This window comes from Oncorhynchus nerka, linkage group LG27 (genome assembly GCF_034236695.1).
Source record: "Oncorhynchus nerka isolate Pitt River linkage group LG27, Oner_Uvic_2.0, whole genome shotgun sequence".
Classification (NCBI taxonomy): Eukaryota; Metazoa; Chordata; class Actinopteri; order Salmoniformes; family Salmonidae; genus Oncorhynchus; species Oncorhynchus nerka.
Window position 1 is genome coordinate 40805300 of NC_088422.1, and position 121896 is coordinate 40927195.

Consider the following 121896-nt stretch of genomic DNA (forward strand, 5'->3'; position numbering starts at 1 on the left):
TCCTCCTCCCAGAGCGCTAAGAACCTTGGCGTGATCCTGGACAACACCCTGTCGTTCTCAACTAACATCAAGGCGGTGGCCCGTTCCTGTAGGTTCATGCTCTACAACATCCGCAGAGTACGACCCTGCCTCACACAGGAAGCGGCGCAGGTCCTAATCCAGGCACTTGTCATCTCCCGTCTGGATTACTGCAACTCGCTGTTGGCTGGGCTCCCTGCCTGTGCCATTAAACCCCTACAACTAATCCAGAACGCCGCAGCCCGTCTGGTGTTCAACCTTCCCAAGTTCTCTCACGTCACCCCGCTCCTCCGCTCTCTCCACTGGCTTCCAGTTGAAGCTCGCATCCGCTACAAGACCATGGTGCTTGCCTACGGAGCTGTGAGGGGAACGGCACCTCAGTACCTCCAGGCTCTGATCAGGCCCTACACCCAAACAAGGGCACTGTGTTCATCCACCTCTGGCCTGCTCGCCTCCCTACCACTGAGGAAGTACAGTTCCCGCTCAGCCCAGTCAAAACTGTTCGCTGCACTGGCCCCCCAATGGTGGAACAAACTCCCTCACAACGCCAGGACAGCGGAGTCAATCACCACCTTCCAGAGACACCTGAAACCCCACCTCTTTCAGGAATACCTAGGATAGGATAAAGTAATCCTTCTCACCCCCCTTAAAAGATTTAGATGCACTATTGTAAAGTGGCTGCTCCACTCCAATTTGTAAGTCGCTCTGGATAAGAGCGTCTGCTAAATGACTTAAATGTAAATGTAAATGTAAATGTACTTTGCAAGGTTTTCCCAAAATTCTGACACAAATTTACATTCAAAGAACAAGTGAGAAAACACAGATATCATCATAGCCACAAATTTGGAAATCATAGAATTACATGGATATATCTTATGTAAAATTTTGAAGTGCACTTCCTTAACTTTGTTTGGTATACAGTATTTGTAAGGCCTTAACCATGCATTTTTACAGACAAAGTCAAGAATAAGCATGTTCCATAAAAACTTTCCTCTCGGTGTAAGTTGGTTTTGTGAATGAAGAATTTGTCTTATATATTTATTACAACTAGATCTCTGAAGTAAGCCCATGCCTTCCAATCTGAGTTCTGGATACACTTTGTGATCATTCCCAAAATTAAGATGAGTTTTCATAAGTGTAGTTAGACCACTGGGAATGGCTTTGATCACAGAAATAAACTCTCTGAAATGTATTGGAAACTCTTTCAATGTTATAAATTGTTCATATGTGAGAATATTACCCTTGTTGTCGAAAATATCAAGAACAAAGTCAATATTCCTCTCATGCCAGCTGGGGTAGAACAATGACTTATTCCTTACAGTTATGTCTGAATTATTCCACAAAAGAGCTTTATGTGGGGAAAAATTGTGCAGGAAATATATTTTCCAGGCCATTAAAGCTTGTTGGTGAAACCTAGCCAATTTAGCAGGTAATCTTTCAGGAATATAATTACATTTCAGTAAAAATTTAAGACCTCCCAATTTATTAAACACGTGATTTGGAATGAAATACCATATTGAATCAGTATTGATCGAACATTTTTTCAACCAGTTTATCTTGAAAGTGTAATTTACGTCAACAAAATCCAACACTTCTAGACCGCCTTCGGCTCTTTTGTTAGAAAGGACAGATTTTTGTAGTTTATTTTTCCAGATGAAGTCAAGAAAGGTCTTATTGATCTCTTTACAAGTAGCTGGATATACATATAACGATAATGAGAGGTACACAGCAAGAGACAGTCCTTCTGCCTTGGACAGAAGTACTCTCTCAAGTATAGAAAGATCTCTTTGTAGCCAATTATTAAATATATTTTTAGTTCTCTTAATTTTAGGAGAGAAATTCAAATGTTGTCTGACTAAGTGGTTTTTTGACAGATGTATTACTAAATATTTAACACTGTCCATTACAGGAATATTTATATTTCTTTATCATCAGAGTCAAACAAACATAAGATTTCACATTTAGAAACATTCAGCATTAATTCTGATGCAATAGAAAATGCAGTTATAGCAATAAGGGCAATAGGCGACCTGGTCTTTGTCTCTTAAGAAGAGAGTAGTATCATCAGCCAGTTGGGAGATTTTGATTTCTTTGTTAAAAATGGTTAAAGCCATATACATTTGCATTATTCAGAATATCTATAGATAGAAGTTCCACAACCAAAATGAATAAAAATGGCAAAATTGGGCATCCCTGTCGTACACTTCTGCTGATACTAAATATTTTGGAAGTATTAAGGTTTAGTAGCACATAACTATTTATATCTTTGTAAAACATGCAAATGACTTTAATCAAATTTTCACCAAATCCAAAAAGTTTAAGAGACCTAAAGAGAAATTAATGTTCAATTGTGTCAAAGGCTTTACAGAAGTCCAAAAATAGGATGACCGCATCTGAGTCAATTGCATCTGAATAATCTATAAGGCCCAAGACTAAACTAATGTTAGAGCTTATTCTTCATAAATCCTGTTTGAGTCTCATTTATAATGGTATCTATTCCTTTCTTTAATCTTTTGGCATAAAGCATAGCAATCCATTTGTAATCAACATTTAATAAAGTAATTGGTCTCCAATTGTCAATGAGAGAAGGGTCTTTATCAGGTTTCGGAATGAATTAAATAAGGCCCAGTTTCATAGTGGAGATCATTTCCCCATTTTTAATGCAATCTTGAAAAATTGAAAATCGGGTCTCCTAGTAGCTCCCAAAACTGTCTATAGAATTCAACTGACAGGCCATCAGGCCAGGTGATTTCCCTTTTTTCATTGAATTCAGAGCCTCTAATTTCTTCAATTGACAGGTGAATCGCAAACTGAGTGGAAATCATCCTCAATTACAGGGACATAATTCTGAATGTGGCAAATGTAGCTTTCACAACCATTTTCCTGAAATTGAGAGCTGTAAAGGTTTTCATAAAAGGAATTGACAAATGATGATATTGTAATGGGATCTTTGCATAAAACATCGTTCATTTTGAGTGCAGTTATAGATTTTCTTCTGTAGTTTCTCTTTTCAAGTGCAGAAAAGTAACTAGTGTTTCTTTCCCCCTCTTCAATCCATTTTGCTCTTGACCTTACAAAGGCACCCTTTGCCAGATCCGTGTAAATCTGTTCTAATTCTAGTTGTAAAGACCTGAACACAGACTCCTCTTCTTCAGATAGATTATCTTTCTTTAGAAAACTGTCAAGCTTGCTCATCATCTCCTTTTCTCTAAGGTTCTTTAATCGCATCAGCTCTTTGGCGCGTTTAATGGCTACCACTCTGACTTTATATTTGAAGAATTCCCATCTACTTCCATGAGCCAAGTCTTTTCTTGCAAAAATAACTATAGCTAATGATTTGATGTTTTCAATGAGAGCAGTATCTTTAAGAAGTGTGTTGTTAAATTTCCAATATCCTCAAGTACCTTTTGATTTTTTAGTAGCTTGTAAATTCAGTGAAATCAAGTGATGATCAGAAAAGGGAGCCAACTGAAAATCTACATCTATAACAAATTGTAACAAGAAAGGGGAAATTAGGAATAAATCTATTCTAGATTTACGTGACATCGTTTTGTTGGTCCAGGAATAACCATTAGCATCCGGATTAAAATAATGCCAGGCATCCTCAACACAGAGATCCTTGCATAATGTAATCATAATGTTACTATTTTGAGGGTTTTGACTCGTTCTAGGAGGAATGTTCTACGATCAGCAGGTGCATCAGGTGTTTCATTAAAATCCCCTGAAATAATTAGAAAAGCCTCAGAGTATTTGTTGCTTAAATCCTGTACTTTCCTGGTAAATTGGGTAAAAAGGGTCTTATTAGGAGCATGTGAGTTATGTCTGTATACATTACAGAATTCTATGAAAATAGAATTGTCAAATTTAACAGTTACTATGACTCAGCTGCCATCTTATGAAGATGTGGATTCTAGAATGTCACCTTTAAACTTGTGAATAAGTGTCTAAAGTGATTTGAGAGTGATTTGATCCATGACTGAAATGGGCCATATCTCCCCATTGTGCTTTCCAAAATTTCTAATCACTTTCACCCAAATGAGTTTCCTGAAGAAGGACAAAATCTGTGTTACTGCGTTTACAGTATAAAAATAAAGCTTTCCTTTTTGTAGGATTTCTCTCAAAAAAAAAAATTCTCTAGCATTCAGACTAACGATATTGAGTGAACTGAAAACGAACTCCTGCATTAACCTGTTGCGACGAGCAATCCCGTATCCGGGAGCGTAATTATAGCCTCAAGCTCATTACCATAACGCAATGTTAACTATTCATAAAAATCGCAAATGAAATGAAATAAAAATATTGGCTCACAAGCTTAGCCTTTTGTTAACAACACTGTCATCTCAGATTTTCAAAAAATGCTTTTCAACCATAGCTACACAAGCATTTGTGTAAGAGTATTGATAGCTAGCATAGCATTAAGCCTAGCATTCAGCAGGCAACATTTTCACAAAAAACAAGAAAAGCATTCAAATAAAATCATTTACCTTTGAAGAACTTCGGATGTTTTCAATGAGGAGACTCTCAGTTAGATAGCAAATGTTCAGTTTTTCCAAAAAGATTATATGTGTAGGAGAAATCGCTCCGTTTTGTTCATCACGTTTGGCTAAGAAAAAAAAACTAAAATTCAGTCATTACAACGGCGAACTTATTTCCAAATTAACTCCATAATATCGACAGAAACATGGCAAACGTTGTTTAGAATCAATCCTCAAGGTGTTTTTCACATATCTATTCGATGATAAATCACTTTTGGCAGTTTGGTTTCTCCTCGGAACAAAATGGAAAAATGCACGCACCTGGAGATTACACAATAGTTTCGACAGAGGACACAGAGCGGACACCTGGTAAATGTAGTCTCTTATGGTCAATTTTCCAATGATATGCCTACAAATACGTCACAATGCTGCAGACACCTTGGGGAAACGACAGAAAGTGTAGGCTCATTCCTTGCGCATTCACAGCCATATAAGGAGACATTGGAACACAGCGCATTCAAAATCTGGCTCACTTCCTGTATGAAATTTCATCTTGGTTTCGCCTGTAGCATTAGTTCTGTGGCACTCACAGACAATATCTTAGCAGTTTTGGAAACGTCAGAATGTTTTCTTTCCAAAGCTGTCAATTATATGCATAGTCGAGCATCTTTTCGTGACAAAATATCTTGTTTAAAACAGGAACGTTTTTCATCCAAAAATGAAATACTGCCCCCAGAGGTTCAAGAGGTTAAATAAGAAAGAACACAAATTAGATAACAACTATTAATGTGAACAGTAAAACAATAAAAATAAACAGTGAACCTTGAGAGGATTACTCCGACGGAAAACTACACTCAGCTGAGGTAGCGGTGGTTAACAGAATAACACATCTATTTACTTCCTTTTCTTTGGCAAGTGTTTATCAGTTGTAGTTTGAACGGTACATTTATATCGTGGCAGTACATTAACTGTACTCGTGGTAGTACTCACAGTTCCAATTTGGTTAATGTCAACAGAGTTACCCAGTAATCATTCTTCCTTGGATAAACGCGTGTGGGACCTTGAACCCCGCCTTCTTTCCCTCTTGTCTTGCCTTCTGTATAAGCGGCCACAGTTTCTCTCTGGCAGTCTGATCCTGCGGTATCAGAGCTTCTTTGATGCGGAGCTTCTTCTCGTCCAGAAACTTGTTCCCCTTGGCCATTTTCCATATGATGTCCCTGTAATGGCGCATAGTTAAGCGCAAGATAATATTGCGAGGGGGTCCATCAGATCTTCGTTTCCCAAGTCGATGTACCACATCAATCACGTCTCTTAGCCTGTCTTTGATGCACGGAGCCACTTTTCCCAGGATACTAATGACTACTTCTCTAATATCCTCTCCCTCTACCTCTTTTACACCTTGGTTATTCAGATTCCACCTGCGAGAGTACCTTTGAAGTCCAGCTACATTCTCACAAAGCTCATTATTTTTGGATTGTATTTTCTTCAACTCATTCTCTAGGAACGTTATCTTTTCCTTGTTCTCGCTCACAATTGTGTGTAGTTAAGTGACAGTTTCTGACAAATTATCGAACTTCTTTGATGTTTCTTCGGTAGCCCGCTCTATGATGGACACTTTGGAGAGTGCGGCATCTTGTTTAGTAGACAGGGACTGGATTGCAGAGAAAGGTTCCGACATGGAAATGTCTACTTTTACTTTTTTCACCAGTGGATTTTTACTTGGGATCTGAGGTAAAGATGTTGCAAGGATTTCATCCTGGTCAGTTTTGTTCTTTCTCTTGCTTGAGTTCCCGGCTTCTTGTGTATCCGTGCTGCTCTGGTTCTCGTTGTGGCTAGCTAGCATGTCCATCGTCTTCTGTGAGACTTGGATATTTCATCTACTCTTGTCTTTCTGTCGTGTTCTTCCCATTCAACTTGACAAAAACTATCTCTAAACTTATCACATGTCCATAAAATATTAATTAATAGCCAATATTTGACTGTTAACCACCTAACCCTCAATGTTACTTTAAAGAGCGAGAAAACACTCCCTCTCACAGCAACGCCATCTTGGTCCCCACTGTTGACATCTAGTGGAAGCCTTAGGAAGTACAATATGACCCCATAGACACTGTGTATTCGATAAACCAGGAGTTGAAAAACTACAAACCTCAGATTTCCCACTTCCTGGTTGGATTTTTTCTCAGGTTTTTGCCTGCCATATGAGTTCTGTTATACTCACAGACATCATTCAACCAGTTTTAGAAACTTCAGAGTGTTTTCTATCCAAATCCACTAATTATATGCATATTCTATTCTATATGCATATTTATGGCTGAGTAGCAGGCAGTTTAATTTGGGCATGCTTTTCATCCAAAATTTCCAATGCTGCCCCCTACCCTAGAGAAGTTAATTAGTACTCTATAGTATTTTTACTTAAGTACTTTACATCACTGGTGCTGAGTGAGCGTGACTGTGACTGTGTTTCAGGCTTTGAGGAGGGAGCATGTCACTGACCTGACAGGAGGAATCAACCCTCTTTACATACACACACACACACGCATGCACGCACGCACACACACTTATACTTCTAAACATGAAAAGTGTATCATTAAGACATGCACAGTCAGAGTTATCCTACATTCCTCTTTGCATCATTTCTATCCGACAGCTAACATTTGTATAATAAGGATTGGACCCTTTTTTTCAATTTTCGCCTAAAATGACATACTCAAATCTAACTCTCTGTAGCTCAGGACCTGAAGCAAGGATATGCATATTATACATCATTTAACATTAACATTTAACATGATACCATTTGAAAGGAAACACTTTGAAGTTTGTGGAAATGTGAAGTGAATGTAGGAGAATATAATACATTAGATCTGGTAAAAGATAATACAAAGAAAAAAACATGTGTTTTTTAATTGCAAGAGAAAGGCCCAAATGTAATATTCCAGGATAGGCACAATTTAGATTTTGGCCACCAGATGGTGTATGTGCAATGTTTTAGATTGATTCAATGAACCATTGCATTTCTGCTCAAAATGTTGTATCAAGACTGCCCGATCCTGTAGAGGATAACCTCTGCTCTGCCTTTCTGTCTGGAATTTCTCTGCTAAAATATGTGTGGTGTGGCAGAGGTGTGTCTACAGATACACCGTATTCTGACCTTGACTTAATTCCTTCATAATACCAACACCTTTACGCACAATGAATAAGGTCAAGCAACCTGTTGGTTCCATGTTGAAAAAGCATCTACTTTTTTGGGGGGGGGGATAGAAATAACAGCATTCTGGCTTCCCGAGTGGCGCAGTGGCGGGCAGGGCGCCTGCAGGTTGACTTCAGTCGTCAGTGCTTGAGGCGTCTCTACAGATCTGGGTTCGATCCTAGGCTCTGTCACAACCGGCTGTGACCGGGAGTCCCATAGGATGGCACACAATTGGCCCAGCGTTGTCTAGGTTATGGGAGGGTTTGGTTGGGGGGCTTGGCTCATCGCGCTCTAGTGACTCCTTGAGGTGGGCCGGGCACCTGCAGGCTGACCTCGGTCATCAATTGAACGGTGCCTTAATTTATCATTTCTCAAATGTTTTGATTATATGCCCAGACTAGACTATGTCAATCTCGACAAACAGACAATACATCCTTCTCCGGCATGTAGGCTTACCCAGTATAGAAGGCTTGGCTTGACAATCTCCGAATGTCTTTAAACTTTTTAATGTTTTGTAACAGATGTCTCTTTCCATTCATCAATTGGTTGATGCACAGAATGGATTGATTGACAGATTGATTTTATTTGTCAGTTAATTTTTTTTATATACAGTGCCTTCGGAAAGTATTCAAACCCCTTCTCTTTTCCCACTTCAAGTTATGTTACAGCCGTATTCTAAAATAGATTAAACTATTATTTTCCTCATCAATCTACACACCATACACCCATAATGACAAAGCGAAAACAGGTTTTTTGACATTTTAACAAATGTATTAAAAGTAAAAGACAGAAATACCTTATTTACATAAATATTCAAACCCTTTGCTATGAGAGTTGTGCATCCTGTTTCTATTAACCATCATTGAAATGTTTCTACAACTTGATTAGAGTCCACCTGTGGTAAATTCAATTGACTAGACATGATTTGGAAAGGCACACACACGTCTATATAAGGTCCCACAGTTGGCAGTGCATGTCAGAGCAAAAACCATGCTGAAGCAATTGTCCGTAGAGCTCCGAGACAAGATTATGTCAAAGCACAGATCTGGGGAAGGCTACCAAAACATTTCTGCAGCATTAAAAGTCTCCAAGAAAACAGCTGCCTCCATCATTCTTAAATGGAAGACTCTTGCTAGAGCTGGCCGCCAGGACAAACTGAGCAATCGGGGGAGAAGGGCCTTGGTCAGGGGGGTGACCAAGAACCCAATGGTCACTCTGACAGAGCTCCAGAGTTCCTCTGAGGAGATGGGAGAACCTTCTAGAAGGACAACCATCTCCGCAGCACTCCACCATCAGGCCTTAATGGCCAGACGGAAACCACTCCTCAGTAAAAGGCACATGACAGCCCGCTTGGAGTTTGTCAAAAGGCACCTAAAGACTCTCAGGCCATGAGAAACAAGATTTGCTGGTCTGATGAAACCAAGATCGAACTCTTTGGCCTGAATGCCAAGCATCACGTCTGGAGGAAACCTGGCACCATCCCTACGGTGAAGCATGGTGGTGGCTAAATCATGCGGTGGAGATGTTTTTCAGCAGCAGGGACTAGGAGACTAGTCAGGATTGAGGGAAAGATGAATGGAGAAAAGTAGTAGATATCCTTGATGAAAACCTACTCCAGAACACTCAGGACCTCAGACTGGGGCGAAGATTCATCTTCCAACAGGACAAAGACCCTAAGCACACAGCCAAGATAATTCAGGATTGGCTTCGGGACAAGTCTCTGAATGTCCTTGAGTGGCCCAGCCAGAGCCCGGACTTGAACCCGGTTGAATATCTCTGGAGAGACCTGAAAATGGCTGTGCAGTGACGCTCCCCATCCAACCTGACAGAGCTTGAGAGGATCTGCAGAAAAGAATAGGAGACACTCCCCAAATACAGTTGTGCCAAGCTTGTAGCATCATACCCAAGAAGACTCGAGGCTGTAATCGCTTCCAAAGGTGCTTCAACAAAGTGCTGAGTAAAGGGAATACTTATGAATACTTATGTAAATGTGTTTTAATATTTGAAAACATTTCTAAAAACCAGTTTTTGCTTTGTCATTATGTGGTATCGTGTGTAGATTGTCGGGGGGAGGACTATTTAATCAATTTTAGAATAAGGCTGTAACGTAATAAAATGTGGAAAACTGTGTACTTAAAAACACTATACTTTGTGTTTTGATGTGTAGCATATGCAAAACTTTGTAGCCAATTTTTTGTTTTGGGGGGGGGTTAGGCTACTTTCCTAAAACAATAATTGTCCACCTCATGGTTCAGCTGTCAGAGATTTGAGAACTAAATGTATGAGGGCATTGCGTGAAAAGACCTATAGGTGTCACACCTGCTCCCGCTCTCCCTCTCCTGCTCTCGATGGTGCCAGACTGCCTATCATTACGCACACCTGTACACTTCGCTACGCGCACCTGTGCCACGTTGGACACACCTGACGTCTATCGTTATTTAACTGTCTGTTTCCTCTGTTTGGTCCCTGTGTCTGCACTGATGTCATTACTTTGTCCCCTGTCCAGACGTTGTTCCTATCCTGTTTCATGTCCATTATGTATTAAATGTTCTCCCTGTACCTGCTTTCTGTCTCCAGCGTTGCATCAGGATGGCCTGTGGTGTTGTTGGTGATGTCGGGTCCGGGTGCCGTTTTCGATGGAACCGGGTGTGCCTCAGCTAGCTCGTCAGGCTTCCATGCCCTAGCTGGCCCGAGAGGCTTTTCTTGCCCGGCGGGCTCGGAAGGCACCCATCCCACGTCATGCCAGCAATTAGGCTTTCACGCCTCAACCGGATCGTCAGGCACCCACGCCTCAGCCGGTTCATCCGGCTTCCACGTCTCAGCGGGATAATCAGGCATTCATGCCTCAACCGGATTGTCAGGCACCCACGTCTCAGCCGGTTCATCCTGCTTCCACGTCTCAGCGGGATAATCAAGCATTCATGCCTCAACCGGATTGTCAGGCTCCCATGCCTCAGCTGGTTTACCAGGCTCCCACGCCTCTGCTGGTTTGTTGGGCTTTTAAGCCCCAGCCGGCTTGTCCAGTGCCCAGGCCTGGGCCGGCCCGTCAGGCTCGCCCAGTTGGGACACCGTGTGGCGCCCCTAGAGGGGGGGTACTGTCACGCCTGCTCCAGTTCTCCCTCTCCTGCGCTCAATTACGCACACCTGTCCCCTTCGTTACGCGCACCTGCGCCTCATTGGACCCATCTGAACTCTATCGTTATTTGTTTGCCTCCACTTTATCTGTCTGTTTCCTCTGTTTGGTCCCTGTGTCTGTACTTATGCCGTTACTTTGTCCCCTGTCCAGACGTTGTTCCTGTACTGTTTCATGTCCGTTATGTAAAATTTTCTCCCTGTACCTGCTTCCTGTGTCCAGCGTCCATCCTTATAATAGATTTATGTATCCACTGTATGATATTCATATTTTATATATACAGTACCAGTCAAAAGTTTGGACACACATACTCATTCCAGGGTTCTTATTTATTTTTTACTATTTTCTACATTGTAGAGTAATAGTGAAGACATCAAAACTATGAAATAACACATATGGATCATGTAGTAACCAAAAACGTGTTAAACAAATCAAAATATATTTTATATTTGAGATTCTTCAAAGTAGCCACCTTTTGCCTTGATGACAGTTTTGCACACTCTTGGCATTCTCTCAACCAGCTTCACCTGGAATGCTTGGAACAGTCTTGAAGGAGTTCCCACATATGTTGAGCATTTGTTGGCTGCTTTTCCTTCACTTTGCGGTCCGACTCATTCCAACCAATCTCAATTTGGTTGAGGTCGGGTGATTGTGGAGGCCAGGTTGTCTGATGCAGCACTCCATCACTCTCCTTCTTGGTCAAATAGCCCTTACAGAATTAATTAAACCACCATTTTCTTAAATTCTAACTAAAAGGTTCACCGTATTTAATGTTGTCGACAATTTCGTACCACTAAACAGCTATTGATTTAGAACGACAGAGAGCAAGTCGCAAAGAAAATAGGAGTTGCCTACACTACTTCAACATCATCAAATCACCTCTGCTTAGTCCAGTCCTTCTCAAATAGTGGGGCTCGTCCCCCTGGGGGGGCTCGGAGCGATGCCTGGGGGGGGCGCGTGTGACCCTGGGGAACATGCTTTCTTTTGCCGCAGGGAGTCTTTTTTTTTTTGCACCGAACAAGAGCACACAGCATAGAGCAGGAGATATGAAGTGCAGATAACAAACCCTTAAGAGACACCATGGAAAAATATTTAACAGGGATGAAAAGAAAGGTGGAGAGAGACGGAGATAATGAGACAAACGTAAGTCTCCTGAAAGCTAAGACGAGGAAATATGACGAAGCGTATGTAGCGCTTGGCTTCACTGTGACTACGGTGGGAGACAAGGAAATATGACGAAGCGTATGTAGCGCTTGGCTTCACTGTGACTACGGTGGGAGACGAGGAAATATGACGAAGTGTATGTAGCGCTTGGCTTCACTGTGACTACGGTGGGAGACGAGGAAATATGACGAAGCGTATGTAGCGCTTGGCTTCACTGTGACTACAGTGGGAGAGCGGACAGCATGAAGCCAAATAAATTAAGGCGTCACTTAAAGACATTACACCCCAATCACGCTGATAAGCCGCTTGAGTTTTTTCAGCGAAAACGTGCCGAATATTGCCAACAATCGTCCCGCTTTGTGAATGCTACTTAAGGAAACCAGCGAGCACTGTTAGCATCATATTAGGTGAGGTACCAAATTGCTCAGTGCAACAAAAAACCACTCCACAGCAGAGGAGTTGATACTGCCTGCAGCATTAGACATGGTCTCTGTCATGCTGGATGATGCAAGTGCTGCAAAAATAAAAACTATCCCTCTGTCCAATGACACTGTCGCCAGATGTATAAATGACATTGCTAACGATCTTAAAGAACAGCTGGTACATAAACTCAAAGACAAACGCTTTGCCTTACAGTTCGATGAAGCAACTGACAGCAACAAAGACTGTTTGTTTATCGCTTATGTACGTTTTGACATGACAAACTCCCTGTGGGAGGATCTACTTTTTTGTAAATACTTTATGTCAGAGACAGAGCCACAGCTGAAGAGCTATTCAAAATGCTGGACTGCTTCCTGACTGAGAATGGGCTCAAGTGGGAGAACTGCATTGGTGTTTGCAATGATGGTGCACAGACCATGGCAATGATGAGAAAAGGACTTTGGGCACTCATCAAGAAGGCCGCACCTAATGCTGAGTGGACACACTGTGTTATACACAGAGAAGTACTGGCATCAAGGTACCTTTCCTCTGAATTAAGTGAGGTTATCACTGACATTGTAGGTGTAGTCAATTTTATAAAGACCAGACAACTAAAAACAAGAGTCTTCTTTGCTATCTGTGAGGAGATGGGAGCTGAACATCAAGCTGTTCTGTTTCACAGTGAACCAAGGTGGCTGTCACGAGGAAAAGTCTTATCCCGAGTTGTTGAGCTCAGAGAGCAGATAAGAATGTTTTCGGAGCAGGAGCACAAGTATGACCTCGCAGAAAAGTGTAGTGATGAGAACTTCCTGGTAAAACTGGCCTCTACCTGAGAGACATATTTGGAAAGCTAAATGAACTACATCTACAGCTTCAAGGGAAAGATAAACACCTCCCTCAGGTCACAGACAAGATCAGCTCTTTCACCCGAAAGCTTGCAATGTGGGGCAGGCGACTTGATGAAGGAAATACTGATTCATTTGAGAATCTGCATGAATTTGTTGACACTACTGACTATGATGCCACCTCAGTGATTCCATATATTAAGGAGCATATTTCATCACTGATAGGATTCTTTAAAAAGTACTTCCATGAAAACAGTTCCCAATATGACTGGGTGAGAGATCCTTTCAATGCACCAGCTCCAACTGATTTCAGCTCTGCAGAGGAGGAGCAGTTCATTGATATGACGTCTGACTCCACATTGAGACTGAGGTTCACATCACAGACACTGAGTGAATTCTGGCTGAGTGTAGAGAGGCAGTATCCACTCTTAGGGCAGAGGGCCATGGGCATTCTTCTTCCTTTTGCAACATCTTATCTTTGTGAGACTGGCTTCTCTGCTGTTGCTGCACTGACGACCAAGTACAGGTCCCAGCTAAACATTGAGCAGGAGATGAGAGTTGCAGTATCATGCTTCAAACCTCGCTTCGAAAAACTGTGCTCTGCAAAACGTGCTCATTGTAGCCATTAATCCTGAATTCCTCATTTTGAGTAATCAGCACAAATTGTTTTATTCATTATTGTTTTTTAGGTCAAAGTGTTTCATATATTGTGCTCCTGAGTTAATGTTGCTGATCAATTTGAATTTATTATTATTTATTGATTAGATTTTATTTTATTTTTCAGTATCAAATGCAAAAAAAAAATTTGCAGTTTAAATTAGGGTTGAATTTTGTTTTTTACATTTCAGGGAAATTTATGCACTTTAAGTATTTTCTGTTACAGACTAAAAAACAATGTTAATAAAGTTATTCTTTGTTGTAAGTTGATCTATATTTCTTTCTTTTTCTTTTTTCTTTCCTTTAATGTTAATAAGGATACAATGTTATGCAGAGGTGTACTTATAACAATTTTATAGACAAATTATACTATTTACAGTCACGGTGGGGAGTTGGGGGGCGCGAAATGTTTACTTCTTCCTAGGGGGGGGGGGCATAACAGAAAATAATTGAGAAGCACTGGCTTAGTCTAATACAGGGGCAAACAAAAACGATTTAGTCCAATCAACTTAAGCTTAATATGATGTGTGTGTGTGTGTGTGTGTGTGTGTGTGTGTGTGTGTGTGTGTGTGTGTGTGTGTGTGTGTGTGTGTGTGTGTGTGTGTGTGTGTGTGTGTGTGTGTGTGTGTGTATGCATGCGCATTTGTGCAACTAAAAAAAAAAGACTCACCCTACTTGTAGAGAAATGCCAATGCCATCCACCTCTCTTTCATGTTGACGAAGCCGTCTGTCACTCTGTCATACAGTACACACTTTTATTTTTTGTTGTCCTAGGCTACCTGGCTAAAATGCTTGCTTGCTAGCCTAACTTCCACTCATGGGCAACGTTACCTAGTTAACATTAGTCTTCTACATCTAGCTACATATTGAACTTCCATCCTCTTAGGCCAGGGGCACAACAATGTATGAGTTAATGGTTGGATCAGAATGCCCGTTATACTCATTGGCCAGTACAGAGAATTAAGTAAAACCACAAGTCCAAATCCCATCCATGGCTAATTTAGGAAAGGGACTATTTTAGCTAGCTAGCTTCTTATGGCTGGGGGCAGTATTGAGTAGCTTGGATGAATAAGGTGCCCAGAGGTGCCCAGAGTAAACTTCCTGCTCCTCAGTCCCAGTTGCAAATATATGCATAGCATTAGTATATTTGGATATAAAACACTCTGAAGTTTCTAAACCTGTCTGAATGATGTCTGTGAGTATAACAGAACTCATATGGCAGGCAAAAACCTGAGAAAAGATCCAACCAGGAAGTGGGAAATCTGAGGTTGGACGATACAGTGGGATATTGATTATGTTGCACTTCCTAAGACTTCCACTAGATGTCAACTGTCTTTAGAAACTTGTTTGAGGCTTCTACTATGAAAGGGGTGAGAGGGGAATGAGTCAGAGGTCTGCCAGCAGCCACGAGCTGGTCACGCGCATTCACATGAGAGGTAGGTCCCATTCCATTTGCTTTACTGAAGACAAAGGAATACTCCAGTTGGAACATTATTGAAGATTTATGTTAAAAACATCCCAATGATTGATTCTATACATCGTTTGACATGTTTCTACGGACTGTAACGGAACTTTTTGACATTTCGTCTGCAACTAGTGAACGTGCTTCGTGAGTTTTTATTTGTTTACCAAACGCGCTAACAAAAGTAGCTATTTGGACATAAATGATGGACATTATCGAACAAATCAAACATTTATTGTGGAACTGGGATTCCTGGGAGTGCATTCTGATGAAGATCATCAAAGGTAAGTGAATATTTATAATGTTATTTCTGACTTCTGTTGACTGCACTATATCTTTTTGGCTTGTTGGGTCTCTGAGCGCCGTACTCAGATTATTGCATGGTTTGCTTTTTCCGTAAAGCTTTTTTGAAATCTGACACAGTGGTTGCATTAAGGAGAAGTTTCTCTATATTTCCATGTATAACACTTGTATTTTCATCAACATTTATAATGAGCATTTCTGTAAATTGTGGCTCTCTGCAAAATCACTGAATGTTTTTGGAACTACAGAACATAACTCGCCAATGGATACTGAGATTTTTTTATATGAATATGAACTTTATCGAACAAAACATACATGTATTGTATAACATGAAGTCCTATGAGTGTCATCTGATGAAGATCATCAAAGGTTAGTGATGAATTTTATCTCTATTTCTGATTTTTGTGACTCCTCTCTTTGGCTGGAAAAATGGCTGTGTTTTTCTGTGACTTGGCTCTGACCTAACATAATCGTTTGTGGTGCTTTCGCTGTAAAGCCTATTTGAAATTGGACAATGTGGTGGGATTAACAACAAGATTACCTTTAAAATGGTATAAGATACTTGTATGATTGAGGAATTTTAATTGTGAGATTTCTGTTGTTCTGAAATTGGCGCCCTGCACTTTCACTTGCTGTTGTCATATCGATCCCGTTAACGGGATTTCAGCCCTAAGAAGCTCTAGCTAGCCACCGGAGGACAACACAACGAGACGCAACAATTCAAGTTTTTCTGTCAGTGACGCATGTTCTCAATGGGATTTGATATGAGTGACGTCAAATTCCAAGCTGGCTTCCCTTGACACTTTTTTCTGTTTTGGTGTGCCAGGACCATTCACAGTTGAACTCACTCAGTTTAGCTCAATGCTGATTTTTTAAACTTTTTTTGAAATCAAGGGAGGCCAGATGCTCGCTGGCTTCCCTTGCCTTCAATGCTACGGACGGAAACAGTGTCACACTCATTTGGACCAGAAAGTATCAAATAGATGGCCTACCCATAGAGAGATAGAGGGGCGCTATTTTGATCACTCGGATGCTTTCTTCTGTAAAACACATTCAGCCTCTTGCTAATTGAAGGAAAATTATGAAACACAGCGAGACGAAAGATAAAATATGTTTTTTTTATTGATACATTTTTGCGGGAAGCCTAGCTTCTCTTGGCATCCATGAATGCACTCCACTGCCCACAAGGTAAGTCTGAATACCAAATACTGTAACATGTGTAAATCAGGATCAGGCCCTAAGCAGGTAAAGACTCTAAACTTTTTTTATTACTATTCACAACCCTAAATAATATACAAGATAAGAGTATTTTTGATCCACCAATTGGTGCTGAAAGGAGATGAATATGCATGTATTTAGGCCTACATGGCCTTCTTTCATTGATCCCTAATATTCTGAACAGTTCTCTCCGTATTTAAAATATATATATAACTTACCAGGTAAGTTGACTGAGAACACATTCTCATTTACAGCACCAACCTGGGGAACAGTTACAGGGGAGGGGGATGAATGAGCCAATTGTAAACCTGGGATTATTAGGTGACCATGATGGTTTGAGGGCCAGATTGGGTTTGGACATCGGGGTTAACACACCTACTCTTACAATAAATGCCATGGGATCTTTAAAGACCTCAGAGAGTCAGGACTCCTGTTTTTAACGTCCCATCCGAAAGACAGCACCCTACACAGGGCAGTGTCCCCAATCACTGCCCTAGGGAATTGGGATATTTTTAAGACTAGACAAAAGAGTGCCTCCTACACCACTTCCAGCAGCATCTGGTCTCCCATCCAGGGACTGACCAGGACCAACCATGCTTAGCTTCAGAAGCAAGCCAGCAGTGATATGCAGGGTGGTATGCTGCTGGCTATATTCGAGTCTGACGAGAAAATACAAGTTAAGCTTAGATAAATGTCCTGAAAACCCTATTGAATGAAAACTCCAAGAGAAAATATTTTGGCCTGCAAGTAGGAGGGTTTTCAGAATTACAATGTTTCAGCACCCGCAAGGGAACAACGCCTGGTCGTAAGTCTGAATACCAGTGTAGGAAAGGCCTGCATAAGAAAAACGTACATTTCCTATGTCTGAATTGGGCCCCAGGAGCATAGCAAGAACAGATGATTGGTTGTGTGTGTTTTTGCATGCTTGCTCATGTGTATGTGCTTGCGCAGGTATGTGTGTGTATATCTGTGTCTATAGATAGTAAATATCAGTGGGTTGGTCCACTGACCGTCTTCCCTGAAACACTCTGCTGAGCAATCAGCCACAGATTCCTGTCACGACGGGAACAAGCCCGGCCCATACCGTGTCTCCATGAGACTGTCAATCATTTGATCACCTGTCAGGACACCTGACACCAGCCTGACAGCCCAGAATGTCTCCATCAGCCCCTCATCCCCCTCTCCCTCTCTTCCCTCATCTCATCGCCTTCTCTCTCCCTCCCTCTCTCAGCCCTTGTCTGGCCAATTCCTTACTGGTCAGCAACTGTCAAGAAACATGTGCGGGGTTTCAGTAGTGTGTGTGTGTGTGTGTGTGTGTGTGTGTGTGTGTGTGTGTGTGTGTGTGTGTGTGTGTGTGTGTGTGTGTGTGTGTGTGTGTGTGTGTGTGTGTGTGTGTGTGTGTGTGTGTGTGTGTGTGTGTGTGTGTGAGTGTGTGTGTGTGTGTGTGTGTGTGTGTGTGTGTGTGTGTGTGTGTGTGTGTGTGTGTGTGTGTGTTTGGGTCAGTGAATGAGGACTGAAGTGAGCTTGTTTTGATCCTCTCTCATCACCAGTTTGGCAGCTCGCTATGTCTGTCTGTCTCCCTCTCCTTATTTCTTCTTCTCTCTCTCTCTCCCTCTCCATCTCTCTGTCACTTGTCTCTCAAAGACAGACGAGAAGCTGTCATCCTGTGAAGAAGTGTCTAGGGGTGCCTGAGCCACCTGCCTGTTTGCCTTCCTATGAGAAACGCACCCTTTCAGATTGGTGGGATTTTATAATGAATACATTTTTTAAATTGAGCTTTTCGTCTCTTTTCTCTCCTGTTATTTTGCATTTAAATAATTGGCTAACAAATATATTCAAATGTATCCCTCCACGCTCCTCTACCCCCATGCGAGTGAACACTGCACTCATCCTGCTGCTGCAGGCAGAAGCTACCGGCGCTGAGCGGTAGTATGATTAGTGGCTGCTTTTTGAGTTGCATGTGGTCACGGTCAGGGACAGGGAAGGGTTTAATTCAACTGTTTGTTAGTAGGCCTACGAGGCAGTTGTTAGCAGCAGAACAAACTCCAATCACAGGTTAAAAAAAAGTAGCTAAATTGTTTCAACTGCATAGTTTACAGTTAGATAGCTAACAAGGTGATATACACATCATCTACATTCACTATGATCAGTTGATAGCCCACCCTTCTTTCCCTTCTCTGTGAGCAAAAGGCTACGCACTGTTCTCTGCTCCCTCCTCTCCCTCATCCATCACATTGACAGCACAATGAAACAATGATGTCATCCCACTGCATAGGGCCTTCCAACTTGTTTATGTCTTATAGTCTGAGGAATGTCAAGCAGGAATAATAGACTGTAATGCAATGATTGATTTATACTTTTTTTTGAGTGATTGAAGACTACTACATACTACTCCGACGGTATATATCCATAAACACTCTTCAGCCAGCAATGATATCAGAGAATCATAGTCAACTCCCTGCTGTTTGGTAGGTTAAATGCTGTTTGCAGAATTGTTAGGGGACAAAACATGAATTAGTGCTTTCAGCAATGGCCACACACACCGTGTTCAGAATTAGGTTTGGTACTAACAAGATACCGTAGATCTTGAATCTCTTGAACTTCTCGTCTCATAAGGACACAGACACGTTATGAATATGTATCACATGTATACATAGCTAGTGGATTAACATCTATCTACCGCTCTCTCTCGACCTCCCCGACTCTTCGCTCCTAGTCCCTCTTGTCTTCCTCTCTTCCCTCTCTCCTCTCAGCTGTTCAAATATTACCCTTCTATTTATACTCTGCTTGGGGAAATATTTACCCATGGCTGTTGGAGCAGAAGGATATGAATGGGCATCATTTCAGCTTGTCAAATTAGCCGCCCCTCACTGCCTGCTAATGTCTCTGTAATTGGAATGCTGGCAGGGACGGCGGTCTGCTTGCTCTGCTCCGTGCCGCGCTGTGTTGTCATGTGGGTCACGTGTTGGTAATGCCGCTAGCTGCTGGGAGGTGGTGGTGTGTGTGTGTGCTTGTGTGTGTGTGTGTGTGTGGTGGAGCAGAGATCGGCTGCCTGCACCACGGGTGGTGATGTTATGCCATTGTTTTGGACCACGTTGGTAACTGTTGTCATGTAGCTAGGCCTGTTGTGTCGTGTCGTGTTCTACGGGGCTATTTATGGATATTGAGTGGATGATAATCCGGCAAAGACTGACAATGTGTTGTCATAAAAACTTATCAGGCAGATGTTAGTGCTTATGTGATGACAAGCTGAAATGCTGGAGTGGGAAGGACAGACACGACATAATATCACAGACAACAAATATTGAGCCACAACACTGAATCAAGATAGCAACACAATAGAAACACATACTGTAGCGTTTCTCCTTATGTGAGGTATAAAGTGGAGAGAGAGAGCGAGAGACAGGTGGGGGGAGAATAGGGTGAGAGAGAGGGAGGAGAGAAGAAAGGCAGCCGTGCTGATATTGATCTTCTGGCAAAGAGATTGATAGAGCAATAAAGAGCTGAAGAGAGGAGAGGAGAGACGAGAAGAGGGGAGAGGGGAGGAGGGCGGGGACGACGGGAAGGTGAGAGGGAGGATTGGAGGGCAAGAGATGGATGGATGGATGTCTAGCTCACCGGCATTAATAAGTAAGGGGAGAGAGGGAGGGAAAGAGAGATGGAGGGAGAGAAAGAGACGATACATTACTGTGAAAAATGGAGGTGCTGTTGATGAGGTGGCCAGAGAGTGACATCATTTTAGAGGTTAGAGTGCAGACGCCTCCAGTTCTTAATTGGGTCAAGGAGAGGAGAACGAGAGAACGAGGGACAGGTCTGAACGATGGATTAGTATGGGGAGGGAGTGGGAAAGGGGAAAAGAGAGAAGGGAGAAGAGAGAAGGGGCGAGGGAAAGAGAGAGAAAGAGAGGGAGAGAGAGGGCTCACTGATTGGATTTTATATCGTGCTTGGTCTTTCTTCGGGCCCATGCGTTACACAGTAGCCAGCTCAGACACCAAAGGTGACCCCCAGCTGCCTAATGGCACAATACATATTCTTTAATGAAGTCACCACCAGGGCCCCACCATGCCTGAACTGTGTATCTCCGCTGCTCTTTCTCTCTCTCAAGCACACACACATACATGCATACACACACGCACACATGCACGCACCCACCCACACACGCACACACCCACACACACAAACCCCAGTACGCAGGGAAACACACACCTAAATTACCTTGGGTGATGCATAAAGCTTTCACGCAACATTGAGTAGGAAATTAGTTACAGTAAGTGATAATGCACGAGAAGCGGGTGTTTGGAGGATATATTGGCACAGGTGTTGTTAGGCCCGAGACGAAGTCAAGGCAAAACGTGCCGATATATCGTCCAAAACACCGGCTTCATTATCACTTTTGTACAACAGGTTACCAAATCATTAAAATAATGATTGACATATTTTCAATAAAAAAGTTGTTTTGATTCATTTATTAATACTGTTTCAGCCTTCCACAAGATATAGTCCCGAACCACATCTCTAAGGTTACCACCCAAGCCGTCTGGTCGTTCGTTCCATCGGTTCGGTTGCTAGCGACGCGACCCAGTAGTTCGTTATAAATGTTCCATAGCCATACTGGCTGGCAACGTTCTTATCCCTTGCTTGCTAGCTAGCCAACTACGGCTAACTTACAGTCACGTTAAACAGTGTAGCCAGAATAACAGCAAAGTAGCTGCATTTGCATTTGTTTAAGCTGTTTTCTAGTTACATTTATTTGGATACATCCATAACAATGAGCTAATGATGCGTGATTTCGCCTGGCATAGAAAATGTACTCTCTAGTCAGGACACTGTTGTTCAGAGGAGCTAGCCAACGACACAGCGAACACAATCACTTCAAACTGAAGCGGGAAAAACAGCAAACAAGCTGCACGTTTCGTTTGATCTGTTTTCTATTGACATTTCTGTGTACATATCCATACAAATGATGCCAGCTGATTAATTATTTCGACTGGCTGAGAAAGGCTGCCTGCCTGTCTGTCTCATCCTGACTCCCGACATGTTCATTACTATGGGACAGCTGGTGATCGAATTTCAATATTGAAACAATGTTGCAAATGTTCGAGAGACAGACAGCAAGGTTTATACTGTTGAAAATCAAAGTCTAAAATAAATGTGAGATAATGTCTAGATGCTTTTTAAAGTGGAGAACAACGTCATACATTTCCTGGCTGGGCTGATGAGATGCGCAGAGGATCAACGTCATAGCTTTAGCCAGTGGTAACCTGTGGAATAGACACCGGCTGGAATGTGATTTTAACCAATCATCATCCAGGATTAGACCCACCCGTTGTATGAAATAGAATATGTCCTCACAGGACTTATTCAAAGAGAGGCCATTTTTACATGTCCTACTTAATTCAATTAAGAGAGTGTTCTACCCCTCACTCTGTCACTCTAGTTTTATCATGTGGAGCAGCAGGTATAATTTAATAAGAGATGTGTACAGAGTGAATATGTCAGAGTGTGTGGTGTGTGTGCGCGTGTGTACGTGCGTGTGTATGAGCAGAGGACAGACAGTATCATTACAGAGAGGGTGTGGTGGTGACACATGATGCAATACCCAGGCAGCATTGATCTGGCCTCTGCAATGGTGAGGTGTCTGGGTAAGCCTTACAGATGGAGTGTGTGTGTGTGTGTGTGTGTGTGTGTGTGTGTGTGTGTGTGTGTGTGTGTGTGTGTGTGTGTGTGTGTGTGTGTGTGTGTGTGTGTGTGTGTGTGTGTGTGTGTGTGTGTGTGTGTGTGTGTGTGTGTGTGTGTGTGTGTGTGTGTGTGTGTGTGCGCAGCCATCACTCAGTTACGGAGGACTAATGGAGGGGACGAGGCAGACAGCCGCTGATGGATGGCCTGTCCCAGCACACACAAACACACACACAACGCAACTCCACAGTGGCACTCATCAGATAACAGCACTAATGTCTGACCTCCTTAACTCTGCACATGCCCTTCACCTGGAGAGAGACAGTGAGAGAGGAGGCAGAGGGAGTTAGGGGGAGACATAGAGGGGGGACAGGGATATAGAGAGGGGGAGAGAGAGAGAGAGAGAGAGAGAGAGAGAGAGAGAGAGAGAGAGAGAGAGAGCGAGAGAGAGAGAGAGAGAGAGAGAGAGAGAGAGAGAGTGAGAGTGACTTTTATTCATGAGAGCTTTACACAGCACCTATGGGTATTAACCCTTTTTGCCTTGTATTTTCCCCTTAGAGTGGAAGCAGTGCAACTAAAATGTGTATTGCTGCGTTGTTGGCACATCTAAAAGTCTGCCAATAGGATCTCAGTTCCCCTTTTGCATCACCACAGATTCTAAACATGATGGACTCACAAACACACACACAACTAGTATCGCACCAACAGGCATACTGTACATACATACACACGATGCATAGAACAAACAGACATATGCACATGCAAAACACACTCTCAAAAAAAGAGTCTCACACACACACACACCTGCGCACACAGCGAGTGACCCACATGTGTTTCATATTGCTGTAGCCGCAATACATGGCTTCCTTCACTCTACATTAGGTTCCATCTGAATGAAATGCTCAGAGACATTAAGGTAATGTTACAGGCCAATAAAGTATTTAAAGACCCCTGGGGCTGGTCGTGCAGGGGACTGCAGGGAGGGGAGAGGACAGGGGAATACTGAGGGGAGAGAGGACAGGGGAGGCTGGGGGGAGAGAGGACAGGGGAGGCTGGGGGGAGAGGTGGCACAATACAGACCTCCCCTCCCTCTGCTATATAGGCACAATAGGCCTTAACAACACGACACAGTAGGCCTTAACAACACGACACAGTAGGCCTTAACAACACGACACAGTAGGCCTTAACAACATGACACAGTAGGCCTTAACAACACGACACAGTAGGCCTTAACAACATGACACAGTAGGCCTTAACAACACGACACAGTAGGCCTTAACAACATGACACAGTAGGCCTTAACAACATGACACAGGGGAGGCTGGGGGGGAGGACAGGGGAGGCTGGGTGGGAGAGGACAGGGGAGGCTGGGGGAGAAGACAGGGGAGGCTGGGGGGGAGAGGTGGCACAATACAGACCTCCCCTCCCTCTGTTATATATTCATGTCTGCTTTCTCTTAGGGCTCTATTCAACAGAACACAGTAGGTCCTACCCAACACCACACGACACAGTAGGCCTACAGAACTCGACATGGTAGGTCTACACAACAACACAACACGACAAAGTAGGCCTACACAACACAACACTACACAGTAGGCCTAAACAACACAACACAGTAGCCCTACACAACACAACATGACACAATAGGCCTAAACAACACAAGCCCCCTCATAAACTACTGTATTTAATTATTTATTTTGCTCCTTTGCACCCCAGTATTTCTACTTTGCACACTCATCTACTGTCAAATCTACCATTCCAGTGTTTTAATTGCTATATTGTATTTACTTCGCCACCATGGCCTTTTTTTTTTGCCTTTACCTCCCTTATCTCACCTCATTTGCTCACATTGTATATAGACTTATGTTCCACTGTATGTTTGTTTTACTCCATGTGTAACTGTGTCGTTGTATGTGTCGAACTGCTTTGCTTTATCTTGGCCAGGTCGCAATTGTAAATGAGAACTTGTTCTCAACTTGCCTTCCTGGTTAAATAAAGGTGAAATAAAATAAATAAATAAAGACATCAACCCTCAGCGCAAGAAGGGTGCGTTTTTTACTTTAATGAGTCCAAACGCATCAAGAATGTAGACTAGAGGAGTTGGAGGAGAAGGATGGATATTTGTCTGGTGCTATTGATTTCTCACAAGCTTTTATTGCATCTCAGTGACGGCTAATGCCCCCAGATCCTGCTACACTGTGAATTATTAAACACACTGTTTTGTTTTGTGTCAGCTGGAAAGTAATTCGAGATTTGTGACGCTGATATCTGATGATGTGGTATGGGAGTAAAGTGTTTCTTCTCGGGAATTGGACTGACGTAGACGATGATGAGAGGTCGGCAATCGCTGGCTGCTAATGTGGTAAGTCAATATCAGGTTTGGGAGAAGTCAGCAGGCTTGCGTCCCAAATGGCACTGTATTCCCTACAGTGCACTACTTTTGACCAGATCCTTATAGGTCCTGGTCAAAGGTAGTGCACTAAATAGGGAATAGGGTGTCATTTGGGACACGGGGAAGGACAGTGATATTGCTGCTTAGTGGCTGGACACGTTCCAACATTGTCCTGGTGTCGCAGGCTTCATCTATAACCTGACAGATATGAGTAACCTGAGAGAATGTGGGATGACAGATTCACCCCTCATATCATACAGTATCATGGAGCGCGCGATGGGTGTAAAAAAAAAAGAACCCAAAATGAAGCAAGAAACACAACTGAGTGAAACAGAGCGACCGTAAAAAGATATGGAGAGGAAGATAAAAGAGGTAGAGAGAGAGAGCGAGAGAGAGAGAGAGAACCAGAGAGGAGTTAAGATTCAGGGCCGCACGGCGGCAGAGGGAGCCATCATTACCATACATCAGGAAAATAAATGAGGCTTTCAGCGGGCCGTAATAAGAGTTTGATAAATCATCAGGCCAGAATTAACTAGACGTCAAAACAATGTGAGTAGGCTGATGGATGGGGGAGGAGGGGCTGATGGCACAGATTAGTCTGGCTGGGACTGGGCAGGACCGACCGGGCAAGGAGGGGAGTGAAGGGGTGAGAGCCTGACAAGGTCGAGTGAGGTGGGGTGAGGATGGATGGGGTGGGTGGGAGCACAAGGACATAGGGGTGTTTTTGGCAGCCATGCAAGCTTTATAGAACAGAATAGGTTGTAAGGAGAGGAATACAGAGAGGGTTCGTAGAATGAGTTCAGCGAGAAATAAGAGGAAAGGAAGTTTGTTTTGAAGCTCTACATTCCAGACTTTTGTCATTCCTTTGTCATCCAGACAATGTAGGTCAGATTTGAGACTCCACAGTGATTGTAGTACACAGCAGCTGATTGTATACTGTAGCACTAGACAACCCCTTGATTGTTCCATACTCAATGCTGTTACGTTGTGTCCAAGTGATTTGTCACAGGACAGGAGAGTGATTTGGTGTGTGTGTGTGTGTGTGTGTGCGTGCGTGTGTGTGTTGGGGGTTGGTTATCAGGCTTCTGATCATGAGCCTGGTTAACACTGCAGCAGCCATTACATTAGGGCGGTGTGTCACAGCTTGTGCCATGTCCTCTCTCTCTCTCTCGTTCCCTCTCTATCCTTCCCTAGCCGACGGGGGGAGCTTTAATTGCGCAACGCTGACCTTTCCTGAGTCGCCGTGACAACCCTGTCGGCAGCAACGGGAGGTGACGGTGGCCCGATTAGTGGTGACAGTGCCGGGCGGGCGGCACCCGGGCATGGCTAATTTGGCCCCATCATCCTCAGCGCTAGTTAGAGAGGAGAGGAGACCAGAGCACTGCCAGGCTCCAGGGGAGCCATGTCCACTCTCACTCTCCTCAATTCCTGCCTGCTTGCTCTGACTGTGTGTGTGTGTGGGGAGGAGGGGAGTTTGTGTGTGTTTGTGTGTGTGTGTTGCGACGTGCGCACATCCCATCCCAATGTGTATGAAACTGTGCGTGTGGCCGTCTGTCTGAGTGTGTGTTAGTGATGCATGGGTTGACTCATAACCGCAGTCCCCGAGGTTCTATCCTCAGGGCGGGGCGGGTTTAGGGTCATGAAATACTGTGTGGATGAAGGGCGGGTGGGTAGCGGGTGGGTTGAATAAATAGAAACAATGCAAAAAATCCATAAATGTAAAATTCTTGTGCAATTCATATCTACCATATAGGCTACATTGAGCTTTTTTCTTTCATTATTTGTATCTGCCGTTAGTGTGTAACCGAAGCCTAAGAGAAAAGCTGTGAAACGCTGCGAGTTGAAGTTGAAGTAGTCTAATGTTTGGGAAGGATTTGGTGAAGTGTTAAAAGAGGGCGATAGCAGCTCCGGCTGTGTTATATGTGATTATTGTGAGGCACTATACCCGTTGGACAGCCACAAGACTTCAAAACGGCACGTCAAGGGAACTGTACTGTTCCGATGGGTTACATGGAACAGCAGCCGAACTGAAATCTGGACACTGGTTGTAGCCTAGCATAACAAGAACTCCTGCAGAATTAAGCATTTCTTGCAGTACAATTATACACCAAATGTACATTTAGACTCGGGAACAGGAGGGGAGAAGTATTATTTCTTTCTTTGAGAGAATGAATGCACGGTTAGGCACCGTAGGTAATGGTGATGGTGCTTTCTTTATCAGCATCATCGCTTATCACTAGTGTGTTAGTTCAGTAGGAGAGGGCCTAACTGGAATGGAGCTAGATTGAACAGAACGAGGCACAATGACGACATGACGCTCAGAAGATAATTATGTCCCACACTCTCTCTCTCTCCCTGCCCTACCGCCTGGTGACATCTCTCTGTGTGCAGCTGAGGGGGACGTGGCCTGGGGCCTGAAGCTGGGCAGAAGGATGGAGAACGGAGGATGTGTACTCAGACCTGCAGTCACTGGGCAGATGGCCCTGCCCCTACACTTTTATTTAAAAAAAAAGGTGGTACCTGGAACCAAAGAGGGTTCTCCCATGGGGACAGCCCAATAATCCATTTGGAACCATATTTTCTAAGAGTGTAGGTCTGGATGGGCCCTCAGCCTACCCAAAACTGGAACTGTGTGCAACTGTACGATGTCTATGTGTACATGACGTATGTGTACAGCCGGTCTGCACACTGTTTCTGCAGACTGTGTGTTGTCTACAGTGAAGACTCAGTCTGTCTTGTACTAGGTTTTCTTGTCATGTCTGTCCATACTGTGATTTACTCTGGGTGGATGTGTTTCAGTGTAAAGCCAACCACAGTTTACGTACTTAATGAGCTATGATGAATAATAGTCAGAGTCAGATCTAGCCTGCCCATTCTGTCAGTCAGTATGTCTGTCTGACTGTCTATCCTTCCATTTGAACATTATCCAGTCAGTCAGTCAGTCTGTCTATCTGTCTATCTGTCTGTCCATTTGAACATTATCCAGTCAGTCAGTCAGTCTGTCTATCTGTCTGTCTGTCTGTCCATTTGAACATTATTCAGTCAGTCAGTCAGTCTATCTGTCTGTCTGTCCATTTGAACATTATCCAGTCAGTCAGTTGGTCAGTCTGTCCGTCCGTTTGAACATTATCCAGTCAGCCAGTCATCTATCTGTCTGTCCGTTCATTTGAACATTATCCAGTCAGTCAGTAAGTCCACCTGAGGCCCCCATCTAGGAGAGATGTTTTCTCAAAACATATGAGTCTCCAATTCAGGCTCTTCATTTCAGGCCAAAACAAAGTGTGCTTTGCATTCCGATTTAATCAATACCAACCAACCACGCTGCTGGGGGACTAATCCCTGGAAACCATCTAAACATGTAGATGAAGGGAATTGGATAAGACCCCCACCCTTGACCTACGGTACGTCCCAAATGGCCCCTAGTTCTCTATATAGTCCACTACATCTGATCCAAGCCCGATGGGGTGAAAGTAGTGTACTATAAAAGGGAATAGGGTACCATTTGGGAGGCACCTTTATTATTAGGATAAAAAAATTAGACTTCAGTATGACGTTTAAGTGGTTGAATGACAAGCGGTGGTTCTAATGGTCCCCATCTGTTGCAGTAATGAAGCCACTCGTCTGAATGAGGTATTTTAATTAAATGTACTGTATTAGCCTTGATACGTTGCTTATCAGCAGTCACAGTCGTTATGCAAATGCAATAAAGATTGGCGTGCAGCTTTGTAATTAATAACAGAGATGTTAGCAACTGGCTTCCAGCTAAGTTCCCGTCAAGTGTTCAAATGAGAGAGAAAGAAAATGAGGTCCCCTCATCTGAAATCCTACCCCCTCTTATGGCCACTCGTCCTCTGAAGTGTTTAGACATGCTACATACTTTTGTACTACATCATTGTACAATCTATGTCTTCTGCGATATAATCTAGCTACTGTTGCCTAACCCCATTCCGTACAAATTTGCGCAACCGCTGCATTCAAACGAGGCTGCAATGAAAACTAATGGGACTGTAACGGACTGTGCATCAAAATCTGGGGTGTGAACTACGTTTCTATTCAAGCGTTGATTGACACGATGTTGGTCCGATATTATTGGAGAAAAGTTGAGAAAAAAAACAGACCCCTCTGAAGCTGTACGTTGAATTGTGACGTGTCATGACGTAACGTACAGCAGGCATAATGCAACTCTTTCTGTGTCGTACAGCCTCTCTCCACCAGGTGTAGCGCTTCTCTGCCAGATTAAAAATAAGAACGGAACAGGGAGAAGGTAAGGGGAGGATACCTAGTCAATTGTACAACTGAATGCATTCATTTATTTTTTTGCGTTATCACTGCAAGCCAACATGACTCTCAAAATCCGCGACAGCCGCTGTTAATGTCTGAAGATCACTTTAGCGCCGCCCTAAAACCCCGAATCAAATTCGACACAAACCTTCAAATAGGTATGTAATGACACATTATATAAACTCTTTATAGTTCTTATTTACATTTTAGAGGTGATAAGTTGGACCGATTGGGTGAAAAAAAGCCATTTCCCCACACGGCTTATCTCTCCCCCTTTCCCTATCGCGAAGTAGGTTTCTCTTCCCCAAAAGTCATTTTTAAAAAGACCCGACGGAACTCATTGCCTTCTTCAGTCATGCAAAGACGGGCAGCATGAAGGTCTCGTCATTGATTTTGCCAGAAAGTAGAGAAATTGAAAGTATTATGTTTTTTTGGGCACTAAAATAAGGGAAATTGTACGTTACAGCGCGATGTACAAAAGTGTGTTTGCTAACTATAATACAATTGTACAATCTTATGTCCCCTTCTCATGTCGTCTTCTATTGTTGTACTCATCCTATGTTCAGAAGTAGCTAGTGATGTTGAGAGAAATCTAATATGTGGGGGAAAAGCTGGAGTGAAGACAACACAAATCTGCCATCTCTGTTACATCTCTACTCTGACATGTCTTTCTTCAGGGGGGGGGGGGTATGTGGGCGGGGCTGTGTGCCTCTCTCTGACCCTGTGGTCATTAATCTCACTCCCTGTCAGGATAATAGACACTGATGGGCAGGTCAGTGTTTGCCCACTACACACACACACACACGCACACGCACACGCACACACACACACACACACTGGCACCTCTCGCTGCTGACAGCTTCAAACCCACACACATACTCATTCAGTTACTCATTCACAGCGGCTGACAGACTTAAAAGGACCCATTCAATGAACGGTCCTGAACCTGCCCTGTGTGTGTGCGTGCGTGTGTTATACTCTCTGTAGAGGCCACAGCACTGCCCAGTCACCTCTTACCCCTCTGCTGTTCACTCACAGCATATCTGTCTGTTTGTCAAATTATATACTGCCAGAGACCTGTTCAAATTGGGTAAAAACAGCTCCTCTCCTCCCTCTAAACTGTCCTTCCCTCCCTCCTCCCCCTCTTGTCCAGCCAGCTCAGGCCCTCCACATTTCCAAGCAATTACTTCATGTTGATTTAGCTGTCATTGGGGGCATGTGTTTTAACATGATTTATAGACTGCAGCCCGGTGCCAGTTGACTTGCGATAAATTTAACAATATTGAAAAAGGCTCATTTGCTTAGCATTACATTAGAGGATAGATGATTTCTACACAAAGTCATGTAAATGAGTTTTAAGAGGGCCCATCACTCATCGTGTCATGTAGCCAATCCCATTATTATTTATGACTATAATTGCCTCATGTTTCCTCAGGCCAAAGCGTACAACTCGTGTGTGGTGACAGCTCCACTCTGGCACAGGCTGAGGGAGAGGGATAGTGTGTGTATGTGTGTGTGTGTTCCTGCGTGCATGTGTGTGTTTTTTCTTCGTTTTTGCAAGCAGTATGGAGCTTTCTGTTGACTGTGTGTGTATGCCAGAACAAAAAAAGAGAACCTTGCTGTGAGTTGAATGTCCACTGTGTTATCTTCAGGCACAGGCTGTCACTTTCAATCTAAACAGCATGGTGACAGTTTCAACCAATTAGAAAATTAACCTCTCTCTGGAGAAAAATACCCATCGACCCAGCAGTCACTGGTGTGTCTGTGTGTGTTGGCGCATATGTATGCGTGTGCATGTGTGAATGCTTGTTTGCAGGCCTACGTGTGTGTGTGTGTGTGTGTGTGTGTGTGTGTGTGTGTGTGTGTGTGTGTGTGTGTGTGTGTGTGTGTGTGTGTGTGTGTGTGTGTGTGTGTGTGTGTGTGTGTGTGTGTGTGTGTGTGTGTGTGTGTGTGTGTGTGTGTGCGCATGCACGTGGGCGTATCTGGCTAGGCGGAAGGAGCCAGTGCTCTCTATGTTATCTAATGGAGCTCCATATCAGGAGGTGAAGCTGATTGGACCAACCTCTTTACACAGATACAACCCTTCTCACATACACTGCTGTCATACACACTTAGACCCAACACATACACTAGCAAATCTTAAAATGGTGTTGAACGTAAATTCTTCAGTATACAGTAATGTACTCCATGTCTATGTACCATATACCTCATTCATTCTGAGGTCAACTCTGACTATGAGAACACAGCTGAGGCTGGCCCATTGCATCGTGCACTTGCTCAGATATGTCATAACACTGCTACTTACATGTGCCTCTGTCAAACATGTCAGCCCCAAACCATAACAAAGATAACGGGCTGCTTTCATAGCCCGGCCCAAGTGTGTGTTGACATTGCAGCTGAGGCATTATTTGATTGGCACAGTGATCTGCACGTCTATGCCAATTACATTGTAATCTGGCTTTATAGAGTCCGTGGCTCTATCATGGTCTAGAGCTGGGGGGTAGAGGGGTAGAGGGCAGGGCACAGAGATAATGAGAGAAAAGCCTAGGGGATTCAAGCACTGTCTGGCAGAGCTACTAGTCCCTAAGGCTGCCTGGTTAACTCTGTGTAAGGGCATTGTAGTTCACCAGTCTTACTAGATCCTTGTATTATTGCAGTTCACAAGTCAAATACATAACTTTTGTATTGTACTGGATATCTGTATGCTTTCATGACAGTCCTAAGCCATTGCATTTATCAGGCGCCAAAACCAAGGGACAAATATTCACAGCACAGTCCCTGCAGAGATAATACACTATAGGGTATATCCATGGTAAAATGTGTGCAGAACAAAAGCCATTGACTCCAAAGTTTAACTAACCGTACAACTCAACGCACAAGGACTAGTTTGAATAATTTACACAGAAAACTTCACAAAAACACATTTACTGGAATAACTGTGCAGATGCAATGTTTTTTATTCGACCACGTTTCTCCAAAACTGTTAAATATTTGCTCTAGAATTAAGATTTAAAGATGTCTGCAGAAAGAATGGGGTGTCAGCTATGACATGACACCGTGAGTTTGACATTTTTTATTTGGGTTATTGAATTGAAGGTGAAGTAAGGATGTTCAATGCGACCCTGTGCATATGACTAAATAAAAATCTAATCTAATCTAGAGTAAAGTTCAGTACAGTAGATATTTTCAGTACATTACATTATACTGTACTCTAGTGTGCTCTATTGCAGGGGTTTGCAAAGGGGAGGGGATATTTTGGGGGATTTTTTAAAAGTGAAAATCGATAGCTACAACTAGGGTTGCAAAGGGTTGGAGAATTTCCGGCAAATTTCCAGAATTTTCCAGAAATTTTCCATGGGAAGTTAAGCCCGGGAATTTGGGGAATTTTGCTTAAATTCATCCAAAAAGTTAGCTTATAACAGTGGACCTTTTTTGTGGGATACACATAAGGCAATTCTAGGTCTTGTGGCATATTTTGGTTAAACTATCCCCAATTCAATGGAATTGCAACCCTCTGCATGCACAGTACATTCTTCCATCACATGTACAGCTGATTCTCAAGATCTTGCACACTAATGAGATGCTATTGAGCCCACACTACTACACCGTCTGAGCCAAGGACTACATGCTTTCTGGTAAGTTTTGATTATAATACATGGTGGGGTGAATATATTTTATATGACATACAGTGGGGAGAACAAGTATTTGATACACTGCCGATTTTGCCGTTTTTTCTACTTACAAAGCATGTAGAGGTCTGTAATTTTTATTATAGGTACACTTCAACTGTGAGAGACGGAATCTAAAACAAAAATCCAGAAAATCACATTGTATGATTTTTAAGTAATTAATTTGCATTTTTATTGCATGACATAAGTATTTGATACATCAGAAAAGCAGAACTTAATATTTGGTACAGAAACCTTTGTTTGCAATTACAGAGATCATACGTTTCCTGTAGTTCTTGACCAGGTTTGCACACACTGCAGCAGGGATTTTGGCCCACTCCTCCATACAGACCTTCTCCAGATCCGTCAGGTTTCGGGGCTGTCGCTGGGCAATACGGACTTTCAGCACCCTCCAAAGATTTTCTATTGGGTTCAGGTCTGGAGACTGGCTAGGCCACTCCAGGACCTCGAGATGCCTCTTACGGAGCCACTCCTTAGTTGCCCTGGCTGTGTGTTTCGGGTCGTTGTCATACTGGAAGACCCAGCCACGACCCATCTTCAATGCTCTTACTGAGGGAAGGAGGTTGTTGGCCAAGATCTTGCGATACATGGCCCCATCTATCCTCCCCTCAATACGGTGCAGTCATCCTGTCCCCTTTGCAGAAAAGCATCCCCAAAGAATGATGTTTCCGCCTCCATGCTTCACGGTTGGGATGGTGTTCTTGGGGTTGTACTCATCCTTCTTCTTCCTCCAAACACGGCAAGTGGAGTTTAGACCAAAAAGCTCAATGTTCGTCTCATCAGACCACATGACCTTCTCCCATTCCTCCTCTGGATCATCCAGATGGTCATAGGCAAACTTCAGATGGGCCTGGACATGCGCTGGCTTGAGCAGGGGGACCTTGTGTGCGCCGCAGGATTTTAATCCATGACGGCGTAGTGTGTTAATAATGGTTTTCTTTGAGTCTGTGGTCCCAACTCTCTTCAGGTCATTGACCAGGTCCTGCCGTGTAGTTCTGGGCTGATCCCTCACCTTCCTCATGCTCATTGATGCCCCATGAGGTAAGATCTTGCATGGAGTCCCAGACCGACGGTGATTGACCGTCATCTTGAACTTCTTCCATTTTCGAATAATTGCGCCAACAGTTGTTGCCTTCTCACCAAGCTGCTTGCCTATTGTCCCGTAGCCCATCCCAGCCTTGTGCAGGTCTACAATTTTATCCCTGATGTCCTTACACAGCTCTCTAGTTCTGGTTGGAGTCAGTCTGTTTGATTGAGTGTGTGGACAGGTGTCTTTTATACAGGTAACGAGTTCAAACAGGTGCAGTTAATACAGGTAATGAGTGGAGAACAGAAGGGCTTCTTAAAGAAAAACTAACAGGTCTGTGAGAGCCGGAATTCTTACTGGTTGGAAGGTGATCAAATATTTATGTCATGCAATAAAATGCTAATTAATTACTTGTTTTAGATTCCGTCTCTCACAGTTGAAGTGTACCTATGATAAAAATGACAGACCTCTACATGCTTTGTAAGTAGGAAAACCTGCCAAATCGGCAGTGTATCAAATACTTGTTCTCCCCACTGTACATTATTTTTTGTTAACTCTTAAATAGTAGCTTACAGCAAAGTGAGTTTAAATCATTTTTAACTTGTTAACAATTTCTGCTAGTTAATTTTTCTTTTTATGTCGGTTTTAGCTTGCTTGAGCTTGCTAACTGAGGAGTGTTTATTCACCCGTTTCCATACATGTTTCATTTTAAAACATTTATCTTACAAAGGAGTTGTTTAATCTAAGTGCTTAACTATTTATCTGTACATGGAATTGTATTGTTTTTTTTTACTCATTTTTTTCTAATATTTACAGGATAAAGATACGGGCAATATCTGATGTGTGAAGACATTTCGCTGCAGCCAATGTAGAAGGTAAAGTTGTGTACATTTGCAAATACCGTGCAAAATCATATGTGAAGAATGCAACAAAGATGCAGAATCATCTGGCCAAGTGCATAAAGTTCCCTCAATGCTCACAACAAGCAACCTCTGACAAAAGTCCCTCTACTTCTATTTGAGGTGAAAATGATGACTCAGACACCTTATCGATAGCAGCAGCTCATGGTCCTCCTGAAATCCGATTTTTTTGGGACTCAATGGAGGAAAGTAGCCAGAGAAATGCTGATGAATGTCTTACTCAAGATGTATATGCAATTGGTTCACCTCTGTTGCTCACAGGCAATGTGTATTGGAAGAGATTTCTGAATATTCTTCACACAGCATACATGCCTCCAACCAGACATGCTTTAACTACTAATTTGCTGGATGCAGAGTTCAACAGAGTTCAAGTGAAGGTCAAGCAAATTATAGAGAAAGCAGACTGTATTGCAATCATCTCTGATGGGTGGTCGAATGTTTGTGGGCAAGGAATAATTAACTACATCATCTCCATCCCTCAACCAGTATTATACAAGAGCACAGACACAAGGGACAACAGATACACTGGTCTCTACATTGCAGATGAGCTGAAGGCAGTCATCAATGACCTTGGACCACAGAAGGTATTGGCACTGGTGTCAGACAGTGCTGCGAACATGAAGGCTGCTTGGTCTAAAGTGGAGGAGTCCTACCCTCACATCACATCCATTGGCTGTGCTGCTCATTCATTGACTCTGCTCCTCAAGGACATCATGGCACTGAAAACAATGGATACATTCTACAAGAGAGCCAAGGAAATGGTTAGGAATGTGAAGGGTCAAAGTGAAAAGAATAAGAGCACCACATTGAAGCTGCCCAGCAACGCCTGTTGGGGTGGTGGTCTCATCATGTTTGATGACAACACTGGAGGGGAAGGAGGGGAAAGAGTCTCTCCAAGAAATTATCATATCACTGTCTGCCGATATGGACAGCCCCATCAAGAGGATCCTTCTGTATTTTGGGAGAGAGTAGTAAGCAGCCTGAAACTCCTGAAACCTATAGCAATAGCCATCGCACGAATTGAGGGAGACAATGCCATCCTGCCTGATGTTCAGACTCTGCTTGCAGATGTAAGAGAAGAAATCTCTACTGCCCTGCCCACTTTGCTGTTACTCCAAGCAGAGGAAACTGCAGTTTTGAAATACATCAAAAAGCATGAAGACTTCTGCCTGAAGCCCATACATGTCACAACATGTTGGGCCCCAAGTATGGAAGAGCATCCTGTCTGGTGCAGAGATCAACAAGGCCTATGGGGTCATCACTACCTTGGCCTAGATGAGGGCAAGGTTCTTCACAGTCTGGCAAAGTACACTTCCAAGCAAGGGCTTTGGGATGGAGATGGAATATGGCAGTCATGCCAACATATCTCATCAGCCATCTTTTAATTTTATTTAACTAGGCAAGTCAGTTAAGAACAAATTCTTATTGTCAATGACAGCCTAGAAACAGTGGGTTAACTGCCTTGTTCATGGGTAGAACAACAAATGTTTACCTTGTCATCTCAGGGGTTCGATCTTGTAACCTTTCAGTTTCTAATCCAACAGTAGAACCACTAGGCTACCTGCCACCACCTGCTGGAAGGGACTGTGGATCTGAGGCTCTTTCCCGTTTCCTCCATCATCCTCCAAATGCCACCAACATCAGCCGCCTCAAAGCGCAACTGGTCCTTGTTTGGGAACACACACACCAAAGCAAACAGCAAGCTGACCAATACAAGGGTTGAAAAATTGGTGGCCATACGGGTAAATTTGAGGCATTTTGAACCTGACAATGAGCCATCTTCAACAAGGTTGGAAAGTGACAGTGAAGATGAGTCCTCAGAGTCTGATGTTCAAGAGGTGGACATTGAGAAGGTCCAGGGAGAAGACATGGAAGCCTGAGAGGAAGACAACCAAAGCTTTAGTTTTTAGACTATAATTTTACATATGTATGTTGAAAACGTTTTTGGGATGTGAAGAGTCAACTCGTTTAATTAAGGTTCAATTCGTAACTAAATTGTTTTTTAAATTTCTATTAGAATGATTTAATCATTTGCAATTATGTCTACTTATGATAAGGTCGAATGTTTATGTCTCTGTCTCCATATGATATGGTAAATATATCCAATGCAAAAAACATCTACATTTAAATGTTATTAATATTAATTCCCATATATTCCCAGAATTCCTGTTTAATTCCCATGGAAGGTTTCCACCTCTGAATATTCCCCAAAATGTGCAACCCTAGCAACAACAGAATACCATTGTGGAAACCATTTTCATGTGTCTGCGTCAAGTATGAAGGAAGTTAGAGGTAGTTTCATGAGCCAATGGTTAGCACAATAACTGGAAGTCTACAGGAACAGTTAGCATTCTAGCTGTTCCTACTAATCCAACTCTGGGGAAGGAATATTTTATATACACTGAGTGCACAAAACATTAGGAACACCTTCCCCTTTTTCCCCTCAGAACAGCTTCAATTTGTCGAGGCATGGACTCTACAAGGTGTCGAAAACGTTTCACAGGGATGCTGGCTCATGTTGACTCCTTCCCATAGTTGTGTCAAGTTGGCTGCATGTCCTTTGGGTATTGGACCATTCTTGATACACATGGGAAACTGTTGAGTGAAAAACACAGCATCATTGCAGTACTTTACACAAACCGGTGTGCCTGGCACCTACTACCATACCCCGTTCAAAGACACTTAAGTCTGGGTCACAAGTTTGCCAGGACAGGGGTCCCTGGGCAAAAAAAGTTTGAAAACCCCTGCTCCACTGTACTGTACTCTACTTTTCTTTACTGTACTGTTCTCTACTGTTCTCTACTGTACTGTACTGTCCAAACTTGTGAAACGAAGATGTCTATGATTGGTTCAGATTTGGTCCGGCCAGGGCGGACTGACCAAATTTCATCAACATTTCAATGTCCATGGACGTCCGATGTTGGTCGGTGCTCAGTTGGTGAGGATGCAATTTACAGTAAGAGGGTAGCTGGTAGGTATCATAGTAGGTGTCAGTAAGAGTCGGAAGAGGGGCTGAACCTGTTTTTAATTCTCACATGCACTTATGTTAGTCTCATTAAGACTGAAGAAATGGCAGTGTACAAGCTTAAGCTTTCATGACAGAACACAACATAATAAATTAACTGGCATGGCAATCCGTCTCATAATCTGCTGCTCGAAAATGAATGTGTTTACATCCCCTGCTATATTGTGGATCAAGAGTTACCTGTCTAACAGAACAGAAAGCATCTCTAGCATAATCTAGGTAGAGTCAGGCATTCCCCACGGCAGCGGTCTAGGCTCCTTGCTTTTTTCAATCTTTACTAATGACCTGCCACTGACACCGAGTAAAGCCTGTCTATGTATGTTGATGACTCAACACTGTAAACTTCAGCTACCACAGCAAAACTTAACTAAACTTTTACAATACAAAACATACACATACAAACCACAACATGACAATTCAATATGAATAAAGAGTTGCTAAAGTGCTGAAATTCGGCAACCTCTGTGACTTCTAGGAAGATGTTAACCCACTAACCTCAAAAAATATTCAAAGTTTTCACCATAATTGTAAAGCCCTAGTTATTTTGCTGCTTTGACAAAGTTATTTATGAAGATGATTAGTTATTTCAGGATTAGTGATTCATTTCCGTTGGTCCCTCATTTTAAGGTCAACTCTGTCACGTGAACGGACCTCTTGTTCTGGTGATCCTTTCAAAATATTTCTTTCAAAAGAAACATTGGACATCTAATAATCAAAACAGTGTAAAAGCAGGTGAGCTGGTTCTACTCTTTTTGGTCATTTTCGGGTGTTTTGTGGTGAAAAACTAAGCGCGCCGAGCAGAACACGTCAACCCTGTTGACATGTTATAAATAGAAAGGCTAGAAATGTTTTAACAACTGAACCATTGCATTCAATTGCCCCTCCCTGTTGCACACAGCAAGCTTCCATTCTCCCTGTCTCAGGGGAGATTAATGGCTGATTTAACGAGTAATTACCAGTTGGAGGGCCATTCAAGTGGATTTTTCACCGATGTGGATGCACCATAAAATGTGAATGCCCCATAAAACCGCTAACCATCCACTGTAGGGCCATGTAATAACACTCCTCACTGGGCGCACACACAGGTTGAATAAACGCTGTTTCCACATTATTTCAACGAAATGACATCGAACCGACGTAGAATACATTGAATTGACTGTCTGTGCCCAGTGGGTCATTGGAAGCATAAGACCTAGACCTACACTTTGACATATTGTGGAGCGTCATTCGATTGATAGTTTTTGTTTAAATTGATCAAATCAAAAATACAATTCATAAAAACAGTTTAATGCCCACTCTCCCGATCTCGATTTTTGACATTATTTAATTAAGCTGAAGAGAGCCACTTACTATAGTAAAAATATATAGAGTACCAGGCAAAAGTTTGGACACACCTACTTTATTTTTTACATTGTAGAATAATAGTGAAGACATCAAAACTATGAAATAACACATATGGAATCATGTAGTAACCAAAAAAGTTTTAAACAAATCAAAATATATTTTGGATTTTGGATTCTTCAAAGTAGCCACCCTTTTTGCCTTGATGACAGCTTTGCACACTCTTGGAATTCTCTCAACCAACTTCATGAGGTAATCACCTGGAATGCACTTCAATTAACAGGTGTGCCTTGTTAAAAGTTCATTTGTGGAATTGCTTTCCTTGTTAATGTGTTTGAACCAATCAGTTGTATTGTGACAAGGTAGGGGTGGTATACAGAAGATAGCCCTATTTGGTAAAATATCAAGTCCATACGATGGCAAGAGCAGCTTGAATAAGCAAAGAGAAACGACAGTCCATCATTACTTTAAGACATGTCATTACTTGAAGATATGTCAGTCAATCCAGAAGTTTTGGCTTGGTGGCCAAAGACATTATATCCATGGATCAATGAGTAAAAAAGTAATTCAAGAACCCACTTTGGCCACACTTTAGACTAGATGTAATAGCCATGCATTTCTGGAATATTGTCAGGCATTACATGCATTTGAGCAAAGATTCATGTGCATGCATTTTAAGGCATCATATACATTTAGCAAAGATGCAAATGTATCTACATATATTTAAAATACATTTTACTTGACATGAAATATGTTGAAATTATTTTTCTTTCCGTATGGGTGGTAAGGTAATTGGGTAACATTTTACTTGACACCCAGTTTCATAACACGTTATAACACAGTCATAACTATCATAATATGACATTGAGGTCTGCCATGAGAGGTGACTTAAGATAAAGCACCTTTAGTAAATCCGTTTTCTCTGTGAGAGCTTCCCATGTCTGGAATACACTGCCATCAGACACACATAACTGCACCACACGTCACACTTTCACAAAATGCTTGAAGACATGGCTAAAGGTCAATCAAATTTGTGAACATGGTCCCTAGCTGTGTGTTGCCGCTTTCCATGTTGTCTGTTGTCTGTAGCTTGTGAGGTGTGGAAACACTTTGTTGCTTTTATGAATTTTGTCTTGCTGCTTTTTGTTCTATGTTGCTATGCCTGTATGCCAAGTCTTGCTTGTCCTATGTTGCTCTGTCTGTATGCTATGTCTTGCTTGTCCTATGTTGCTATTGTCTATATTATAATTGTTTTAATAACCTGCCCAGGGACTGCGGTTGAAAATTAGCCGGCTGGCTAAAACCAGCACTTTTACTGAAACGTTGATTAATGTGCAGTGTCCATGTAAAAATCAAATCAACTCAACTCAACATAACAGCTGACATAACGTGTCATAACCTGTCATAATACGGTCATAACACTGTCACATCCCATATATTTACACCTGTTGTGACATATATTGCTTTATTTTATGGCATGTTATGACACCTACATAGGAGTGTTAAAAATCACATGTATTATTTTTTCCCTGCCAAGAAGTTTCCTTCGTTTTAAAGTTTGTTTCTTCAGTCCCTTGTTGTTGTTGTAATTCAGTCTTTTACAGTCGTGTTTTTTTCCATCATATTTTAAATAACTTGCAGAAAATACACTTTCTGAAACTGTCAAGAAGCATTATGACCATCATAATCATATAAACCAGAAAAGCCAATCACGTACATGCCCTTATGTCAGTCATCAGTCAAAAAGAAGGTGTCTGGTCCTGCTCCTAAAATCTGCTCCCACATTCATCCCAGTTATCAGCTACAGAGCATTGGGGTAGGTGCATGTCTGACATCAATTTGTGCATAATTACAATGATAATTTAATACAGTCAATTTAAAAAAAAATGTACATAACATAAACATACTGTGACAAGTAGTATATGGTGTAATGGAATGTTTGGCCTTGTGTGGTAGGTTTTGTGGGTTTTGACACTCTTGTGTAGGTGTCATAACCAGCCATAAAATAACTACCATGGTAGCTTTTGTGGGTTTTCAAACTCTTACTGTATGTAGGTATCATAACCAGCCATAAAATAATGCAATATAAATTATGTCACAACAGGTTCACGACAGTGTTATGACCATATTATGACAGGTTTTGAAAAGTTGTGTCAGCTGTTATGACATGGTTATGACTCTGTCATAAGTGTTGACACTGGGTGTCAAGTAAAGTGTTACCCGGAATTACAAGGCACAAGGCAATGCTTCTTAAACTTACAGAATGCAAATCATTTCTCCAAAACTAAATATGTGTTGATATTAGTTGGCAGGGGTCTTCACCATTATTGGTTAGTTGCACTGAAACATGCAAAACAAATCCCTGCTAGGGGGAAATGCAGGTTAACTAATTACACAACAAAGAATATGATCTATATGATCAGTCTGTGTGTGTAAAATAAAAAAGTGGTTCATGTGAACCTAACTCACAGCTAAAAACGTAAAGAAAGCAATCCAATGTTATTTGTTGCCTAGACTTGACTGCAAATGACACTCAAGTCTTGAGAAAAAACAATACACTAATATTGCAGTTAGCCATGACAGCCTTTATAATAGAACGCTTGTGACCACACCCATCTACATATTGCACTTGGGAAAACAACATCTTAAAGTATAAATGAATGAAACAAACAGGCATTCTATTTTTGCTCTATTATAGTGGCCACTATAGTAGACATCGATCAAGCGCACAAGGCTACATGTGTGCAAAATATATTTCACTGAGTAAAATATTAAATAATCGCCCCTCACTCACACACAAGTGTTACTGTCAAGTTCAACACAACAAAAGCAATAATGTGCAGCTACACTGCACAGTATTACATTGTACACTTTCTGCCTGTGGACATCTCTTCTACAATGTGCCAGCAAAGCATGACACTTGTTGTTGTTGTTGGCATAATTGATCTCTTTCAGGCACCTCAAACTTTCCAAATGCCAGTTGTTTTTCAGTTACAGCTCATGAAGTACCTTCATCACCTTCTCACCCTGTCTCAGAGGTCAGGCTCTCACCTACCTCTTCATTAACCTTCACTGCTGTAACTGGCAAACTGCCTTTCCACTCTCTTCTGTCCAGCGCACGCGCTGATGCTGTAACTAGCAAATGGGTTGTCTCTTCAGGCGCATGCTGCATTCTGTTGTTATGTGAATGATTGGCTGAGCCTTGGATACGCCAGTATTGCTCCAAACGCATATCCCTAGTTTGCTTACAGCCAGTAGTGCATCCGTGTATTGGTGTATTTCCAATAACTTAAGACTTTTTGATTGAACCTTTATTTAACTAGGCAAGTCAGTTAAGAACAAATTCTTATTTACAATGATGGCCTAGGAACAGTGGGTTAACTGCCTTGTTCAGGGGTACAACCACAGATTTTCACCTAGTCAGCTTGGGGATTCGATCTAGCAACCTTTCGGTTACTGGCCCAGCGCTCTAACCACTAGGCTACCTGCCGCACCCTACACAACATCTAAGACCTCTTTTCCATCTGACCAGAAATCAAAGCCTTGCATATTGAACATTTTTCAGGATTGAAAATAGTAGAAAATGTTTATATGGCTTCATTTCTCAGAAGAATTTACTCTTAGCTTTCATTTGACACTCAATTTGACATGCTTCTATGAACTTCACATTGGTGCTCGTGGGTTATTTTACATGGATATACCCTATATCATCCCCATATATTTTCCTTCCTCCAAATGAAATGTCTTTCTCTCCATCTCTCCACTCCACCTTTATTCTCTCTGTCTCTTTCTCCAGTTTTTCTCTCTCTTTCTCCCCTGCTCGCCTCCCTGCCGGAGCTTTTGTTTTTTAACAGATTAATTATTGACTTAAACAGGGCCAATTAATCAGCAAGTAATGGGGCTGCTGGGAGGCCCGAGAGAGAGAGACCATGCATCAGAGGTAGAGAGGAGCACTGTTAACCCGCACACACAGCCCTCCTCAATCACTCCCACATTAACACCACAGAGAGAGGGAGGGCAGGGAGGGAGAGAGCGAGGGAGGGAGGGAGGGATGGTGAGGAGAGTAAAAGTAGGGTGAAAAGAGAAAGTGAGGGGTAGGGACATAAAAAAAATAGAGAGAGGGATGGAGTCTGGTAAAAGTTGGAAACTCAGTTGGTAGAGCATGGCACTTGTAAGCATGGCACACGCATGACTAAATTGCTTTAATGGCGCCGGAGAGGATGGCAGACATTTCAGTCTCCTGACCAATTGTGCTATTTTGTGTGAGGTTTTTTGGACTAATCCTAACTTTTTTTTTTTTTTACATAATGTTTCGGCCATTGTTTCATATGACCGAAAAGAGCTTCTGGACATCAAAAGAGTAATTACTAACCTCAATTTGGATGAATCGGAGGCGAGGGACATACTGCTCATCCCAGACCAGGCCCAAATCCCTGTCACTCGGAGAAGCCGGCGCTATAGGGATATCTAACGAGAATGCAACAGCGAGTGGATAAGTTGCCATTACCCTCTGTTCTATTGGTGAACGTGCAATCACTGGACGAGCTCCGATCGAGACTATCCTATCAACGTGATCTGAAGAACTCTAATATCCTATGTTTCAGAGTTGTGGCTGAACAAGAACATGGAAAATATAAATCTAGCTGGTTTTTCTATACATCGGCAGGACAGGACAGCTCTGTCCGATAAGCAGAGGGGAGGGGGGTGTGTCTCTTTGACAACAACCGTTGGTGTGCAATCTCTAACGTTAACCCTCTACAGTCTAAGACCATTTAAGCTGCACTATACACATGGACACCCCTTCACATTATTGAATTCGGCTATTTCAGCCACACCCGTTGCTGACACCCATTGTTGACAATAAAATTGAGCATACAGCCATGTAATATCCATAGACAAACACTGGCTGTAGAATGCCCTTACTGAAGAGCTCAGTATGGCACTGCCATAGGATGCCACCTTTCCAACAAGCCAGTCCGTCTAATTCTGCTATACTAGAGCTGCCCCAGTCAACTGTAAGTGCTGTTATTGTGAAATGGACAAATCTAGGAGACACAACGGCTCAGCCAGGAAGTGGTAGGCCACACAAGCTCACAGTACGGGACAGCCGAGTGCTGAAGCAAGTAGTGCGTAAAAATCGTCTGTCCTCAGTTGCAAAACTCATTACCGAGTTCCAATCTACCTCTGGAAGCAACGTCACCACAAGAACTGTTCATCAGGAGCTTCATGAAATGGGTTTCTATGGCCGAGCAGCCGAACACAAGCCTAAGATCACCATGCACAATGCCAAGTGTCGGCTGGAGTGGTGTAAAGCTCACCGCCATTGGACAAACTGAAGCAGTGGAAATGCATTTTCTGGAGTGATGGATCGCACTTCACCATCTGGCAGTCTGATGGACGAATCTGGGTTTGGCGGATACCAGGAGAACGCTACCTGCCCCAATGCATAGTGACAACTGTAAAGTTTGGTGAAGGAGGAATAATGGTCTGGGGCAGTGTTGTTTCATGGTTCCGGCAAGGCCCTTTAGTTCCAGTGAAGGGAAATCTTAATGCTACAGCATACACTGACATTATAGACAATTCTTTGCTTCCAATTTTGTGGCAACAGTTTGGGGAAGGCCCTATTCCAACGTCTAGTGTAAAGCCTTCCCAGAAGAGTGGAGGCTGTTATAGCAGCAAAGGGGGGAACAAACTCCATATTAATGGCCATGATTTTGGAATGAGATGTTCGACAAGCAGGTTTCCACATACTTTTGGTCATGTGGTGTATTTACAGACGAATACGTGACTGGCTGGGGAACTAATTAAGCTTCATAATGTAAAATAATGTGACAGGTGAAATAAGAAAGGTGATCTGCTTTATCTCCTAATGCATTGCACAAGTTGACTGCTGGTGTCACGAGTCCGACCGAGGGTGGCTTCCCTTCCCGGTCGGGTGGCGCTCGGCGGTCGTCGTCACCGGCCTATTAGCTGCCACTGATTGTCTTTCCTCCCCCTCCTTGTATGTTTATTGGTAGCACCTGTTTGTGAATGATTAGTTGGGCTTTAACAAACAGGCGGGCCGGGCCGGCTGTCTAATAAAGCCCAACTAAGCGGAAGATCGGTCAGGAAATCTACGGATAGATGTGACCATGGCCGTTGTGGAACGGGGAGGGGTTGTAACTCCTCCTGTTCGGTGTGCGCCCAGAGTAAGGCTCCTAGGCACCTTCCTAGAGGGAAGTTACAACCCCTCCCCGTTCCACAACGTGGATCGGTTCTCTAAGTCCTGCCGTCTCCTCCCGTTGCCCGGTATCCCTACAGCCCTACAGACTGCGGAGGCATTATTCACCCATGTCTTTCGGCACTACGGGGTGCCGGAGGACATCGTTTCTGATCTGGGCCCCCAATTCACATCCTGGGTATGGAGGGCCTTCATGGAACATTTGGGGGTCTCTGTCAGCCTGATCTCTGGTTATCACCCCGAGAGTAATGGGCAGGTGGAGAGAGTGAACCAGGAGGTGGGTAGGTTTCTGCGGTCGTATTGCCAGGATCGGCCAGGGGAGTGGGCACGATACATTCCCTGGGCTGAAATGGCCCAGAACTCACTACGCCACTCCTCTACTAACGTGTCCCCTTTTCAGTGTGTGTTGGGGTACCAGCCGGTCCTGGCACCATGGCATCCGAGCCAGACCGAAGCTCCTGCGGTGGAGGAATGGGTACAGCGCTCCAAGGAGACCTGGAGGGCCGTCCAAGAATCTCTACAACAAGCGAGTGGACGGCAGAAGTGGAGTGCTGACCGCCACCGCAGTGAGGCCCCCGTGTTTGTACCGGGGGACAGGGTCTGGCTCTCGACCCGAAACATCCTCTCCGCTTGCCCTGCCGGAAGCTGTGTCCGCAGTGTGTAGGGCCCTTTAAAGTCCTGAGGAGAATAAACAAGGTGTGTTATCGATTACAACTCCCTTCCTATTATCGTATTAACCCCTCGTTTCATGTGTCTCTCTTCAGGCCGGTGGTAGCTGGTCCCCTGCAGGACAGTGAGATACCGGAGGTCCCTCCCCCCCTCTGGACATCGAGGGGTCCCCGGCGTATACGATACGTGCCATTCTGGACTCAAGACGCCGGGTGAGGGGCCTGCAGTACCTCATGGACTGGGAGGGGTATGGTCCGGAGGAGAGGTGCTGGGTACCAGTGGGGGACATCTTGGATCAATCCATGTTGAGGGATTTCCATCGCCTCCATCGGGGTTACTGTCACGAGTCCGACCGAGGGTGGCTTCCCTTCCCGGTCGGGTGGCGCGCTCGGCGGTCGTCGTCACCGGCCTATTAGCTGCCACTGATTGTCTTTCCTCCCCCTCCTTGTATGTTTATTGGTAGCACCTGTTTGTGAATCATTAGTTGGGCTTTATTAGACAGCCGGCCCGCCTGTTTGTTGTGCGGGATTCATTATTGTGACCTTCGGTTCTGTATGTAGAGGAACGTGTTTGTTCCTGGTCGTGTATTTCAGTTGTACATTTTTCGTCCCCCGTGTTTGGGGCTGTTAATTGTTGTGAGCACCCTGTGGTGCGTTTGTGCATTAAAGAGCACAGCATTGCACTCTCTGTCTCCTGCGTCTGACTCCACACCCACGACACCCGGAGCACTACAGCTGGTATTTACTTAATAAATAGCTACAAATATTAAAATATATTGGGAAAAACTTTTAAAAGTTTCAACAGTATTAAAGGTATTGAAAAACCATCCTGTGGCTATTTCCAAATACCCTGGTATACGGTATACCGCCAAATTCTAATTCAATCTCTCCATATCCCAGTCTATTGTCTCCACTTTCTTAAGATGTCCACCATTGTTCCTGTATCAAAGAAAGCGAAGGTAACTGAACTAAATGACTATTGCCGTGTAGCACTCACTTCTGTCATCATAAAGTGGTTTGAGAGGCTAGTTAAGGATCGTATCACCTACAATCACCCACTACAATTTGCATACCGCCCAAACAGATCCACGGATGATGCAATCGCCATTGCACTGCACACTGCCCTATCCCATCTGGACAAGAGGAATACCTATGTAAGAATGTTGTTCATCGACTACAGCTCAGCCTTCACACCAATGTGTCCTCCAAGCTCATCAGTATGCTCGGGGCAATGGGTTTGAACCCCGCCTGTGAAACTGGGTCTTGGACTTTCTGAGGAGCCGACCTCAGGTGGCAAAGGTAGGCAGCAACACCTCGCCACGCTGATCGTCAACACAGGGGCCCCACAAGGGTCTGTGCTCAGCCCCCTCCTGTACTCCCTGTTCACCCATGACTGCGTGGCCAAACACGTCTCCAACTCAATCATCAAGTTAGCTGACAACACAACAGTGGTAGGCCTGATTACCAACAGCAATGAGACATTCTACAGGGAGGAGGTGAGAGCCCTGGCAATGTGGTGCCAGTAAAATAACCTCTCCCTCAAAGTCAACAAAAACGAAGGAACTAATCAGAAGACAGCAGAGACAGCACGCCCCCATCGACATAGACTGGGCTGCAGTGGAGAGGGTGAAAAGCTATATGTTTCTCGACATGCACATCACTGACAACCTAAAATTGTCTATTCAAACAGACAGTGTGGTTCACAGGTGCAACAGCTCCAATCTCAAGAGGCTAAATAAATTCAGCTTGTCCCCTAAGACCCTCATATACTTCTACAGATGCACCATTTTTTTAAAAGTATTTATTTATATATTTAACCTTAACTTAACTAGGCATGTCAGTTAAGAACAAATTCTTATTTACAATAACAGCCTACCGGGGAACAGTAGGTTAACTGCCTTGTTCAGGGGCAGAATGACAGATTTCTTTCCTTGTCAGCTCAGGGATTCTATCCAGAAACCTTCCGGTTACTGGCCCAACGCTCTAACCACTAGGCTACCTGCCGCCCCAAAGTTGAGAGTATTGAGAGCATCCTGTCAGTCTGTATCACCCAAGCCACAAACTGTTCACCCCGTTACCATCTAGAAGCCAGAGACAGTAGAGGTGCATCAAAGCTGGGACCGAGAGACTGAAACACAGCTTCAACCTACAGGCCATCAGACTGTTATCAGTCCAATACCCTGCACTGAAACTTAGTCACTGTTACTAGCCGGCTATCACCCGGTACTCTACCCTGCACCTTAGAGACTGCTGCCCCATGTACAGTACATAGTCATTGAACACTGGTCAGTTTAATAATGCTTCCATAATGTTTTACCCACTTCATATGCATTTGTATTCTAGTCAAGGCTCATCCTATATAACTACTGCTGTCCACACCTGTTCTATTCATATACTGTCTGTACACACCATTATATACATACAGTGCATTTCGGAAAGTATTCGGACCCTTTGAATCTTCCACATTTTGTTACGTTTTAGCCTTATTCTAAAATGTATTAAATAGTTTTTTCCCCCTAATCAATCTACACACAATACCCTATAATGACAGAGCAAAAACAGGTTTTTAGATTTCTTTTGCAAATATATACAAAATTAGAAACTGAAATATCTTTGGCATCAACTACAGCCTCAAGTCTTCTTGGGTATGACGCTACAAGCTTGGCACACCTGTATTTGGGGAGTTTCTCCCATTCTTCTCTGCAGATCCTTTCAAGCTCTGTCAGGTTAGCTGGGGTGCGTCGCTGCACAGCTATTTTCAGTTCTCTCCAGAGATGTTTGACCCGGGTTCACGTCTGGGCTCTGGCTGGGCCACTCCCGCATTCAGAGACTTGTCCTGAAGCCACTCCTGAATTGTCTTGTTTGCTTAGGGTCGTTGTCCTGTTTGAAGGTGAACCTTCGCCCCAGTCAGAGATACTGAGCGTTCTGGAGCAGGTTTTCACCAAGGATCTCTCTGTACTTTGCTCCGTTCATCTTTCCCTTGATCCTTTTTTAATGTTTTTATTTATTTCAACTTTATTTAACCAAGTAGACTAGTTGAGAACAAGTTCTCATTTGCGACTGCGACCTGGCCAAGATAAAGCAAAGCAGTGCGACAAAGACAACAACACAGATACACATGGAGTAAAACAATAAACAAGCCAATAACACAAACAAGTCAATAACACAGTAGAGAAAAAAAAGTATATATACAGTGTGTGCAAAAGGCATGAGGTAGGCAATAAATAGGCCATAGGAGCAAATAATTACAATTGAGCAGATTAACACTGGAGTGATGAATGAGCAGATGATGATGTGCAAGTAGAGATACTGGTGTGCAAAAGAGCAGAAAAGTAAATAAAATAAAAACAGTACGGGGATGAGGTAGGTAGATTGGGTGGGCTATTTACAGGTGGACTATGTACAGCTGCAGTGATCGGTCAGCTGCTCAATATAGTTGATATTTAAAGTTGGTGAGGGAAATAAAAGTCTCCAACTTCAGCGATTTTTGCAATTCGTTCCAGTCACTGGCAGCAGAGAACTGGAAGGAAAGGCGGCCAAATGAGGTGTTGGCTTTGGGGATGATCAGTGAGATATACCTGCTGGAACGTATGCTGCGGGTGGGTGTTGTTATCGTGACCAGTGAACTGAGATAAGGCGGAGCTTTACCTAGCATAGACTTATAGATGACCTGGAGCCAGTGGGTCTGCGATGAATATGTAGCGAGGGCCAGCCGACTAGAGCATACAGGTCGCAGTGGTGGGTGGTATAAGGTGATTTGGTAACAAAATGGATGGCACTGTGATAGACTGCATCCAGTTTGATGAGTAGTGTTGGAAGCTATTTTGTAGATGATATCGCCGAAGTCGATGATCGGTAGGATAGTCAGTTTTACGAGGGTAAGTTTGGCGGCGTGAGTGAAGTAAGCTTTGTTGTGAAATAGAAAGCCGATTCGCAGCAAGAGCGACATCATTGATATATACAGAGAAAAGAGTCGGCCCGAGATTTGAGCCCTGTGGTTCCCCCATAGAGACTGCCAGAGGTCCGGACAACAGGCCCCCCGATTTGACACACTGAACTCTGTCTGCAAAGTAGTTGGTGAAACAGGCATGGCAGTCGTCAGAAAAACCAAGGCTATTGAGTCTGCCGATAAGAATACGGTGATTGGGCACTGTACTGCAGCGCCAGCTGTGCCACCAGAGACTCTGGGTTCGTGCCCAGGCTCTGTTGTAGCCGGCCGCGACCGGGAGGTCCGTGGGGCGACACAAAATTGGCCTAGCGTCGTCCGGGTTAGGGAGGGTTTGGCCGGTAGGGATATCCTTGTCTCATCGCGCACCAGCAACTCCTGTGGCGGGCCGGGCGCAGTGCGCGCTAACCAAGGTTGCCAGGTGCACGGTGTTTCCTCCGACACATTTGTGCAGCTGGCTTCCGGGTTGGATGCGCGCTGTGTTAAGAAGCAGTGCGGCTTGGTTGGGTTGTGTATCGGAGGACGCATGACTTTCAACCTTTGTCTCTCCACGAAATTGGGGAGAAAAAGGGGTAAAAAAAAAAGAATGAAAAAAAAAAGAATACGGTGATTGACAGAGTCGAAAGCCTTGGCCAGGTTGATGAAGACGGCTACACAGTACTGTCTTTATCGATGGCGGTTATGATATCGTTTAGTACCTTGAGCATGGGTGAGGTCCACCCGTCACCTGCTCGGAAGCCGGATTGCACAGTGGAGTAGGTATGGTGGGATTCGAAATGGTCAGTGATCTGTTTATTAACTTGGCTTTCGAAGACTTTAGATAGGCAGGGCAGGATGGATATAGGTCTGTAACAGTTTGGGTCTAGGGTGTCACCCCCTTAGAAGAGGGGGATGACCGCGGCAGCTTTCCAATCTTTAGGGATCTCGGACGATACGAAAGAGAAAGGGGGGGGGGGGGAGCTGTTGGCTGGGGTTGGAGTAGCCAGGAAGAAGGCATGGCCAGCCGTTGAGTAATGTTTATTGAAATTTTCGAATACCATGGATTTATCAGTGGTGGTCGTGTTACCTAGCCTCAGTGCAGTGGGCAACTGGGAGGAGGTGCTCTTGTTCTCCATGGACTTTAGTGTCCCAAAACATTTTGGAGTTAGAGCTACAGGATGTGAATTTCTGCTTGAAAAAGCTAGCCTTTGCTTTCCTGACTGACTGCGTGTATTGGTTCCTGACGTCCCTGAACAGTTGCACAGTTGCCTTGGTCACCTCCCTTTCCTGACATCTCAAGGATTGTCCAGAGCCTACCCATACCATAACCTCACCGCCACCATGGGGCACTCTGTTCACAACGTTGACATCAGCAAATCTCTCACCCACTAGATGCCATACACGCTGTCTGCCATCTGCTCGGTACAGTTGAAACCGGAATTCATCTGTGAAGAGCACACTTCTCCAGCATGCAAGAGGCAATCAGAGGTGAGCATTTGCCCACTGAAGTCGGTTATGACACCGAACTGCAGTCAATTTTAATCAGCTTCTTGATATGCCACACCTGTCAGGTAGGTGGATTATCTTGACAAAGGAGAAATGCTCACTAACAGGGATGTAAACACATTTGTGCACAACATTTGAAAGAAATAAGCTTTTTGTGCATATGGAACATTCTGGAATGTTTATATTTTTGTTCGGTATATTTACATTCTGGACTCTTGACATTTCCCATTCTGATATTTCTTAATCATTTTTTAAAAATTCTGGCGGGATTTGTGTGTATTGTTTTGTATTGTTAGATAATACTGCACTGTTGGAAGTAGAAACATAAGCATTTCGCTGCATCTGCGATAACATCTGCAAAATATGTGTACGCAACCAACAACATTTGATTTGATACATAGACCACACATAACACACATACATAGACCACACATACAGGAAGTTAATTGAAAACTGCCCTTGTTTAATTTTCGGAGAATTTTCCAATTCACTTACTGAATTGATTGAATTGATAACTGAATTTACCGTAACCCTGATCACATAAATCACATAGGGACCACACAAGACCATGTAGACAGGGTGGCTTGTCAGATAACACTGCCAGCCTGTAGCGGAGGGAATATGTGTGTGTGTGGTCTGATCTAATCTGATCTTGTCTGGTGTCCAGTGTAGACAGACAGGGTTCTCTCTCTGTGTGTCTGACTGGTTCCCAGTGTTTTGTGTCTGGGTCAGATGAGATTGTGTCCCGACTGTGTCAAACACCCAAACACAGCATGCCAGGGATCAGGACGACATCACAACAGCACAGATAACAACCTCTCTGAGCCCTCCACTCGGACCTACACACCAGTCAACACACAGCCCGGAGCAACACGACTTACAGCTAGGCCAGCAGCTTTCCCAAACTAAGGGTTGCGCCTGGTTTGGAAATGGGGTTGCGAGAGAAACTCGCTTGGTTTATAGAACCTCCGGTAGCTGCTAGATGCGGTTGAAATAAACAGAGAGGTTTCTGTATTCTTCCAACAAATGTGGCTCTATCTTTTGAACCGTTCAAGATACAAAATGCTATGACCCCATCACTGACCCCTGAATATTATGACCCCATCTGTTTCCCTCTACAATGTCCACAAGCCTCATTAGAACAGAGTGGACAAGACAAGGCACAAAATCAGACTGGGGGTAGGAAAGAACATTATCAATGATGATGTCCTTTTCTACACAGATGATCATGCAACATTATTGCCTGCTGATCTTCGGAACTTCCCAATAGCTTTCTGATGCATTTCAGTCACTTCAAAGCATACTTGAAGTGCTGTCAGACTGATTTGTAATATACTGTCAAATCAAAATTGTATTAGTCACAAGCACTGAAACCATCAGGTGTTGACCTTACAGTGAAATGCTTACTTACGAGCCCCTAACCAACAATGCAGTTTAAAAGAAAAAGAAAAGTATGAATAAGAATAAGAAATAAAAGAAACAAGTAATTAAAGAGCAGCAGTAAAATAACAACAGTAAGACTATATACAGGGGGGTACCGGTACAGAGTCAATGTGCGGGGGCACTGGTTAGTTGAGGTAATTGAGGTAATATGTACATGTAAGTAGAGTTATTAAAGTGACTATGCATTGATGATAACAACAGAGAGTAGCAGCGGTGTAAAACAGGGGGGGTAATGGGGGGGCAATGCAAATAGTCTGGGTAGCCATTTGATTAGATGTTCAGGAGTCTTATGGCTTGGGGGTAGAAGCTGTTTAGAAGCCTCTTTGACCTAGACTTGGCCACTTGCTGTGCGGTAGCAGGGAGAACAGTCTATGACTTGGGTGGCTGGAGTCTTTGACCATTTTTAGGGCCTTCCTCTGACACCGCCTGGTATAGAGGTCCTGGATGGCAAGAAGCTTTGCCCCAGTAATGTACTGGGCTGTATGCACTACCCTCGGTAGTGCCTTGCGGTCGGAGGCCAAGCAGTTGCCATATAAGGCAGTGATGCAACCAGTCAGGATGATCTCGATGGTGCAGCTGTAGAACCTTTTGAGGATCTAAGGACCCTTGCCAAATATCTTCAGTCTCCTGAGGGGGAATAGGTTTTATTGTGCCCTCTTCACGACTGTCTTGGTGTGCTTGAACCATGTTAGTTTGTTGGTGATGTGGACACCAAGGAACTTGAAGCACAATCATCTCTTTTGTCTTGATCACATTGAGGGAGTTGTCCTGGCACCACATGTCCAGGTCTCTGACCTCCTCCCTGTAGGCTGTCTCGTCGTTGTCGGTGATCAGGCCTACCACTGTTGTGTCATCTGCAAACTTAATGATGGTGTTGGAGTCGTGCCTGGCCGTGCAGTCATGAGTGAACAGGGAGTACAGGAGGGGACTGAGCACACACCCCTGAGGGGCCCCTGTGTTGAGGATCAGTGTGGCGGATGTGTTGTTGCCTACCCCCACCACCTGGTGGCGGCCTGTCAGGAAGTCCAGGATCCAGTTACAGAGGGAGGTGTTTAGTCCCAGGGTCCTTAGCTTAGTGATGAGCTTTGAGGGCACTATGGTGTTGAACGCTGAGCTGTAGTCAATGAATAGCATTCGCACATAGGTGTTCTTTTTGTCCAGGTGGGAAAGGGCAATATGGAGTGCAATAGAGATTGCATCATCTATGGATCTGTTCGTACAGTATGCAAATTGGAGTAGGTTTAGGGTTTCTGGGATAATGGTGTTGATGTGAGCCATGACCAGCCTTTCAAAGCACCTCATGGCTACAGACATGAGTGCTATGGGTCGGTAGTCATTTAGGCAGGTTACCTTAGTGTTCTTGGGCACAGGGACTATGGTGGTCTGCTTAAATCATGTAGGTATTACATATTTGGACATGGAGAGGTTGAAAATGTCAGTGAAGACACTTGCCAGTTGGTCAGCGCATACTCGCAGTACACGTCTTGGTAATCCGTCTGGCCCTGCGGCCTTGTAAATGTTGACCTGTTTAAAGGTCTTACTCACATCGGCTGCGGATAGCATGATCACACAGTCTTCCGGAACAGCTGGTGCTCTCATGCGTGTTTCAGTGTTTTTACAGTAGTTTAGCTGGTAGGCTCGTGTCACTGGGCAGCTCTCGGCTGTGCTTCCCTTTGTGGTCTGTAATGGTTTGCAAGCCCTGCCACATCTGTTGAGCGTCAGAGCCAGTGTAGTACGATTCGATCTTAATCCTGTATTGACGCTTTGCCTGTTTGATGGTTCGTCAGAGGGCATTTCTTATAAGCTTCCGGGTTAGATTCCCGCTCCTTGAAAGAAGCAGCTTTAGCCTTTAGCTCAGTGTGGATGTTGCCTGTAATCCATGGCTTCTGGTTGGGGTATGTAAATACGGTCACTGTGGGGACGACGTCATCGATGCACTTATTGATGAAGCCAATCACTGATGTGGTGTACTCCTCAATGCCATCGGAAGAATCCCGGAACATATTCCAGTCTGTGCTAGCAAAACAGTACTGTAGCTTAGCATCTGCTTCATCTGACCACTTTTTTATTTTTCGAATCACTAGTGCTACTCCGGCCCCTTTTCTCCGCCTTCTCTTCACGCAAATGACGGGGATCTGGGCCTGTTCCCGTGAAAGCAGTATGTCATTCATGTCGGGCTCGTCAGACTCGTTAAAAGGAAAAAAAGGTGGTGGTGAGTAATCGCAGTTCTGATGTCCAGAAGTTATTTTCGGACATAAGAGACGGTAGCAGCAACATTATGTACAAAATATGTTTTAAAAAAATAAGCTACCATCAACACAAAGAAACGAACAAAAAAACAATTGGATAGGAACACGTAAAACTTTAGCCTTCTTCTCCGGCGCCATTGATTACATCACTTTTTTTGCATGGTGTGGTCGCCCAATTTTTTTATATCAAAATGGGGTCGCGGGTCCAAAAAGTTTGGGAAACCCTGATCTAGGCCTACTTTATTGTCCCACAAAGAGAAATTGGTTTGCGACAGTTTAAAAAAGACATGACAACAGCAAATACATATCAGAGTGAGTATTTAACAGAACTCATAGGCATGACAGAAAGCTTGAATGTTAGTATGGCTAAAATCTTAATTTGAGCCGGTTTGCTACAGAAAGAAAATAGTCCTGCAGCAACAGAATATTTTAAATATTATGTAGATTAAAATGAATGGACATTTTTGTAGGGGTTGATAGATTTTTTAATTAGGGCAAATCAAGACTGAAATTTCGAAGTGCAAATTACAAACTTTTGAAACTTTTTTAAAACTCCTTTTGCAGGAAAATTCTGGGCAACAATAGAGTGATCAAATTAAAATCCTACATCTGTATGCTACTTTTCATGGAAGATAACTTCTAGGGTCAGTTTCCTGGAGTCAGATGAAGCCAGGCTATAGAACTGTCAATGGAGCTCCCCGTTAAGCATGCTTTTTAGTCCAGGAGTATAGGCCTAATCTCAGCCTGACAAACCGGTCCCTAGTGCCTGATTGCATCTTGCATACGGAACGCATGGGATTTTGGGTGAATATGTCAATAATGATCACAGTATCTCATGTATTACTGGGGAAGGGTCATACAAGATGCACCACTGCTCCTCATCTCACTTTGACTATGTCAGGCACACATTATAGTCTCATTCTGTGAGACTGACTTATCTGAGACATGTTAGTAAAGCCTTTACAAACACCACCGACATGTGTCAATCACTGGAGCTGGACTATCAGGCAACTGCATGTCAAATAATAATCCTTCCGCCAAGATACCGTCACGCTGGAGTAAAATAGCCACTTAATATGCTGTCCATCAATCTCTATCTCCGTCTATCCTCTTCTCCTCTCATCCTCCTCTCTCCCAGACAGTCCATGACAACTAGCAGATGAAATAGCCTCTGAAAGTTGTTTCTTTTTCCTGCTGATTCAGTCTTAAGGACTGCCACAGAAATACAAATAGGCCTCGCTAGTAGAAGTTCACATCACACACGTTCTCATCACTCACACTCCTAAAGCACTTCTGTCAGACTCAGCAGTAACTCTGTCTGTACAAGGGACGATCAACGCCTTGATAATCAATCAAAACCCTGAACCACAACCCAGGACAAGGAAGGGCTCTGAAAACTACAATACTAAACTCTGTGTATTCAACTGCAGCAAAGCAAGCCTGTCGAGCCTCGGCTACAGTTTATATGCAAAACACCTCCTCTCCAAAACCCAGAGATCTTTGTGTCTGGTGGAGTCTGTCTGTAGTGTTTTGTTTTGACCAGGGGCTGGAAACAAGGTTAAACTTGAGAGAGAACTTGACAAACAAAGAGGCACAGAGAGAATGAATGACACAGAGCCTTCGTTCGTGGAGCTATTGTCCTTGGTGCAGCTCTCGCTCATGTGCCCTTCCCACTCTCCCTTCTGGCCTCTGTGTGTGTGTGTGTGTGTGTGTGAAACAGAGTGAGATGTGTGGATGAGCTCTGTGGGTGATACCTTATCTGTCCTCATGCTCAATTATCCATCCGTCCTCTCTTTCTCCCCGTTCTCCCTGTCACCCCCCCCCCCCCCCTCGCTCTGTGTTCCCTCTATTCTGAGTTATGACAGGGTTGAACGAATATACAGTAATTCTTCATACATCTTCATTAACAGACACACAAACAGTACACTTTCCTTCCCTATCTGTTCCCCTCTCTGTGTGTGTATGTGTGTGTGTGTGTGCCAGTCAGTCAGGGATTGTTAAGTGAGTACAGACGTAGTCTAGATGTGTATATTCATTTCCCCGTTGATAGAATGCTTGACTCAGTGTACTCCTGTCCTGGCTGCCTGGGCCTCATGCCCTCTACGCTGACAGACGTAGGAGGCATATATCCCAAATGGCACCCTATTCCCTAAATAGTGACTACTTCTGGGCCATGGTCAATAGTAGTATACTAGATAACGAATAGGGTGCCATTTGTGACGCTTCCACAGACCACAGGCAGAGACACGTCTCCTCATCTCTCTATATCTCTCCGTGTCCAGCCAGCCGTCACTCTCTGCCACACACTGTGTGTGTGTGTATGTGTGTGACGTGCCTATGTACACTGTGTGACTGTTTTTTGTTGTGTCACTCACTGAGGCAGTAGGAAATGGAGCTGAGAGGACTGATCCCGTCCCCTGATAGGGGGCGACTGACAGGACAGGACGAGGGGGGTAGGGGAGGTGATGTGGCGCCCCTGGCAGACTGACTGGGCAGGTAGCAACATGTGGGCTTCATTCCCATAATCCACCTGGAGATCTGAGCTCTGACTGCTCCACTTACACACACACACGCAGACAAAACCAAGGTCTTCACGTCACCGTGTCCAAACACAAAACACACTGAAAACATCCAGGCAGAGAATATCCATATAGAACACCTAGACAACATCCAATAGAACATTCACTTTAACTAAAGTCTACTAGAGGCTCCAGAGAACAGAGCACATTAATGGAATGCTAACATTAAGTATATTGCCTAGAGAACACAGAATACTCAAGAGCAGCACTTCATAAGCCAGTGTGGTTTTCTGTAAGGCAGAGAGGCCATGTCCTTCCGACTGCTCCAGTAGTGTTTTAACTGAAGGTGGAAAGAATGTGTGCAGGGGAAAGGAGGGGGGAGGCAGCAGCAGGACTCAAGCTCCTCTCTAGTCCCCCTGACCAACTCCATCCCCCCTCTCACAACTGTGTGTGTGTGGGTAATGTCGAGTGACACGTGTAAGCGGGCGCTGTCAGCCCTGTGTATGTCACCCTGAGTGGCAGTGCTACTGAGGTCCAGCGACAGGCAGGCAGGCACGCACGCACGCACACACGCACGCACACACACACACACACACACAGACACCATTCTATACTATCGTTTCACTGGGATATACACTCTTAGGAAAAAAAGGTGCTATCCATAACCTTAAAGGGTTCTTCAGCTGTCCCCATAAGAGAACCCTTCAAATAACACGTTTTGGTTCCAGGTAGAACCCTTTTGGGTTCCATGTAGAACAATTTCTACAGAGGGTTCTACTTGGAACCCAAAAGGGTTTTCCTATGGGGAAAGCCAAAGAACCTTTTTGGAATCCTTTTTTCTAAGAGTATCTGCTATACATGACACACACCACCAATAGATTCACACCCACGCCACCCTATTTTTATATTCAACATACACACACTCCTAGACACTCTGCAAATACAAATGAACAAAAAAATGCATAGGCACACTCACAACTGAAAACCCACTGCTCACACAAACTCACTTTCACGGCACTCTCCCGCAGATACACACTTGCATGCTACATGGACCCATAACATAGCTGGGACTGTTCTGTTGCTGCATGGACCTTGCTACATGGAGCCATAACATAGCTGGGACTGTTCTGTTGCTGCATGGACCTTGCTACATGGAACCATAACATAGCTGGGACTGTTCTGTTGCTGCATGGCTGAGCAGTGTGTGTCAAGGTTTCATTCTGACGAGTGTGTGTTCTGGGAACAGCATCTGTGTTGTCATCGGCCACTCTCTCACACTCTTTTCTCTTTCCCTTTCATCACTGTCCAGCTCTCTCTCTATATATATATATCTCAGTCGCTCTGTTTCAGCACAGTACAGCCATAAAACTGTCAACAGCTCATCTAGAGCAGAGTGAGGAAAAACTCAAGCATGAAGCACTGTCAGAAATATCCCCTTTCTGGCATGGATTTGCACATCTCATTTTTCTGAGTGACAAAGTATATAAACATACTTGGAGGAGCTGGGCCTGGCTTGGCAAGTGATCCTCACTACTCTGGTTTAGTCGGGTGGAGGAGTAGGGATTTGAACATTACTGTTTGATCTACAGGGTCCACAATCTCTTCTGGTGGTGATGAACGATGAGTCAAGTCAGATGGAGGGATTTTCATTTGCAATGCTATAAAGTCTATGATAATTTGGGGTTAGCCAGAGGCAGCTTTTGTCCTACATACACGCAAAGTTCTCTGAAGACTGTGTGTTTTTGCAGACAGACAGACAGGTGTGTGTGTGTGTTTGTGTGAGCCCAGACAGGAAGTGGGTCAGCCTGAGCGGAGCGGCAGACGACTGGTGTCCTTCAGCGTCTCCTTTTCTCCTCCTCCTGGGCAGGCAGGCAGGCAGTGCTGACAGGTGACTGATGGGGTGACACACACCTGTCAGTGCTTAGTCTCCCCGCACTGACAGACACTGACAGGAACGCCACCACCACAAACACACACACACACACACACACACTGACTGGGATGCCACGAGACAAACACACACGCAAACTCAGAGACCCACACAGCCCTTGAACCAACTCAAGTACAGCACAGTGTGTGTGTAGAAAAACTTGCCGCAGTTCACCGAAGTTTAAATATAGTTCTATTTTTGCATGTTGACTTAAACAAACCATAAACAAACAAACCATAAACACACCATTGGGGCGGCAGGTAGCCTAGTGGTTAGAGCGTTGGACTAGTAACCGAAAGGTTGCAAGATCGAATCCCCGAGCTGACAAGGTAAAAATCTGTCGTTCTGCCCCTGAATAAGGCAGTTAACCCACTGTTCCTAGGCCGTCATTGAAAATAATAATTTGTTCTTAACTGACTTGCCTACTTAAATAAAGGAATTTTTTTTTTTTTAATTAAAAATAACGGTATAGGAATAATAAACCATACATGTCAACCTAAAGCTACATTATAAAAACATGTCTCTAACCCTATGCAAACAATAATAGCCAATGTCAAACACTGTCATGTCTCCTACTGTACGGCATTGATATTCATAACCAGTACAGTATAGAAGAAACACTCACAATACAGGTTGTAAATCATCTCTCTCCTAAACTACCACCATCGTGCCCTTGAGCAAGGCCCTCCCAGTGTGTTGTGCTTTGTTGTGGTTGGGTACTGTGTCAGCAAAAAGAAGAATTTCCATTCAAAGATGTATAAAGACTTTCTAAAGAGATTTACGTAAATCAAATTGATAGTGTTCCGTTTGGAGTCATTCATCTTGTGGTGTCCAAGCAGAGGGCGGGGGTGTAGGGGAGGTTCATAGGCGGTGACTGATGGTCTTGGCTCTCCTCAGGGTGAGCAGGTGACTCTGGTGGAAGGGTACAGAGCAGAAGACTCTGTCTGAAGGCAACAACGGGAGCTCTGCTGACGGGTTGGTGATTACAAACCTGCAGAGACAGTGGTACAGTAAGTGTGTGCCAACAGCAGAGGGAAGAGCAGCAGCATAGGTAGTGTACCTCTTCATGGAGGGGTTAGGTGGGTCCAGCAGGCGATACAGCCCAAAACACAGGATCTCCAACGAGTCCAGAGCCTGGCAGAACAACTCCTTGAAGTCCTCACACTGCAGAGGATATGGATGATAGGGAATCACTAGGACGTGTGTGTAGGTGGGCCTGTTTCTAGAACCGATGCACTGTGGGTTAGTGTGTGTGTGTCTATATACACTGAGTGTACAAAGCATTAGGAACACCTTCCTAATTTTGAGTTGCCCCCCCCCCCCCCCCCCACTTTCCCTCAGAACACCTTCAATTCGTCGGGGCATGGACTCTACGAGGTGTCGAAAGAGTTCCACAGGGATACTGGCCCATGTCGACTCCAATGCTTCCCACAGTTGTGTCAAGGTTGGCTGGATGTCCTTTTGGGTGGTGCACCATTCTTGATCCACACGGGAAATGGTTGAGCCCTCTACTACTAAACCCCAGTTCAAAGGCACTCTTTTGTCTTAGCCATTTTAAAATATTTATTTAACTAGGCAAGTCATTCCCCCTCTGAGTGGCCCACATCCAAAATCCATGTCTCCATTGTCTCAAGGCTTACTAACCTGTCTCCACTCCTTAATCGACACTGATTGAAGTGGATTTAAGTGACATCAATAAGGAATCATAGCTTTCACCTGGATTTACCTGGTCAATCTATGTCAGAGAAAGAGCAACTCTTCCTAATGTTTTGTACACTCAGTGTAGATGTGTGTCCATATAGGTGTATACTGCATGACCAAAAGTATGTGGACCCCTGCTCGTTGAACATCTCATTCCAAAATCATGGGCATTAATATGGAGTTGGTCCCCCCTTTGCCGCTATAACAGCCTCCACTATTCTAGGAAGGCTTTCCACTAGATGTTGGAACATTGCTGCGGGGACTTGCTTCCATTCAGCCACAAGAACATTAGTGAGGTCAGGCACTAATGTTGGGCGATTAGGCTTGGCTCACAGTCGGTGTTCCAATTCATCCCAAAGGTGTTCGATGGGGTTGAGGTCAGGGCTCTGTGCAGGCCAGTCAAGTTCTTCCAAACCAATCTCGACAAACCATTTCTGTATGGATCTTGCTTTGTGCACAGGGCTATTGTCATGCTGAAACAGTAAAGGGCCTTCCCTAAACTGTTGCCACAAAGTTGGAAGCACAGATTCGTCTAGAATGTCATTGTATGCTGAAGCGTTAAGATTTTCCTTCACTGGAACTAAGGGGCCTCATCACGACTCAGGATAAAACCTAGATGTGGATAGTACGATTCTCAGAATATTTATTATAACAAAGTTGGCCGGCAAAAGGCAGGTCGTTGGCAGGCAGAGGTTTGTAAACCAGGTCAGAGTCAGGCAGGTACAGGACGGCAGGCAGGCACAGGGTCAGGACAGGCAGAAGGTCAGAACCGGGAAGACTAAAAAACAAAAACTTGAGAACAGGAAAAACAGGAAACACGCTGGTATGACCTGACAGGACAAGACGAACTGCCAACAGACAAACAGAAAATGCAGGTATAAATACACTGGAGACAATGGGGAAAATGGAGGGTACCTGGTGGGGGGTGGAGACAAGCACAAGACAGATGAAACAGATCAGGGGGATGACAGGCCTAGCCAAACCATGAACCGAAGCAGTCCCGTTCTCGTGTGAGCTTGTCTGACCTACCTCTTCGTTCCTGAGCTGTTGTTGCTCCTAAACATTTCCACTTCACAATAACAGTACTTACAGTTGACCATGGCAGGGCACAAATTTAACAGACTGATTGCTGGAAAGGTGGCACGTTGAAAGTTAATTGACTTCTTCAGTATGGGCCATTCTACTTCCAATGTTTGGCTATGGATATTGCATGGCTGTGTGCTCGATTTTATACACCTGTCAGCAATGGGTGCAGTTGAAATCACCAAATACACTAATTTGAAGTGTCCACATACTTTTGTATACATAGTGTATGTCTGTGTGTGTTAGTAGTAGAAACTCACAGCGAGGCTACAGAGAGGCTCATCCTGCAGTGCCAGCTGTGCCAGTTTGGAGCGTTGGCGCAGCGCCCACATCTTCACGGACATCTCCCCTCCCCGCAGCTGGTTGTCCTCTGCCAGCTGGGCCTCCAGTAAGGGGGTGTCGCCACCCGTCACCAGCGTACAGATCAGACCAGGCACGTTGGCGTTGAAGTACGTCTACACACCACAGATCACAAGGTTAGATCAAGTTAGCTATTGGTTCTTTTAGCTAACCCTCAGCTCACAGTGACACTGTGTGTTCTACCCAAGGCCAATAACTAGAAATAGAGTTCCCCCGCCCTGTTAAAATATACAGGCAGTTTTTCAGGTTAGTTGACTGGTTAGCTAGCTATCTTGGGGAGGCTATCAATCGTCCACCATATTTGGTGCTCCAAATGCATGATCTTATAGCATTGAGAAAAGTAAAACATAAGTGGTATCATGCATCCCAATGGTAATAATACTTTCAAGCCATGAATTATAGCACTATTATAAGCAACTAAGTAGTACAACTATTGATGAATTACTATTGCTATGGATTGAATGCTTTCCAAATGGCTATGGCTATGCCTATGGATAGCTGGTCAAAAATAGTGCCCTATATAGGAAATAGGGTGCAACCTAGTACTCGGCCGTTGTGTCCTGTTCTGTCTACTCACGGCTGCCATGAGAGAGTCCAGTAGGTCGACAGAGAAGACGGAGCCTACAGAGAAGGCCTGGCTCAGGGTCAGGCTGGAGGAGTCCTCTTGGCTGTCCGCCTCGTTCACAAAGCACACGTTAGAGCTGTTCACTGGGGGAGAAAGGGACTGGTTAGTAGCCTAATTACAGTACAGTCATTATAGAGGTCAGTGAAAGTTTCTGATTGGTCTAAAAGTTTTCATTTAAACAGGGATCGCTGTGAATAATAATACTGTACTTTTTTTTTTTTTTTAGAATCAATTGTCACCATTCATCTATAACTACATGGTATTTACTGGTTTTCTCTGACCATGTGACGTGACCAGACCAGGAACGTCAGGTGTAGCAAAGCACTAGGGAGTGAAATAGGCACAATACCCAGCTCTACCAGCAGAGGGACAGTGGTGCCGGCGCTGTGAGCCTTCTCGGGTATCGTAGGGATGTGGGAAAAGTCTAGTGTGTCTGCACAACACAACACATGTTACAATGGCACACACTAAACACAACAACTACAGAAGTATAAATCAGTGATACACATCTATACCATTTTGACTTTACATTTTGGTCATTTTAGCAGACGCTCTTATAGTCAGTCAGTGTAATCAACTAAGGTAAAACCTTCAAACGAATGGGATTCCCAAAAGCATTTGCATAACATGATTGGTAAAACAGTGATTATTTTGTCACTAAACACGTGAACATTTCCGGTATTAGTGTGTATTACTAGGACATTATGCACCAATGTCCCCTACAAAACAATAACCCGACTTCAACACACACACACAAACACACACACTCCTGTAGTACAGATAAACAGTCATTGATTGGCAGCCCAGGCGGGTCGGTCCAGCCACTGTATGGCTCCAGTGAGACAGCATGCCTTAATTATGGATTAATTGTGTCATTAGCACATTCTGCTGTTGGCGACACATTGAGCCTGTCAAGGTTAATTACTGGAACATGTTTATTTTCTGTCAGCTTCTGTGGCAGGCTGTCGCGTACACACACACAACACACAACACACAGAAACACTGAGGTTCACACACATACATACACACACACATTCGCTCACACAATTCCCGGAACATTTCTGCTCAGCCTTCAGGACTTTCCCTCAGCCCCTGTCTGTCTGTCTGACCACAATCTGTATGGCGCTCATACCACGGACATGACACACACACTCTTCACAGACAATATAAACACACACACACAATCTCTCCTCTCACACTGAGAGTCCAGCCTTGAGCCAAGCCAACTAATCGAATATTAAAGCAGCCAACAAACATTTAACAGTAATATTCTCCCAGCCCCCTGAACATTCTCCATGAACCTCTCTGGTCCCTCTCACTGACCGTGGCTCGGACCATGGTTATGACCACCAAACCCATGACCAAGCTCCAGCCCCTGTCCGTGGCCGTGACTTTGAGTGTGACTGAGTGTGCAGTGTGGGCCTGGTTCGGGGCTGAAGCAGATGTGGTAGAGGTTGACACAGAAGTGGATGGTCTCCTTATCCTGCATGGAGGGCTCAATGTCGCTGGAGCTGGACAGAGAGCTGAGGACCACCACCATGGCACAGCGCTCCACACTCAACGCACGCAGGTCTGCCCCACACAGAGGAGAGCCCTGGGGGAGAGAGTGGGGAGGGGGGAGACGGAATGAGAATAGGGATGGGGTGAGGGGACAGGGGGAGTCAGGCAAGGCTAGAGGACTGATACGTTCTATAGTCCCTAGACACCTCTTCTACCTAGTTAGTCTCTTTACTAGTCATTCTAGCGAATAGAGTATCCTGACCAGTGGAGGCTGGTGGGAGAAGCTACAGGAGGACGGGCTCATTGTAATGACTGGAATAGCTCGTACCACCAGCCTCCTCTGATCCTGACCTATGCCTGTCGTGTATGTCAGCAAAAAGTCAAGTTTCTGTAGAATAATGGATAGATTTCAGATCTATTATAGAGTATTCCCACATGTCCAGAGACTCACAGGCAGGAAGTAGATGTGGGGGAAGTATTGTATGTTGGGCCACTCCCTGCTGAAGTAGTGTGGGTCTCCCAGGAAGACAACCGTCCTCAGCTCTGGGGCCGTCAGGCTGCTGGCCCTCAGCGGCATCATGAAGTCCCCCAGGCCCAGCAGGCTGGAGCCCCCGTCCCCAAAGACACACACCACCACGTGGTCCTGCAGTGCCAGGATACTGGCACTCTGTCTGGTCTGAGGAGGATACACACAGATGCACACAAATGCATGACTGGAGATGTTTATTATGTTATTATTACATGCATGTACTCTAGCTGGCTAGGTACAAGTAAGCTAGTGCCAGTGTGAGACAGTGAGTGTGTTCCTAATATTGCTGAGAAATTAGTACTTTTTGAGGACGGTTCGGTTTCGGTTCGATTCTTAGAAAATTATCACGGTTTTTGATTTCAGCTTAAAAAAAAAAAGTCATTTTGAAAAATGTACATTCCAAAGCCAAATATAGTGAACATTCAATTGCCAAAACATTGAAAATATTCCATTGTCTCTGTCAGGTCCACATTGGGTAGACATCAACAGAAAAATATTATCTCTGTGCACCCCAAACTGTACTGTCTTTAGTCCTCCTATTTAGCTCGTCTAGACTGCCTAAATATGCTGCAGAGCTGTCTGATGAAATCATTTAGCTAGTTCTTCAAAGTAGATAACACACACTTTCAGGAATCAATCAAATCAAATGTATTTATAAAGCCCTTTTTACATCAGCCAATGTCACAAGTCCTATACAGAAACCCAGCCTAAAACCCCAAACCGCAAGCAATGCAGATGTAGAAGCACTGTTTCTATCCCTCTCTCTCTTCTTGTTGTGTTGTGTACGTTCCTCTCTCATGCAGTCTAGGCGCTCTGTGTGTATCTTACCAAACATAGCAAGCGTAAAAGTGTCCGAGACAGAAATAACAGGCGCAATGGATTATGGTCATTGTAGTTAATTAAGGCGTTTCTGCGCTGAACTAGGTTGAATATTTGCTTAATGAAAACTACAACTCCCTTCAGCCCAGAGTCGCACATAGTTCTTGACTTGATTTCTCTCGTGAATTATTTGATTTCTCTCTAGAGAAACGACACGTTGGGCTCACACAAAAAATAAACTAGATGGAATTCAAGTAATTGAACCGACGTCGGTCAATTAGTTGTTTAATAACCGGAATAAAAAATACATGTTAATCGCTCACCATTAGTGCCTAATTGCCTATCTGTCCATGTCCCAGTCTTACCAGTGAGATGTCCTTCAGGGGAACAGGTGGGCACCAGTGGAACAGTCCTGTAGAGTCCAGCCCCACCTCCTGCTGCTCCTCCTGCTGCTGCTGCTCCCACACACACTCCCTCTCTCGAAGAGTCTCTCCCTCTGGGCTACAGCAGAGGACACACACACAAACACAAGCCTCAGAGAGTGTAGGGAAGGAAGAAAGGGTGGAGGAAGAGAAGACAGGAGAGGCACACAGACTCATGCATGCAGACATATTACATATACACTGTCCAACCACTCTGGATGTCAAGAGCACAAAAGGGAAAATGAAAGGTCTCCACTTGGGTAGTGGAATCACAGATAAAAAAGGGTGGTGACGATACCGGATAGACGGAGAGAGATAAAGAAAGAGAGAGCAGGGAACTACAATTTATTTAATCTGTATTCTGCTCACTAACTTACCTTCTGACCGTGCTCTCTTCTCCCCACTCTCTCCTCCTCCCTCTCTGTCCTCCCTCTCTTCTCCCCCCTCTCTCCTCCTCCCTCTCTCCTCCTCCCTCTCTCCTCCTCTGACAGGATCTCCCAATATTAATGCCCAGAATGGGTTGAGTGAGGCGGCTGGGGAGCCGGCCCATTAATCAGCCTGTCAATCCCAGCCTGCTATTCCACTGTGCTCAGCTGTCCAGGACATAGCCTGCCCGCCCGCCCGCACCAGGCAGCCTCCACTAATGACAGTGCGATATATCATGGTGAGTTTTAAATTAAGTATTTGTCTCAGCATGTTCAAAACAAACATATTCCTGTGTAGAAGGCTGTGAATTCTCACCTGAAGGGCAGAACTCCCAGTGATGGACGTCTGAAGCCTAGACTCATGGCGGAGGTGTTAGATGAGACTGATGGTACACACACACGCACGCACATGACACACACACACACACACAGATGAGAAACACACGGGTGAGAGACAGTCTTGCGGGTCAGACACACCCATAGGTGACAGACAGGCACATAAGAGCCATAGAAGGGTGACAGACAGCCATTCTGAGTCTCTGCTCTGTGTGAAAATGTGTAATGAGGCGAACAGGACAGACAGAGGCGCTTGGTGCTTTCTACTAATATAGGTCCTAAAGAAAAGCCAGATTTTTCAGCCCAGTGGAGAAAAGTGGGATGAGGATTCCCCCTAGTGGAGGAGTTAGAGACTGCACCATCTCTGCACCTCTCAACATGCCGCCTCAGTTGCTTTGCCTCTTGTGAAACTGAGGTTAGTACTAAAAAGGTCTGCGAGTGTAAAAAGGCTTGTCTTGGTCATTGCATTGTTGCCGTACCATCTTTCTGCTCAGTGCACCTGCAGGGTCTCATCCTGGGCAAATCCTTGATGTCTCTGTGACACACAGAGCAGTACATACTCGCCCTGACAAACACACAGGTACGCAAAAATGACTAACATGAATACTCCCACTCCCTACATACAGAAGTATTTGAGTCAAGGCTCTAGTTTATGAACTAATATTAGAGTGGCACAGTACCTTCTGGCATCACTGGCATTGCTGGCTATGAGGAAACCCAGAGTCCACAGCTTTATTTTGATGTGACTGGGAGGATTCACCAACACACTGAGAAACAACAAAACAACTTTAACAGGCAGGAAGCAGCCCATCCACAAAACTACAGTTAATGTGTAAAATAATCAAATACCTGTAAGCATTATAAAAATGACTGTCTACTACTACTACTACTGCCGCCTCTACCACTGCTACAACGACCACAGATAGAACAATGAAACAGATATTTTACTGTATAAATGTGAAGCATCTGCTTGTCATTTCCACTCACTACCAAATATGGTAGTGAGAGGAAGCCCACTGGCGGGCAGTGGGAGAAGACGGAACGAGATGGATTTTAACAGACATTTTGCAAGTTTTCTCATTGATTAAACATTTGATTTCAATACAGTTTTCTATTCCCAAAACTAGAATCTGTTTTGAACAGAGTGGACTAAGATTTGTAGACTTTACCCTTTACAAAAGTTTTTTAAATCGCGTTGTTTAGAAGGACTGCAAAGGAAAATTGAGTTATTGCACACGCACACTTCACTAAGTAGGCGTTCCCTAACGGAAATATGCAGATAATGCTAGAACGCGCCAATAGGATCTCTCTAGCTCGTGCTTGGCTCTACCCCCCTCCTTGCATGTTCTGCCCACTATGGCTCATTTGCTCCAATTGGAAACAACTGGCTGTGGTCGATCTTGGTTTAGTTCTAAAAAATCTTTGCTGCTACTACTACTACTACTACTACTGCTCCTGCTACTACAGGAAGAGTGGGGATCCTTAATAAATACAAATACTACTGCTACTACTACTACTACTATGCTACGACTGCTGCTGCTACTACTACTACAGGAAGAGTGGGGATCCTTAATAAATACAAATAATACTGCTGCTACGACTACTACTACTACTGTTACTACTGCTGCTACTACTACTGTTACTACTACTACTACAGGAAGAGTGGGGATCCTTAATAAATACAAATAATACTGCTGCTACGACTACTACTACTACTGTTACTACTGCTGCTACTACTACTGTTACTACTACTACTACAGGAAGAGTGGGATCCTTAATAAATACAAATACTACTGCTGCTGCTACGACTACTACTACTACTACTACTGTTACGACTGCTGCTACTACTACTGTTACTACTACTACTACTACAGGAAGAGTGGGGATCCTTAATAAATACAAATACTACTGCTGCTGCTACTACAACTACTACTACTACTGCTGCTACTGATACTACTACTAATTCTGCTGCTCCTGCTACTACAGGAAGAGTGGGGATCCTTAATAAATACAAATACTACTACGACTACTATGTTATGACTACTGCTGCTACTCCTACTACAGGAAGAGTGGGATCCTTAATAAATACAAATACTACTGCTGCTGCTACGACTACTACTACTGCTACTGTTACTACTGCTGCTACTACTACTACTACTGTTACGGGAAGAGTGGAGATCCTTAATAAATACAAATACTACTGCTGCTGCTACTGCTACTGTTACTACTGCTACTGTTACTACTGCTACTACTACTATTACAGGAAGAGTGGAGATCCCTAATAAATACAAATACTACTGCTGATACTACTACTGCTACTACTACTACTACTACTACAGGAAGAGTGGAGATTCTTAATAAATACAAATACTACTGCTGCTACTACTACTGTTACTACTGCTGCTACTAATACTACTACTACTACTACTACTACAGGAAGAGTGGAGATCCTTAATAAATACAAATAATAATACTACTACTACTACGGTTACTACTGCTGCTGCTACGACTACTACTACTACTACTGTTACTACTGCTGCTACTACTACTACTACAGGAAGAGTGGAGATCCTTAATAAATACAAATAATACTGCTGCTACTACTACTGTTACTACTGCTGATACGACTACTACTACTACTACTATTACAGGAAGAGTGGAGATCCTTAATGAATACAAATACTACTGCTGCTACTACTACTGTTACTACTGCTGCTACTACTACTACTACTACTACTACTACTACTAGGAAGAGTGGAGATCCTTAATAAATACAAATACTACTGCTGCTACTACTACTGTTACTACTGCTGCTACTACTACTACTACTACAGGAAGAGTGGAGATCCTTAATAAATACAAATACTACTGCTGCTACTGATACTACTACTACTTCTACTGCTACTACAGGAAGAGTGGGGATCCTTAATAAATACAAATACTACTGCTGCTACTGATACTACTACTACTTCTACTGCTCCTGCTACTACAGGAAGAGTGGGGATCCTTAATAAATACAAATACTACTACGATGCTACGACTATTGCTGCTACTACTACTACAGGAAGAGTGGGATCCTTAATAAATACAAATACTACTGCTGCTGCTACGACTACTACTACTACTACTGTTACGACTGCTGCTACTACTACTGTTACTACTGCTGCTACTACTACTACTACTACTACTACTACTACTACTACAGGAAGAGTGGAGATCCTTAATAAATACAAATACTACTGCTGCTACTACTACTACTACTACTACTATTACAGGAAGAGTGGAGATCCGTAATAAATACAAATACTACTGCTACTACTACAGGAAGAGTGGGGATCCTTAATTAATACAAATACTACTGCTGCTACTGAAACTACTACTACTTCTACTGCTCCTGCTACTACAGGAAGAGTGGAGATCCTTAATAATTACAAACACTACTACTACTACTATGCTACGACTGCTGCTGCTACTACTACTACTACTACAGGAAGAATGGGGATCCTTAATAAATACAAATACTACTACTGCTGCTACGACTACTACTACTACTACTACTACTGCTGCTACTGACACTGCTACTACTACTACAGGAAGAGTGGGGATCCTTAATAAATACAAATACTACTACTACTACTACTATGCTACGACTACTACTGCTACTACAGGAAGAGTGGGATCCTTAATAAATACAAATACTACTGCTGCTGCTACGACTACTACTACTACTACTACTGTTACTACTGCTGCTACTACTACAGGAAGAGTGGAGATCCTTAATAAATACAAATACTACTGCTGCTACTACTACTGTTACTACTGCTGCTACTACTACTACTACTACTACTACTACTACTACTACTAGGAAGAGTGGAGATCCTTAATAATTAAGGATCCCCACTCTTCCTGTATTAGTAGTAGTAGTATTTGTATTATACTACTAGTACTACTACTACTATTACAGGAAGAGTGGAGATCCTTAATAAATACAAATACTACTGCCAGTACTACAGGAAGAGTGGGGATCCTTAATTAATACAAATACTACTACTGCTACTAGTTACTTACTTGAAATCTTGGTCTCCGCTCTGATACTCAATCCCAATCAACAGCAACCTCAGCTTCAGGAAACATAGCCTAACACACAGACAGGCACACAGGCAGACAGGCAGGCAGGCAGACATGCACACAGGCAGGCAGACAGAGAGAGAGAGATCATGTTTGTTTGTAGTAATAGAACACTGATATGTCTCTCTGTAGCAGACTGACAAACTGACTTGCTGGCCTGAGCGAAGGACATCCCTATGAAGGAGGGGGACAGGTGCTCTGTGTAGATCTCATTGTAGAGGCCCTCTCTGTACAGGTTCTGCCAGGTGTCTCCGTCCTGCTGTGAAACAAAATGGCAACAGAGATTCAGTAGCAACAGAGATACCTGATAAAAAAAAGTACAGTGCTGTGATGGAGTCTAGTATAATAGTTAATTATAGTTAAAGCTCCTGACTTTGGACCACATACTGTACCCCCTGGCGACAGGGTTGGAGCCATGTCTCTCGGGTAAGCCTGACTGTGCCCCCATCTCCCTCTCTGCTCTCCCATCCTGCTTTCAAAAATACATTCAAATACTTAGTAAGGGATCAGAATAGTGCACTTTATTGTTGACATACCTCGATCTCACTCTGCATGGTGAACAGGTTGGTCAACAGCGTGGAGAGGCCAGGCACCAGGCAGCTCTGAGACATGAAACCCAGTTTGAGCTCTGCCAGGCAGATTACTGCATCACCTCGACTCCAGTCCCAGTTAGGCACGTTCTGCAGGAACGCCTTGGGAGCACACACCCACAAACACACACACACACACGACACATCATCTAGCAACAGTAGCCATACTTGTTTGTAAGATGTATATAGGCATCGGGGACAGGCAGCCTACCTTACTGTTGTGCTTCAACATCTGAACTATAATCCTGGTGTTGGGACAATACTGTTTGATGGAGATCACCCTAACAGAGGACAAACACACTCTTAAAACATGTTGTTTTATCTTATTATTTATCTTTAGCTGTGTGTCAGAAAGGATAACAAGGTAGAGAGCAGGTGAACGTGTGTGTGCGCGGGCACGTGTGCCTGTCTAGCTATGTGTGCATGCACCTGAGCCCTCCCTACCTCATGAGATTGGCAGCGTCCTCCTTATGCTGGTCTGAGGTGAACCTGTCACAGATGATCAGGCAAGCTCCTGCTTTATGCATCTACACACAGAGGATAGCATCAAGCCAGTGTTACCATGTACCACAGTCACTAAACCATCATTACTCTGCATCCCTGTGTCCCTCCTGTACCCTTCCCAGTGTACGTGTCTCCATCTCTGTGTTGGCGGCCTAGTTGTACGTGGTAAGCAGAGGCTAGCCAGTAACTTCTAGCCACTGTGGTGACGTGTTACCTTCCGGAGATCTAAGAGCCGACAGTAGCTCCAGGAGGAACAAGCTAGCTTCTTGCTCTAGATTCCACAACTGTGTACAGTTGGCTCGGAGTACAAATGCTAATGTTAGCATCCGACTGCTAGATGGTAGTATGTTCAGTAGCACGCTCAGTCAAGTCGAAGAGTTTGTCTGGACAAAAATTATTACAAAACCATTGTGTGGTGTCCCCACAATTGGTGTGTGTTATAATATTTGTGTGCAGACTAACTTGTATCAAAACAGTTGTGTCAAATGTGTTGTATGTCCGTTATCCAAACTGAGTGTGTACTTGGCTCCAGTACCTTAACTCTCTCCATGTCTCTCCTCTGCATCACTGAGCCCTGGTAGAAGGTGACCTTCAGGAACCACCTCAGGAAGAAAGCCTCCAGCTCCTGGTTAGGACGGAAGCTGGCAAAGGCAGAGATAGCAGTGTCTGAAACGGGACCCTAATCCCTATGTAGTGCACAACATTTGACGAGGGCCCAGGTTGGGCTCAAAGGTAACGCTGTGACTCACTTTCCCAGGAAGAGCACCTTGACGTCGACCTCTCCCCTGTCCTCGTGTAGAAAATCTTTCATGAAGGCAGAGGCGCTGCTCAGAGTGATGTGACCACACACCACCACATGGCTAGCGCGTGCACACACGCACGCGCGCGCACACACACACACACACACACACACACACACACACACACACACACACACACACACACACACACACACACACACACACACACACAGAGGAACATTAACATGGTTGGGTGGAGATAGAATGTTATAGTCTTTCTCTCGTTCTAAGAAGCATTATATCAGATATACTGAGGATTTAGTCGTTTTTGTTTAGGTCCAGTGTATATTATCATGTTGTGTGACATAAGAATGTACCTTGTAGCTGCTACTACACCAACTGTTTTATTTTGGTCATCTCCAATAAACTGTAGTAAGATGACTCACGTCTTGCCTGAGACACCCGTGAAGCTTCCATCAAACCTCTTCCTGTTGATGATGATCTGAACCACCTCTGGGACAAAGTTGGCAAACAGACCCTGAGAGAGAAAGAGAGAGACATGATGTGTATCTAAATCACATCCACAATGGACCACTGACAGTGACTACATCCCAAATGGCACCATATTCCCTATGAAGTGCACTACTTTTGACCAGAACCCTATGGGCCCTGTTCAAAAGTAGTGCACTATATAAGGCAGGGATGGGCAACTTTGAAAGAAATCTGTAGTTTGCGGGTCTGCATACCCACATCCATACCCAGATATGCAGTCAGAGCCAGTCCTAGCCTTTTGGGTACCCTACGCAAAATCCCCAAAATGTTAGCTGACATGGGCTAATTTGTTTATTTTCGGAAATGTATCCACAGGCCTACAAAATGGGGGGCCACGGGCCGCATCCCTGATATAGGGGGGATTGGGTGCCATTCGGGAAGCAGACAGAAGCTTTCATGGATTGGATTTCCATAGCACTTTCCTATGCTGAAATACTCTTTACATTGTATGGGGGGAGTCAATACTGTCTTATGAGATGTACCAGTCCAATAAAGATGAAGATGATGACGAAGAGGCGTCCCAGGGTCGTCCTCAACTCCACGTCACCATAGCCCACCGTTGACATGGTAACAACCAGGAAGTAAACACACTCAAAGTAGTGGAGAGGTTGGGGGTTGGAGAAGTCCAGCCAGGGGTCACCTGAGTTCTCCAGCTGCAGCAAGACCAGGTCTCATGAGAGAGAGTGGTTAAAGTTGAGATCTGCATAAGGTGAAACAGTGCCACTGGTCGCCCCAGGCCTTTTGTTATTGTTTTGTTTATGAAACAGAGGAGATGAGCATCCAGCATTGTGGTAAAAAAAAAAAATCTGAGTACACACTCTACTATTCTATCACGCGTTCAATGATGTCCAACATCATTTTTGTTGTTGAAGTATTGTCTTTGTTGTTATAATATCGCAAACAGACATTGCAGTTTCACCGCTACGGATTCCAGCTTTAGAGTTAGCAGAATTACTCATTTTAGTATTAGTTGAATTACTCATTAACACACATTTACAACATTAGTGCAATAGTGCCTCAACTGTCTATCAAAATGGTTTGCTTATTTCTCTATGAATGTAAAGAGTCTGGAGCGAACCAAGACATGAATGGAAATGACACAAACACACCAGGTGGATGAAACCAGCTGAGGTCAGCAGTGTGCCTGTTAGGATGGCAACCAGGCGGGAGAGTTTCAGAGTGGTGCTGGGAATACAGAGTGACAGAAAATGTGAGTGGGACTGAGAGAATGTGAGTGAGAGAACGTGTGAGAGAGTGAGAAAGTGCAATTGTATTAACAGGCAGACATGCATTTAAAACAAGTCACATTGCTTGTATCTCATACATGCTGAAAATGTGAAAGTCAATGGAATCCTCATCCTACTTTTCATCCCTGTTCCGGCCTCTATTTGATGCACATTTGATGGAAATTGCACATTGTAAATATGGTACTGGAACGGACCCTGTATATAGTATTCTTACTTACTTTATAATTTTCTTCTTATTTATAGATTGTGTGTGTTTTTGTTATATCTTATTTTTAGTATTACATCATTATTGATTACTGCATTGTTGGGGTTAGAGCTTGTAAGAAAGACATTTCACTGTACTTGTGCATGTGACATTTAAACTTGAAACTTGATGTAGATGTACCGTATGTGTTGCTGTGTTACCTGTTGCTGTTGAAGACGTTGAGAATCTGCAGAACGACTGGTAACTCCAGTATGTGCAGAGCTCTGATGAACCTCAGACCTGGGCCAGATATACAAAATAAGGCATTAGCTTATAGGGTTGCAAAATTCCAGTAAATTACTGTAAATCTTCCAATTGGTGTTTCTTGAAAACCTGGGAATTGTAGGAAAGTTACCAAAATCTTGCAACACTAAGCAACACTAACTTTTAGGAACGTTACCAAAATATTGCAACACTCAGTTTGAAGAAGAAAATATACAATAATAATAATAATGAAAAACTTATATTGGTTATTAAAACCATTATTGGGAGAGATTTTGAACATCCCATCCCATGTTGCTTTAAATTACCCATAATTTTGATGGCTTATAAGTGTGTAGGCCAACTGTATGTGGGTCGTTCCACCAATTCGGTGCCTTTATAGAAGTGTAACTTGGTAAAAAAAAAAAATTACTTTTGATTTCACCTAATTTTAACATTTTGTCATAATGCCTATATTCAACAAGTTTTCCCATCTCAAGAGGTTAAATTTAAATAGTATAATAAGTGCCAAATAAAGTTACAGGGTTGACTGTAACCGGTTGACGATTTCATCTTTAATCAGCCATAAATCCCATTGTGACAGGGCGAAAGGAAGCTTGTTGTGTGCAACAGGGAGTGGAAATTGAATGCAAGCTCACAAAAAAAATGTAATGGTAAAAAAATTAAAATAAATCTAGCCTATGGGTAACTGGATTGACATGTTATGCTCGACCAACTCATTATTTTACCACAAATTGGCCAAAAAGAGTAGAACCAGCTCACCTGCTTTTACACAATGTTTTGACTATTATATGTTCAATGTTTCTTTTGATAAAAATATTGACAGAGGGCGCACAGCGGGAATGGTCAAAATCATGAATTTTGGTACTTTAGCAAGTATGTCAGAGGAGGCTGGTGGGAGGAGCTATAGGAGGAAAAGCTAATGGTGATGGCTGGAATGGAATAATGGAAATGTATCAAACATAGAGAAACAATATGTTTGATTCTATTCCATTATTCCTTTCCAGCCATTACAATGCAGCCTGTCCTCATATAGCTCATCCCACCAGCCTCCTCTGGTCTTTATTCATATAAAACAATCTGATTAATTGAATTCTCCATGTGGACTATTTTAAAGGGCACTTCATTTAATATACAGTAACAGGCTTTCAAAATGCAATATTGGTTAAATACAATTTATAGTTAAAATATCAGAGGTGCAAAAGGCACTCTTTGTGGAATGACCCATGTATGAGTGTCTTACCCAGCCAGGCTCGACGGGAAAACAGGGTAACAAAGGAAGGAGCAATGGTGAAAAAATCCACCAGGGATCTCAAGTCAACCCAAACCATCAGCTTATCCTGGGCCGCCAAAAACTGGTGAACAATGACACACAGGAAAGACAGAGTAATGCACAGTGCTTTGTCTAAACCCAAAATGTGTGACATTATTTTGTATGTGTCCTATTAGCTAACTGCCTCACCCTGAGCCCAAAATACAGAAGGTGGCAGATGTTGAAGCTCAAATCAATGAGGAAAGCTATGCTGTATTCTTTCATGCAGGACTCTACTGGGCTGAGAGGAGCGGGAGAAGACATTTTAGTTTCCCTCTGGCTCTTTGTCTTGGACCTTTCTTGTGAACAAACAAAACTTTGTTTTGATCCCATCACTATGGTATCATGATGCAACTCACTCAGTAGAGAGGGTGATATAGGTCACGATGGAGCCGATGTTGAAACAGAATATCAGCACCATCTGTTGAGGAAGGAAAGTGTGAGAAATACAATAGCGGGACTGAAGAAGAAAAACATAAGAGTACTCTTCCTGCATGTCTTGTGACTTACTAGGACTTTGCCAGGCAGATGTTGAGCCGATATCACAGAGAACGCCCATTCCTTCAAGGCATTCCTCAGATTGAAATCTGTCTGCACACTAATGCTCTGCAACATCACAATAACAAGACTCTACCTGTTCATAGGCCGGCACAGTACACACCAGATTGACATGTGGTCACACTGTAGGTGTAGGCTTACATAACTCTCCCTTTGTCACCCCCTACTCTCTCTCCATCTTATCTTTCTACCTTCTCCCCTCACCTGTCTATGTGCCCAGCGCTGTCGTCGGGGTCTGAAAATCCCAATGCTATTGAACCCTCTGTGAGCAACCTTCCAGAGCAGCAGGGCCAGCAGCCCCGCCAGGAAGACAGAGAGGGAGGAGAGGAGGAAGGCCCACCACAGCCTGTGCCCCCGGTAGAGGCAGTGGGTGTGGGAAATGGGAGGATAAGTGTGGGGGATCTTCATGGCCATGGGGATGTGCCAATAAATGTGTGGAGCAAAGGTGGGCGGGGTGGTGTAGGTGTAATTGGAGGCAGTCACCATCAGTTTTACATTTCCTTTTGAGGCCAAGAAAAATGTGTTAGTCTAACTTGGCCTGTGTTTTAGTGGATTGAATGGTTGTTCCATCTACTAGCTAGCTGTCAGTTACATTGTGGTATCCCTATGATGGCATATCATTGGTAAAGAAAATAAACCATTACTTCACATACAAGTGTCAGTAAACTCCCTAATCAGCAGATGCCAATTTGTATGTTTTTGTGAACGACATAATGGCTAACTAACGTTACTGTAGGCTAAAAACGTTAGCTAGTTAGCTAACGATAGTTAGCTGGCTATTATACAGAAATAGCTCATTTAGCTAGCTCGAATAAGATTATGTGGCTAAAAGACTCATTTTAAGGTCCCACATCACTACAAGATATGAAGTATTTAGCTACAAACTCTGATAACCCTACATTGACAAGAATTGTAATTCCATTTGTGATCATCATCAGATAGCTAGCTACCTGAAAGGCAAGGCTCGTCTTCATCAAATCAGCGCGCGAGGATCGGTGGGCGTGGTTCATAAAACAAGGGTTCCGGATGATGATTGGTGGACAGTACAACCCAAAATTAATCATAGCGGGCAGAACAAGCAACGTGGTGGGCAGAGCCAAGCCGGAGCTAGTGAGATCCTATTGGCGTGTTCTAGCATGTACTTTTACACGCTTACATTGTGAAGTGCGTGTGTGAAATAACTCGTTCTTGCGCTCCAAACCTTTGACAGGGTAAAGTCTACAAAACGTAGTCCACTCTGGCAAAGTTTATGAGAGCAAGAACGACGAGTTATTTCACATAACATATTTTAGTTTTGGGTAAGTGAAAACTGTATTGAGATAAGAGAACATTAGCACAATGTCGCCCAAAATCTCTCGCGCGCCATCTTGGTTTCACTACTTACCATGGCCACAAAGGGTGTGTTCGTAAATTCACTCTGGATTGCGCTCTGGGCGTTCGTAAATTCAGAATTGGTCAGATTGTCCGTTCGTACATTCAGGGCGTTTCGCTCTCGGAGCGCACACTGGACGCTCTGGCCAAGGAGTATGGTTGATCGGATGAGAGAACTCACTATTTTGCTCGGCATAGCAGAGCTGGTTAGGCTATTACCATGTAACTTTGCTGTTGGCAACAATTTAATAACATTTTATTTGCCGACGTTTACTGACACTGGTTATATTCGATAGGTGTCGCGTGTGTCGGTGTTTGTATATTCATCAGTAATTTACAAAGCCATTTACAAAGTCTGTCGCTATATCCTAAAAATGTATTTAAACAAAAATGAGCCGTTTTGTCTTCATTTAGGCTTCAGTTAGTCGTAAGGTTAGCAGTGTGGCTATGGTTCGGTTTAAAATCACATTTTATGAAGATAAAGTGTAGAAATATTTTCCAATCATCAATGAATCCCAATGGACACAGAAAATGGTTTATTATGCACATCAGCATTTTAATTGGACAAAGCAAGAACAAATATAGTAGCAGAAACATTACCAAACCCGCAGAGGAGAACACTTTTCAAAACTAAAAAGGTCAGAAATTGTCTGTAGACACTGCCTAATCTGAATGATATTGTGTCCGTTCAATTCTAAGGCAACACAATGGGCCTGGTATTAAAACATGTCTAAATTCACATTTCTGATTAGCATTTCTGTTCAGGTTTTTCCATAAAAAAATACTGATCTTACTTCATAGAAAATGGCAGAAAACTCCATTTATGTACAGAATTAGTATTCAAAGTCAAAATTGAGTGAATTTGTGCACTGCATAGCAATGCCCCTTTCCCTTCCCAGAAGTCCATGCATCACTGTGCCAGTTACCATGGGTATGCACTTGATAGTGTTGCTACTAACCATGTTGAATTTCTTCAGTTATCAAAACAAAAAGCACCAAACTCCCATTGTGAACATTTTCATTTTCCTTTATACAGTTTGAAATATATGTATGGTTATTTACACATGAAGCAAGTTGAGGCCTCCCAAACGAAATACAGGGGAAAAATTGAATGCAAAAAGAAATCCTCTTTGAATAAAAAATAGAATACTGTGCAATGTGTCTGCCCTTACAGAAAAAAAAGCAGTGGCATCTATCCCTGCAATTGGTTTAATTGAAATCAAAATGAGAAGAAAAAAAAACAATTTGATTACTTCCATTACTTTTTACATGATTCATTGCATCAAACTCAAAATGGATTATTCATCTTAAAAAATAAAAATAAATCACCACCACATTATGTTGACTGTTCAAGAGTCCTTATGAAATGGGTAGCAGTTCGAGACACTAAACAAATCAACAAATGCACATATTACATTTACAGTTCACTTAAAATGGTACCATCCTGCCCATGTAGTCTGTCTAACACAAGGGTAGCATAATACCTGTGTAGTTTATTCCAGTTCTCCATGGCTCCCCTTAACCTCCCATGAAATCAGTTTCATTGGCTTTAGTAGAGGTCAACTTCCACTTCAAATTCCATGTACCAACAAGTCTTAGTCTGCCTCAAGTGGATGGGATATAACACAGATCCCAGTGATGCTCCAGTAGCCAGTAAAGAGTTGACTATCCCCCTATCAGTGTGTGGGGTATCCAGTGGCTCCCATACCGGCCTGGTTTGCTAACATACTCCCATTCAATCCCTGTGTAGCTTCCATAACCCCACCGTTACTGAGGGCACTCACACCTGTCCACCCAGCACTGACCGGTAAGTGACTGCAAAACGGGAAAGAGAGAAAATGCCAGCAGGTTAGAAAAGAGGCGGCGACAGGGGCAAGACAGAGGCTTCGTCTCAAATGGTACCCTATTCCCTTTATAGTGCATAACTTTTGTCCAGGGACCAGGTAAAATGTAGTGGACGTATATAGGGGATATGGTGCCATTTGGGACACAACCAGAGAACACACCAAACTGAGCAAGAGCCAGCTGAGGAGAGGATGAGAGAACAAAGGTCAGGGTGTGTCGGAGGATAAACCAAAATCTAAGACAGCAGAGAATATGGTAGGAATTGAAAATGGTAACAGGGCAAAGATATGGTACTTGTGGGAGTGGGTATGCAGACAGAGCACAGGCTCAGTGTATAAAATTAGTCACAATCCACTGCGGTGGAGATTTACTTCAAATAAATACATCTTTTGACTCCTCGCATCAAACAAAGCTGCTGAAATTGGTCAATGTTGCAGAGTGCGGCTGAAGCAGGACCAGCTGCATTTAAATTTGGCCGTGGAGTTGAATCACACTTTTTCCCTGAATCCTGTACCACTACAAAGGGAAACATGTTTATCATTTCATGCCTAAACCCCATTCATGACTTTGTTATTCCTAGTCAAATCTTTAGCAACATCCATTATGCAACAAATACCTGAATGGAAAAGTTAACATTTGGTCAGTCAGCACATTGTGTATTGAAAACAGTCACAGATAAGCTCAATATAGTAACAAGTAGGAGAACGTGTAGCTCAGGCTGAGATTTATTTTAGGATTAAACTTCAACTATTGTTCTAGGTAGTCTACTATATCAATATTTTCATGGGCTCTCAAACAAATCAGACATTTACATACAAATAAAATGTAAGTACAGTGCCTTTGTAAAATATTCACATCCCTTGAATTATTTCACGTTGTTACAACCCGAAGTAAAAATTGATTAAATTGATAACTTTTTTACCCATCTACACACAATAATGACAAGTTGAAAACATGTTTTTAGAATTTTTTGCAAATGTATAGAAAATATTGCATTTACATAAGTATTCACACCCCTTTGCTATGGCACTCCAAATAGATATAATTGTGATGAGGCATATATCTGGGGAAGGGTATAAAGCAATTTCTACAGTGTTGAAAGTTTCCAAGAGCACAGTGGTCTCCATTATTGGGAAATGGAAAAAAACAGACTCTGGCTAGAGTTGGCCGTCCGACCAAACGGTCAAGAAGGGCCTTAGTTTGGGGGGTAACCAAGAACGCAATGACAGAACTACAGAGCTCCTTGGCTGAGATGGAAGAACCTGCCACGACAATGGTCTCTACATCACTTCCCCAATCTGTGCTTTATGGGAGTAACCCAACAGAAGCCAGTCCTGAGAAAAAGGCATGACTGAAGTTTGCAAAAAGGCATGTGAAGAGAGATCATAAACGCAAAAGACTGGTCTGAAGAGACAAGAATTAGCCTGAATGCAAAGTGCCATGTCTGGAGAAAACCAGGCAGAGCTCATTACCCGTCTCGCACCATCAATACCTTGAAGGATGGTGGTGGCAGCATCATGCAATGGGGGACACTTTTCAGCGGCAGGGCCTGGGAGCAATGTTCCCTCAAAGATTTCAGCACTGAGCAAATTTCAGGTCTGTTGTGAAAATTCTGGCGCACGTTTAATGTGAACAGGCTGTATATAGCCTCTAAGTTAAAACTAAGTGGTCAAGTAGGCTTCCGTGGCTATTTGATTATAATGTAAGCCTACCATAAACAATGGAAAATGCATCCCATAACATTTTAACATGGAAATAGCTGTTCTATTGTTCAGCCTAAAGTAGCAGCCAATGTAGACATACATTCCATAACTTTGGAGAAAAAAAACATGCACGGCTAGACATTAAACCTGTTCATCCACTATTCCTTTAGACAAGGTGACTGAATGTGTTTGATGCAAGAAACCTCTTTACAAAATAAAACGCATCATTATTTCCATATCATTATTACAGAGAATCAGACAAATTATAACATCCTCTGCCTATTGGCAACTTAGCTTATTCAAGCCGGTCTCAAAATACAACACTGCCCCTTTAAGACAAAAGAAAAGCCCTTTACCCGACTAATTTTTCAAAGATGACTAGAAACGCACACGTTGTGTGCTCTCGTAGGAAGCAATCACTCTCCCATTGCTGACTACATATTATCTAGAACTTGGCTAATAACTCACTAACTAGCAAAGGATATGAACAAATGTGCATGTCGCTACATGTAGCTCTCGCTTTGATCTCAAAAAAGGGCATTTACTCAGGACCGCTCATTCTGTTAACAGTCCAGTTCCAATAGAAAGGCACAGATCCATATATGGCAATGATCTATTTTCATATAGCCCTACTGCAGCTGATTGGTTATGGCGCAGCGGTCTGTGTAGATTACAGGCCTGAGTTGTGCATGTCAATGCAATAGAATCCTACTCCAATGCGTTCGGCAAACAACAGGATGTTGCATTGAAAGTGGCTAATAGCGTTGATTCGATCACAATTCCCACAGTAAAGGGAAATGTTGAGTGCTAACAGGGAAAACTCCATAAAGTTGAGTGAAGTTTAATCTAGTGCTTTTTTGCGCAGGCAGATGTTTTTTCTGTGCATCAGTTCTGGGGGAGGGAACATCAACTGGAAAGGATAGAGGGAACAATTAATGGAGCCAAATACAGACAAATCGTCAATGAGAACCTGCTTCAGAGTGCAAACAACTTTTAACTGTGGCGAAAATGTATGTTCCAACAGGACAATGACCCGAAGCATATAGCCAAAACAACTCTGGAATGGCTTCAGAACAAGAATGTTATTGAGTTGCCCAGCAAAAGCTCAGACTTGAATCCCATTGAAAATCTGTTGAATGACTTGAAGATCCCAAATCCAGATGGGTGTTTTTCACCTTTGCACAAGACAACTCAGCTGTAATTGATGGCAAAGGTGTTTCTACAAAGTATAGACTCAGGGGTGTGAACACTTATGTAAATTAGATTTCTGTATTTCAATGAATTAGCGTTATTTTTTAAATGAGCACAAACATTATGGGGTATTGTGTGTAGATGGTTGAGAGAAAAAGCGTATTCCATTTTGAATTCAGGCTGTAACACAACGTGGAATAAGTCAAGGGATATGAATACTTCACGAAGGCAATATATAATTGCAATTTCTATACAAGGACATCTATTTCCAAAACTAAAACTTTCAACAAATGATTCCAAGTTACTGCATTCTTTGGTTCATTAGATTAGATTTTTTTTAAACAAGTGAACAAAACAATCATATTACATAACTGCTGTGATATACTCTGTTTCTGTTGCTATACAAGCAGTTAAAACAGGATTTATTGTCTTATGCAGCACTCAAACCTCATTATCAATTTGAGACAAGAAAATGACTCGTGATATTTCAAATGTAGCTATAATCTAAACAAATTCACCCCATTTCAAGAAGCAATGTACTTAAACTCTTCAGGAGAAAAAATTAATTCAAATTTGGATGGCAAATGAAAGTTCATACAGCAACAAAACAAAAAATATGCATGAAGTAACAAAAGATGACATGGCACAACAAAAAAATTAATAAAGTGGATGTAACACGTGCACAATAAAATGATGTATCCCTCTGCACTGGGAGAAGCTTCAGAGGGCAGGAGGTCCCGTTTGTGTTTCAACAATCCCACTTTACTCACTGTCTGGGACTATTTAGTTCATTGAGTAGACACTCATATCAGGGACTAGTCCAATTCGACCCAGAACTGGGGCCAATTTGAAAGGCCAAAAAGGGCAGTCATTCGTGCTCATTTTATTTAAAAAATAATAATAATTAAAAATGGATGAAAATGATGTTATCTATATATTTTTTATGTGTTTTGTCATTGTCCTTGTAAGCTGGATACGGTGGAGAGGGGAGGAATAAGGACATTATGGCTCCTTCTCCTGGCCAAAGCTGCAGGCAACTGAGCTAGAGCCTAGCTGCCCTTGGGAAGCCCAAGGAAACTCAAAACACTCAGCTGCAGCCCTGGTTGCTGGAAGAGAAGGGAGCCCTGCTGATGTCCTTATGTACTTACTTAAAACCCTGCTGGTTCCAGGCCTGGGCCTGGCCGTAAACCCCATAGGTGGGTACCTGCCACCCGTTGGGGACGTACTGGCCAATCTGCTGGGCATTGCCATACCACTGGGCATACTGGCCGTAGGGCTGGGCCGCAAAGCCCACTTTGTTCTATCGTAGGGGAGAGATGACAACAGTGTAAGAGTGTGTGTTTAAGTGGTGTCGATGAGGGGGAAGCCTCTGGCTGTGGTTTCATACCTGGGGAACTTGTTGCACCTGCTGCATAGGACTCATCATGTCTGTGGTCTCTTTACCCCAATAACACTTCACCATATGGCCCTCTATCGAAGTCCCATTCACAGACACAATGGCATGGGCTGCTCCCTCATGAGAGGTAAACCTGCACAAAGGAGACGTAAAAAATACAGATTGCAAGGTACTGAGAAACATATGCGGAAATTATACACTGCTCAAAAAAACAAAGGGAACACTTAAACAACACAATGTAACTCCAAGTCAATCACACTTCTGTGAAATCAAACTGTCCACTTAGGAAGCAACACTGATTGACAATACATTTCACATGCTGTTGTGCAAATGGAATAGACAACAGGTGGAAATTATAGGCAATTAGCAAGACACCCCCAATAAAGGAGTGGTTCTGCAGGTGGTGACCACAGACCACTTCTCAGTTCTTATGCTTCCTGGTTGATGTTTCGGTCACTTTTGAATTCTGGCGGTGCTTTCACTCTAGTGGTAGCATGAGACAACCCACACAAGTGGCTCAGCTAGTGCAGCTCATCCAGGATGGCACATCAATGCGAGCTGTGGCAAGAAGGTTTGCTGTGTCTGTCAGCGTAGTGTCCAGAGCATGGAGGCGCTACCAGGAGACAGGCCAGTACATCAGGAGATGTGGAGGAGGCCGTAGAGGGCAACAATCCAGCAGCAGGACCGCTACCTCTGCCTTTGTGCAAGGAGGAGCAGGAGGAGCACTGCCAGAGCCCTGCAAAATGTACTCCAGCAGGCCACAAATGTGCATGTGTCTGCTCAAACGGTCAGAAACAGACTCCATGAGGGTGGTATGAGGGCCCGACGTCCACAGGTGGAGGTTGTGCTTATAGCCCAACACCGTGCAGGACGTTTGGCATTTGCAAGAGAACACCAAGATTGGCAAATTCGCCACTGGTGCCCTGTGCTCTTCACAGATGAAAGCAGGTTCACACTGAGCACGTGTGACAGACGTGACAGAGTCTGGAGATGCCGTGGAGAACGTTCTGCTACCTGCAACATCCTCCAGCATGACCGGTTTGGCGGTGGGTCAGTCATGGTGTGGGGTGGCATTTCTTTGGGGGGCCGCACAGCCCTCCATGTGCTCGCCAGAGGTAGCCTGACTACCATTAGGTACCGAGATGAGATCCTCAGACCCCTTGTGAGACCATATGCTGGTGCGGTTGGCCCTGGGTTCCTCCTAATGCAAGACAATGCTAGATCTCATGTGGCTGGAGTGTGTCAGCAGTTCCTGCAAGAGGAAGGCATTGATGCTATGGACTGGCCCGCCGGTTCCTCAGACCTGAATCCAATTGAGCACATCTGGGACATCATGTCTCACTCCATCCACCAACGCCACGTTGCACCACAGACTGTCCAGGAGTTGGCGGATGCTTTAGTCCAGGTCTGGGAGGAGATCCCTCAGGAGACTACCAGGTGGCGTGGCGAGAATCTGTCTCCTCACCACGCGCTCTCACCACTGGCGTCCCCCAGGGCTCTGTTCTAGGCCCTCTCCTATTCTCGCTATACACCAAGTCACTTGGCTCTGTCATAACCTCACATGGTCTCTCCTATCATTGCTATGCAGACGACACACAATTAATCTTCTCCTTTCCCCCTTCTGATGACCAGGTGGCGAATCGCATCTCTGCATGTCTGGCAGACATATCAGTGTGGATGACGGATCACCACCTCAAGCTGAACCTCGGCAAGACGGAGCTGCTCTTCCTCCCGGGGAAGGACTGCCCGTTCCATGATCTCGCCATCACGGTTGACAACTCCATTGTGTCCTCCTCCCAGAGCGCTAAGAACCTTGGCGTGATCCTGGACAACACCCTGTCGTTCTCAACTAACATCAAGGCGGTGGCCCGTTCTTGTAGGTTCATGCTCTACAACATCCGCAGAGTACGACCCTGCCTCACACAGGAAGCAGCGCAGGTCCTAATCCAGGCACTTGTCATCTCCCGTCTGGATTACTGCAACTCGCTGTTGGCTGGGCTCCCTGCCTGTGCCATTAAACCCCTACAACTCATCCAGAACGCCGCAGCCCGTCTGGTGTTCAACCTTCCCAAGTTCTCTCACGTCACCCCGCTCCTCCGCTCTCTCCACTGGCTTCCAGTTGAAGCTCGCATCCGCTACAAGACCATGGTGCTTGCCTACGGAGCTGTGAGGGGAACGGCACCTCAGTACCTCCAGGCTCTGATCAGGCCCTACACCCAAACAAGGGCACTGCGTTCATCCACCTCTGGCCTGCTCGCCTCCCTACCACTGAGGAAGTACAGTTCCCGCGCAGCCCAGTCAAAACTGTTCGCTGCTCTGGCCCCCCAATGGTGGAACAAACTCCCTCACGACGCCAGGACAGCGGAGTCAATCACCACCTTCCAGAGACACCTGAAACCCCACCTCTTTCAGGAATACCTAGGATAGGATAAAGTAATCCTTCTCACCCCCCTTAAAAGATTTAGATGCACTATTGTAAAGTGGCTGTTCCACTGGATGTCTTAAGGTGAACGCACCAATTTGTAAGTCGCTCTGGATAAGAGCGTCTGCTAAATGACTTAAATGTAAATGTAAATGAGACCATCCGCCACCTCATCAGGAGCATGCCCAGGCGTTGTAGGGAGGTCATACAGGCACGTGGAGGCCACACACACCACTGAGCCTCATTTTGACTTGTTTTAAGGACATTTTATCAAAGTTGGATCAGCCTGTAGTGTGGTTTTCCACTTTAATTTTGAGTGTGACTCCAAATCCAGACCTCCATGGGTTGATAAATTTGATTTCCATTGATCATTTGTGTGTGATTTTGTTGCCAGCACATTCAACTATGTAAAGAAAAAAGTATTTAATAAGAATATTTCATTCATTCAGATCTAGGATGTGTTATTTTAGTGTTCCCTTTATTTTTTTGAGCAGTGTATTTCAAGGATACTAAATGTTTGTCAGAGGTCTGTTTAGTGATTTGATCATGACATACCGCACAAAAGAGTATCCTTTGTCTGGGAACACACGGATTTCCATGATTTGTCCAAAGGGGGAGAAGGTATGTCTCATCAATTGTTCTAGAAAACAGGAGGGAGACATGTCAAAGACCTGTGTTTGTTTCTCTCACACACACTGGAAGTGACCACTTCAATAACAGACTACTGACCTGTTAGACCGGTGCCGACTCCTCCACAGTACACAGTGCAGTTACTGGGGCTGGACTGGTTCACAACCTCATCAAAGGAAAGGTGCTTCGTGTTTGCTTTTGGAAACAGGGTAGTGTGTAGGCATTTAGAGTGAATAAATGCATTGCCATTCAACAAAAGAGGATCAGAGGGACATAATATATAATAAAATGTATACAATTTTTATCTGCACTTAACCAGTTTTAGATGACAAAACAGATGTAAAAAAAATTGTGGTAAGATAAAAACCAACCATTTCTGCTCAATGGCAAATTGGCTGGAAAGCCTATCTTGTCTGGACTCACTTTCATAGGTGGTTTTAGGAGCTGGGGGCTTTCTAGTGGCCCAGTTGGTCCTGATCTGTCTGCCGCCTAGCCATTGACCACCCATCTGCTGAATGGCGTTCTCTGCATCCTGTTGGTAGCAACAGATATTACCATAATTTCCGGACTATAAGCCGCTACTTTATTCCCACGCAGTTTGTGTGCAGTTTATTCAATGACGCGGATAATTTATGGATTTTTCCCGCTTTCACAAGATTCATGCCGCCAAAAAACTGAGCACCGTCACATAATGTGGCGTAAATCGAGCACGCTCAAACTTCCCATCATTCTGATTACGGTTGTCATTTTGTCACCTGTTGGAAAAGGAAATAGAGCTGCTGCACGGGAGCTTGGCCTTAATGAGTCGATGATAAGACGTTGGAAACAGCAGCGTGAGGAACTGACTCAGTGCAAAAACACAACAAAAGCTTTCAGAGGGAAGAAAAGCAGATGGTCCAAAGTATTTGCAGCCACTCGACATCAGTGTAAATCGTGCATTTAAGGTGGCGCTCCGTGTTCAGTGGGAGGCTTGGATGACAAGTGGGGAGAAATCCTTCACTAAAACGGGCCGCATACGAAGAGCAACTGATGGTCAAGCCTGCCAGTGGGTCTTGACAGCGTGGAGCATTGTCAAAAAATCCACTATCATCAATGGGTTTTGAAAGGCTGGACTGCTGCGTGTTGAAGGGGGCAGCATGAGCTCAGCGGGGAATTTGCCTCCGGATGAAAATGACGAGAGCGACAATGAAAACGACCCAACATCGGATGAAGCAATTCAACTCCGACACCGAAGGAGATGGCTTCAGTGGTTTCAGTGCACAGGAGGAGGAAGATAGTGACCAATGACTTTCTTGGTAGGCTGCTATTTTTTTATATTTTTGTTACAAGCAGTGTTTCGTTAAAGCCTATTTATTTTTTGTTACAAGCCGTGTTTCGTTTAAAAGGCTGTGTAAAGTTCATTTGTTTCAATGTACCGGTAGGCACCTGCGGCTTATAGACATGTGCGGCTTATTTATGTACAAAATACATATTTTTTTATAATTCAGTGGGTGCGGCTTATATTTAGGTGTGTTTAAATAGTCCAGAAATTACAGTAAATCACATGACCCATCGACACACCCAATACCAAAGGATAATGTTATGACTACATATAAAGGAACCCCTTCAGTTATGACTAAATCCTCTATGTAAGTGATTTCATCCAGCTATAACGCTTACCCACTTGTTGAAGAAAGAGACAAAGCCATATCCTTTAGACTTTCCCGTTGCCACATCTTTGACCACACGAGCATCCCTGAGGAGAAACACACTTTACTCAATACGAAGGAGTAAGGTGATCATACAAACAAACTACTGTCTGATATGTCCTAAAGAGTCATGTGTGATATCAAGCCATCCAATGTATTATTATTAACTCATGAGTGACTTACTAATCTTGTGAGATCGACAGAGCACAAACATTGAGGTACTTACGATATCCTCCCAAATGGACCAAAGGCCACTTTTACATCATCTGTGGTGATTTCTGGGCTGAGGTCTCCAACAAAGACATGGAAATGATCTGTTGAAGGACAGGAGAAACAACTACTGTGACTCCTTGCTGAACACAGCACTTTCTGAAGAAATCAAGAATTGGCTTGTTTTTTTATTTCGGGGGGGGGGCTACCACAGCTCTATGGTCTTCCACACAATAGAGATATGGAAGTCTCCGGATAACAGCATCTGCTAATTGACTAAAATGTCAATTTAAAATGACCACATTCTCAGAGGAACCCTCACTAAGGTTTCCTATGGAACTGACTGAAAAGGTAGCTAGGCACTTACTGCTTGTGTCTTTTTTCTGACTGCTTGGTGTTGTGGCCCAGTTGACTTTAACCTCCTAAAGAGAGAAGGGAAGAGAGAAAACAAGCCAGGTAGGGTACATTTATGTCATTTAGATACAGTATTACTACCTCAGTGTGGTGCTTTGTGTGTGAAAGAAATGAGCCAGCCATGACCAAACACAGTGTGAATCTCTGAGTGCAGTGATGAGCAGAGAACAGAACACAGAACACCTGAGCACTCAAACTGGAACATAAACAACGGAATAAAAGGTCCAAGTAACAAAGGACTTACAAACCAGTGACATTATCAACTTGTATTACTCTTCAAATGGTCCTTCATTACCTGTTGAGGATAACATAATTTGCACTGAATATATTTCTGCTGAGGTTAGGACCGATATTTGTTGTGAAGCTGTGGGTCTAGAAAAGGTACATAAATTGTTTTAGTTGGCTATTGCCAAGGACAATGTAATACACAGTTACTGTGGATTCCTTTGGATAAGGAAAGGGCCCATTTCCCTTGAAAAGATAGTGGTTTCCAAAATAAAACTGATCGGTCAAGAACATATTTTAAATCTCTAAGCTAGTCAAATCAACCACTAAGAGAGAATGCACTTGATGTCCATACAACAGACCTAGCGCACTCCATATCTGAAGAAATGGAATCACACATTATACATGGACATGTCAGGTAATCAGCATTGGAACCAACTATGTAGGTTAAGTCATTATTTTAAATCAGATCACACATCTATTAGTCTCGTTTATTCTGGGGATGTACTTACTGCTGGACGGGAAATCGAAATAAGCCATTGTCACTTTACAAAGCAATTCAGAAATTAGTCATTTCAACTTCGGTGAGATAGTCGCTGCCCGACTCAGATAATGCTCTCATAATTTAGGCCTACTGGTTGGTCAAACTTCTGCGACAACAACCCACCCATCCCAACTCACCCTTTAGATACGATAGCTTACCTTACCCATAATTTTACGTCCATTCATGGCAGCCAGTGATGCGGCAGCATGCCTGTGCTCATAGAACTCCACAAAACAGTATGGGTCATTGCCTGCAGTCTGTAAGAGGACAACAAGAGTTAGGCTACAAAGAGTCCAAAGCATTGTCTGTCAACCACATGTACTTATCAGACAGTTACCATCACCAAACATCTTCCGATTAAGAGTGAACATTTTAACTAAATTGGGATAGTTAACAAAAAATGCCTAACCAAAAACAAATGCTGTAATGTTAGATATACGTCTTTCAAATTATTTCTCACAAATATAAAGCACTCTGCACATCCGATGTTAAGTTGGAAAAATGTCCTGTACGGCAATACATTTAGGTGGTGAAATGTAAACTTTGACGTGGAACAGAGGCATAGTAATGCTAGTACAGATGCTATATTTAACCATCTGAAAAGGGTGGAAGCCAAACCGTTGCTGGCAGCAACACAGGCCCCCAACAGACAAGGCAGCTTCTCACAAAATAAGTGCGATAAGGGACGGCGTGAGAATACCACAGCTGACTACATAATTGATTGCAGTTCAAATGCAGCCATTGTCAATGGTTGAGGGTGTTGGCTTCAATACCCGATGGCATATCTAGAACAAGACTACAACATGGAATGTGGAAAAACCATGATGGCCTGGGTAAAGAATTCATATCACGATTGCTCTGCAAGAACAAAGCGTGAGCTCTTAAACCCCATAGGTGGCGTTAAGAAGAGATTGTTGGACATCTGAACATGCTGTCATACATCATTGCAATGAGTCATTATTACATTGATGAGAAGTGGGACATGAAGCCTCTTGTACTGACCACTGAGAACATTGAGAAACACACAGCCATAGAGATTAAGGACTCATCTGTGCCATTATAGCATTTGTAAAACCATGGGCAGTGCCATTGAGGCTATAGCCGATAGGAAACCCCACCCAGTTGACTACTTTGCAGGGGTTGGAACCAAAATGATCATCATTACATTGTTATGCAACGGGACAGTTAACCTCCGCTTCACATAGAAGTAGCCCACTTCACTGTGGTGGACAATTTAAGTTCGGCTCATAGTAATGTCTCAGACAAACTTCTCTCTTCGATGAGAGCCCAAGCACTTCCCCAGTGTTTCCCCAGGTCAAGTATGCAGACATTTGCACTCCTCCAGTCAGAACAAGCACAAAACTTTTTCCCCCTGGCGCATTTTCGGATTAGTGCCTGCATTGCTTTCATGGTTGTTTTCCTTACTAATAACTTGACATGATTGCGTTCCTAGCTATGTGCCTAATTATGCTATCATAAATGTATGTATATCGTGTTGTTTCTTCTATAGCACACTGTATGTATCGAGCATAATGTATTCTGTATGCATTTCTTTATAACCACGTACACATAAGGTACTAATTTCATAACCTATATGGTGTTATTCTTATTTGAGATCATGTAGCTAGCATCATTCTATAAACTCTGTAAAACAATGCTAATGGCATCAGAGAAGTATGAAGTTTGTGTTGTATCCTTTGAAGCTGCCCTGGCCTTATGACCATGGCATGGATTTTCTGCCCTGCCCCCTTGTGGAGCTCTTCGGTTAGTTTCTTACGGTTATATTATTCATAATTGTGATTGTCAATGCAACTATTTTTTTTTAATAGCAGTTACACTACTTAAAATGGTTTTGTTATATCCTGATATTGTATCCTAATAATTCCTCTTTATTCTGTAGTTTCAGAAGCCACACACAGTATTGAACATAATTTGCCAACATCATAACTTGACATCTGTCTTGCCTGAAGAATGAGGACATCTTTTGTATTCTAGCAACATATTGTTTGGAGAGGGAGTAAAGAGGATGAGGAGTGGAGAGGTAGGTGAGATATTTTAAATATAATTGCAGAACAGCATTTGATTCATTTGTGAACTGCATGTCCCCAGTGTTACCTGGCCGTGCTGCTGCTCCAGTTTCAACTGTTCTGCCTGCGGCTATGAAATCCTGTTCACCGGACGTGCTACCTGTCCCAGACCTGCTGTTTTCAACTCTCTAGAGACAGCAGGAGCGGTAGAGATACTCTTAATGATCCACTATGAAAAGCCAACAGATATTTACTCCTGGGGTGCTGACCTGTTGCACCCTCGACAACTACTATGATAATTATTATTTGACCATGCTGGTAATTTATGAACATTTGAACATCTTGGCCATGTTCTGTTATAATCTCCACCTGGCACAGCCAGAAGAAGACTGGCCACCCCTCATAGCCTGGTTCCTCTCTAGGTTTCATCCTAGGTTTTGGCCTTTCTAGGGAGTTTTTCCTAGCCACCGTGCTTCTACACCTGCATTGCTTGCTGTTTGGGGTTTTTGGCTGGGTTTCTGTACAGCATTTTTAGATATCAGCTGATGTAAGAAGGGCTATATAAATCTATTTGATTTGAAAAAAAACATGTTCCATAATTATCTCACTTGTTAGCTGGTGGTCAACTGTGGCCATTGAAGATTGACACTGCTATCAGATGGAAATTATCTCATACCAATTGGTGGTTTTTAAGAGCGCATGCCACAAAGCTGTTTATCATATCCACCTTTATGCAGTGCCCCCATTTTGCAATTATAGTCAAGCACATTGTCTGGTTTGATCTTTCGCTCTCCCATCAGGTGGTCCACCTTCCCTGTGGCTCCCTCTTCCCCTGTAGCGCCAAGGCCTAGCGATTGGTGTCCTCCACTATGACCCTGTCAGAAACAGCTTGAAGCACTCTGCCTCAGAGGGAGATGGCAAGGGGCTTTGCACTCCAGACTGGGACTCACGCCAACAGCAGGGCCAGGAGGGGTGAAATGGCTTCACTACCAGCATCTTAAGAGGGACCTGGGACTTTGTCAGTGGTTTGGGTTCTCAGTAGCCACAAGGTTGGGGGCAGCTCCTCACTGTCAGGATCTGATACCTCAGAATAACTGTCAGAATTTACAAAAATCTCCTGAATTTCCACATTTGGGAGTTGTCTCCATTTGAAAGGCATTGCTAATGCTACAGCTTAGCCCACTAGGTACTTACATAACACTGAATGGTGCCACGTTGAGTGTCGGGGGTGATGTGATTGGTTGCCAGTGTGGTGAAACTGATTACTTATTTCCACAGATTGATTGTTTACATTATATGGTTAGGATTATTAATATGGCAAGTTAGAACTAACGCAGCAGGTTAGGAGAATTAATGTAGGAAGTTAAGAGAACAAGGTTAAGGAAAGAGTTAGGCTTAGTTACAGTCATCAACAACTGTTGCCCCCGACGTGACCACAAGACGCGACGACCACTAGTAGTTAGGGGGACAAACTTCTATCTAGCCACAGAGGTAGAAACGTAAACAAACCATCTGTGGCAACAAGTCACCACTATCATAATTCAGGCACAGACCTTTTGAATCAATAAATCACTATCAGAAAATGGTTTGTGTGGTAATATTTTAATTATTTACTGTTTTATTCACATTTTGAAGTACTGGTGACAAATAGACTATGCAAGAATTGGAATGCAATGACACATACTCACTGGTCAGTTTATTAGGTACACCCATTAGTAAGGGGTCAGACCCCCATTTGGTAGTCTGCTGCAATAGCCTATCAGTGACATGGATCGACGATTTGTACGTTCCGAGATGCTTTTTCTGCACCGTTCCTTGTCTGTTCGTGGCCCACCTGTTAGCTCATACGATTCTTGCCATTCTCCTGCGACCGATCATCAACGAGTTGTTTTCACCCACAGGACCCACATGTTTTGTTCGTCACACCATTCTCAGTAAACTATCGACACTGTCGTTCGTGAAAAGCCCAGTAGAGGGCATACATTTCTGAGATACTGAATCCAGCGTGTCTGGTACAGACGATCAAACCACATGTAGGGCACTTGTTTTTCCCCATTCTAACATTCAATTGAACAGTAACTGAATGCCTCTCTGACTGCTTTAGGCAAGCCATGGCCATGTGACTGTGCAGGAGCGATCAGTTTTCGTGAACGGGGTGCTGTACCTAATAAACGGTCCAGTGAGTGTATGAAGTGAGCAAAATATTTCTGGGAAGGTTGAACTGATTATGATGAGCTAATGCTAAACTATTTGCTGGCTATGTGTGGAACAATGTTTGTTTACATCATTCAATCCATTCGGGGTGTCACAAACATCTGTCAGACCAAAAAGATGCTACGGTAACGGAAGTAACTGATGGTAGCCACTTCAATATGCATACTGAAAACAGACCCAACTCATCACCTCAAACTTGGTTGACGCAGAAAAAACAAACACTGTGGCACACACAAACTACCCGCCGTCAGATTACTTTCGACGTTTAGAAAGTGTTTTACTCAATTATTTCAATCACTGGTGAGCTCACCCGTGATGTGATGAATTGTAAATAGTAACTGGTTTCTATCAGCCGAAAGCTGCTAAATATGACCGCTTGTGTTAGCTCACTACTCAGAGATAGGGATACATTTCCAGATTTGGATGAGAATTTTGTTATGCGGCTTCTACTTCTGTGAATGTCTGAACATTGCACCCAAAAATAATCTGCTCACATTGAGGACATAATGTTGTAAAGACTGTTTGTGCTAAATATTTCGGTGAGAAAAACATTATGGCCCGCTCGAACACTAACTGCTAAGTCAATCGTAACTAACTATCTAATGAAGTGTTCTAATTACACTGGTTTGAGTATATGCTGCAGGGACTACTGTAGAATGATCACACCTGTGTGTTCATACACATCAAAGGGGTAACTACGATCGTTACTGAGTGGGTGGGGGACAGCAGTAAGGGGAGCGCCATTGTCAAGTAGATATAACTTCATTGCCTCCATAGAGGTCATATGGAATGGTACGGAATCTGACCATATCTTGCATTGTTAACCTCTTGAAGCTAGGGGGCATTATTTTTATGTTTGGAAAAATAACGTTCCCAAAGGAAACAGCCTATATCTCATGACCAGATGCTGGAATATGCATATAATTGACAGAGAAGGATTTAAAACTCTGTTTCCAAAACTGTAAAAACATTGTCTGTGGGTATAACAGAACTGATATTGCAGGCGAAAGCCTGAGGGAAGAGCCTCTTATATTGAAACCTCTGTGTTCCTATGTGTGCCTGTCCTCCATTTAAAGGGATATCAACCAGAATCCTTTTTCTGTGGCTTCCCTAAAGTGTCAGTCTTTAGACATAGTTTCAGGCTTTTATTTTGAAAAAATGAGCGTGAAGGATCACATTGCGTAAGTGGAGAGGTGGGGGCTCTCAGAGTGAGTTGGTGCGCAATTGAGTAAACCGGCCATTGTTCCTCCCACTGCTATGGAAAAAGCTACACACTCGGTTGATATATTATCAAATATATATTTTAAAAACTACCTGAGGAATGATTATAAAAAACATGACATGTTTCTGTGGACATTATGAAGACTATTTGGAATTTGTCTGCGTTGTCGTGACCGCTCTTTCCTGTGGATTTCTGAACATAACACGACAAACAAACGTCGGTATTTTGGGTATAAAAATAATCTTTATGGAACAAAAGGAACATTTGCTGTGTAGCTGGGAGTCTCGTGAGTGAAAACATCCGAAGATCAAAGGTAAACAGTTAATTTGACTGCTTTTCTGATTTTCGTGACCAAGCTTTCTGATGCTAAGTGTACATAATGCTATGCTAGGCTATCAATAAACTTACAAACGCTTGGATTGCTTTCGCTGCAAAGCATAATTTCAAAATCTGAGACGACAGGGTGATTAACCTGTTGATCCTACCCCCTACTTTTTCGAACATTCTGTTAAAAATCGCGCAACATTTCAGCGCCCTGCTACTCATGCCAGGAATATAGTATATGCATATGATTAGTATGTGTGGATAGAAAACACTCAAGACGTTTCTAAAACTGGTTAAATCACGGCTGTGACTATAACAGAACGTGCTTTTCATCGAAAAGCGCAGGAAAATCTGATCACTGAAAATGGGAAAATATATCAATGCGCCACTTGAACGTATTTTTGAATAGAAACCACATTACATGGGGCCGAGGTTGCAATACCTACAGCTTCCACACGATGTCAACAGGTCTTGTCATTTGCCTAGGATTTGTTTCTTGGTCAAACGGACAAGAGACTGCCCATTTCTACCGGTCTGCGACCGGATATTTTGGTTGAGATTTACCCGGACATTATTTCAAGACGTACAGCTATAGAATATACATCGCCTCGTGATCAATTTGATCGATTATTAACGTTTACTAATACCTAAAGTTGCATTACAAAACTATTTCGAAGTGTTTTGATAAAGTTTATCTTCGACTTTTTTAATTTTAAAAAATGACGTTGCGTTATAAAAGGCTGTTTTTTTCCTTGATCACACAGTCTTCATAGATCGATATCTAGGCTATATATGGACCGATTTAATCGAGAAAAAAAATACCCAATAGTGATGTTTATGGGACATCTAGGAGTGCCAACAAAGAAGATTGTCAAAGGTAGTGAATGTTTTATATTTTATTTGTGCGTTTTGTGTAGCGCCGACTATGCTAATTATTTTGTTTACGTCCCCTGCGGGTCTTTTGGTGTGTTGCATGCTATCAGATAATAGCTTCTCATGCTTTCGCTGAAAAGCATTTTAAAAATCTGACTTGTTGGCTGGATTCACAACGAGTGTAGCTTTAATTCAGTACCCTGCATGTGTGTTTTAATGAACATTTGCGTTTTAACGAGTGCTATTAGCATTTAGCGTAGCGCATTTGCATTTCCAGATGGGACGCCTGCGTGTCGGGGGGACGCAAGAGGTTAACAAAAGGCTAAGCTGCGTTTCAAAATATTGCACTTGTGATTTCATGAATATGAATATTTTCTAGTAATATTATTTGACTGTTGCGCTATGCTATTCAGCGGCTGCAGACAAATTATCCCGCTACAGGGATTGGTAGCGTCAAGAAGTTAAATCACATGGAATTTAATAAATTTCTCATCATTTTAATGGAAAACCAAAAACAAAAATGGCAGTTTAAACATTAGGCAAACAATTACATGTGTCACATCCCTAATATCAAAATCATACAAATCGCAATATCTCACTTGGGTCCAGGACCCAGGGATACTCACATCAACAATCATTTTACAGCTCTTGCAGGGGCCGATCTGTGTGAAAACCTGTAGGATGAGGGGCTCAGTGACATCCCTGGACAAGTTCCCTACATACCTGGAGTAGAGGGGAAAAGACAAGCACTTGTGACCAGAAAGTTACAACTTCCAGGAAGTTTACTTTGTCCAGTGAAGCAAAAATTTAGGGTGATATGCAGTGGTGTACAGTACTTAAGTAAAAGTCCTTTAAAAAGTACTACTTAAGTAGCTTTAGGAATCTGCACTTTACCATTTGACAACTTTTACTCCATAACATTCCTAAAGAAAAAATAATGTACTTTTTACTCCTTACATTCTCTCTGACCCCCAAAAGTACTTGTTACATTTTGCATGCTTAGCAGGATACGAAAATTGTCTAATTCACTCACTTAACAAGACAACATCCCTGGTTATCCCTACTGCCTCTGATCTGGCAGAGTCACTAAACACAAATGCTTCATTTCTAAATTATATCTGACTTGTTGGCTATCCGTAAATTTAAAAAAATTAAAAATTGTGCCGTCTGGGTTGCTTAATATAAGGAACTTGAAATGATTAACACTTAAGTGTATTTAGAACCAAATACTTTGAATTTTACTGAAGTACTATTTTGCTGTGTGACTTTTACTTGAGTAAAAGTATAAATACCTTAATAGAAAGTTACTCAAGTATGACAATTGGGTACTTTGTCTGGTGGTATGGCTGCACTCAGCTACACTACTAGCTAGACAGTTACACTGAGTTATATAAGTTAACATTCTCTAACACTTGTGTTTGAAGCATGGTTTTTCAAGTTCTGGCCTTCCCACTAAACTGAAAGCAACTTCTCTGACTGTCGTCGACGTGGCCATCTTCCTCCCCAGAGACTGGTAGAAAGGCATGCATTTTTATTAATTTTTTTATAACAGTGGCGGCCACGATTTAGCAACGGCAGTACACCACTGCTAAATGCATATAGGGGAAACACTTCTCTAGTTAGGCCACCTAGCTAGCCATCATATTAAACTAATAATCAGGTCCATAACATACGGTAAATGCTTGCTTCTCTGCCAAACCGGTACATGTAACTAGTAACACAGTACAGTTAGTAGCTAGCTAGAATTTCTGTAATTGACAAGTGAACCATGGCTACACTATGATCAAGTAATGGACTAACTAGTTAAAACGATATCTAGCTAACCAATGTATTTGGTGAGACAACGTAACGTTAGCTAGCGAGCTAGTAGCTAACGTTACCTAGCTATGTGTTCTGAGAAGGCTCGAGCCATGGACTGACATGATTGATTTGCACCATCAACTTTATTTTCGTTAATGGTCACACCGTGACAGTCGACAAGACATGGGTACATGGACGTTTTTAAATGCTGGAGTATACCCCATTTGAAGTAGCTAGCTAACGTTACTGCATTGATATATGGCTAACTAGCCCGTGTTAGCTACTTACAGGGTTTTGGGCTGTTCGTCGTCCATCATCATCATCATGTTTTTGTAGGTCGTGCCCTGAGTGAGTAATCCGTGTAGCTATGGTATTTTAAGTAATGCACACACACTTTCTAAATATGTGACCTTTTGGATAATGCTCATGTAGACTTAAATAAGTTGTTATAAAAAGGCGCACAAATCAACCCAGTCGCTGACCGCAAACCAACAATTAGCTTGTATGAACAATGGTTGAACAACCGAAGAGGAAGATGGCGGAAAATCAGGGGATGTCCACCACCGTCGCATGCGCAATGAATGGACCATACTTAAATCATTTGTTTCGCATTTCAGCAGCAGCAGGCGTCAGTAAACCACGAATACTAATCATATTTCAAAACAATCTGCGATTAATCTTTAGTTTTAGAATAATGACGACTTTTTAATGAACAAACAGAACACACGTCTGGGGAAACCCACGTGACTGATCACAATTTGGCAACGTTTAACTCGGACCTTTGGAAATGTTTGCTTTGCTTTCGTGCGGAATAAAAACAAACACATTGGTAACGGTGGACAAATTACTCAATCTATACCTTTTTCAAAATTATTTTAAGGAGTTTGGCGAAAGAAAAAAAAATGTGCGCCGCCCGGGAATCGAACCCGGGTCGAAAGAATGGGAATCTTCCATGATACCATTACACCAGCGGCGCAGATGATTTAAGTTGGAAATCGAAGGATGATAGTGATGAGATACATGATTTCATAATTCAAATGATTACATATGCGTTTGTTGCATATTAGCTTTTATTCTTTGTAAAACATTTTAGAAAAAAACAGGAAGGAATATACCTACAAATATACTATACCTATACCTACCTACAAAAAATATCTAGTTAACAGAAGAAAGGAAGACAAAATAAGGACAGAAGAAAAAGGAAAAGAAAAAGGACAACAAAGTGAAACCTCTAAAGAAACAAGAGACCATAATACAAGAAACAGCACTATAGAGAGATAGAACAACAACAACGCAGCCACTGCCAGCTAGCCTACTTCAGCAGTACTGTATCAATTTGAATTATTTTAGTCAATAAGATTCCTGCTACGTAAGCTTAACTTTCTGAACATTTGAGACGTGTAGTCCACTTGTCATTCCAATCTCCTTTGCATTAGCATAGCCTCTTCTGTAGCATGTCAACTATGTGTCTGTCTATCCCTGTTCTCTCCTCTCTGCACAGACCATACAAACGCTCCACACAGCGTGGCCGCGGCCACTCTAATCTGGTGGTCCCAGCGCGCACGACCCACGTGGAGTTCCAGGTCTCCGGTAGCCTCTGGAACTGCAGATCTGATCTGCGGCCAACAAGGCAGAGTTCATCTCAGCCTATGCCTCCCTCCAGTCCCTCGACTTCTTGGCACTGACGGAAACATGGATCACCACACATAACACCGCTACTCCTACTGCTCTCTCTTCGTCCGCCCACGTGTTCTCGCACACCCCGAGAGCTTCTGGTCAGCGGGGTGGTGGCACCGGGATCCTCATCTCTCCCAAGTGGTCATTCTCTCTTTCTCCCCTTACCCATCTGTCTATCGCCTCCTTTGAATTCCATGCTGTCACAGTTACCAGCCCTTTCAAGCTTAACATCCTTATCATTTATCGCCCTCCAGGTTCCCTCGGAGAGTTCATCAATGAGCTTGATGCCTTGATAAGCTCCTTTCCTGAGGACGGCTCACCTCTCACAGTTCTGGGCGACTTTAACCTCCCCACGTCTACCTTTGACTCATTCCTCTCTGCCTCCTTCTTTCCACTCCTCTCCTCTTTTGACCTCACCCTCTCACCTTCCCCCTCTACTCACAAGGCAGGCAATACGCTCGACCTCATCTTTACTAGATGCTGTTCTTCCACTAACCTCACTGCAACTCCCCTCCAAGTCTCCGACCACTACCTTGTATCCTTTTCCCTCTTGCTCTCATCCAACACTTCCCACACTGCCCCTACTCGGATGGTATCGCGCCGTCCCAATCTTCGCTCTCTCTCCCCCGCTACTCTCTCCTCTTCCATCCTATCATCTCTTCCCTCTGCTCAAACCTTCTCCAACCTATCTCCTGATTCTGCCTCCTCAACCCTCCTCTCCTCCCTTTCTGCATCCCTTGATTCTCTATGTCCCCTATCCTCCAGGCCGGCTCGGTCCTCCCCTCCTGCTCCGTGGCTCGACGACTTATTGCGAGCTCACAGAACAGGGCTCCGGGCAGCCGAGCGGAAATGGAGGAAAACTCGCCTCCCTGCGGACCTGGCATCCTTTCACTCCCTCCTCTCTACATTTTCCTCTTCTGTCTCTGCTGCTAAAGCCACTTTCTACCACTCTAAAGTCCAAGCATTTGCCTCTAACCCTAGGAAGCTCTTTGCCACCTTCTCCTCCCTCCTGAATCCTCCTCCCCCTCCCCCCACCCTCCTCCATCTCTGCAGATGACTTCGTCAACCATTTTGAAAAGAAGGTCGACGACATCCGATCCTCGTTTGCTAAGTCAAATGACACCGCTGGTTCTGCTCACACTGCCCTACCCTGTGCTCTGACTTCTTTCTCCCCTCTCTATCCAGATGAAATCTCGCGTCTTGTGACGGCCGGCCGCCCAACAACCTGCCCGCTTGACCCTATTCCCTCCTCTCTTCTCCAGACCATTTCCGGAGACCTTCTCCCTTACCTCACCTCGCTCATCAACTCATCCCTGACCGCTGGCTACGTCCCTCCCGTCTTCAAGAGAGCGAGAGTTGCACCCCTTCTGAAAAAACCTACACTCGATCCCTCCGATGTCAACAACTACAGACCAGTATCCCTTCTTTCTTTTCTCTCCAAAACTCTTGAACGTGCCGTCCTTGGCCAGCTCTCCCGCTATCTCTCTCAGAATGACCTTCTTGATCCAAATCAGTCAGGTTTCAAGACTAGTCATTCAACTGAGACTGCTCTTCTCTGTATCACGGAGGCGCTCCGCACTGCTAAAGCTAACTCTCTCTCCTCTGCTCTCATCCTTCTAGACCTATCGGCTGCCTTCGATACTGTGAACCATCAGATCCTCCTCTCCACCCTCTCCGAGTTGGGCATCTCCGGCGCGGCCCACGCTTGGATTGCGTCCTACCTGACAGGTCGCTCCTACCAGGTGGCGTGGCGAGAATCTGTCTCCTCACCACGCGCTCTCACCACTGGCGTCCCCCAGGGCTCTGTTCTAGGCCCTCTCCTATTCTCGCTATACACCAAGTCACTTGGCTCTGTCATAACCTCACATGGTCTCTCCTATCATTGCTATGCAGACGACACACAATTAATCTTCTCTCTCCTTTCCTCCTTCTGATGACCAGGTGGCGAATCGCATCTCTGCATGTCTGGCAGACATATCAGTGTGGATGACGGATCACCACCTCAAGCTGAACCTCGGCAAGACGGAGCTGCTCTTCCTCCCGGGGAAGGACTGCCCGTTCCATGATCTCGCCATCACGGTTGACAACTCCATTGTGTCCTCCTCCCAGAGCGCTAAGAACCTTGGCGTGATCCTGGACAACACCCTGTCGTTCTCAACTAACATCAAGGCGGTGGCCCGTTCTTGTAGGTTCATGCTCTACAACATCCGCAGAGTACGACCCTGCCTCACACAGGAAGCAGCGCAGGTCCTAATCCAGGCACTTGTCATCTCCCGTCTGGATTACTGCAACTCGCTGTTGGCTGGGCTCCCTGCCTGTGCCATTAAACCCCTACAACTCATCCAGAACGCCGCAGCCCGTCTGGTGTTCAACCTTCCCAAGTTCTCTCACGTCACCCCGCTCCTCCTCTCTCTCCACTGGCTTCCAGTTGAAGCTCGCATCCGCTACAACACCATGGTGCTTGCCTACGGAGCTGTGAGGGGAACGGCACCTCAGTACCTCCAGGCTCTGATCAGGCCCTACACCCAAACAAGGGCACTGCGTTCATCCACCTCTGGCCTGCTCGCCTCCCTACCACTGAGGAAGTACAGTTCCCGCGCAGCCCAGTCAAAACTGTTCGCTGCTCTGGCCCCCCAATGGTGGAACAAACTCCCTCACGACGCCAGGACAGCGGAGTCAATCACCACCTTCCAGAGACACCTGAAACCCCACCTCTTTCAGGAATACCTAGGATAGGATAAAGTAATCCTTCTCAACCCCCCCCCTTAAAAGATTTAGATGCACTATTGTAAAGTGGCTGTTCCACTGGATGTCTTAAGGTGAACGCACCAATTTGTAAGTCGCTCTGGATAAGAGCGTCTGCTAAATGACGTAAATGTACCTATGCATAACATTAAATAGGCCTACCCCATGTAAAAATTTACAGAATGGTTACCTGGAGGGTCTTGCTATTTCAATTTCAGTCAATCTAGTCAGGGGGGGGGGTCATGTAATTTATTATTGATGCCATTTCAATATTTCTCAGTGTTAGAATGAGTTGCTTATTAGCAGTGGTGGAAAAAAGTACGCAATTGTCATACTTGAGTAAAATTAAAGATATCTTAATAGAAAATGACTCAAGTAAAAGTGAAAGTCACCCAGTAAAATACTACTTGGGTTAAAGTCTAAAGGTATTTGGTTTTAAATATACTTAAGTATCTCAGGTAAATGTAATGGCTAAAATATACTTAAGTATGAAAAAAGTGTAAATTATTTCAAATTCCTTATATGAATTAACCAGACCAGATGGCACCATTTTCTTTATTTACGCATAGCCAGGGGCACACTCCAACATTGAGAATTAATTTACAAACGAAGCATTTGTGTTTAGTGACTCCACCAGATCAGAGGCAGTAGAGATGACCATGGAAATTCTCTTGATCCAGGCTGTATCACATCTGGCTGTGATTGGGAGTCCCATAGGACAGGGCACAATTGGCCAGGCTTCATTCAGGTTTGGCCAGGGTAGGCTGTCATTGTAGATCAGAATTTAACTGACTTGTCTAGTTAAATAAAAAAATAGATTGGACAATTCTCCTGTTAAGCATAAAAAAATGTAACGAATACTTTTGGGTGTCATGGAAAATGTATGGAATAAAGAGTAAATTATTTTCCTTAGGAATGTAGTGAAGTAGAAGTTGTCAAAAATATAAATAGTAAAGTAAAGTACAGCTGCTATCACGTTTGAAGATAAGACCCAGGTGCAGACAATGTCGAAGTAACAGGTTTATTAATTAGAACACGGGCAGGCAAAGGTCAGTAATCCAGAGTAATGGGGAAAAGGTACCGGAAGGCAGGCTCAGGTCAGGCAGAGGTCAGTAATCCAGAGTAATGGGGAAAAGGTACCGGAAGGCAGGCTCAGGTCAGGCAGAGGTCAGTAATTCAGAGTAGAGGGTAAAGGTACTGGACGGCAGGCAGGCAGAAAGGACAAATATATATTTACAGGGGATAATGGGCGATACCTGGAGGAGGGTGGAGACAATCACAAAGACAGGTGAAACAGGGCGTGACAGATGTCCCTGGCGGAGACCCAGCACCTCTCCTCCGGGCCATAGCCCTCCCAGTCAACCAGGTACTGGAATCCCCTGCCCCGGGGTCGAACCTTCAGGAGACGCCTTACCATGTACGCCGGTTGGCCGTCGAAGAGACTTACTGAACCCCTCCCAGAGGTCCTGGTACTTCGTGGGATTGGCGGAGAGGTCCGGGGGAATTTCCAAGCCCACAGGAAGTCTTCCCGAGGCAGGCAGAGCTAACTTCAGGCAATGAGTGTGGCAGAACGGACTCCAGCCCACGATGGCACCAGTAGACCAGTCAATAGAGGGATTGTGTCACCGGAGCCAAGAGAATCCCAATACCGCGGGAACCTGTGGAGACTCAACCAGCAGGAATTGGATTGTGTCGCTGTGGTTCCCCGACACTCGTAGGTTGACATGGTGGTCTGGTGGGTGACCCGGCCTATAGAACGCCTGTCCAGTGCTTTAACACCCATGGGAATGGAGAAAGGTTGAGTGGGGATGCCCAGCTCGGATGCCAAAGTAACGTCAATAAGACTCACATCGGCCCCCGAGTCGATAAATACCTAGAGAGACTTGGACTGGTTTCCCCACCGCAGGATGGCAAGCAAGGGGAAACGAAAAATTATCTTTAAGACCCACAAGAGTACTCACTCCAACAAATGAGCTAGGTCTCTTGAAGGGACATGTAGACACAATGACCGGCAGTACCGCAATACAGACAACTCTGGGTCTCAAGTCTGCATACACTTTCGGCTGGAGACAACCTAGCCCTGCCGAGCTTAATCGGCTTGGGAAGAGGTGAATCGGCAGTCTCTGGAGGCTCTTGGAGGGACTCGGGTAGACGCCGGGGTCTTCCAGAGTTCATCAGATGCAAGGTGGGATCCTTGAGTGAGTGATTGGAACCGCAATCGGACCTCTTCTTCCTCCTACGTTGCCGTAGCCATCCATCGATTCAGATTGTTAAACCGACGAGTGAGTTGAGATCCGTCGATAGTTAACGGGCTGCAAGCTCATCCGTTAGCTCCTCCGATAAGCCATGCAGGAACGTGTCAAACAGCGCTTCCGGGTTCCAGATACCCTCCGCTCCTAGTGTGCGTAACTCCACACTGAAGGAGTCCTGCGAAGCTGGAGTAACTTCCGGGCAGCCTCCCTCCCGGACCACGGAGCCTCAAACTTTTTCACTTCCGCCACGAATCCCTCCAGACTGAAGCATACGGCCGACTGTTTTTCCCAAAATGGCTGTAGCCCAAGTGAGGGCCCTCCCGGACATCAGCACGATAAGGTACGCTATCTTAGAGCGGTCCGAGGGAAAAGAGGAAGGCTGCAGCTCCATGAAGAGGGAACACTGAGCGAGAAACTTTCAACAGGAGCCCGACTCTCCATTGAAGCGCTCCGAGGGAGGTAAGCGGGGTTCCCAGGAAACCGGGGTGACGGTGCTGCTACCAGCTAGGTTACAGAGGGGCTGGGACTTTACCGTCGTGGTAGGCTGCCTAATAGACAACCCACAGACTTGCTCCCGCAATGTATCCAATGCTTGGTTATGACGTTCGGCCATGGACTGATGGAAGGGTTCCAGGCCACGAAGCAACTCCTCTTGCCTTCCAATGACTCCTTGGGAGGCGATGGCATTGTGCAGCTGGTCCGAGTCTGCTAGGTCAGTTATGGCCAGTTTGTACTATCATGTTTGAAGGTAAGACCCAGGTGCAGACAATGTCGAAGTAACAAAAGTTTATTAATTGGAACACAGGCAGGCAAAAGTACAGGACGGTAGGTAGGCTCAGGGTCAGGTCAGGCAGAGGTCAGTAATCCAGAGTAGAGGGCAAAGGTACAGGACGACAGGCAGGGTCAGGGCAGGCAGATGTCAGTAATCCAGAGTAGAGGGCAAAGGTACAGGACGACAGGCAGGCTCAGGGTCAAGGCAGGCAGAAAGGACAAAACAGGAATATAGACCAGGGGGGACGCTGGTAGGTTAGAGGAACAAAACGAGCTGGCAACAGACAAATAGAGAATACAGGTATAAATACACAGGTGATAAATGGGGAAAATGGGCGACACCTGGAGGAGGGTGGAGACAATCACAAAGACAGGAGAAACAGATCAGGGTGTGACAGATATCCAAAAAATGACTTAAGTAGTACTTTAAAGTAGTTGTACTTAAGTACTTTACACCACTGCTTAATAGATTATACAGTGCCTTCGGAAACTATTCAGACCCCTTGACTTTTTCCACATTTTGTTACGTTACAGCCTTATTCTAAAATAGATTTTTTTTTTTTAAATCCTCAGCATTCTACTTATATTTCCCTCACTAACTTTAAACATCAGCTATCTGAGCAGCTAACCGACCGCTGCAGCTGTACATAGTCCATCTGTAAATAGCCCACCCAATCTACCTACCTCATCCCCATATTGTTTTTATTTACTTTTATGCTCTTTTGCACACTAGTATTTCTTCTTGCACATCACCATCTACTCATTTATCACTCGTGTTAATTTGCTAAATTGTAATTATTTCGCTACTATGGCCTATTTATCGCCTTACCTCACGCCATTTGCACACACTGTATATATAGACTTTCATTTTTTGTATTGTGTTATTGACTGTACGTTTGTTTATTCCATGTGTAACTCTGTGTTGTTGTTTGTGTCGCACTGCTCTGCTTTATCTTGGCCAGGTCGCAGTTGTAAATGAGAACTTGTTCTCAACTAGCTTATCTGGTTAAATAAAAGATGACATTTAAAAATATATATATATATATTTAAACACACAATACCCCATAATGACAAGCCAAAAACAGTTTAGACATTTTTGCAACGGTATTAAAAATCAAAACAGAAATACCTTATTTACATAAGTTTTCAAACCACTTGCTATGAGACTAGAAATTGAGCTCAGGTAAATCCTGTTTCCATTGATCATCCTTATTTCTACAACTTGATTAGAGTCCACCTGTGATAACTTCAAATGACTGGACATGATTTGGAAAGGCACACACCTGTCTATATTAAGTCTCACAGCTGACAGTGCATGTCAGAGCAAAAGCCAAGCCATAAGGTCGTAGGAAATGTCTGTAGAGCTCCGAGACAGGATTGTGTCCAGGCACAGATCTGGGGAAGGGTATCAAAACATTTCTGCAGCATTGAAGGTTCCCAAGAACACAGTGGCCTCCATCATTCTAATTGGAAGAAGTTTGGAACCAGCAAGACTCTTCCTAAAGCTGGACGCCTGGCCAAACTGAACAATCGGGGGAGAAGTGCCTTGGTCAGGAGGTTGACAAAGAACTCGATGGTCACTCTGACAACGAGCTTTAGAGTTTCTCTGTGGAGATGAGAGAACCTTCCAGATGGACAACCATCTCTGCAGCACTCCACCAATCAGGCCATACGGAAGCCACTCCTCAGTAAAAGGCACATGACAGCCTGCTTGGCACCTAAAGAAGGTAATGATGCCGAACCAATGGCTGTGCTGTGTTGGCCTACTGTGGCTGTTTCAAGAGGAGAGTCAGGGCCTTCTTCCGAACATAATTTTGGAATACTTGCTATTTGTGATTGACAATAAGACTTTTAGTAATTTACACAGTGGTGCTGAAAAGCAGAAGCCTCGGCACAATCAATCAGAAATGGACAGCTCATGGTGCTGAAAGTAGGCAAATTGGAGTAGGCATAATTCATTTGAATGTCTTCATTTTAATGAGACTTTATTAACAATAAGATGGTTTTGTTTTGGAGCCTAGTTCTTCTTATTTAAGAAATAAGAGGTAGACCTACCTGTTTGACAGATAAAATTAGTCTATAGGTTGCTAGTGTACTGTATATCTATAAATTTGTCTGTCAATTCCTCCACGCACCATGCACTCTTTATAGGCCATCTCCGTGTCAGTGAAGGGCTCTTAAGTTAAAACCAAAACTCTAATTGAGGGTGTATGAGAGGGTATGCCTTAGGCCTAACTTTTATTAAAAGAAAATGGCAAAAAGCACAGGCCTTAGCTTAAGATGTTGAAGAAAATAAAACTCATCCGATTATATAAAGTGATTTATAATAGTGCTTTTGGTCCCCCCTCAATGCTAGAAACAATCTGTAAAATACCAGAGAATGATGTGACTGATGCATATGGGGAGATCTGTCACGACTTCTGCCGAAGTCTCTCCTTGTTCGGGCGGTGCTCGGCGGTCGACGTCACCGGTCTTCTAGCCATCATTGATCCATTTTCTAATTGGTTTTGTCTGGTCTTTCTACACACCTGGTTTCAATCCCATTCATTACCTGTTGTGTATTTAACCCTCTGTTTCCCCTCATGTCTTTGTCAGGGATTGTTTTATGTTCAGTATTCGTGTTTTGTATCTGGTGCGCGATGGGTCCTCGTACCCACTTTTGTTTCATTGTATTTTTATGGTTTTGGAGTTATGAGTTTTAAATTATTAAACTACTCCATTCCACCAAGTTTTGATTCTCCTGCGCCTGACGTCTCTGCCACCTATACACACGACTGTGACAGAATCTCTGACCCAACATGAAGTCAGCAGGGGAAGGTACCCCGGCTATGGAGGTAGAGGAGCGCATCATGGAACATACGGCGATGATTTCCAAACTGAGCATCGCCATGGATCTCATTGTCCAAAATATGGACCGCTGGGAGACACTGAGTTTTTCCAGTGCCTCTACCAGCACAACTGGGGTCTCCCCTGAACGCCCCTTTTCCACCTGAACCTAGCAGGATCCATATATCCATACCACAGGGATACGACGGAGATGCTTCCGGCTGCCAGGGTTTCCTCCTCAAACTAAGCCTGTACCTGGACACGGTCCACCCAGCTCAGACCGTGAGAAGAGTTTCGCCCTGGAGTGGGCCAGCGCTGTGTGTGGAGGGGGAGATGCGGCCGTTGGACGATTTTGAGGAGTTCACCTGCTGTTTCCGGACAGTATTCAACCACCCACCCGAGGGCAGAGCGGCGGGTGAGTGCCTCTACCATCTGAGGCAGGAGACGAGGAGCGCCCAGGAGTTTGCGCTGGAGTTTAGGACCCTGGCTGCCGGCGCTGGATGGAGCAACAGGGCCCTGATAGACCATTACCACTGTAGTCTACGTGAGGACGTCCGTTGGGAGCTGGCCTGCAAAGACACCACCCTCACTTTCGACCAGCTGGTGGACCTGTCCATTCGGCTGGACAACCTGCTGCCTACTCGCAGATGTCCAGATCGGGGTCTGGTTGTTCCATCCTCACGCACACCCTCTCCGATACCCATGGAGCTGGGAGGTGCGGTGCGCAGAGAGACCGGAGGGGGTTCCCGCTCGTGCACCATATGTAGCCGCAGAGGTCACACTGCTGGTCGGTGCCGGTTTGGTTCCTCTGGGAATCGAGGTAGCAGGCAGGGCACTCTGGCGTCACCCCAGGTGACTAGGCAACATTCTAATTCAGAGCCCTCTGTTGAACATATTTTTGTCTCTGTTACTTTTCCTGAGTTTTCCCCGCATTCCCAGCATAAGGCGCTAGTAGATTCAGGCGCGGCTGGGAATTTCATTAATGAAGGATTAGCTCATAGTTTAGGGATCCCCATTGTTCCCGTGGATATGCCTTTCCCTGTTCATGCCTTAGATAGTCAACCATTAGGGTCAGGGTTTATCAGGGAGGCCACTGCTCCTTTGAATATGGTAAAAAGATTAGTCTTTTTCTTATTGATTCTCCTGCGTATTCCATGGTGCTGGGCCTACACTGGTTAGCTTACCATAACCCCACTGTTTCTTGGCCACATAGGGCTCTCACGGGGTGGTCGCGAGAGTGCTCAGGTAGGTGTTTAGGGGTTTCCATTGGTGCTACTACGGTGGAAAGTCCAGAACAGGTCTCTTCCGTGCTCATTCCCCCAGAATATGCCGAAATGGTGGCTATGGAGACAAATGTCTCAGAGTCCCTGCATCAGGGGTACATTCAGCCCTCCATTTCACCCATCTCCTCGAGTTTCTTTTTTGTGAAGACGGATGGAGGTTTGTGCCTGTGCATTGATTATCAGGTCTCAATAAAATCACAGTGAGGTATAGTTACCCGCTTATCTCTTATCGCTACGGTGATTGAGTCAATGCCTGGGGCGTGCTTTTTCACTAAACTGGATCTCAGGAGTACGTACAATCTGGTGCGTATTCGGAAGGAAGACGAGTGGAAGACGGCATTTAGTACCACCTCAGGGCATTATGAGTACCTCGTCATGCCGTATGGGTTGATGAATGCTCCATCGGTCTTCCAATCATTTGTAGACGAGATTTTCCGAGACATGCACGGGCAGGGTGTATATCGATGACATTCTGATATACTCCGCTACAGGCGCCGAGCACAAAGTGCTTGGTCGCTTGTTGGCACATGACCTGTACGTTAAGGCTGAGAAACGCTTGTTCTTCCAACAGTCCATTTCCTTCCTAGGGCATCGGATTTCCACGTCAGGAGTGGAGATGGAGAGTGACCGCATTGCAGCCGTGCGTGATTGGCCAGAACTCGCTCTGCCACTCCTCCACTAACCTCGCTCCTTTCCAGTGTGTGTTGGGGTATCAGCCGGTTCTGGCTCCTTGGCATCCGAGTCAGACCGAAGATCCTGCGGTGGATGACTGGTTCCAGCGCGCCGTGCTGCGCCATAAAGTTGGCGCAGTCCGGCATCGCAGTGAGGCCCCGGTGTTCGCACCGGGGGACCGGGTCTGGCTCTCGGCCCGGAACCTGCCACTCCGCCTGACCTGTCAGAAGCTGGGTCCACGGTTTGTGGGGCCATTTAAAGTCCAGAGGAGAGTGAACGAGGTATGTTATAGGTTACAGCTTCCCTCCGATTACTGCATTATCCCCTCGTTCCATGTGTCTCTCCTCAGGCCGATGGTGGCTGGCCCACTCCAGGAAGCTGAGGTGCGGGAGGTTCCTCCGCCCCATCTGGACATCGAGGGGGCCCCGGCGTACTCTGTTCGATCCATCCTGGATTCGAGACATCGGGCGAGGGGCCTTCAGTACCTCGTGGACTGGGAGAGGTACGGTCCGGAGGAGAGATGCTGGGTTCCGGAGGAGGACATGTTGGACCCTTCTATGCTGCGGGGTTTCCACCGTCTCGGTCCGGATCGCCCTGCGCCTCGCCCTCCGAGTCGTCCCTGAGGGCATCCCGGTGTTGGCGCGCTGCTGGAGCTGTGCATCAAGGGGGGGTACTGTCACGACTTCTGCCGAAGTCGGTTCCTCTTCTTCTTTGGGCGGTGTTCGTCAACATCAATCTTTTAGCCATCGCCAATCCATTTGTCATGTTCCATTTGTTTTGTCTCGTTTTCACACACACCTGGTTTCAATTCCCTAATTACATATTGTATATGTTCCCTGTGTTTCACCCATGTCCTTGTCGGGAATTGTTTATTGTAAGTACGTGTGCTATGTGTGACTGGTGTGCTTACGGGTTTTGTGCCCATGTGTTTGTTGTTTTTGTATGCTGGTAGTTATGTATGTTAAACGGCTCCGGCTATTTACCAAGTTCTGCTCTCCTGTGTTTGACTTCCCTGCCATCAGTTACGCACCCCTTACACAGAATGCATTCTTCATGCAGAGAGAGACAAAAAGAGAGATTAAGGCAAGTACAGACAGAGAGAGCGAGTGAAAGAGAGGTGAGTTACATGCTCAGATTGATTAGACAAGAGATTGAAAAAGGGACAGGGAGAGAGAGGGAGATCAGATGACATGTGGTATGTTTGGGATACAGTAATAGGGAAACATTGATATAGACTGCTGTATACACATTGTCCATAGACACAGCAAGTCAATGGCAATCCAGGACCTCGTATAAGATCTATAAATCTTATAAGTCCAGTCAGCGTCAAATATCAAGTTGGTCTAGTTTAATTATATTGTTCTCCATGGAAAGTACTGTGCATAGAAAAGTTACATAATATAGGCTTATGTTTTGTGTCCTGTATGTAGGCTACTGTACATGTACATTGACAGCTATTGTATGGAGATGATAATTAACCAATCCATCAGAGCAGTATGTTTCTTGCTCAATGTACCCTCTTTAAAACCAAACAAATGGGATATCCTCACATCTATTGACACCCTACCAGCATGACATTATCAAGAACATTCCTCTGTCTTAAGAATCATGGCATTGGAACAACTGTCCATTACACCTTACTATTGGATAAGCTTTGGGAAGGGGTTGTCTCTTATACCTGCCTTAAGTGATTTGGTTCTGGGTGCTGAGATTAGAGAAAAGGGAAGAGCATGCAGAAGCAACTAACCAATATTCATATTGTATTGTATATGGTGTCAGAATGTAATACTCAGAGGCAGCAACATGGTGTCTGAAATACTTCCTGTGTACGACTTTTGTTGTGTTTATAATCATATTGAGGCCCTGTACGTTAACACCATCACAAGTTCGTAAAGTTTGTGTGGAAGAGGAAATATGGTTGTTATCCATCCATAATGATAAGCCACCAAGTTAAGATAACCTAGATGGGAAACTAATATTGGTTAGTCTTACGTTTCCCACAATGTAAGGGATTTGGTTGTAGAGTGTGACTTGTCTGGCTCAAACTTTTCAGGGTTTTGTCTACATTAACATAGTGTGAGAGAAATGTGATGTTAATAGATGGATCATCATATTCAAATAATCACAGTTAAGGCTGTTAAAAACAGTTAATGGAATTTAATATTGGCACTCTAATAAGGAATTGAAAACCTGATCTTGTACTTGAATCTGTGCCTGAAATTCACTACTCAATTATGGTACCTTACAGATAAGTGTATGTGTGGGGTACAGAGATTGGATAGTCATTACAGAATTATGTCTATAAAAAAAGTCTATAAACCAAATTCCCAATTTGACATTATGGGGTATTGTGTGTAGATCAGTGACACAAAATCCAAATTTAGTCGATTTTAAATTCAGGCTGTAACAACAAAATATGGAAAAAGTTAAGGGGTGTGAATACTTTCTGAAGGCACTGTACCTGACCAATATTGAAAACTCAATGCCCCTTTTTGCAAAAAATATTTGCTGAATACTCAAAAAAGTCAGGAAGTAAAATTATCGTGAATAATAGGAAAAAATACCTTACGGATCTACAGCAATCCTTTAAGTGAACCAATAAAAATATTTAAAACTTAGGATGCTTAATAAGTGACAAAACAAATAGATAACTCCCTGATAAAATAAAGGTTAAATAAAAAATTTAAAACATCTAAAAATACAGTATATTGTTCATTGTCCTACAGTTCTTCAATAAAAAAAAAACATACTTTTATTGTTTATTGTGCTATGGTTCAAGACTTACTGTATATTGTTCGTTGTGCTATGGTTCTTCAATAGAAACTCACAGTATATTGTTCCTTGTGCTTTGGTTCCAAGTGTCACGGCAGAGTTCCTCCTCTTCCTCTGAAGAGGTGTAACAAGGATCGGACCAAGACGCAGCGTGGTAAGTGTCCATGGTTTTTAATGTGAAAAACTGAACATGAACACATATACAAAATAACACCGTGAACTGGCAACGAAACAGTCCCATGTGGCACAGACACAGGAAACAATCACCCACAAAATACCCAAAGAATATGGCTGCCTAAATATGGTTCCCAATCAGAGACAACGATAAACACCTGCCTCTAATTGAGAACCAATCTAGGCAACCATAAACTTACATAAACACCTAGAAAGGACACAGCCCCATAAACTTACAAAAACCCTAGACACGGCGAAACACATACATCCCCCATGTCACACCCTGACCTAACCAAAATAATAAAGAAAACAAAGATAACTAAGGCCAGGGCGTGACACCAAGCTGTTTAAAGGTACAGTCAACTTAGTGTATGTAAACTCCTGACCCACTGGAATTGTGAGACAGTGAATTATAAGTGAAATAATCTGTTAACAATTGTTGGAAAAATGACTTGTGTCATGCACAAAGTAGATGTCCTAACTGACTTGCCAAAACTATAGTTTGTTTACAAGACATTTGTGGAGTGGTCGAAAAACAAGTTTTAGTGACTCCAACTTAAGTGTATGTAAACTTCCGACTTCAACTGTATAGTCACCCTTTCAAGCTGCTACTAGCTTTCACGGTTCCTAAGGCCAAAACTGAAATAGGATAAATATAATTTTCCTATAACGCTCCTTGGTCTGGGAACGAGCTGCAAAAGACTAAAACTGGAGGAGAGGGTATCAATTGTTGAGTTTAAAGCTCTGATAGAGAAATGTTTTTGAATTGTATTTTGCTCTTTGTATATACACTGTACACGCTGACTACTTCCTGCAGACCTCTTGGCCAGGTCCCTCTCGCAAAAGAGGTTTCTAACCACAAATGGTATTTTCCTGGTTAAATTAAGGTAAACAAATACAAAATAACACACACAGATTTGCTGCTCCTATACATTATATACCAGCAGTAATTGCCCATCGTAGTTGAAGTTCAGCAAACCCGCCTGCCATTACCAGGTATTATTTCAAGCCATTTAGGTTAACTGACCAATTCCAAGCACTCTGATTGAATCCATCCAAAGACTACAATAAATGAGAGAAGCACACAGGCACATAAATAACGGTCACAGGCAGTATAGTTCATTCAATGCCAATATACTGTAATCAAAGATAGGCTACAGTAGTAACAGTGCATTAGGGGGATTTTATTTGTTTTAACAGGAAACTAAATGAAATATGACAATGTCAAATTGAGCAACCCTTTGCTAGCATTGAGGAAGTCCTCCAGATTAATTTGCTGCTCCATGCGCATGCTAGGGAACAATGACTCTTCTCGTACAACCACTGAAACAAAGAGCACAGACAGGGAGGTATGCATGAGTAAACCCAGAAACAGTGTACAAAAGCTGTAATCCAGTTTAAAGGGCTGAGACTCCTTGTGATTGTGACGTAACATCATTGTGGAATGTGGGGGCAGTAAAACAGAAAAGTACAGATGCTCTTAGAGCAGCAATGGAGAGGTCACTGGTATATTGCTGAGGTGCTGGGCTGAATTTAGTGGGTATTAAAGCTGGTCTCTTCAACTGCTGTTGAAGTTTTGACTGATGTTGAGGCTGCTGAAAATATCCTTCTTCTGTGATAGAAACAACAGCAGGGGACAGAATCATATGAATTAGTTGGGATGTGTATTTATTATTTTACCTATGGGTAAATAGGTTTTTACAATAGCCAAGTACCTAAAGATTCCCTATGCACAGATATTTCCCAGTCGCCATCACTCACCTCAAAGATCTGTACATGGGTCCAGCTCTGGTAGCCCAGGGTGTGGGCCTCCCCCCCCCATAAAACAACCAGGCTGATGAAGGGCCAGCAGAACACGAAGTTCCCCACCACAGCACTGTGGAATTATGTCAGAAAACAGCATCAGTCAATACTGTCAGGAGATGTAATGAAATACAGGGCCATGTCAGAAGAGGACAGGATATGTAACCTGTGGGAAGATGCAGAACAGGGCCCGTATTCCTAAAGCATCTCATATTAGGAATGCTGACCTAGGATCAGTTTTTCATTTTACATCACAATGAATATGATTACATGGATGTGGGACTTAATCCAAGATCAGCTCTCCTGCTTTTTGGCGCTTTATGAATACGCGCCCTGATTTTCTAAAATCAGTTATACTTTGCTTATGCTTTGAACAGGCCAATTGCTGTGTGTTCCAGTTGAGCATCTGGGCACGTGGAGTAAATGGTAGTGTAGAAGATCACATTCCCAGAGAGTGAGCAGCCACCATCAGAAGCACCATGACCAGCATAACCATACTGTGTCACCACCACTGCCCACCTGCAGAGCACGCCAGAGAGCACACAGACGTCAATCCACATCGTTGATATGTAGCAAAATGTATGTCAATGTCATTATTTTATAAGTGATGGAAAAATGTGTGTGCCACTATAGGGAAAGACAAGGGAGACCGTGTTTACCCACAGACTTCTGTATACATCTATCATAATTGTATTTGTTTGTTTAAGTGACACTCTTGAAAAAGTGCTACTGAATTACTAGGCTACTCATCACTACAACACAAAACCTGTTGGTTTTACTACTTGATTGCTATTGAGATGTGTAGTAAACCAGTAGTGATTTATGTAGTAATTTAAGTAGTAATAAGTGAGAAATTGGGATGTTTCACTACTGGTGAACACTACATATTTCCTATTCAAATTACTACATAATTCTCCCTTAAATGTCTACTGTGTAACTACTGAGCTTTTGGGTATATACACCACATAAAACCTACATACCTAGACAATTCTTACATGTTCACGATTGAATTACTACACAATGCTTACCCATTTCTGCTGTATGCCTACTCAATCCCTATTGAATTACTACTGTAGTGTTCTGTCGCGACTGAATTGCTCCTGATCCTTTTTCCATTTCATACATAAACCCCTTTGAATTACTATTGGAAACTGAAACATTTACAACTGTTTGCCTATTCAAAATGACTATTGACATCTTGTTTCAATACTGCGTCACTGCTAGACATGTGCACATGTAATTTCCTCATGTTTCGAACTGTAGTTATATCAACAAACAATAAGCTTGCACAAACTTATTTGGAATTTTTGTATATATAAAATTATTCACATATTAAATTACCTAGTTACACATTTTTGTTAATCCCATTGAGGTCTTCAGAATCAATTTTTTGTTGCAGCCACATTTCTCCACAACATAACCTTTAAGAAAATAAAGACAAACACAAGAGACAACCAATTATAAGCCACTGTCATGCATCTGCTAACAGGGGTCACATAAGACAGATAAGATTAACGTTGTTTAACAGCAATGGCCTCCAGTTTTCGTAATTGGAGGGCCCCGTTGGCAACAGGTAAGTAAGTATACCAATATGAACATACTGTACATTAGCATACAAACACACATTAGCTAGCATGATGAAAACAGAGGCTACATAGCGATATTGAACAAAAATATAAACGCAACATGTAAAGTGTTGGTTCCATGTTTCATGAGCAGAAATAAAAGATCCCAGAAATGTTACATATGCACAGAAAGCTTAATGCTCTCAAAATGTTGTGCACAAATTTGTTTACATCCCTGTTAGTGAGTATTTCTCCTTTGCCAAGATAATCCATCCACCTGACAAGTGTGGCATATCAAGAAAGTGATTAAACAGCATGATCATGTCACAGGTGCACCTTGTGCTGGGGACAATAAAAGGCCAAGCTAAAATGTGCAGTTTGGTCAAACAATGCCACAGATGTCTCAAGTTGAGGGAGTGTGCAATTGGCATGATGACTGCAGAATGTCCATCAGAGCTGTTGCCAGATAATTGAATGTTAATTTCTCTACCATAAACCGCCTCCAACGTTGTTTTAGAGAATTTGGCAGTATGTCCAACCAGCCTTACAACCGCAAACCACATGTATGGCATTGTGCGTGTAAGCAGTTTTCTGATGTCAACGTTGTTATGGTATGACCAGGCAAAAGCTACAGACAACGAATACTATTGCATTTTATCAATGGCAATTTGAATTCAGAGCTACCATGATAAGATCCTGAGGCCCATTGTCGTGCCATTCATCCACCGCCATATCCTTATGTGTCACGCCCTGACTGTAGTTATCTTTGTTTTCTTTATTATTTTGGTTAGGTCAGGGTGTGGCAAGGGTGGATTGTTTAGTTTTTGTATTGTCCAGGGGGTTTTGTATGTCCAGGGATTTTTGTATGTCTATGGTTGCCTAGATTGGTTCTCAATCAGAGGCAGCTGTTTATCGTCGTCATTACAACTTGCGTTTCAACCACTCCACCAATGTCTTGTAAACAAACTATAGTTTTGGCAAGTCGGTTAGGACATCTACTTTGTGCATGACACACGTAATTTTTCCAACAATTGTTTATAGACAGATTATTTCACTGTATCACAATTCCAGTGGTTCAGAAGTTTACATACACTAAGTTGACTGCCATTAAACAGCTTGGAAAACTCCAGAAAATTATGTCATAGCTTTAGAAGCTTCTGATAGGCTAACTCACATCATTTTAGTCATTGGAGGTGCACCAGTGGATGTATTTCAAGGCCTACCTTCAAACTCAGTGCCTCTTTGCTTGACAAGGGAAAATCAAAAGAAATCAGCCAAGACCTCAGAAATAAAATTGTAGACTTCCACAAGTCTGGTTCATCCTTGGGAGCAATTCCCAAATGCCTGAAGACAACACGTTCATCTGTATAAACAATAGTACGCAAGTACAAACACCATGGGACCACGCAGCTGTCATACCGCTCATACCGTACTTTGGTGCAAAAATTGCAAATCATTCCCAGAACAACAACAAAGGACCTTGCAAAGATGCTGGAGGAAACAGGTACAAAAGTATCTATATTCACAGTAAAACGAGTCCTATATCAACATAACCTGAAAGGCCGCTCAGCAAGGAAGAAGCCACTGCTCCAAAACCGCCATAAAAAAGCCAGATTACGGTTTGCAACTGCACATGGGGACAAAGATCATACTTTTTGGAGAAATGTTCTCTGGTCTGATGAAACAAATATAACTGTTTGGCCATAATGACCATTTTAATGTTGAGGAAAAAGGGAGGCTTGCAAGCCGAAGAACACCATCCCAACCGTGAAGCACGGGGGTGGCAGCATCATGTTGTGGGGGTGCTTTGCTGCAGGAGAGTCTGGTGCACGAGGAAGGGAAATTATGTGGATATATTGAAGCAACATCAAGACATCAGTCAGGAAGTTAAAGCTTGGTCGTAAATGGGTCTTCCAAATGGACAATGACCCCAAGCATACTTCCAAAGTTGTGGCAAAATGGTTTAAGGACAACAAAGTCAAGGTATTGGAGGGGCCATCACAAAGCCCTGACCTCAATCCTATAGAAAATGTGTGGGCAGAACTGGAAAAGTGTGTGTGAGCAAGGAGGCCTACAAACCTGACTCAGTTACACCAACTCTGTCAGGAGGAATAGGCCAGATTCACCCAACTTATTGTGGGAAGCTGTGGAAGGCTACCTGAAACGTTTGACCCAAGTTAAACAATTTAAAGGCAATGCTACCAAATACTAATCGAGTTTATGTAAACTTCTGACCCACTGGGAATGTGATGAAAGAAATCAAAGCTGAAAAATCACTATCATTCTGACATTTCATTCTTAAAATAAAGTGATCCTAACTGACCTAAAGACAGGTAATTTTTACTGGGATTAAATGTCAGGAATTGTGAAACTGAGTTTAAATGTATTTGGCTAAGGTGTATGTAAACTTGACTTCAACTGTATACCAAATAATGATGAAGAGGAAGGTCACTCTCACCTGCTATTGTGGTTGAAAGGTTAGGTTCCTCTAGATTAGAAGACACCACCTGGGCAAAAACTTAAATTCAACATCTCTTCCAACTTGATTGAATGTAATTTAATTTAAATAACGTTGATTTAACCAGTGTGTGCCCAGTGGGCAGCCTGATAAACAAGATTTCCATTCTGGTATGGTTAAAACTAATCCTGTTTGTGTGCTCACCTGTTCAACAAGGCCTGCAAGGCTGGATATAGGTGACACATTCATATTTTCAGCCATACTGGGGATCTACAATAAAAAAACACAAATGGATACTGTAACATGATTTAATACCAGTGTAACGAGTGCGCTGAGAGTCGGGAAGCAAGTTCAGGGAGTGAGGGTTTTAATAAATAAAATAAACAATTAACACAAACACACCGCAAAACAGAGTCAATAACACCTGAGGAAAGAACCAAGGGGAGTGACAGATACAGGGAAGATAATCAAGGAGGTGATGGAGTCCAGGTTAGTGTCATGAGGCGCAGGTGCACGAGACGATGGTGACAGGTGTGCGGGATAATCAACAGCCTGATGACCTAGAGGCCGGAGAGGGAGTGTACGTGACAAACAGACACATGATACAAAAAACAAAGGGAAAATGTCCTTTTCCTTGATCAGTTTCCGGCATATCCTTGGTTTTCAACAGACACGAAAACTAGATTAGAGAAAGAAAGACCTGGCCTGTCCCTCAATGGCACCCTATTCCCTATAAAGGGTTATTTGGCTGACCCCATAGGAGGACCCTTTGAAGAACCATTTTAGGTTCCAGGTAGAACTGTTTTGGGTTCCATGTAGAACCTTTTCCACAGAGGGCTCTACATGGAATGCAAATGGGTTCTATCTGGAACCAAAAGAAGGCTATACTTGGAACCAAAAATGGTTCTCATATGGGGACAGCCGAAGAACCCATAGGAGAACCCTTTTTTCTATGAATTTAGGGTCAGGACTTCACAGGTGGGGCACTTTCCCAGAATCGTCAATCAGCTCTGTAGCTCCTGGAGGCTTTTCTGCATCATTGTGTGATTGGCCTGCAAGTCTGTCTGGTCGCCTGATACAACTGCAAGTTCTCAATGGTTCTAATAGCATCTGTGGCCATACAGAGAGACATGGGCCCATGTGGAAGAAAATGGAAGTCAACGAGATTCATCCACACTTGCATAAAACATTATAAACAACTGAAAG

At 43.7% G+C, this 121896-nt stretch overlaps 2 protein-coding genes and 1 non-coding gene across 4 annotated transcripts; all 3 read right to left on the reverse strand.

Annotated features, from left to right (window-relative positions):
- Nucleotides 1-59871: 59871 nt before the first annotated feature.
- Nucleotides 59872-78079, reverse strand: LOC115111781 (calcium-activated potassium channel subunit alpha-1-like). Its single transcript, XM_029638206.2, has 26 exons — nt 77798-78079; nt 77395-77456; nt 77186-77276; nt 76967-77078; nt 75663-75741; nt 75120-75195; nt 74493-74663; nt 73905-73996; nt 73468-73578; nt 73254-73359; nt 72659-72741; nt 72426-72495; nt 72161-72316; nt 71774-71883; nt 71565-71633; nt 68177-68263; nt 67976-68061; nt 67477-67543; nt 66679-66814; nt 65417-65641; nt 64789-65059; nt 63815-63898; nt 63418-63548; nt 62741-62935; nt 60757-60860; nt 59872-60687 (listed from the first exon to the last, which is right to left on the reverse strand). The coding sequence occupies exons 1-26, from the start codon at nt 78077-78079 to the stop codon at nt 60558-60560; spliced, it is 3186 nt and encodes a 1061-aa protein (XP_029494066.2). The 3' UTR covers nt 59872-60557.
- Nucleotides 78080-79496: 1417 nt separating this feature from the next.
- Nucleotides 79497-100267, reverse strand: LOC115111782 (cytotoxic granule associated RNA binding protein TIA1-like). 2 transcript variants are annotated; one of them, XM_029638208.2, is made up of 12 exons: nt 99981-100267; nt 98519-98615; nt 91391-91489; nt 90417-90471; nt 90066-90153; nt 89811-89886; nt 88575-88683; nt 88251-88346; nt 88077-88161; nt 85091-85232; nt 84852-85003; nt 79497-80779 (listed from the first exon to the last, which is right to left on the reverse strand). In XM_029638208.2, the coding sequence occupies exons 1-12, from the start codon at nt 100016-100018 to the stop codon at nt 80641-80643; spliced, it is 1176 nt and encodes a 391-aa protein (XP_029494068.1). In that variant the 5' UTR covers nt 100019-100267; the 3' UTR covers nt 79497-80640. The 2 variants fall into 2 exon arrangements, with proteins under 2 accessions (XP_029494068.1, XP_029494069.1); XM_029638209.2 differs by lacking the exon at nt 99981-100267 and having other exon boundaries at nt 91396-91489; nt 98519-98608.
- A 330-nt stretch (nt 100268-100597) lies between these two features.
- Nucleotides 100598-100668, reverse strand: trnag-ccc (transfer RNA glycine (anticodon CCC)). The gene has a single exon. It is a non-coding gene; the product is annotated as a tRNA-Gly (tRNA).
- Nucleotides 100669-121896: the final 21228 nt, after the last annotated feature.

Excerpts from the sequence above, each read along its gene's own strand:
- LOC115111781 (XM_029638206.2), bottom strand. The coding sequence starts at position 78,079 with ATGGTGACTGCCTCCAATTACACCTACACCACCCCGCCCACCTTTGCT. Across the intron at positions 77,457-77,797 it reads AGCGCTGGGCACATAGACAG|ATGGTGCTGATATTCTGTTT; the intron begins GTGAGGGGAGAA and ends CTTCCTCAACAG. Across the intron at positions 73,579-73,904 it reads ACGGGTGTCTCAGGCAAGAC|CCATGTGGTGGTGTGTGGTC; the intron begins GTGAGTCATCTT and ends TGCACGCGCTAG.
- LOC115111782 (XM_029638208.2), bottom strand. The coding sequence starts at position 100,018 with ATGATGATGATGATGGACGACGAACAGCCCAAAACCCT. Across the intron at positions 90,472-91,390 it reads GACGTAAAATTATGGGTAAG|GAGGTTAAAGTCAACTGGGC; the intron begins GTAAGCTATCGT and ends TTCTCTCTTTAG. Across the intron at positions 90,154-90,416 it reads TCAGAAAAAAGACACAAGCA|ATCATTTCCATGTCTTTGTT; the intron begins GTAAGTGCCTAG and ends GTCCTTCAACAG.